This window comes from Phalacrocorax aristotelis, chromosome 6 (genome assembly GCF_949628215.1).
Source record: "Phalacrocorax aristotelis chromosome 6, bGulAri2.1, whole genome shotgun sequence".
NCBI classification, from domain to species: domain Eukaryota; kingdom Metazoa; phylum Chordata; class Aves; order Suliformes; family Phalacrocoracidae; genus Phalacrocorax; species Phalacrocorax aristotelis.
In genome coordinates, this window is record NC_134281.1 from 1,395,812 (window position 1) to 1,539,990 (window position 144,179).

Below are 144,179 nucleotides of genomic sequence, written 5' to 3' on the forward strand. Positions count from 1 at the left end.
TACTTCTACTTCATTGTGAGCTATACATGAGTATACTGAAGGAGGGTGTAGACAATTCTAACAATATTGCAAGACTACTGTTTCTTCCCTCATGAAGAACTTATCGCCTCTTCTAGCAGAGGGGATTAAAAAAAGAAAAAAGTGTATACTGGTTGTTTTGGAGAACAACAGCTGTGTCCATCGGGGGAGTAAGACTTTCAAACCACTGGTTTGGAAAAATAATTTTGCATTTGGCTATATGCTGTTATTTTGCTTCCCTTTAAAATACTATTCCTAGGGGAAAAGGGGGGATTGCCTCTACAGTTGAGTCATTCTACTGTTTTATCTGTGCTTAAGGTATAAGGTTTCAAACACAGACTCTGGGATGTGGGCATTAATTTATTAGGTTTTTTAGACTTTCATAGTTGCACTGGGAAGACAAGAACTATTTACCAACTTTAAATTTTCAGCTAGGTTGAGAGTTAAGATACAGCCTCACACCTTCTCCCCAAGGTTAATAGCGCTGGGCTTATGACTTCTGGTTCATTAAGACATCTGCACATTAATATTCTATACAACATGGGTCCACTCTGTGAGTTGTTGAAGTCTGCACATACACTGGAGATGGGCTGGATTATTAAAGTACGTTTGGAGCTCAGTAATACCTTGGGACTTTTGAAATTGCCGTATTCAGCTGTGTGCCCTTTGAGCAATGTTCCAGGCAGAGCCTGCGCTACTCCTATCCCTTGAATCTATGTTGGGTGCCACTTCATCGATGGGAGAAGTTACAAGTTACTACATGATTTAAGCTCTTTGCTTTAGAGGTCGCTTCCCTCCACCTGCCAGAGCAGAGTTGTGATCTGGATTACTACGGCAGTCTACATCCAACCTACGTTCACTTCCCCGCGTGGCCTCATAAAGCAGATCTGATCACCTGGAAGCCACGCTGCGAGGCCCAGCTCTCCTCCCAGTCGTCTTCTGTGGCAGGGAGGCCTCGGGAAGTGAAGAAATAAAAGATCAGGTTTTGGGGGGATTTTTTGACATTGAAGTAGTGCATTTTGTACATGTTCCTGCAACTTTGCACAGATCCTTTTGATCTAAAAATCAACTAAAATAAGTCATTCTATATCAGTATATGATGCATTTCTTCAGCTTTTGGAAGAAGAAAAGCTAATGAGTCAAATATAATGAACAGGCTTGTCTGGTGCGATTACGTTAGATGTTATTTGACTCCTAACACCTCCCTCCTTGCAAATGCCAGTGCAGCAGGTCCACCTGAAGTGGAAAAGCCCATGTACTTCTGTCCTGCCTCACTCTCACTAACCTCTTCCCAAATACTATCGTTGTTCTGCCTTCTTCTAGCATACTGGCTCTCCTTTGCCTTTCAGAAGTTTAATTAAAGATTAGGATAATAAAGAGATCTCAAAAGCAAAGAGGCCCAACTGTCAGGATTCCCAGATATGAACGTGGTTCCTCTTCCATTACAGGCCCCATCTGTTTACGCTGCAACTCTGCAAAGTGCAGAGCATGTGAATATTAAACAGGCGGTTGGTGAACACTGGGATGGGCTGTAGCTTTGTCTGGAGACTGTCCACAGTGTGAAGCATTTACTCATGGAACAAGCGTGCAAATGGTCCACATATAAAGGTTTAATACCTCTTAATACATGTGAGCTCTATTGTACAAGTAATTCTGCAGGTAAGGGGGGCAGCCTTTGCAACCTTTCTGCTTAAACTGGCAGCAGGTGAGATAATTGGTCTGGGGTATTTCAAGCTGCACGAGGGTCTGACTACCAGTAGTTTCATTCAAAGACACATAAAGTAAATGGAAAAGCTCTTACTGACCACAGTGAGATCTGGACAAAGTATTTTTTTCCAAAGATCCATCAAATAATCCTGAGATAAAAATAACCTTTAGCTCTTTCTGACTTGAGCCACATTTCAACCAGAGGTGCAGGGAGGGGAGAAGCTCTAAACGCCACCCTGTCCAGAGCCACGTTTCTCTTGCCAAGTCCGTCGTTTTGGCTCTTGTTTCGGGCAGTATGACCATTGGTGTCACAGCTCAGTTTAATTATAGATAGTCCGTTCTATAACTCCCCTCTCTTGAAGGACTTACTTTTTTTCTGCTAAGGACTTTATAAGTAGAGACTGTGACCCCGATGGCCGGGAAGTACGCACAAGTCCAGGGGAAAAAAGTCTGAAAGCTTGTTCTGGAGAAATGGGTCTCCAGGAGACTTGAGAAGAGTAACGGCCTTTATGCATCATGCATGCAGACATTTCACACAGAAGCATGAAGCCATTATGCCTTTCCCATAAGATTTCCTGTTTGCTTCAACTACAACATTGAATTGTAAATTTCAGTTTAAAAATCTAAGGTTCTTTTACCTTGATAAAAAAAATCAAAACCAAAAAGCCCACTCCGCTGCAATTACAGGAGCAATGTTGTAGGGGATCCTGCTCGAAAGAGCAAATTTGTCTACCTGATAGCCAGGAATATGTTTTTGCTAATGATGTCTGTGCAGCCATCCTGGTGATTTCATTAAGGGAATTTTCTTCCTCCCTTCTGAAAGGTGAAGAGCATGACCAGTTCCTTTATCTACTGGATGTTTCCCTGCCTCCAGCAAAAAATATCTTGAAGTTTTACTGGTTTTAACTGTGAAAAGGCACAACTATTTGATAAAAGATGCATTCATAACTAGAGGGAGGAACTTAGCACAGGGTAGTCTTCATTATTCTGCTACACCCTTCGCACTGCAGCCGTGCTGGATTAATCTAACCAAGAGCAGCCCTGCGCGGTGCTCTCTGCGCGCAAGAGCTGCCATGGCACCTGCAAAATCACGCAACACCCCCTCACACTGTTGCATGTACCTGCAGTCACGGAGCCTGCGTGCCCTGATTCTCAGCCCAGTGAATCATCAGACGATGCTGCCCGTGCTGCTTGTGCCATTTTCGGCTTTATTAATGGCCAATGCCTTTCAAGATATATTCCACATATGAATAACCAGACTGCAAGAATGAAGCTAACGTAAGACGTCACGATTCGTTATGCATGGAGTGAGTTTCTAGCTTACCTGAAAGCAACAGAAAACCTTCTTGTTGAAGGCAGCTCATCTAGAATTTTGTCCAAAAGATAGTACGGAACATTTTCTGCAGTACTGGCCGCTATATCCTGTCAAATACTGAGGGCTGTTATGTGCTCTGGAACAGCAAGACAAAACAAATCTGGATAGAACAGCTCTGGTTCTCTCCATCCCGGCACAAAGAATTTGCTCCTGATAAAAACGCCCAATACTTCTGGTTTCTAGATTTGGAAGATGCCTTCTGTTACCTGCTGTTAGCAGTAAGAGTTTCGCTAATGACAGACGGGATTTCAAAAGGTGTACACAGGGAAAGGCATCCTACCTTCTTCAATGCTTTGAATTATAGAAAACAAAAAACCTTAGGAAGTCCTAGAGCAGAAACCCTCCTCCCTGTACCGCGGAACCAAACCCCATACATCTGGGTTTCGGAAGTACTGCAAGGAATTCTGAACAAATCACCTATTTCTAGTACCTTAGCACGTTACGTTATGAGCCAGCAGGGACAGTGAACTGTCACACCCAGATTCTCCTGTCACTTGTATCGTTCAGCACTGTTCATGTCTCTTTTTGGAATGCCTGGTCTATAGCTCTCTCAGTAACAACGGCTTATTTGTTTCATTCTTGCGTGGCAAAGACATGAATAAATACATCTTGCACGTCATCACAGCCATCCAGAAACCCCTTGTACTACAGGCATTTTAATTCTCAGGATCGGCAGGTTGTGTGGTTAGAAAACAATAGGAATGTTCTCTTCTTAATGGTGCGAGCGGTGTGTTTTTCTGATGAGGCCTGAGTGTGACAGAAAAATAAACTTTAATTATTAAATTAATTTTTATTTTGATTATCTCAATAAATTATCCCGTTATTTCATTCACAATTTCTACTCGTTGTAATTCAGAACCAGATGGGAAATAACCAGCTTACATTCAATCCAGTGCTTATTACAGCTGGTGGCAGGCACTTTGCAAGGGTAGAATCAGTTTTGATGAAAACAGGTTTTCTGCATGCAAATATATTAGTTCCACAAAACTCTGGAGTCTAGTAACCGGCCAGGTCCTCAGCACAAACCGAGCATGCTGGCAGTGCATTCTGATGAGTTCACAGGTATCAGGCTGTAAAATATGATGAAATTACTTTATTTGCTGCAGACAACCCGGGATTTATTTATTTATTTGCTGCTTTGCGACTGTAGTGTGCGTGGTAATCACCCATTCTTTTCCAAAGGGAAGTAGATAGGTATCTGAAATAAACATTGGAGCCAGTGACAGTCATAGCCTTTCTCCAGAACGTATTCTTTCTTTGAGTCAATCGGCGATCAAAGCTGTAACACCTCACCTGCGGGTCACTGTTTTCGGTCTGGTCTACGTCAGCAATGACCAAGCACGGCCACCCACCTTCTCCCAGGCAGCTTATGCAAAATCATGAGTAGATGGTGTTTGTGGAGTCCCTGGAAGACCTTTTTTACCCTACAGCAGTGGCTATCACAGTTGCCACCAATTAACTCTTCCTGGCACTCTCAGAACGGAAGGAAGAAACAGGCTGGCATAGGAAATGAAGTGCCCCTTCACCACCGTGGTTCAGTGCCTTTGTGTAAGACCTGAGTACTTACAGTACTGCCTGCCCGGGTTACACTACGCGTGAATTAAAAAGCAAATGCTTCTTCCCCAGAAAAATACAATCTTTCTACTCTTCTAGAAATGTTTTCATTACTTTCCTACTAATTCGGAGTTCTTAGTCTTTAGATTTCTCAGTGCCGTAACAGCTTTTGGCTTCACGAAGGTGAAGAGAAGTCAGGCCCATTGTCTAGACGAGCTGCTAAATTATGGAATCATTTTTGGTTTTCTTAGACCGATGATCACTAGTCTGTCGAGATGCTCGTACTATGTTCAGGATACGCTGCCGTTTGATTACCGTTCCACATATACGCAATGTAGCACATTGTCGTAACCACTATGAAACAGAAGAAATCCTGAAGAAAAGATAATCTTTCTGGAGAACTTCTTACGAGTCGTTCAGAGCCTGAGAAATGCCACCTGATCACTTGTTATGTGCCGTACTGTAGCACTTCTCGTGGCTGTTCCACATTGTTGCCCTTTTGCAGAATTTTGTGCCAGGCAGGTGTCTAATGATTTCAGTAATAACAGAAGTGATAATAGCGAAGTGCCTCTTGTGTCACTTTTGAACCCAGAGCTGATTGTCTGGGGTTATTGTTTGTATCAAAAAGCTGCCTGTGCAGCTGTCAGTGGAAAAATTCAAATCTGTCAGATTCTTCTTTTTAACAAACTTCTCCTCCCCTGAATCCCCTATGTATTGGGAGCAACATATTTCAGAGACACTTCCCTCCTTTACTTACATACTGAATATGAAACTTGATTAATTCAAGAGTCAGGCTTTGCATTCAGCCAAAATTTGGTCCCTGCATTTACCATTTCAAATTTTATTTCCATTAGCGTGAAGCACGACACACGTGAGCCCTACAAGGAACAGGGAAAGGAATGTTGTATTTAAAAAGAAGCTTCTTGAACTCTAAATTCCCTGTATGCTTTCTTTCACCTGTGGAAAAACCAGGCTCAGATCCCAAGCAACAATTTGAGAACGTTTGCTCTGGTTTACTAAGTCCGTTTATCTCTTTTTAGTTCTCTAACATTCAAACATATATGCATCAAATATAACGTAGGTATACAAATCAAGGAAAACCTGGGTTAATTTGTCTCTGCAATGTGTACCATACCACAACATACCGGCTTCTTGCTCAACATTAGGTCACTAGCCATGATTATCTCATTTTGGAGACTCCCTTGTATCAGCACACTAGCTCCATCGCACGCTGGAGTTTAATTTTTTGCTGGCTTAGTCGTACAGCCTACGAGATAATTTTATAATATTAAAATCTGTGTTTACCCGAGGCTTAATGAGCCTCCTTGAGTTCACGATGACAAACCATCCCATGCAGAGATGCGCGAGGTAGCAAGAAATTTCCCATCCCGCTAGCAAAGTGATGGCAGACACTGGAGATTTCAGGTCTAACTCCCAGATGACTGTTTCGTTCCTTTATTTTCTCTTGTTTATTTTCTCTTCCTTATTTTTGGTATTTCACTTAAACTGGTGATGTTTGAGGTACAGGCCACCTGCTTAACGTTGGCCTAGGAAGAGCTGGTGATCTAAAACCCAGAGCCTTAAATTGTCCCATGTGGTCATAAATTACCACTCCTCTCACCATGAGAAAAATGCTTCATGCTAAGGCTACTATCACATTAGAAGAGTAAAAAAAAATTAAACTTGATCATTTATTGTACTCCTGGATAATCTAGCTTCAAATTATTTTGTGCAGAGCAGGAGCAAAGGAATAAAGCATTATCCATTAGCAAATCAGATTTCCTGCAGCATTTTTCTAAAATGTTCAGTATTTGCCACAAGAATGGCCTATTTCAATTATTTTTTTAGCCACTGGCTCACAGCACTGACTTCAGGTAACTCTCTGAACCGTTTTATCTGCCTGCTCCCCAAACGCTCCTCAGGTGCCAGGCACGGGGAGGGCCTGCACCCGCCTCTTCTCCAGACAGCTCCAGGTTTTCAAGTATAATCACGAGCAGTGATCTGACAGGTTCTACCTTGTAAAAAATGAGGGTTTTTACTCATCTGCCAGGTCCTCATGTTTCTAAAGAATCAGAATTACTTTCATGAAATGTTTGAAGGTAAAATGAGATGGTGCAACGGTATGAAGCCCTGTTTTTAAGAAAGAGGAAGGGTAGCCGTGTCTCAGAAAAGTAGCCGAAACGTGAGCTGTTGTATGACGCAGCAAAATGCGCCTGTCATGGTACGGGTCATTTTGCTGAAAATATGAAATACATTCCAGACACTTGCCAGGGCCGCTTGCGCCTGTCCAAACCGCTTTACGGTTCAGCACTGTGCCGCGGCGGGGTGTTATATTTGGTGTTCTAAGTGACGCAGTTTCAGGCGCTGTCTGCGACCCCAACAGACCAGCCACAGGCTGGGCAAGGCCTCAATCTGGAAAATAAACTGATTTTGTGCCTTGCGTTCACCCTCCCCGCCTGCCCGTGACAGCCCATCCCTCCAAGCAGAGCTGCCTTCCACGCTGCGGGCACGGCTGCGACACGGTGCATTGGGAACAGCAGCGTGAGGCCGTTTTCGGCTGTGCCGAGCGGGCAACGCGGGGCTGGATGGAGGTTTCTCCTGCCCAGGTCCTGCCACTGCTCCTCTGCGGGAGCCGCGCCACAGCGGCCGCCTCAGCTTCCTCTGTCAGATCTACATGACTGACATACTTGTATAGGGCGAAATTGATCTCCTCAAAAAAAACCGTTAAACAGATACAGTTCATAGAAAAAGTGTGTTTCAAAGAGGTTGGTGATTGATGCTTCCTGGCACTTCCATAGCATTTTGCTCTCTCGTGGCTTTCAGGTATCTGGGTATCAGGTATCAAGTATTTCTGGAATGCTCACTGAAACACTTTTTCTTTTTTTTCTCACCAGGAAAGTAGCAATGTGGTGAGTGGTGCATGCATGGAGATTGATAGCTTTGGGTCAATGTAGGTCTCTAGCACTCAAAAGATATTCCTACTGTAGAAGGCCTAAATTAGAAGCAAAATGTAGATTTCCAGGGCTGAGGGATAAGCAACTAGTGGCAAAGTCTGGCTCATCTCTCAGTAGCTTATTTGGTCCTCTATATCCTGGTAAGGTTCATCCAGTCAGTATTTGCTTTCTAAGATACAGTGAAATGAGAACCTAAGAGATCTAAAAGATGTGGGTTAGAAGTGAAGTAATTTCACCATAGTCTTTTGCGCATCTCACAGTAACGGCCATTGCTTTTCACAGCGATACCCAGTAGAGTGCCATAGGAAGCATCTCAAATTTTTTGAGAGCTCCAGAGGTTTTGGATTTGGCTTGGCTGAGGTAATTTCAATGATAGTTTCTGTCCTGTTAATAACTGAGAGGGCTACGTGCGTAAGCCCACAGACGTGTAGTGTGATAGGGAATGTCGTGATGTCATTTGTCCCTTCTTTTGTCAGATTTGTGGGCGACACTTTGAAGCCACAACAGATTCTGACTTTTTATAATGGCAGTATATGCATTTTCACTTTTATTGTCCCAGCTTAAGGTTCCAAGATTAAGTTTGAAAGGAGTCTGTTATCCAGTAAGGAAAGAAACAGAGCCAAAATCTGCTTACATTCATCTGGAGAGTTTGGCCCAAGAAATGTGCCCTCGGTGAAGGTTGCATCTATGGTTTTCTAAGTGGCAACCGGTCAATGCTTTGCCAACCATCTCTGCAAAATTCCTATTGCTGCCAAGCTTTATAACTGGCAGACACTGAAGAGTATTTTTCATAGGCATGAATTGCAACCTAGATGCACACCTTTTCCAAACAACTACATCATACAGAGTAATACACAGCAAAATCAGCAAAAGCAAGAGCCAAAACAATCAGTGCTCCATATTTTTTGTTCCCACTTTGTATGTCTTCCTTCTTCTGCCGTGCTGAACTGTAGGGCTTCCCTTGAGGTTTGTTTGGGCTGCATTTGAAACTAGGGGCAACTTGGGATTTCTTGTAACACACATTTCAGAGGAATTCCTCAGCACTTTACATTCTGTAAAAGGGAATCAATGACTTGGAAGTATAATCTGTGCTTCCACCTAGAAAGTTAGAGCACAAAGGCAAGATACTGTGTGATTTGAATGAAGACCTTGGCAAGAAGCAAAATTTTTCCTGCTGCTATCCTGGCCTATAGATGAGCCTCAAAAAAAGATCAAGGAGCGGGAAAAAGCCATAGATGTCAGAGTTCTCATTCCCAGTGCTTGAAAGCTGTCAGGCAGAAGTAATTGGAAAACACTTGTTATAAGATAGCCACATATTGTTTTAAAATTATAGTGCAATAATCTTCTTTGCTGGGATGAAGAAGCTTGGTGAATTTAAAAAGTACTAATAAAGAGTAGTTAGGGATGGTTTTGTTTGCAGTGGAAATAATCACATTACTCTCGCTTGTAAAGTAGTATCTGCTGTTACAGCATGCTGCTGCAGCATTCTTGCCCCTTGGAAACCAGTGTGGAACTGCCTCCACCAAGAGCGCCAAGCTTCCATGTTAGTAGCTGAGGTGCAGTTAGCAGCGGTGAGTCTGAAGGAATGGTAATAAATCCTAGATATTCACTGCAGGGAAGAAGGTGCGGAACGGTGTGGCTGGGCATGGGAGGAAGGGGTGCCAGCACTGCGTCGAGCTGAAGTGAACCATCTCCATAAGGCTGAATTTACCCGAAGAACAAAAGAAAGCAGGCACCGTTCTGACTTCTGCCGTGACTGAGGAGCAATGGTACAGCACAGGTGGTAAATGGTATTTAACTCTTCTCTCTTCTTTCATGTTGGGGTCTTCTATATTGGTCCCCAGGAGGAGTTACGTTGGGTGCAGTACTCTGAATGAGCTGTGGTTCCCAGCGGTGTTGTTATACAGGGGAGGAGCGCTTGGCTGGGTACGCTCCCGTGGGGCCCTCCTGCCTCGTCCCAGCACGCTCTCCGCAGTGATCAGCAGCGGGGTGCCTTTCTGATGGCATCTGGGATAGGCTTCCCGTGCCCGCAGGGCCCTCGGCACCTGCCAGAGCTGAACCCTGCCGCTGCAGAGGGGTGCTGCAGCACTGTGTGGAGCAGGTCTGAGCCAAAATTGCCTGCGGAGCTCCCGGGAGCGTGCGGAGCCGTGTGCCCTTCTGTGCTTCCACAATGCCACCTGCATGTTTTACCATGTTTCCATACAAGGGTCCTAACTAATTCCTTGCACTTACCTTCTTAGGGCATTTTTGCTAAGAAGGTACGAGTTATTCTTTCCTCATGTATCATGGCGTGTAGTTGGTGTCATGAGATTTTTCATGGAAGGAGACAGAAAATTTTTCATACAGTTTTTGGCACGTTATTTGATCTCAAACTTCCAAGAGACTCAAAGGAAGGAAGGGGGCTAATTATATACCAGGAATATGTAGGCTGAGAGCACAGAAACGTCGTGATTTGCACGCTGTTTTATGTGAAAGGGAGGGCAAAATCTGCATCTCCCTACATCGGAGACAGTGATATAACCGTAAAACTTCAGAGACTTTGTGGTGTTCCTTACAGATACCTTGTGTTCTGATGCAAAATCTTACAGTACTCGAAGCAAATTAGCATCATCTAATTGGATAGGTGATGAGAATGTTTACACTTAGTTTTTAAACACCTATATCTATGGCTTGGCAAATAACATACATTTGTGAATATTTCCACGAGTGGCACGTTAATGTCAAAGCATATACTGCTTCATTTTCAAAAGTTCTGCCCTTAATCTGTTCATTGCATTTCATTACCACCTCTAGGTCATTAGCAAAGTGACACCCAAGGGGGAAGTGGGAAATCAAATGACAATGTAGGTGATGTCTGACATTAGCCAAATGTCAGGTTTTCTGATGGAAGCATCAAAATTAATCTGAAAATGTTATACCAGTTTTAGTCATTTTCCTAAGAGATTGAAAATACAATAGGCAGGCTGATGACATTTTGATTATAGTCTCAAATTGCAAAGACCTTACAGAACATACCTTCTCTCATGTAATTAAAACCTGCTGTCACCTTGATCTTTATTACATTCTTCCATGTCCTGGCAGGTCTCTTGAGTTTTGCAGGCTACTGATCCCTGTTGTTTGAGCAAATTTGACATGTCAATATTGCTCAGATGAGCAGATGGCTCTTTCATTTCACATTTAAGGGTAAAGATGGGGGAAAAATACACGGTAGAAACAACACTGGAAGATTGTCAAGTAACTGGTACCCAAATAAGTGCAAGAAAGTGAACTCAAGTCATGACTCATCAAAATGCTTAAGCACATATCTAGCTTTAAACCGTTGGGTTAATCCCACTAGTGTGATTCCTGAGGGGATCCCTGAGGCTGTCCTTAGGACCAGATAGGCTGTTTGTAACGACAGAAGCCTATAGGTGCAGCCCCAGGTCACCTCCTGGTGCGTGCCAGGCTCTGCCGGGCTCGGCACGGCTCAGCTGCTCACTGCCTCAGCAGGCAGGTCCAAGAGCCTGCCTCCGGCTGCCGGAGAGCCAGCTGGGACGGGGAGCAAGTCAGGATCATAGCGGCTTCCAAAACCACTCTCTGGGTGCTATGGAGACAGCCACGGGCTACTGTGGTTGCTCAAGGGCATCAGTAGACAGCTGAATCCAGACCCAAGACCCATCTGAGCCTGAGAAGTTATTCTTGTTTTTCATACTTGAAATGAGAAAAAAAACCTTAACTACTCTATATGGTTACTGTTTATGCTACTGTGAATGCACCCTCAGCATCTAAGGAAGTCTGTCAAATATCTAAGCCTGCTGATCTCGGGATTGGCAATGTCTTAGAACAAAAAAGTAAAATTAATCCTCGCTATGGCCATCCTTCTGTGCTGCTGACTAGTCCAGCTTATGGTTTATTAGCCAGGGAGGGCAGAAGGAAAGCCGGCAGGTGCAGGCTGGTGGTGGGCAGCATCACAGCAACTTGTTGCCTGAGCCCTGCTTCGGAAAGACTGGCCGGTCCCCGTACTGCAACCCCCCCGCCCACAGCGGTGTCAGGTCTGCTGCCTCACGAGGCCGGCCGCGCTGGGCAGCGGCGGCACGGGAAGTTCCGTGACCTGACGTGCAGCACTTCAAGAAAAGCTTTCCTCTCAGCAGATGCCTCATTTTGGAGCTGCTGCTACTGCTTTATCTGCACACTAACCCAAGAAAATGAACTGTGTGATGGCCAGAGAGAGAAAGCTTCTTCCCAATTTAAACCATTTTAAAGCATATTTAGTTCTGCCATCTGTCGTAAACAGTAAAGCATCCTGCCTGAGTGGATTATAAAGTGGCGTTTTTATGGTGACAGAGAGTATAATGGGCTCTAATGTAGTTGAAGGATACCATATACAGCTCTAGTGGTAAATTAGCGTAGTTGTAAATGCAATGCAGTGGAAGGGCTTGGAAGCCCCAGGTTTGGCAACTGAACAGGTGAGGTGCTTTGCAGAACAAGTCTGTGCAGATCTTTGAGGGAGGGATTCAACGTACAATTCCAGAAGGAGACTTTCTGGCCCCTGGTAGAGAATGTTTGCCAACCGTTCGGCTCTAGCAAGGTCAGAAGTTAGTCTAGCGGTCCTAAAACTGGGCAGCTGTGGAGGGAAAGAGTTCCTTCCATGTCACAAAATCCCTGAGTGTGCCTGCTTTTTCCGTACACACCGCTCTTTGCAATCCCGGAGTGTTTAGTTTTTCCTAGCACCCTTTCCGACATACACGTATGAGGACTAAAAGGCTTAACTTCAAGTTTTGGTTTAAATCTCAGAATCCGGAAGTTGCTGCTCATGTTATTGAGGCACTTTGCACCATTTATATGGAAACAGAAAATTAATTACATCTGTTGCGTCTAGCTCCTGATGCTGCAAATGCTGTACAGGCAGGTGCGGTTCGGCTGCAGGTGCCAGTAGACTCTTTTCGTTCAACTGCTTTCAGGTAGGATCTTTTGTTGTTTCAGATGCACTTTCCTACTTTACCTGCTGCACAAGTACATCCTCTTTTTGAAATTTTGACACCAAATAAATATTTCTGAAGCCTGGCAGGGTTCAGTCCTGCCACTGCATTGCGTTTGTGAAGTCTGACATCACCAGCCGTGGCAAGGGGCATTGCTGAAACAGGAATGCTTTATTACGGGGGTCCTCCGCTGAAACCCCAGTTAGTTATCCTGGTGCAGAGCTGAAGTATTACCAAATACTGTCATCCTGTGGATGGAAACTTATCTAAAATTACTGTGAAGGTTTGGGCTTTTGTTTGAAATCAGCAGTCATTATTTTTCACCTCTTTCTTCCCTTGCTCTGTAACTACAGTCAGCTCAGTGAAAGCAGCTTCCTCTGCAGGCAGGAGCGACCCCGTTTCCTAGCGTTTTCCCTGCAGTCACACAGCTGAAGCTGCGCAGGATGCATTTTATCGCATGGATCGTTCTTGTGAAAGCAGAGATGCCTCTTCCCCTCCCACCTCACGGAAACTGCTGTGCGTGGGTGCTGTATAGCTCCTCTGATGTTCCTGGAAAGCACTGGATGTATCGGGAGCGCCCGGATCCCCTGCACTGCCTTACACATGGGTGTTCTCATACAGAGAGCAGGCACAGTCAGCGTTGCGTGTAGCCACAGCATGCTGGGTTTCAGAGCACTTAGTCCCGTCAGTGGGGGACAGAAGTGCATTCTGGCTTGCAGGGTTCAGTCCTTGCCAGCACCGAAGTGACGCTCGGCATTGCAGACTTGCATGTCTCCACTTCAGGACCAGTAAAGCTGCTCCCAGGAGACCGTCAGGGTTCCCCCCACCCAGCTCTGGGCAGGTGTGCCCAGGAAGGAAGAATGGAAACCGGGGTAGATGCCGTGGAGGAGTGCTAGGATGACCGTGGGGAGGCAGAGCCTTTTGTCTGTGAAAGAACTAGAACTTTCATGGAAAACATCATCCTTCTGACTTTTGCCGGGAGGGAACACATCCTAATTAATTAGAGGCACAGAGTATCTGGCACCACAGATAAGTGGTTTTCTACACAGCTCTAGTTAAAAGGATGAGTAGCTTGATAAAATCAATTAAGATCGAGGCCAATTGACGTGACCGTAACGGGAGGGCAACTTACACCACCCGGCCAGAGGACCGGCGTACGTGCTGCACCTGGTAATAGGAACAGGTTGTGGCACCTGCAGGTCCGTGCTACTTGTCATCTCCTGAAGTGAATGAAAGCTCTTATTTGAATTGACATAATGACGAATTTTTTAGCAGGTTTTTCTTGCTTTAAATGAATGGAGGGGCATGTAAAACAAATGTGTGCAACGTAAGATTGTTTTAAAAATAGGAGATTGTTTGACCATTGACTGCAAGTACGAATTTTGGTAGTAAATTCCACTGGAAGGGGAAACTGTCCCAAAAGTTTTTTTCTGGACTATCTTATCTCAAAGATTTGCACAGGGTTTCCTGTCAATAGCTTTTATTTGCTGGTGTTTCTCCTGACAAATGCTGTTTGAAAACTAAATGGTCTTTTTAATTCATCTCTGTTCAAATTTGCATTCCCTTAATGCAAAACAGATGCACCGATATCACCAGTAGCAATGAGTTAAGCTCAGTTCAGACTTTTCTCAAGGATATTAAAATGTTATGGAAGACAAATGCCCTGACAGAAAAAATCCCACAACAGTCCTAAAGCAATCATGAAAAAAAATGGTGCAGATATGTGGACTTTACATTTTAATGAGACTCTTTGGAAACCTTAAATCCATTTGCTTTTCCTCTTCTAGGCTTACAGAAGGGAGAAGACAATGACTGTAAAGAGAAAATTTGGCATTAGTGTCGGTGAAGAAAAGTGTTAAGTATTAAATTCCTTTGCAGATACCCTCTGCATATAGTGAATAAGTAGAAATAGGTTTAAGAAACACTAGAATTAAACTTTATAAGATTACTTTTTTATGGAATATGCAGTAGCTGCCACATAGAATAAATGTATGTTTTTCATTATATTTTTATTATGCATTTAAAGCACATTAAGGAGCAAACAACCATCAAAGACAAAGAAACTTATTAGATTTAGCAAGTAATCATATCAGTTTTATGTATGGTTATATTTCTTGAAAACAGGGAAAGATGCATGTCAGATGTCCTTTCAGGCTATTTAGTAAGCCATTTTTCTTTGGGAGAACAATATTAATGGCTGTTTTGCTACGTTCATGCTGTATTGCATGAACATTTTGTCTTTTTTATTATAGTTTCTTATAAGTGTGCCATTACAGCTTGAGCAATCCAGTAGAGCATCTGGAAAAATATATTGCTTTGATTTTTGTCTCTAAATGGGCATTAGTTTGTGTGTGAGCTCCTAAATTGTTTAAACGTTTAGGCAGACATTGGAGGCTTTGGGGACGGTGTTGAAGAGTCATTCATGTTGTCCTCCAGGAACAAAATTTGTGCAGTTATGTGAGGAATTCAGTGATTGTTTAACGTAGATCACTAAATATTCTGAAACAAAGATTGTTTCTGTCTTCCAGTTTCTCTGTTGTGGATATTGTTATTTGTTATCTGTTCTTCATCAATATTAAACCTGCCTTGGATCTCGGCCTCTCCCGGGCAAACCTCCGTTGATTCCATTTCTCGCTGTCCCCCAGCCCCGATTGCCTCCCTCCCAGGATGGACCAGCTCCTTCGCTTCAGGACATCAGCCTGCCTCGTCTGGAGTGACTGGTGCTTTGGAAACTGGTGTGGAAGTTGTCCAGGCTGTGTGAATTACGCAGTTGGAGAACTGGCCCTTGGCTATCGCTTCGGAAGTATTTTATCCCTTGAAATTGGGGGGGGTGTAGTTCTGTTCGGGAGGCTCTTAGAGCTGGCACGTCAGGCTGCCCGTGCCTCGGGAAGTGTATTGGCAAGGGATATTTTGTTATCCCTTGCTGTGTACGTCTGAGTTTCTGTGGTCCGTGTGTACTTTAAAAGGATGGCATTTGCAATTGCTGGTCCAAGGTGGTGCACGGGTTTTCGCCTGGAGTCCGTGGTCCCCCCACCTCGCCAGCCCCTGAGTTTAGGCATCCTGACCAGACGGGCAGAGGTGACTTTGGTCATTTTTTGGGTGGGCAGGTGGCCTGCCAAGAGGTAGGCCTGAGCCTGGGCTTACTTAATTACCGCTTCTCTGAGGCTTTATGGGCTTGTTACAAGACGGACTTTATATTTTGGTGACTTTGTATCAGTGCTAGAAGGAATTTAGCATTGTCTAGTAAATTGGATAAAACACCTCTTTGTTGGCCTAAGTAATGCCATCATAGTAAAGTTAATGTGGGTATTGAACGGGCGCTTTGATGGCAGATGCTGAAGTGCTGAGAGCCAAAAGGTCAATATGTGTTTTCATGCCGAATCGCTACAGCAAATTTAGCAATGAGACTTGACATTCCCTGCCTAATAAGAGCAATTTTTATGCTCAAATTGTGACTCTCTTTATATAAAGGAAAAATAACATTAAGCAGTAGCGTATAGCTTTATCAGCTTCACAGTTTCTACAAATGTCAAAGTACTTATTCATTTAGTTGACAAATGTCACTTCAGAAGCAAATTATTTCTCTTAGTGGCAACCAGATTTATGTTTGTGTAACACAATCCATTTTTTAAAAAAGTGGAGTTCTTTTAAAGAGTTGTTAACTCATTTAAGGTTCATCCTGCTGGAAGCAATTTGGGATTCCATATTTTCATAGCACCTATTATTACAGCAACACCCTTGAATTTCTTCTTCATGGAATCTCCTTAAGCAACTTTTCCATCATGTATTCAACATTATAGGATTATTAATTCCTACATTGCTATAGGAAAATTTAGTAAGGGTATTCTGCAGTAGTGATCTGGGGCGTCCTAGCCGGGACGGAGCTCTGTTGCTGTAGGCAATGAGCATAGCTGAGAAGAGGCCACAGGAGTTGCACTTTAAACAATAATGAGGGAAATTTTCCCCGTTAGGCAGAAGGTGGAGGTGAGGTACGGTGATTGACCGCTGTCAGTTTTCCTTCGAGCTCTGTGTCAGCTACCTCCGTGAAAGCCAAATCAAGGTTTTATTAGTTCGATGCAAAAAGCCCTGTGCATCTATCAATTAAATAATCTCGAGCCAAACCATGCAGTTGGACAGCTTTTTATGACCCACTGTGTGCTTTGTGTAGCATTTAATGTGATATGAGCTAAAACGGGTTCATGTCAAAGCATCTTCAGCCCTTATGCAGTAAGTTTGTGAGCGTTTTCAAAACATGAAAGATAGCCCCAAAAGCTATAAGAAAAACAGTAAAAATTTTATAATGAGTACATCACTTCTTCCTAAGCACCATTAAGGGTTTTTGTACTTGCCTGTATTTTGGCCACCGTGCTGCTAGAAAAGCGTTGCTCCTTTCCTGCTCCTTCCTTCCACATGACCTTTGTGCTTTTTTGGAAACTTTTAATCAAAATCTGTGCCTAGTTGCATTAAGCTGTTTCTAAAAGTGCGTAGAAAAACGACTAGTGCTTTTGCAGCAGGACATCTTGTACTGGGCTCAGTCAGCTGTGGGACTGCGTGGCTTGAGTGTTTGAACGAAGATAAAGATACGGCATTTCTTCCAAACTTCAAGAACATATACTGTAAGAGCAAGAAATGACAGAGAAGGATTTAGGAAAATTATGGAAACAGACACACCACAGTCTGTAATACTGAATTGGTAACTTGCTTTACAGTTACGTTGTTATGATCCCTGTTTGTTTGAATGAAATGACCAAGAAAGAACAGTAATCACAGTGGAGGGAATTAATTTGCTAATTCAGAGATAAAAGTCTGCTTTGCTTGAGCGATAGGAAACACCAGAGTGAAGGCAGTAATGTACAGCTGGCTTGTAAAAACAATCATCCAAATGCTGCTTCTCCAGCAGAGTAAGTAATGTTCACTCGCTACAGTCGCATCCACTTTCAGAAGTTATTTATTTTACCGAAGATTCAGCTGAATTCTTCTCTGAGACAGGTTAGCCTAGTTTGAGGAAGTGTTATTTCATAGAATTTTGGACTGATGAACAACTGGAAAAGTGTTTTTCTAGATTCTCTCAGTGGTTTACTTAGAACAGCAAAGGCTTGTGTTTTATTTCCAAATCAAGATGATCCTCTGATAGGTGCTGTTTATTTGAGCATAATTTCACTTTAAATAGCAGCCACTCCCTGGGAGATCTTGGCCATCAAAAAAAGACAATGTGCTGGTTTTGGCCAGGGTAGAGCTAATTTTCCCCACAGAAGCTGGTACGGGGCTGGGGTTTGGGTTTGTGCTGGAGCAGTGCTGGTAACCCCGGGGTGTTTCCGTTCCTGCTGAGCGGGGCTTGCACAGAGCCAAGGCCTCTCCTGCCCCTCACCCACCCCAGCAGCGAGGGGCTGGGGGGCACGAGGGGCTGGGAGGGGACACGGCCGGGACAGTGGCCCCCACTGCCCCCAGGGCTGCCCCACACCACGCAGCGTCACGCTCAGCACACGGAGCCGGGGGAGGAGGAGGAAGGGGGGACGCTGGCAGGGACGGCGTTTGCCTTCCCCAGGCACCGTTGGGCGCGGTGGAGCCCTGCTGCCCTGGGGGTGGCTGAGCACCCCCTGCCCATGGGGAGGAGGGGGTGGGTTCCTTGGGTTGCTCTGCTTGTGTGCGCGGCGTTTGCTCTCCCCGATAAACTGTCCTGATCTCAACCCGCGAGTTTTCTCACTTTTACCCTTCCCATTCTCTCCCCTGTCCCGCCGGGGGCAGGTGGGCAAGCGGCTGCGTGGGGCTGAGCTGTGGCCGGGGTTAAACCGTGACAGGGAGAAAATGTGATCAGCGTTTGTATAAATAATAGCTGATGTTTATTTTCTGTCCCAGAAGGATGGGATAGTACAGGTATGTGCTTTTATAGAAATGCTAAAAGATTTATTGAATAATAGGTTTAAAATTTAATCTGTGCAGTCTGCTTCATGAAGAAACCTCCTCACGCTGTTGAATGGATTCCGTTCCCTTGCTGCTGCTCAGGGATGATCTTTTGCTGTAACTTTGACAGTGCTAATGCTGGAGATGTGCCACGAAATGACACCTGGTCACACTTGTGCCGCCCGCTGAGTAGCTGGCTGCTCGCAGCTGCGCCTCCAAAACTGCCTGAGGTTGTCCTCAGTGAGCTTGGAGTAGTACTCAGTCTAAATATTGTTCCTTTTATCTTTTTGCTTGGGATTCCTATCGTTATTTTCCCACAATAAGCTTCTGTATTTTTGCATATAATATTCTTGAATAATTTAAATTAATTTTTAGATGATTATAATGTAGTTAGGGTACATGTGTAACTGGGTCATTAAGACAGTTATTTGCACTGTTTAATGAGGTTATATCAATTTCCTTGTTAAGCATAATGAATAACATGGGACACACATGTGCACAGGCAGTTTTGAAGGACCAATTTCTCAGATAATGCCTTCCACAGCATTAAGACAGACAACGGAAATGCATTCGAACTGTAACCCACGGTGCTTACAAACTGGCTTTGATCAAAAACGTAAGCGGAGTTTTGAAAGAGAAAAGTAAAAGGAAGTCTTCCAAAACTTTGCATTTTGCCATCTGTTTTAAACCTTTAACCCTAAGATAAGACAGAATAGATTAATTATATGAACAAGATGAGGACAGTTCCTTGGGGAAGCTCCTTCCACCGGACTGAGCTCCTGTTCCTCATTCATACAGGGTGTTACGTGCTGTGACGTCAGGCACTGCTGTTGCAGAGGGTAATTGGCTTTTTGGGCTGGTGGTCCAGGGTAACGATAACTTCCACAGCAGTGGAAGCCCCTTCTGAACTGGCTGAGTGCAAGATTCAGTTGATTGAAGATGTGGCTGCCAGAAGGTCCAGCCTAGTGTCTGACTTAGATTTTGCCGCTGCTGGTGTGTGCTGTTGCCTGGAGCTGGGGCAAAACTTGAGGCTGGCTTCGCATGAGTGGGTAATGGGTCTTTCTCCTTGGCTAATAGCAGAGCATGTTTAGTGAGTTTAAAGACTCCTGGCAAGTGTGAGCAAGGAGAAGAAACACCAGAGTAATGACTGAAAAGAACTATAAGCTAATACACCATCCAGAAGCCGAGGGAAGACGAGAGATTGACGAGGGGTGAGTGATCAGTAGTGTCGAAAGCAATGGGAAGGCGAGAGGGAGAGACCGGAGGAGTCAGGTGCAGAAACTTCAAAAAAAAGGAATGTCTCATTATTTCCTGAAGATTATTAGCTGTAACATTTCCAAAAGGTTAAGTTGAATCCGTAGGAATGAAGACTAAGAGTGTTTGTGGTAGGCTTGAAAACCAAACTGCTCTGATGAAGGGTTCAAGTACCATATTTCTTGGTTTGGTGTTTTTATACAGATGATGCATTGTGTAACACTTGCTAATGCTCAAATATTTCATAATTCTGTCATACCCGGTGAGATAATTTCTTTTTTTGGAAGGACGCTAACATTTCATTGTTTTCCCCAATCCTCCCCAGAATGAATTTGTGCTGAATTATAGCAGTTTACGGATGCACATAAAGTAGCCTGGTACGACGCCCACTTGGAAGCCGGAGGGGACACATCAATCGCAGCAAGAAGAGTGCCTCTGAGCAAGGCAAGCCGCAGAAGTTACTATTGCCTGCAGCTTGTTTTGTTTCTGATCTTTGTAAACTAGTTTTTTGTTTCTCCCGAGCTGGTGCTAATTGAGGGAAGGTGGGCTATTTTGGGGAATGTTGGGCCTCAGCCCCTTTGGGGTAGTAACTCCTTCCCCACCACGTGGGGTGGAATACTTGCACCTCATTCCAAGAGGGTGACGTGGCCTCTCTCACGCTGTGTCCCCATCCAGCTCCGTGGGATCTAGTGAACAAAGCTACAAGTCTGTTTCTCAGCTGGTAGGGTGGCTTGGGGCTCTTCAGGCTGCCAGGGGGAAATAGCCCCTTGTATTCCTTGTGTTTGGGAAGTGGTTGTCAGCTCCCACCTCTTGAGTGGTGGCTCCCACTTAGAGCAGCATGCTCTGCTGTTGAATCCAATGCGCAAATTCACCTGGGGTGAAATTCTGCCATACACCCCTCTAAAGCCTTTGGCGTGAGCAGTGTACAACGCTGGTGCTCCAGTAAAGTACAGGGAAGGGGTTTTGTGTTGAGCTTGGTGGGGTATGGATTGCTTTTTCCCGGCGGTTGAGAACAGCTTTGGCCTATATGGGATGGAAAATATTGGTCAAACTCATTCTCATTTGAATGTTGTTTTCCAACTCACATTTCTAAAGCTGAGTCAAAGGTTTCTTTTACATTTATTCCTTTTGTCACATAAAATTGTTGTTATTTTAGTGCCTAGCAGGCACTAATAGTGGGACCGTGGTGTGCCTAACTGCATGCAGATAGGGTAGGAATACTGTTTTGCTCCAGAGCAAGCTGACAATTTAACGGCAGAGATGGATGTGGGTAGTGGGAGGAATATAGCACATAAGCAAGATGAATAATGTGGAGTCAAAATTACCTCACTGTCTTCAAGTACTTAAAGAATTAAACATATGTGCTTAAAAGCTACACGTGTGGGTAAATGCTGTTCTAAACTGGGCTAAATAACGCACCTGTTTGCTTTCTTGGGCTGACACCTCCGGGCGAGGACTCACTGGGTATATTTTGAGGTTTCTTATTTTTTTGGCTTTAGTTTGACAGAACGCATTTGAGAAAGTTAGCATTGTGTGCATGCTGGGCGTGCTTTCTACCCTTGAAAAGCTACTTTGAATTAATGTCTCTGAAGTGTTAAGAGGGTTATAAAATGTGTTGCATGACTATGGTGATGTAGCTAATGCTGTCACCTATGGTAAGCTTCTGTTCCAGACCTAAAAAGGGTCTTGCGTGCTCTGAAGTGCACTGATCTCTGGATTTGCAGGGTATGAAAGGTTTGAAATTATTAATCCAAAGGTTCAGTCTACAGACATCACCCATCCAACCCGTTCCTTATGCATGCAGACTGCCAAAGGCATTCAGTGCTCTTTGTGCAATCTCTAAAGAGAATAACAAAGTGGAAGGAAAAGGAAGTATTTTGCATTGCTCTTAGAAGCCAAAATATGAATGAATTTTCTTCTGCCTTAGGATCAGTGCACAAACTAGTTACTAGAGACTTCAATGCAATATTAAAGACACAAACAGATTTGACAAGGTTTTCTTTTCCCTGTGGAGTTTATAGTAAATAGAGATAAATTATCTCATCTGTTTTCTGTTTATTAACCAGGACTGTATCAAATTAAGTTCCTCTAGTATTGCTGCAAGATGGAGATATAATCACTACAGCTCTGTTTAATAATTTCTCTGCCACCATGAGCTAGCAGGCAGCGGGACTTGAAGAATTTACAGGCCCTATGTTTGTCCACGTGTGTGTACATGTGCAGAGATGCTGTTTAAAGAGTATAGCTTTGAAATATCTGCTAGAAAGCTCTTTTATTCTCTCTTGCTTCATTTATTCTTTCTCTTCTCTCTGTATGTCTTGTCTCTCACCTATAGCTTTGATGCAGCACGATCATTTATGACCAGTTGTATGTTTTCCATACAGAGAACTGTTTTCTGAAACAAAAACAGATTTTTGTCTAAATGAAGCTTTTTAGAGCTGTGGTGCCAGTCGGACGCAGCTCCGGAGGCCGCCGGGATCCATCCCCCCACTCAGAGGTTACACCGGGCTCCTCGGGGTCGCACCCAGCTGGGCTCTGAGGTTCTCCAGCGCTGGAGATCACACAGCTCAGGGCGACCTGATGTGAGGATGCGATCGCAGCATTGCCTGGAAGCGTCCAGAGAATGGAAGAAAACCCTGAGACAAGTTAAAAATACGCTGCAGTCTCGTGTTTAGATAGCATCCCCCCTGGTGTTTTGCAGAGTCTAAAACCTGGGAATAGTTTTGAATAACTTGTTTCAGAAAGCCGTTGGTACTTGGAGAGGTCCATGTCCCAAAACCGGCCAGTCAGTCCTTTTTGGCCCCTCTGTAGTCACTGGTACTCCAGAGTTGCACACAGGATTCAAACAGCACTTTTGTTGTATTAATGTGGTAGACTTTTTTGATCGAGTTAACTTTAATTCTTTGTTAAACCCCCGCAGGCCACACCACACCACACCACACCACACCACCTGGTGTGGCAGGTGCCCCCCCGAGATGGAGGCTTTCGGCACGGCGATCGCCGGCTCCTGGCGCCTCATTTTCGCGCCCTTTGTGCTCCGCCGGGCCCCAGGCACCGGCACCACTCGGGGGGGGGGGGGGGAGGAGGCGGCACCCCTCGGCCCACAGGGATGGCACAGCCCAGGTGCGGCCCGGGGATCAACGGGGCCGCGCCGCCGGAGCCCCCCTTGGAGCGGCCTGCTTGGAGCGGGGGCTGTGCTGGGAGCCTCTGCCCGGGGCTGGGCCGGCGCCTGAGGAACCACCCGGGACTGAGCGCCCTCGCCTTCCTTTGGGTGAGTGATTCCTCCTGGAAATACCCTCGAGGGAGCCCCCGGCCGCCGGCGTTCGGGGTCCCCGGGAGAGGGAGAGAGCTCCCCTGCGGGAGGGGGTGTCTGTGGGGGGTGTGTGTGTGCGCGTGCGCACTGAGGACCGTCATTCTTGTGTGTAAACCTGTAGTAGGAGCGCCCCGACCGACAGCTCGGCCCTGTTGTGTGTTAAATGCTCTCGGAGGGTTGACTGATTTCAGTTTACCCCGTTTCTCCCTGCGTTTTGTTGTGGTTTTTGGCTGTTTCGTGAAACAAAGTTGTTTAAGCTTGTCCTTCGCCTGGGCGAGTTCTAGTGTAGCTCCCCGACACCCGGTCACTCTCCCAGTGCGCGTTTTTGAAGCTGGCATTAGCTTTAAAATATGGCTTTTCGTTATTGTAGGCTTTCCATTCATTATCAGCCTTTGCCTTGGAGGGTACCAGGGCGACACGCGTTTGTTATTGCTCTGCAGCAACCTGGTTTGTTACACTTCAGTGGTGTTTCAACAGCTCTCGGTACGTTTGTCAGGACAGCGTAGCAATTCTTAGGTACTCAGGATTATCTAGCGGGTGACAACGGTCCTTTAAACACAAGTGCTTTTCTCCTATGAAGAAGGGAGATGGTAAAGATCTTCTTTCACCACCTCATGCTCTTAGGCAGAGGACAAAGCACATCTTAGAGCTGCGCTTAGGAAGGGGGAAGCAGCAGGCAGAGCTTTGGGCCCTTCAGCGGAGCCCCGCACAGGGCTTGCTCGTAGCCCCGCTCCGCAGCCCCGCTGCAGCCTGCCGCTCCTCTGGCAGTCTGAATTACAAAGGTTTAGCCAGCTTCCTTCCCTCTTTTGTGGGGATGAGTGAGCAAATCCTGCCCGTGGTAAACATTTCGTGATGCCTCTGAAGATCTAGGCTGTTCCAACTGCGGGGTAAAAACTGACTTCAGTTTTCCTCTTGTGTTTTAGTTCCCTCTTACGTGCGGGGAAGTATTCAAGTAGCAGTATCGGTGCGTGACTTCAGTGAGGTTTTTTGGTTGTTTGGTTTTTTTGTTTTTTTTTTTTTTGTTTGGTGTTTTTTTTTTTTGTGGGTGTTTTGTTTTTGGGGCCTGTTCTTCTCTAATCACTTTGTTCTCTGCTTCTTCTAAAACAGCTTTGTAATGCTAAACGTAACATAGTGGCAGCTGGATGATCTTCATTGCACTAATTATATTTCCTTTGCTGGAACATCTTTCTCTACCTTCCCCAAGCCATATGTCTTTAGTAACTAAACTAAACAACAGTTTCTGAGTGAAGGAATGTAATTTTTTGCAGTATGGGACTCTGATCATCTTGGGTATTACTGTGATGATAATGAGGGTTTGTTGCTAAGTGTCTTCTAGAAATGATTGAAACCAGAATCTTCACGGAGAGCTTGCAGTCTAAATTAAACCTGATGTTTAGAGGGAGGTCCCATTCAAGAAGATGTCATCACTGCAAAGGTGTTGGCTATATTATACTAATATCTGCTGTTTTCTGTAATTCACTTTAAGGCAATCTGCAGAACTACAGAAATAAGTGAGTTTAAATGAGATAGAGGCTGTGGTTTGACAGACCAGTGTGGAGAATACGTGCTATGTTACATACATATTAATCCCCAGGGTTCCTACTGACTTGAAAGATTCAAGTAGTTTATATTGCAAGTAAACATTACACAGCCTGGTCCTTTATAGTTTACAACTTATATTAAATATTGCACATGCAGAATTTAAACCAGCTATTCATTGTTTCTCATGTTTGTGTGCATACTTGTGTGGCAATAGTGATGGTAATTAAGTATTTGTTATGTACCCTGGGAATAGAACAGAACATAAGCATATGTTACAAAAAGGAGGTTTATATCAGCTAATACAAAAACTTTGTCAGTGGGAGGAGACTTAAGTAGCAGCATAGATAGTCACTGAATTTCATAGAACCCTCATCCCTCCCTATGCCTAGTATTTTTGGGGGTGATGACAGTGTGTTTTTTTCCCTTTTGTTTTAAGAACAGGTTGTGCTGGCATGGCTTAAGTATAGCTGCTCCTGCGCTGTGTCAGCCTGATGGACAGGCAAGATATTTTAGATCTGTTTTTTTTTTTATCATGATACGACAATTTTGTGCATATAAGCCCAATAGGAAGTCTTTATGGGAAGTGAGTTAAAATGTTTCAGTTTCTTAATACCTATCACATGATTAATAACTACCCAGAGTGCTTCCTTCACACGTGCTGTGTCTTGTGGTGTTGACCCATTTTAAATGGTTCCATTCAATATTTGTATTGTTACTGGTATTGGATTTCTTTTTTTGTGTGTGTGTTTTGCCAGTTACCAAAATGTGATTTAGAAATCCAATAATACTAATGTGCTGAAGAAATATGGCTATATTCACTGAACAGGAATAACCCAGTAAAAGTATTGCTTTAATTTTGAAGCTGACCTTTTTTGTTATTTAGTAGAAAAATCTGTGATTCCAAATGGAAATAGACCTTTATTTTCTAGAGAGGATATATAACCTACAGGAATAAAAGATTGAGGAGCCTTAATAATTTCACTGTGCTAACCCAATAATAATAATAATAATAATAATAATAATAATAATAATAATGACATTTTTTGAATAAATGACTTATGATTATGCTGGTCCCAACACGTGGGTAGAAATTGCCTGTGCAGCCAATGCCTGGTGTCGTTTTCTCTCAGCAACTTTTATCAGAACTGTTGATTGCATTTGACATGTCACCTGCACAAGGCCTCCAAAAGATGCCATCTTTCCTACTATATACATTAAAAGTTGGAGCCTTTGGGGCTAAACCTTGTGTTCACACTTCTGTGGCAGATCTGAAGCGACTCGGCACTTCCACAGCTGCTGGTGTCCTTGTTTCGGGTGGTGGCATGCGCGGTTCTGTACCTCTCACGGACGCTAAGGACATACTAAGAAGAGCAGACCCCCATTGCTGTGATCTGTGCAGAATGGAGCTGCCCCAGCCAAGGGTGCAATGAGGGCTGACTTGTGAAGCGATCGTGGTACCCAAAACGCAGCGGGCTTGGCCTATATAAAAACAGTTGGCATCAGCATGGCTGCCGTGGGCGTAGCAGGGGATGAAGAGCAGCGTAGGTGCCATCCGGGTGAGTGGTGAAGGAGGGAGCTGCGGCCGCCGTGGCGTGTGCCGTGCCTTATCTCCACTGCATTGCACTTCCTTCAGCAGCCTTTAGACATTAAAGCTGGATACTGAGACCGTAGATTTTTTTCCTGCCAGTACTTCCTTTTTGAAGGCGATATCTGGGATTCGATGAACAGTTTTTAAACTTGTATAAAATTGTAAATGGTTCTGATGAAACTTTATTTATGAGAAAATAAAATGAATCCTTTTCTAGGAGATCTATAAGAAGAGATGGGCCCCTATTCTTTGTTGTGAAAAAGCTCTGTCAAATTTACTATAATTTTATAACCATTGGGAAGCTTTTTGAAATCATCCTATAAAATTTAATAAAAACCCTAGCATGTCGATGAAATTATGCAAAAGGATGCAAAGTACTCCAAAGCAGGGGTTCAATTCTTCTGTTAAATCCAGTATTGAGGATTTCCAAGCTGTCTATAAAAATATGCTTATATTCTTTTATAAATATCGTGTACCACTTTATAAATATTTTATGAAAAATATTAACACATTGCTTCGAAGCAAAGCTTTTGAAGCTTTTCTTAACAGGCACACAAGAATTGCTTTTTTCAGTCCTCCTACACTGTATAAATTTTCCCTGCTAGTTTTGTCATTATGTAGAGAGTATTCAGAGTTCTGCTGAAACAGAGGTACCTTAGAGTTTCTCAATGAAATCAAGCTAAAGCTGAGGCTGTGCTTTGCTGTATTGCTGTATCAAGGCCTGAAAGGCTGTGCTGGAATAATGGAAGGTATTGTTTGGGAACAGTATGGTCAGACAGCAAACGATGTTCCTAAAAACCAGGAGGTCTTGGTGAGGGCTGGCCACGTCTTCTCCATGTAGAGCAGTAAGTACTTTCCTTTTCAACTGACTGATTTTAGTTTAAGATCAATCCTCTGCCCCAACAGCAAAAATAAATGAATAAAACCCTCTTGTAAAGACTTCCAGCCTCAGAGGTGAATTGGGAAGAGGGCTGGATAGTGGCACCCTACACTGAGTGCAGGTCTCCTGGTCTCTGCCCAGCCCTGGTCCGTGCTGTGCTCCCTGCCTTGAGATGCAGGGAAAGAAAAGGAAAACAGACTTTTTGGCTCTTGTTTTAAAACTTCCTAGAAGAAGAAATCCAATTTTACTGAATGTCGTCTCACTTATTTTCAGGAAGGAATGTATCTCCTGAGGAGACTTTTCCTTAGCTGTTCAGTAATAGATATCCTATTCTACTTCTGATCAGGTGGCTTTAAGGATGCTGAATTATGCCTCTGTCACTGATTCTGGAAATATTTGATGAGCTCTAGCATAAATCAAGACAGGCCAAACACTGGTACCTACCCTTTACTGAAAATTCAATTACCTGTGGTCTCTCAAGCACAGCTGTCAAAGAGGCTTGAGTCTATCGGTATCTGAGGACGCTGCTTTATGTCCATATTCCTGCAGCTACACTGTATTGCTGCGTACCTACTCACAGGTCTGGAGACAGGGCCCTATTTGGTTTAGGGGTTTTAAATTATTCATTGGCTATGCAGTAGTGATGCTTTAGAAGAAGGACGTAAAGTAAGACTTGAGAGTACAGAAAGAGATCAACAAAACTGTAGGGTGCTTTTGCTGCTGAGGCTACTAAAAGTTATTAAATGAAGCATTCATTTCCAGACTTTGGTTTTTTTTTTTTTTTAATAAGAGCGCTTCCTCTTTTGTAACAGAGTGATTTTAAATTCCTAACCCAAAAACCCCACAGAAATGAAATGCTGTAAATTGGCCCAAGCCAGGAAATGTGCCATTGCCCAGCAGCTCATCAAAGTATTCCTCTGGTACACCTGATCATTTAATAAATAAGCCATTCATCCAGTTTCGCTCGCTTATGCTGTAGCTGTGCAATGGGTAGCTTAAATGCAAAAATCAATAGAAAACAAACCCTTAGTTGCCTGGTCTCTGTGGCTGTTTCTTCTTTATATTTTGGGTAAGGATAGCCTGTGAAAGTATTAATCAGTAGAAAATTGTTAATTCAATATAAACACAAATACACCAATCAAATGTTTATTTCCTAATCTTTTATATTGCTCACACCATTAGCATTAGGCCCCATTATAATTAACTAGTTTGCAATGAACTGCAAATGGCTTGCATGAAATACCATGGGCTATTTTACTATGACTGCTTCTCTCGATCACTTACTGACTCTTGCCAAGGATCAAGTGGCAATGAACTAGTTAGATGTTTTTTACTTATGTGTAGGATTAAGACAAAAAGGCCCGATCTGTCTTCTGGTGGTATCAGTGCTGATGAGCACTTCTGCCTGGCCCATGGATACCTACAGTAAATAAATACTGAAAGGATGAAGAGTGACACATGCAGGTATGTGTGGGTGGTGGAAATACAGAGCATCCTGCTGGAGGGGAGATTTCTTTCTCTGCTGGATCTGTGCTAAACAAAATCCTCCACAGAGGAGAAGGTGTGGAGCTATTTCTTCCCGTTTGCTGAAGGTCATGTGGCTGGTGCCAGGTAAAGGACTGAACTCAGATCCTCTTTGATACCAATTCCAGTGTCCAGCAGAATTAGCAATGCCATTTTTCTTTCACATATTCAGTTGAAGGAAGTCATTTAGATGTGGTAGTTTATACCAGACAGAGATCTGTCCCATATAATGCCACATCATCCTATACTCTTGTGCCTTTACATACCTCTCAAATATGTACTAGCAAATATTTGTTTGAAAATAAGCCATTTTCAGAATTTGTCTGCTGAAGACTTAAAGGCTTGTGCTTTAAGCTTAAGTGCCAAGCTTATCTTAGTGGTAAACACTCCCCCTTTCGTGTATATTGTATGGGGAAATGTATGTGCACATTCAAACCGCTGCTCATTTTGGAAGTTGTGCAGCTGAGACTTTCAGTCTCAAAGGGGCATAAAAGCCAACAGCGAGGTAATTAATTTCGTATGGAGGATAGTACCCATTCCAAATACGGGTGTCTCTGGTGACAGCTGTGAAGTTGGCACCTAAAATACAAAATAGACGCTTACATGTGTGTGTTTGCTTTCCAGCTAATGTAGCTCAGTAATTAGATTTGTCAGTCGGTCTTTTTCTAGACAAATGGAAGTAAAAAATTGCAACTACAAAGAATAATTCGGTGACTCGCTTTTTTTAACCTGTAAAGCTTGAAATCACTGCTAATCTGTGAAAATACTAATGTCCACAGATAATTGCTGTTATAGTGTTGATCTCTGAGGAGACTAGCAGGTCTAGCAGGTTCTTAATGATCTGTATTTATTGCTGTTTTTCTAACACACTTACTGGGACCTGTTTTATTACCTGCTGTTGATGGGGAGGTAAAAGGTGTGTGGTTTTCAAAAGTGGTTGTATTGGTTGACTTCAGCTACTAAACTGGCAGGCAGTGAAGAGCTGTAAAGGCTGAAAAACTTTACATTGCTCTGAAAAACTCCTGTTGTATTGAATGACGGTGAGACCTTTCCACAGCAAAGTATTTTTTTATGGTGATGATGGCCATCATGGCGTAGAAGATCACTGACACTTTGGATCCTGGCCTCCACTGTAATCCCAATTGGCTTCTCCAGCTCTGAATTTGTATTTATTGCAAAGTTGCATTTTGACAGGTTTAAAGGTACAATGGAAGCGATGTAGGCTGGGCTGATTTCATAGAGCTAGACCAGAGGAAGGCATTTTGATCGTTACCGGTTTCTCCTGTGCTCTGTAAGTTATGTGAATTCTGTAGCTGGCCCAGCAAATTGTGGATGTCCAAATCTTTTAAAAATCACAGTGTGTTACTTTAAATATTAAAATGGCTGAGAATCTTCCCCATGTGATTTCTTTAACCTCAAAGACAACCTCTAAAATCTTGCATTGCATTTGAGGTTATGTTTTTAGTGAGATTTTCACTACTGGTACAGAAATTAGGATATGACCCATCATGCTTTCCTCCCATGCATATCCATACACGTACCCTTACGGCATGTGCCTTAACTTCATGGATCACAGGATAATTTGGGTCGAAGAGGACCTCGGGATGTCTGTCATCTAATGCCCTGCTCAAATCAGGGTCACCTATGAGATCAGGCTGGGTAGCTCTGGGCGTTATCCAGTCTGGGTTTGAAAATCTGCAAGGATGGAGGTAATCCTATTTGTATATCTATATACAAACATGTTAGAGAAGGTACTTGTTTGATTGCACTGTGAGTCTGTAATGCACTTTGTTCCACCACAGGTGAACGTTTATGATTTGATGTCATTTCCATCCATACATATTAGCAGCAAGTTAAATAGCATGTATTTTGCTCTCTGTCCCTCTGCCCTCCCTCCATCAGTATGCTAAATTGTTCGACTGTCTGATCCATCATGAAAAGAGTTGCTGTACAGAATCACCTACGTTAAAGTGTTGAGGAATCAATACAGCCGGTGACCTTTAGTGAAGCTGACATTTACTGGGGTAGATCAGCTGCACACACAGTACATGACTGCTCACTCACTTCCTTGATATCTCTCCCCAGAGTTCTGCTACGTGATTTTTCTCCTTTTGATGTCTTGCTCTGCCTAATTTTTATCTAGAGGTTTTTTTGCCTTTTTTTTTTTAAAGGAAGGACAACCAAGTCTGCCTTTGACCTAACAGACCCTTTAAAGGAGACCACGCAGGCAGAATAAAATGAGCTAGGGTTAGACTTCTAACACTGAGGATTGTGAAAGAAATCAGACTTCCTGTGCAGGGTTTGTCCTGTGCTGTCATTCCCCCTCCCTGTGTGTGCCTACCCCTGGCTGGTTTTGATTACTCCGTTGTCTGTTCCCCCCTCCCCACCCCCATCGTGTTTTCGCCTGGTGGGAGGTCTGTAAGCAGTCCACATCCTTCAGTGTCCTGCGTTCCTGTTCTCAGCTGCATGCTGGAAATTTTCCTTTTCATCAAGCTCAGCTTACCATCTGATCCTTACATGAAGTTTTGACACGGGTTTGCCCTGTGGAGGTTGGAGGATAAGCCACCCTGCAGTAAGAGGAAGCACGGTTGTATTTTCTTACAAAATCCTAAGACAAAACAGAGTTCAGTGCCAGTGAGAAACATGAGCGTGGCCGTTAACTCCAAGGCTGAAGCCAAGGGAAGAGCTCAGACTGCAGTGCTGGTCATCTGAACTGCCTCCTGCTGTGAGCAGGAGATCTGAGACCCCAGAATCCAGGAGCCCCTGCTGGCTCTTACCCTGAGAGCAGCTCCCTCCCAGGAGCAAATGCTCCTCTTGGTGCCCAGATAAAGTCCTAGCGACGGGTGAGGCTTTGGCGCTGTCTCTCCCAGTGACCGAGTGGTGTTTTGTTTGGGGCATCTTGCGAGAGGAGTGTTGATTATGTTTCCCCCCATAAAATACAGAGACAGGCAAGCAGTCTCCTCTGTCTTTGTTCATCCTGGGGCACAAAGGCAATCTGAGGAAAGAGGATAATAAAAGTGCCAAACAGCCTGGCATGATTGCCAGCTTGCGCTCTGGGGAGGCCGGAGGAGACGCACTAGGTCACGGTAGATGTGCTTTGGCAGATAGTACAGAGTAATTGTCTTGAGTTAAAAAAAGACCTGTCTTGAGGCGAGGCAGCACTATTCAAACAATCATATCAATAAGTTTCTGCGTTACACACTGATTGCCAGTAAAATAGCAGGAGTTCATCTGACGGTTCTTGTACTTTTAGGTTGTCTATTTGAGTTTCTATGAGTAGCAGAAGGAACACTCTTAATAGTATATTGCTTAGTGTGTGTATATTTCTCGTAGTATTATCTTAGTGTATATACACATCTTAGTGTATATATATACACTTAGTGTATATACACATCTTAGTGTATATATACATTAAGTAACGTTTTTTTCTTAAGAGTTTGGCCTCTTTTGTTGTAAAGTTTGACAATGTAACCTTGCTAACTTGAAAATAAACATTTTGTAATTTTTTAGCGAAGTAAACTCACAGTTTACTTTCCTGGGAGCTCCTGATGCACAGCTTCACCAGACGTGAAGTGCCCTCTGCTCCTTCTTTCTCGCCTTGCCCTTTTCTGCCTTCCCACGGCCATACCTCCCCCCCCCAAGCAATAGCACAGCCACCCTTTCTTTGGTTGGGAGTTTCTTCATCTGGCTGCTGCTCTGTAGGAGAACTTGTACCTGACACGTTCCTTCTGCTCATAATGAGCTTTCACTCAAGGCGCTGATCAATAGCAGAAACCAGCAGGTCTGTGTCTATTGCTTGTTTTCTCTATCTTGAATCTGCCAAGATAGATTAGACTATTGCCAAGGTCACTCAATATGTTGCAAGTGAATGAAAAGATATCTAGTTGACTTTTTTAGGACAGGACTGCAAAATGGCAAGACTGGAGCTAAACTGAGCGTACAATGACAGATTAAATCTGCATCAAGGTCACAGAGGGTATTTTTAAGTGAACCTTCGACACAGCTGAGCAAGATACACATCCTTCATCAGCGGAGAGGTTATTGTGCTACGTGCTAAGGCAAAGTGTCTTGGCAATACCTGTATGGGAAGGAACAAACAAGAAATTCAGGAATTGCATTGAGAGGGAAACTTGGGTGTAGCTGTCTTGAAATCAATAGGATATTTACCTGTTTTTTTGGTGGCAAAGACTGAGCTGCGGGGAGTCACAGGAATAAGAGCAGCCTTGTGCTAATCACTCCACCCCAGAGGCAATGGCATCCTCCCGCTGATGCAGCTGGAGGCAGCAGTGACAATGGGAACAGTGAGTGCTAGCACCCGTGCCAGGTTTAAGTGACCGATGTGCTCCAGAAGCCTCCTGTCTACTGGGGTTCTTCTGTAGCAGGGGTGTAACTCCTCTTGTGGTCAACAAGAAAATAAGAAAATTAAAAAAACCCAAAAAGCACGAGTCACTTTAAAAGTTTTTGCATTAGCAATGACTAAAATTACAGAGAAGGAAGGTTTATAGTAAGAGGTAATGTACTTTATTAGACTGACTGCTGTAATGGGGACAGCTGTCTTCATGGCTTGTGTGTCTGAGAGCTTGTCTGTTGTTTGGGTGTTTTTTTTCCCCCAGCTCCAGCAGTTGATCTAATAAAATATACTGTCTGTATAAATCTTCTAGCCTCAGATCATCATGTCTGCCTCAGAACAGCTAATAAAATTGCAGACATAGTTGCTTCATTTAATGGATTGTCATGGCCACCCAACACAGAATAGTGCTTGTCCTTAGACTAGAGTATCTGTGTTTGCAAAGAAGTCTTCCAACAGAAAAGCCTGAGTTGTGGGTTTAGCTGGTTTTACGAACAAATCTGAGATAATTTCTTCCACAGAAACCAAGAAGAAATCTCCACTTGCTGTTCATTCCTAGATCTAGACTTCAGACTTTTCCAGAGTTTGAAGCTATTTGATCTGTAAGAAATGAGAATCAGTTTCTCTGCCCTGAGATGAAATGTAGCTGTGTACAAGAGACAACTCTGCTTTTATAGTTACTGCATTACTTGTTTTGGTTAGTTTCAGTCAGGTTATTCCTATGCTTTTAAATAGCAGCGTGTGCTTAATTGCTGCCTTGGCCTGGAACCAAAGCAGTTAGGAAGACAGTGATGAAAGTAAAAGGAGTCTTAGAGATTTTGCAAGGCATTTAAAAGATAACAGGACCCTTCTGATTTCCTCTACTTCTCCATGTCCAGAGGACACCCGAAGGAAGTTGTGTTAATTAGTTGAACTGTAAAAGAGAATCTCGTATAATTTTCTGTAAAAGAAACCCCAACAGACATAAACTGCCAAAACTTTGTGTACTACAGTCGTTCTCGTGTGACCTAAAGTCTCCAAAGGCCTGCAAGATTTAAGACCTATTTAAGCAGTCTGACTCTGCAGTGACCTAACTGTTAGCTAAAAAAAAAGCAAATAGAAAAGACAGCAGCTTTGAGTATGTCTGTACTTATCTTACAGCTTTATCTTTGCTTCTAATTGAATTTTAAAGATGCTGATCACAAGTCGCTGGATGAGGCCAGACTAAAGCTCCAGTCCAAATGAAAACGGAACAGCGGGACTCGACTTGCCTTAGAGGTGCCTTTTGGCTTTGAAACATGCGATGTTCTCCTTACTGAAGCTTATCAAGTCAACGGCTTCAAGCTGCCAATCTTCACGTGTGCCAAGGTTTGGTGCCTCAACCGTCAGAGCCATCCGACAGCAGTCACCACGCATGTCCTTGAGTTGGAGAAACTATTTTGCTCGGAGAGTTCAAGGCAGACTGATGATTTCCCAGCAGCTCAAGTTCTTGCCTGAATGTCTCTTCCCTCTGTTTTCCTGCTTTTGCTTCCAAGCGGCTGAGGGGTTGGATTTTGATTTTTCAACCCGAGTTTGGCATGCAGTGAGGTAAGTGCCAGTAGCTGCTGGTGTGCAAGGCCTGCTCGCAGCAGGGGTGGAGAGTGCTGGTCTTTCTCCTCTCGCATCTGAGGCGCTAGACTTGCTGTGGGGTCTAACAGCTTCTCAGGGGTCTGCCAGAAGGAGCTCACCTGGAATCAGTTTAATAATTTGAGGAGAAGCTTTTCTGTTCTCAAAACACTGTTTTGAGATAACAGCCACCCATGGATATGAAATGCAGTTTCAAGCACTTGTTTTGGCCTTCTGCAGCATGGCATTCTTCCAGTTGAGGGAGAGTGCTTTTCTTTTTAATCTGTTTTTTATGTCGTTGTTAGGCTCTAAGTCTCCCTACCTGGCTTCTGGTGAGAATTATGGTGATTGGCCTTTGTCTCTGTATCCTGCATACTGATTTAACTCCTCTGACTTTCTCCACAGAAAACAGAAATGGAAGAAAACTGGCAGCTAGAAGTGAAGGGGTAAAAGAAAAGGAGACTGGGATCGATTCCCACACTCGGTGGGACCGTGCCTGTACTACTTATAATGTTCTTGTCTACAAGCAGCGGATCAGTCTGTCAAAATACTGCTGCGCTACCACTCAGCTCTGCACTGTAGGAGTCAGAGGTGAGTGTACACCACACATAGGCCTCCTGTAATCAGAGGAAGGTACAGCAGCCTTCAGCCTGATCGTAGTGGTGTCTGTCAACTCCGTCCTCTGCTTCACCTCAGACACCTGCCAGGTCTGTGTAATACAGAGTCAGGGATAGGGGGATGTTCAAATACAGCGCAAAAGCTTCTTTCCAGGAGGGAGTGTATCCCACTCTGGGTTTTCCAGTGAGTTTTCAGAGCATCTCTGCTGTGCTCTTGGAACACCAGGGAAGAGGATTTGGCAATTATCTGTTTCCTTGTTCACTACCCCTCTGGGAAAACCTGTGTGCTCAAACACCTTGGGAGGATCACTGTCAGTTGGGATTGAGTTTGGGCCCTTGTAGATCTTGAACCGCAGCCTTCTGCTGTGGCTGTGCTGGCTGCGTGGGCTGGGAGGAGGTCCCTGATGCAGATTGCCCAGATGGTGCCAGAGGACCAGGGTCAGTGAGCACCAGTGGTTTATTACCAAGCTTCTAGTATCTCTTTTACCGGCATTAATTTACTGTCACTGTGACACTCATGTTTTACCAAGTATGCCGCTGTCTGCACTTCCAGGTGTAAATTACTCTCTGTCGTTAGACTTAATGACTGTCTTCTGAAACTCTTTCTCTGGATCATAGTGGTAGTTGTGTTGGATCAAGCCAAAGGGCTCTCTATTTGTCTGCAGTCCTCTTTCTGGTTTATTTTTTTTACGGACAGTGTCTAGTACCATATTCCTAAAGAAGGGTATAGTTATGGAAGAAGTCTATGCTATACCTTCCCTAAACAGTCTCCAGCATCTGGTGGTCTCTGCCCATGTTGCTGGCTACCTCCTCTCCCGCTGAGAGTGCAGCTGCCAGGCTCAGGTGGGAAGGGTGGCGTTGGCTGCTCATGAGGCCAGGGACATGTGTGCGCAACGGGGCCGCGTGCAATAAAGCAACTCTTGCATCCTTCATGCTTTCATTCTTCTGAGTAAATTATTTCCTACAGTCGCTTGTGATTTTTGCAATCTTGAGACTTAATACAGGATTGTCCTGTGGTTAAAGACTTGGCCAGAGGCTGGGAAAACAATATTCGCAAAGGCTTTTGTTTGACTTTGGATGTATCCTCCAGGCTTTCTTTGTTGCTTAACCTCTTCTCTGTGAAATGGGCAATGACTCTACTTGCCTTACAGGGCTGCTATAGGAACATATACTTAGAAGGTCATGAGAACTGCAAATGCTAGGGCAATACCTTGCCCAGGCATACAGAAAAACACTCTCCAACAGTTGGTGAAGAGGGAAAGTGTTTCCTTTTATATATGATGATCTTAATTTGAAAACTAACTTAACATCAGGTAGACAGGCTTGTTGTCCTTTGTTTACTGATTTGGCATGTTGTATCACACAGTATTACATCAGTTTAAGATGCAATGCGATGGAATGGAATGACACTATCCGACTTCAAATCTGTTAACATAACATGGCAGCATGTTTTAATGCGTTTGTTTCACTTCAAGTAACCACAACAAATTTTGACAATGGTATATTGAGCACTGGGGCTGAGGCAGGCCAATGACACACACCACACCGTCAGCAACCTCTGACGGAATGAACCTCCCGTAGCTGTAGGTTTCGTTGTCTTTTCCTTTTTGTCACCTGTAGCAACAAAATCTGTTGGGGTTTAATTTAAGATACTTCTATCTCTACTGCCAACCTTTGGTGCAGGAAGTAGACTGAGATGATTTGGGTACTTCATATGGTGATTTGTCTTTGTTTTCTATTGTCTGTGCTTTGTTTGATGTTCTAAGTGTATTTCAAATGGATATCTCTGTAACAAGGAAAATAAACATTGCATTAAATGAACCTTTATCAGTGTTTAGACAGGTGTTGCAACAGTGTTGTATATTTGTTTGGATAGCTACACCTGTAATACTGGAGATTCTGCAGAAAGTCTACTCCCGTTTTGCTTTGGAAGAGAAGACTAGGAAATGTGTTAAAGCCTGTTGTTCTGCAAAGTTTCATCAAATGTACGATTCAGGGTACTGCTTCTTTCATAACCTGGCTGAGATGACCAGAGCACATCTGCTGGCCGTGTTTGTGCAACACTCGGAGGGCTCTATAAATGCCTGAATTGATATTTACTGAAACCAAGGATTTTTTGCTATAACCCAGCCAGCCAAACACACACTCTCGATGCACAGTTTCTCTTTCCTATAGACAACCTCTATATAGGCGTGGCTTCAAAAGGTCAGCAATTAAAAGCTTGATTTAAAAAATACTTTACTGATTTTTTTGAGCGTTAATTTAAACATGCAATTTTCATTTGTCAGTGATCGCCCACTGTGACTGTTACTGTAACAGTCAAGGCGAGTACCATGGCTGATTTTGCTTTCAATTGGTTGAAGATGTCACTTCTTAAAAAAAAAAAGGTTACTCATGACATTTCTGTGATGATGACACACTCTGAAATGCAGGGAGAGGATGGCTGCGGGTGAACAGTCCTGCTGTTTCAGCTGTCTGGCCTTATTTCTGCTTCCTCAATGTGACTAAATGGCCATCAAAGTAAGAAACCGCTCTGGAACCACCTCCCAGCCGTTGCAGCAGAGGCTGATGACACAAGCAGCTGTGGCTGGTATTAATTTTTTTTTTCCATTTGCCCAACCGAGACGTTATTAACTCTGTCACCTGTCTGGAGATTAATTGAATACTGTAAACATTGAATTTATCTCTGAATCACAAAAGTGAGATTATTTAGACCTTGAGAAAGAACTGGGAGCTGCTTGAATACTTTACTAGCTTGGACACAAAAACCTTTGGATCTTTGCAGATGGAAAAAATGATTTGAGCAAATGGAAAATGTTTACCTTTTCTCTTCAGAATGTGTCACCAAGTTGTTGGATTTGGTTTTATTTTAATGGGAGATAGTGATTCCTTCCTCTTCATGAACTTATATTATGGATTTTTTTTTAATTTATCTTGTGTATCTCATATAATTCAATTTCCAGTATCTTTTCCAGAGCAATTTAATACTAATACTTTAAGAGCATGTTACCTTCTTATTCATGTCAGAAGTCTTTCTTAGGCAAATAGATCTGCATAGCTGAAGGTTTCCAAATGAACTCAAACAATTCTGGATTCCAATTTCTATTTTGCAAAGCACAGCTCATGAAGGCTGCTTAAAAGAAATAAAGCAATCTATGGAAGCCTGATAGGTGGGAGTTAATGTGTTTTTATTCATAATTTCCTTAACTCTCTAATGAGGAAAATGCAGCTTGGTTTGTATATTTTGCATGATCACACTTAGGCAGAGTAGAGAGCAAGCCAGCCGAAGGAGGCAGACGCTCTGCGCGGTACAGGTTGGCTTCTCTGAGAGGCAGAAACCTTCTTTGCTGCAGGATGGCGCGGGCCAGGAGTTGCACTGCATCCTGCTCTTCTTGGGAGCAGAGGCCCTTTGGTGGAGTGAGGAAAAATAGGGCAGGATCAGACGAGAACAAAACTGTTTGAGTTTCAGGATCAAGTTATTTGGTTTTCCTACTTGTTTCTGTCCCTGATTTCCTGGGTTACTTCTGTTTATCCTGATTTTCTTGTCTTTCGTGGAGTGTTTTTCAGGCTTTTGTGGTACATCGCTGTCTTTGGGGGGTAAGGGCTGCCTAATATAGCTTGTATCTTTTTAGCCTCTGATCCCACTTCTGAGACATTTACCACTATCACTGTGCAAGAATTTATGAATTGTATGAGTAAATATTAATTATACTAATTATACACAAAGATTACTAAAAGGGAAAGAAACATCAAGCTCCGGAAAAGATTTTTGTCAGCTTAGAATGGTTGACAAACCACTGGAGCTTGAGAAAACCTTCTCTCCTTAGTTCTGCAGCCAGCACTCCTTATGTCCACTTAATAATTGAGGGGAAAACAGGTTTTCTCTCATTTCTAATCCATATGGTGGAGGTTTAAAAATACAAATATGAGCCTAGGGTTATGTAAACTGTTAAATTCTGATGGAAGAGGGAAGATCCTTGTCTCTAGTATGAAAATAAAGTATTAGACATGCAAACCTTATACCTTTTCAATGTTTCCAGGTTTATCATTAGTCTTGTAATATTTAGTGTTTCTTCTTGTAACCAGATAGTATGAAAAGCTTTAAATATGTCCTAGAGGCACTTCAGAAACTCACAAAGCAATTAAAATGCTATTCAAAGGCCATGATCCTTACAGAGAATGACTGATGATTTTTCAGGGTTCAGGCCCGTCGATATTATCATCCATCTGTTGACTTCTTTTTTTTTCCCTAGTCATCTCGTTTTCAGTGATAACCAAAGACAAAGCTCTGAAAAGCTTTGTCCATTGTCACAACAGAGTAGGGATAATTATGTCCAAATATCAGAGCTTTAAGTGTGTAGAGACTAGAAGTAAGTCTCTCTCTACTAAGCAGTCTCAAAATTCGTGCTATGGCAGAATTTGGCCCTGTTTCTCAGAGGGAAGCAATGCTTCACCGAGTGGCACGCTTTGCACTCTTCACAGGTCGAGGAGGAGCACTAAATACCTGGGCACAGCTGATACTTGTTCCCTTCTTTAATGTGGTTATCTGCTTCTGTCTTCTCTTGAGTATTGCGATGGCTGTGGCCTTGGCCTGGCAGGATTTCATGTCAGAAACACGGAAGGAAAGCAGAGCTGATCCTCCCATCCAAAGAGCTCAATGTTTTCTCTGCAGTGAGGCACCTCTCCCTCCTTTGGCGTGCAACGGCCAACGTCTTCTCCTTGGAAATCTCACTTTCCTTTGGCTTTTTGACTCTGAATTCCAAGACGTGTGGTGTCGTCATTGAAGCTGTTCCTTTTACTGGTAAATCTCTTATTCTTTCTTGAGACCTTCCATTAGCCTTTCAGTAGTGAAACAGCTGGCATTTTGAGATCAGTGCCTCTCATGATAACCACTCTTTCTTTTGTATAGATCTGTCTCTGTTTACACATATACCCTTTTACCCATCAGCCCCAAAGGTACAGAACTCTGTGAACCTGCTGGGGAAGCCACTAACTTTTCTTTTCTCTTTGTATGGAGCTTGCTTAGCTCCATCACGAGAACTTACTGGTACGGTAGTAACAATAGCAATTTAGAAAAATTTATGAAAAAAGAGATTTCATTGAACATCATTTTCAAGAGTTACTATTAGTTGATTGAAGTAATTGTTGACATAATTGAAATTTGGGGGAAAATAAAGGGACAAAATTACTTCTTGTTCTTTAACATAGCAATAGAAGAGTAGTTACAATGAAGAGATGACCGATATGCAACAAATTATCTAAATTGTGAAGAAGAGTATAGCAGAACACACCTCTTACTGCACAGTTACATAGCCAGGAATGGAAAATGGAGATGTGCTTGTAGAGAACTTCTACCGAAGTGGTTGCGAGCGCTCAGCATGAGCTCTCAGTGTGATGTGGCCAAAACAGCCTTTAAATCTGAAACAAGTATGTATTGAGCAGAGGCACGATAAGCATGAAAACTGTATATCCGATCCTGGTGAGTCTGGAACAGGAATGATATCTCTGTTTCTCTTTCCTTGAGAAACAATGATGGAAAAGTATATTAGAGAATAATTTAAAAAATGGAAAATATGGTGTACCGAGGGACTCAGGAAGTCTAATCCGTACAGTTTGTTAGAGAAGGTATGGGACAACTCGATAAATGTGTGTGCTTATCTCTGGGTGAGAACAGGATTCCTCCAGTCAGTCAGAAACGGTTTGTCAGTCCCCCGTGAAACTCCGGTCAACAGAAGCTGGACATAGCTGACTTGTCGTTCAGAATCTCTTGCAATTGAAATGTCAGAAATGGTCAATACCCACAGGGGCAGCTCGTGAGGACTTTTTCCTAGCTTTATCATCGGCAACTTTAAACTCATGTTTAGTTGGAATTTTTGTCTTTCTTCTCCTCCTTCCTTGTTGCCTCCTCTCTAAAGTGCTTGTCCTAATTCAACCAGAATTACTGCGTTTACAGCAGGAACTGAATCTGTGGGGCCTGTGTTATGGATAAGGCCCAATCAAGTTCTTACTGCTTAGGACTAGGTGGGATAAAGAGTTCCTACCGACATTTCAAACAAACTACTTTTTCTTAATGCCTTACCCCCACCCGCACCAATGCGGGATCAGTAACTGTTATGGATCAAAAACGTTGTAGAACATTGCTGAAAACTATCTTTAAAAAAAAAAAGCTATTTTCTGAGAAATGTTGGGGTATTTAATTTCTTTGCCAAAACACACAGAAGTGGACAAAAGCCTTTGAAATATGAAAAATGATTCAAGGCAAGCAGAAATTTTCTTAAAAAAAAAAAGAAAAGATAAATGGATTGTGTCCTTTGAAGGACGACTTTCCTGTGACCTGCTTTCTTTATCTCTTTAAAAGACCCTGCTGAGCATCTCCATAGCAAGTGCTGGGTTGGGCACCAGCTCTGTTACTTAAACCCTGCATTCAGTTTGGATAAATGGTAGTTTATGGTAGTTGCAGCTCTGTTGGTCGCCTGGAAAAGAGCCAATGTCGTTAGCACAATTTACAGACCATAATTTGAGAACCACTGCATTAATTATGTACTGTTTCCTATACTGCAATCAAGAATAGCCAGTTCTGAACTTTGACATGAAACTTAGAAAAAAAAAAAAAAAAAAACCAACCCCAAAGAATAAGCTTTGATTTCAGCAGGGGGAGCTGCGTAGCTTCGGCAGAGCCTGCGCCTGGGAAGGAGAAGGCTCTTGTCCTACAGCCTCTGCTCCTGCTGCCAATACGGGGCTTCCTCTACGCTGATGCCATGCTGTTCCGCACCAGGGAGGTGCTGGGTGAGGGAACAGCTGGTGGATCTGCCCGCCGTGGAAGGGCAGCTGTAATCTGCCTGCCCCTGCAAGGAGTCCTGGCCAACCCGGGTCTTCACCCCGGGTCTCTCCGGCCCTATGGGAGGAACCGTCTGAGCTGCTGCTCGTCTCCAGCGTCGGAGCTGCGGTTCCCACCAGCTCCTTCCCAGGCGGCAGGACAGAGATGGAGACAGAGACGGAGACCTCGCCCCCTCCAGCGTCGCTGCATGGCCGCCTAGGGGCAGCTCCCCCGGGTAGCTCCTGTTTATGATGGCATGATGATGCGAGGCATGGGTGCCTGTTCCCATAAATGTGCTGCCCACAAAAAATGTATTATATGTGTAGTGTGAAGGTTTTTAATGCTGTTGCATGCTGTTCCCAAACAATAACTCACAGGCCTTGGACCCTCAAGTTTTAAAGTCAAACCAAGCGGCCCAGAGTTCTAGGTGATTTCAGAAAAGGTTGGTTTTAACATATTTGCTCCTTCATGTCCCAGGACACCCACTGAGCAAGCTCTCCCCTCTGCTCACAGACTGCGCCAGAAGGGTAGCGCTGTTTTTCCAGTGATGCACAAACCTTCAGTAATGCGTTTCTTCTTTTTCCAGAAAGAAGGTAAACACCAGCCTCATATGGATTTACAGAGACAAATTAATCCTTGATACAACTTGATTGAAAGGAAACGTTTGGGATGAAATTGGCCCTTAGAAATCACAAAGCATGGAAAGATGTATTTGATCAATCAGTGTCTCTCTATTCCTTAGCCAATTATTTAATTACGGTACATTTGCTAGTGTTTTGCCTAGTTGTGTTTTAAATTACAGGTCTTGTCATGATGTCAGCAAACATTTTCCAGCTCTTTATCTTAGTCCCTTCTTTTCTTCCGCATTATCTGTTAATTTCTTTATACCATTCTACAGATTTTTCCTCTGTTGAGTTCTCGGGTGTCACTGTAGTTCTCTCTCTTTCAGGTCTATAATTTGTGTTGCTGATGTCTGAAATTACCACAATCTTTTTTGTTACATGTAGCAAAGGGCTTTTCTGGAATTTTCGATGTGGACCTGGAAATACACTGTAGAGACTTGATAACTCTCTGTTCAAGGACCAGGTTTCTCTATTATATCTCTAAGTTTCCATAGCCCTTCCACTTCCATGTCATTTCTAAATTAACGCCAGGCTTCTAATCCTCTAACAGACATTTTACATTTCCTCCTCATTTTATGCTACCTCCATTTCAGACCGGTTATTCCATAGCACGCTCGCCTACGTTTGCCAGCTCAGCGGACACGGTGCGAGCCCCCCGCCCCAGGGCCTCTGAGCGTGACTGCTGGTGAGCGGTTGGAGCTCGGTGGCGTTGGTGTTTGTGGCATCGGTTTTGTTTCCAGGTGTATGGCTTAACCATGGAGCATGCAGATACCTTGGTAGTTAGAAGCAAGTTTCCTATCACTAACCATTCCCCCTTGTTTCTTAAAACATAAGACTTCTCGCCTCGCTGTCAGTTTGACATCTGTGAAGCAGGAGTAATTCTTCCTTGCCCTATGTCCGTACGTCCCTGCACTGTGGGGGGTATGGGAGAGCGGCAGCTCTGTGCGGGGGGTGGTTATTGCTGCATTAAGACTTTCAGATGCAGCTGAGTGGAGCTATGAGGGAACAGGTCGGAACAGAAAACTTTAACCATCCGAGATGCATGCTGTAGCATAGTAAGGTAGGCAGTTTCTCAACAGCGAAGCTACAAGATGAAACAAATACAGAAAAGGAAGCAAGAGAGTCACGTTGTAGCAGTAAAGAGCCTGGAGTTTGTTTTGAATTATGCTGGGCATGTGAAGTGCTGAATAGTTGTAAGATTCTCTATAAAGTGTGATAATTAACTGGTTGGAGATGGTCTTTACAGGGGTGTGGTTTTCTGCGCCAGGTTCTGGGAAAGGAGCGAGGCAGTGTCTGCGACAGCGCTCGTGTGTCAGCAGCGGCATGGGGTTACAACCTTCACCAAGTGCCCAGGCAGTCTTCACTGATGGGATATTGATCTTGGTCTTGTCCGTTGCAATGGATTCTGGAATGAAGTGCTATAAAACAAGCATGTGCTTGGTTTTATAGGACAGTTTTCTACCCCTGAGTCTCTTTTGACATGTAACTTACTTCAGCATGTCTTTGAAAACATGGTATTTTTCTTCTGAAGAGCTTTGCATGTTTATGGAACTATGGAAAGATTTAAATATAACTTGATAGTAGGAGTAATCAGATGGTAATACAAATGGAAGCTGAGGCTGGAGGCAAATTGTGAGAACTGGGATCTGTTGCAGACTTTGAATAGCTGATTATTGAACCATTTATTTCATTAGAAGAAAATCAGTGGTATTTGAGTAATAAAGAATTTGCTTTGTTTGGGGAATGCTTTGTGTCTCTCAGAAGATTTACTCTGGAAGGATTTGGGTGCCTTCAGTTCCCTTGGGAAATGTAGGAAAATCTTCAGCCTGTAAAAGATCCTATAACCCGGTTGGCTGTATTAGTGTGATGGAACGTGACACAAACAGGTGATTCACATTTCCTAGGCTTTGTTAAAGACCACTCTCAGCCCGGGCTTTTTTCTTTTTCCTTTTCCACTGCTGCATGTGGGATTTCAGTCCCCTGGCCTTATTTCTTTCTTTCTAGACTCTCCCTTGCTGTGTAGAAATTGTCCTTATTGCTCTGGGAAGAAGAAATACACTCTTCCTGAGCAGAGGGTGGAAACCTTGACTGGGATGAGAAATTGGGAGAAGAATGAACGCTTCTGACACAAAAGTCAGTGTGCGCTTGGGTGTGTTTCAGCCTCCATTCCCTAGCAGTTGGCTTTGATAACTGGCAGTAAAACACTTTTCCTTGGCTGAACTGGTGTAAACAGGTACTTTTGCAACAGCCAAGACTGTTTCCCCTTTCGTAAGGGAGGTGTTAGAGGTACTGCATGGTTAGACGTTAGTAGGTGGCTCATAATATTTACACTTGCAATCTCTGGCATGTGTTTAATTACAGACATCGGAGGCAGAACATATGAGCAATAGGTACAGTGTGATCTAGCGGATTCCCCGCCAGGAACAGAAAAAAAAACGTTCTCAGTTTCACCTTACAAGTTAGTTTTCTTCCAGGCAGGTCATGTCTTCCTTTTCCTTGTATGCCCATATGCAACAGATGAGGCGAGCAAGAGCGCAGTGCCCGCATAGCCTGCCAAGGCTTTCGTATCCCTAAGAACTGAAGAATCTTTCCCTTTATGCATTAATACAAAATAATATCAAATAAAAATGGGGAGAATATTTTATAAGGATATAAAAGTTTCCAGTAATATTGGATACATGCATTTTTATTGGGTTTTGTAGTGTTACGACAATAGTCATCATTTTCTTCAATGCATTTTCTTGTAGCGAGAAGGGATTGTAACGCTGACTCCTCTGATTTTAGACAGGTTACATATGGCAGGCTGTGAATGACCAGCAGTGCAACAGGAAGATTTACACATTTGTAAATGCTGTGGGAGTGTTCCTGAAGTCTGCTCATTTCCTTCTTCTAAAGGATGGGCCTTTTTCTTGCCCACTGGTGCCTGGGGCTGTGTTCCATCATGAGCACTGGTATCCTCATTAATGAGCTTACATTTTCTTGGAATGGAAGGTGGATAAGTAGTTTGTTTTAGTCAGAGCAAGATGAAGCTGATGGGAGGATGAGATTACGTAAAGTTAAACAAACACACACGTATATATGTGCATGTTAAATTTGGAAGTGTCTTAGTTTCCTGATTTCATGGCAAATGAAAATTGTGAAGTGAGAAAAAAGAATCACAAAAGCTCCATCCAAACATTATGGAATTATACTGTGAAACAGGTGGGGTTTTTTTGATAGAAAGGAACAATTTGAAAATACATATATTTCAAAACTAGTTGCTTGGGAGAACAGAGAGAAGTACAAAGCTGAAACAAGAATAAATTGTGACCTTTAAAAATAGATCCGTATTTCCTAACAAACGTGGCATCTTTGCATTATGACAGGCACATTCATTAACTGAAATATTTATTTGTGATTATGGGAATTTTAAAAATGCAACAGCTGCTTCATTTGTTTTTTTTCCTTTCTGAAGATGTGATTTATTTAATGCTAACTCCTGATGCCTGGTACTGCTGCAGTTGATAACAGGTCAATGTAAAGACAGGGTAGCAGAGCTCCGCTCGCTGGGTGAGGACGGGAGCTGCTGGGTGCTGGAAGGAGCATGGTTTGTGAGGGCAGAAATGAGAGACGAGAGCTGTGCACCGGGAGCACGGCCTGTGTGTATTGCACAGCCGCTTCAGACCCATGCTTTTCAGCAGCAGTCGCAGACAGCTTTGAGGACATCTGCAGAAAATGGCTAAGAGGAATACACCTGTGGGATCTCGTACCCAACCAGAAAATTTTTAAGAACTATAAACTTGTGAGATTGGGGGCAGACATTTTAGTAGGACCTGTAGTGACAGGACAGGGAGTAATAGGGAGCAATGGTTTTAAACTAAAACAGGGTAGATTCAGATGAGACATGAGGAAGAAATTTTTCATGATGAGGGTGGTGAAACCCTGGCCCAGGTTGCCCAGAGAGGTGGGAGATGCTCCATCCCTGGAAACATTCAGGGCCAGGCTGGACGGGGCTCTGGGTGACCTGCTCTGGCTGAAGGTGTCCCTGCTTACTGCAGGGGGTTGGGCTGGTGCCTCTAAAGGTCCCTTCCAACCCAGACCATTCTATGATTCTGAGATTAAAACTGTTTTATTATTATGATAATTCGGGCACGTGTATTTACCAGAGAAACATGCATTCTGCCAGTTGTAATAGTGTGAAAATATCTTTTTCTCTAAAGCTGGATGTATCTTGTGGGAACACCTGATGTTGGGCAGAGTCCGTGGGAACACAATGGATTGTGGCGTCCTGTGGTTCAGATTAAGGCAACGCTCCTAGGGGTCAGGGCACTGCGAAAAGCCTCCTAACAAACTCCACTTTCCCCCTTTTCTCCAGCAGCAGCCTTTCATTTGAGAGCTTGGTTTGTTTTGCAGCGCTGCTGCCTTTGCAGCCAACGAACGATTATTGGTATAAGCTCATGATCAAATGCAGCGCAATAAACGGTTTATTGTGTTACTGTTTGTCAGCTCATTTGGGGTAACTAGCCGAGTGTGCCCACTTGGCACAGCTGAAATGCAAAGCAAAGCGCGCTTGCGAAGCAGAGAGGGGAAGAGCAATTGAGATGCCGCTGCTTCCAGCTTTGTACATGGTGCAAACAGCTGTGTTTGAAACGACCTGCCAGTGCGCTGTAGCTGCACACCTGGGCTGCTGCCCCTCCTCCTGCAAAGACAGCCTCGAGGTCTGCTTGAACCACAGCCTTGGCTGGGAAGCAAAAGGATGATCTGTTGAACAACATGAGCGTGGTAGGGGAGGTCAGACCTCATCCCATGCTGGAAAGCCCAGGGTGGCTCTCAGAGATGTGGGGTCTTTACTGGGGTGGGAACTGGGTGGGTCGTGAGGGGATGCTGTGGAAGAATTTCTTTCAACTCGACCATAAGAATCAGTTTTCAGCTCTCTGGGTTCTTTGTTTGGTGTGTTGGGCTCCCTGAAAATGCTGCGAGCTGGGAGACTGAGCGTTAAATCCTGTTTCCATAAGGTGAAGGGCAAGATGGCTTGTTAGTTCAGTATGGGTAGAGTTTCAAGACTCGTTAAGGTGTCCTCCGTGAGGGCTGCCGTGGGGATACGCATAGGGTCTGCACCCCAATGAGGCTGCCATGCACGGGAGAAGTCAGCGCTCTGCGAGTTCCTCCACGTCCTGCTCCTTCACGGGCGTGCCGAGGCCGATACCTCTGGAATACTCAAACTGGGATTTCTGCCATGGACATCTAACAGAACATGTAGAAAATAAATGTAAATAAGTGAAGTTATGATTAGTGGTCTGTGTTCTCAGGTGGTGTAGCTTCATTTCCATCAGTGAGGCAGAGCTGAGCTGAAATTCAGCTCCCTGTTTTAAATAGGAGGGGGAACCTGATCTTTTTCCCAAATGGTGAGGTGCCTTTTGATTGGCAAGGTAGAAGTTCACAGAAAACCACTGCAGTTTTTTGGCATCTTGATAAAAGAAATACACTTTCTGAAGCTTTTGCAAGATTCCCTTGAATTAAAAAAAAAAAAGGCAACACACAATTAATTTCAAAATACTCTGAGCACTTTATGAAATCCATCTGCTTCTCTCTTCCTCTTCCAAAGACTAAGATGACTGTAACCCCTTAAAACTACAGGTCTTGGAAGCTTGTATTGAAGAGAGATAGTAAACTAGGAAAAAGAAAACTTAAGGGGATGTCTCCTTAGATGAGGCAGAAGCAAAAGGCACCTAACAAAGTGATTGGCGAAGTTCTCGCACAGTGGCCAGTAGAAGTCTTTGCTTGTTTTGCATACCCCACTTGAAGAGTAACAGGCTTATTTAGCTCAATACATCATTTCCCTGTTGGCATGTTTTTATGCTGTACAAGCTTGCAGACTGTAGCTGACAAACATCAATATTGTCATCATTGTCATCATTACCTTCCGCAGCAGCTGAGGCCTGGCCATCTCAGGGGGGCCGTTGTTTGGCTGGCATCTTATTTCTCTTGTCTGCAGTAAGCCTCCCGCTGGGCCCCATCCATAATATTGAAAGACATCAGAATAGTCTCTTGCTGCCTTAGGGACCTTTTTTATGTCTCTGGCATACAGAAGGCACACACACTGTTTGGAAGAGGGTGCCACTGGAAAATGATAATTTATTAAGTCTACAAAAGAAATTTATAGTATGGTTCATGTGTGGCAATACCAAGGAGTAAAAGCAACGAGATCATCTAAGATATCAGAGCTGGAAGAGCTAGTAATATTTTTTGCAAGTTTAGTAGCTTTGGGGCTTTGATATGAAACTAATGTACATTTATTTGACCAATACAGGTGTGGCAGGTCAAGTGTTTTACCAAAGGGACGTCCATTTATCTTATGGAATGCTTCTTCCTCTTCTCTCTAAGCAGTTTCCTCTGTTTATATTACTACTGGAAACTGGTCCTTCAAAACGTACTTGTGACGAATGGGTTAATAGAAGGTAATACTGTTGTACTTAAAATGCCTGAATCTGACTGTTTTGAAGGGTCCTTAGTGCAGCGCCTGGTCTCAGGGAGGTTACGGGACGGCGCTCGTGCTGCGGGATGGCCGCAGCGCCGTGGGCTGGGAAGCAGGAGGGTGTTGGCAGAGGAGAGTGCCCGTGCTGCAGTCCGTGCCTGCACTGCTCTGTGCAGTGTGTTTTCTTACGAGCAAGAATTTCGCAGCAGAAGAGACGGAGCTATTGTGCAGGTTGTGGGAGGCAGTGGGAGAGGAAACTTAGCTGAGCAGCAGAGGAATCTATTGTCTCTTTTACTGCCTGATTAAAAGAAGGTTTTTACAGCAGAAATACTCCCTAGAGGCTGAGCTGTCGGAAAGGATTTCTGTGTGCTCCACAACCTCTGTAGTCACGTCGTGTACCCACTGGTAAAACTTAGGCTGTGTCTAGCATCAGTGTTGTCTTTGCTGAAAAACCTTTTTTGACCCTTGGGAGAGCAGCTACCCTCCTAAAGGAAGAAAAAAAACATTGTCGGAACTTATTTAAGCAATAATTTTCTAGGAGGCTTGATGTAGGTAGCTATACAAATCTGAGAGAATGCTGGTAAGAGTTTGATTATCAATTTCCAGTTTAATTGCAACAATAGTGCATGAAACATAGTGTCGTTCCTGTGACCAGAATCAAGTATTACATTGAAAAGCATAGCAGGGGATAACTTGCTTTGCACCTATTATCTGTAATAAATAACATTCAGCAAGAGTTTTATAAAGGTCTATTATGTTTCTATTAGGACAGAAGAGAGGAAGGATGATCTGGACAAAGGGGAAAATGTAAGGTTTAAAAAAAAACCCCAAACCAAAAACCACAAGCTGGCTTCTCAGTTTGTATTGACAGCACTTCGGAGAATCGACTAACGGAATTGATAAACTGCGCAAGGTTTTCAGGGGATATCGTACTCAACAAACTGTCTGAGACTGCAGCGGACGTAACTGTTGACACCAGCAGGTGTGTGTACTTGTCTGCCTTTTCCTTCATGGGAACAGAGAGAAGAAAATATAAATGGAGTTTTGAGCGTGTTGGAAGAGCTGCAAAAGTTGAAAGATGAACTGCTGTAACAAACTTGCCTCTCAAGCTGAGGGAGCAAACGAGAAATGCTGACATGAGCTCGGCCTGGCTAGACGGTACATCTAGAAGTAAAATAAAATATCTGATGTATGCAGAGAGCAGGGAGGAATCGGGTCTCTTCACTAGCACATCAGAGCTGCGGAGCTGCTTTGCCGGTAGGCACGGGCGTAAGATTTGAGGGGCGTGTTCACTGCTCACACGGATGTCTGACTCGGACCCCCCTCTGGTGCAGAGGCAGAAAGTTGCCTTTGACACAAGTTGGGGTATTTCCACATCAGCACTGCAGTTGTAACTGGCCAGGCAGGAGGTGGACTCTGCTCGCTTACCTGTGTAGTTTAGTGTCCTGATGCGGCAGCTGGGGTAGGCTGGGAGGAGAGGAAGGTGCCTCCCCCGGTGGCTCAGTCTAGCTTGCGAGAAACCTGAAAAATCAGGGCTCTTAACAAGTTGTACATCCATAGCTTTCACATGAGCTGAGCATGGATATAAGCTTGTCAAAAACCACATAAGAAAGAAATTTACCTCATTTGCAGGAAGCTAAAAAGAAATTTCTTCTCAGACTCACAACATTATGAATATTTGTTGTTCACAGAAGCCATCAAGTGTGATACAAACTTTATATACATAGGAAAAATCACTTCTTTTCCATTTTCCTCATGTAATTCTTCCATTTTCCCTGTAGCAAAATGTGAATGGAACAGGCAAATCCTGCCTGCCACCCTTCACGGTTGGATTCAGGGTATTTTGTAAGTTAAGAGGTCCGAACGGGACTTACTCTGTGCTTGGGGCATTGCCGGAGGGGGCCCTCAGACCCCTCACAGGAAGCCCTTACGGTGTGGCATTTAATTCAGGGGGAGCACTAATTGAGGCTCCTCCTCCCAGCCGGCTGATATTTATATCAACCCTGTCCAAACCTAATGGCAGACTGCAGTAACATAACCTCTGCTGTATTTGACAGAACTGGGCCTGCAAATGGGCGGGAAGGCGGAGGTTGCCTGTGGCATACACACGTGCAGAGAGATGGCATCGCCTGCTTTTCCATAGGGAACGGGCAGAATAGTCCTCTGGTGTCTGGAGCATCAGAGGATGAGTGAAGGCGACAGGCAACGTTTGAATGGGCCACCGAGGTTAACCTGTTTTCTCAGTTACAAGAGATTCTTCCCCCAGACCAGGAGTGTGTTTGGGATCTCGGCGAGGCTGCCATTTCCAGAGCACCATAAGCAACCATAAGGTTGGTGCCCGGGGGACCTCTTGCTAAGGTGATGTAAATGGGCCATTTGCTTCAGCTGCTGAGGAGGACAGTGCATCAGACGTTCATATGGAGCTGAGTTCAAACCTTTTTACATTCTTTCATCCTGAAAGAGAAGACAAACAAATTTGTGTCAAGTAAACACCGATGTGTGAGAAAGCAGTAGGTGGGCAAGTTCATTCTTCCATCATTGCACCTTTTATCCATCAGCTTGGTGGACAGGGCACCGACAGCAGAACCTGGAGGAGCAATTCTGACAACAGTTAAATCTTCTCTGGATTTTTTCTGAGTATGGACCGCCTTGGGGGTCCTTTAGTTTAACCATTCACCAGGAGTTGGGCTCGATGACCCTTATGGGTCCCTTCCAACTTGAGATATTCTGTGATTTACTTTTTGAAATACTGATACATAGGCTAAACTCCCACATTGCTGCTGATGTTATGCTGATTAACATGAGGCAAACTCGGAGGCAGGAGGGCTGCCTTTAGATAGACAGCTCTGGCTCCGTGGAGCTAACAGAAGGGGAGAAGATGGTCAAGTTGAATTCTATAGGGTAAATTCCCTCTATACTTCCCATATGTCTACAACTCACATCACTGGTAAATTCTTTTCCCAGATACCTTGTGGGTTATGGTCAATGAAAATATTATATATAGCAGTTGGGACATCTGAAAATCAAGACTGACAAGAAAATCAGCTCTGTAGCCAGATGGTTAGGACTTTGATGTGATATGTGAAACAGGAAGATTAGCAGAATTAAATATCAAATTTGCCATTAAAATATTGTTCCTAAAAAGCTTCAGATATGAACAGATGCTTAATTGCAGGGAAAAAAACATCTTTTACTTCTTGAATGGAAATGGCAAGATTGAGTCTTTTTGACTTAGAGGGAGCAAAACAATTTGAAACAGAAGAGTGAAACGGAGTTGCCATGGGTTAAGTATAAACGGATCTAGTTTCTGTAAATAAGTCAGTACTGAAAGAGCTTTAAAAAATCCCTTGATACCAAATCATTTAAAATACTGGAAGTCTGTTGCGATCGGTAGTATAACCTCCAGGCACTGAGCATGTTCAGGATTTGTAAGATTGATCCCAAAATGGCATAGAAGAACAACAACAGAAAAACCCCACCAAAAACCAACAAACAAAAAACGAACCAACCGAACAAAACTAAACCCCTGAATTAGGCATCATAAGATGCCAGAACAAAACGTTGCAGCCTTGTACCGTGTCTTGTGCTGCTTTTAATTAAAAGAGTGTAGATGCTTTTAATGCTGGTACCACCCTCATCCTGCGTCCCTTGAAGGTAACCGTGAAACTCTCTCCAACTACAGCGCTAGAGGAGCAGACTAGAAAAACGTGTTCAGGTGTGTGTAACCCTAGCGCAATTTCAGATAATCAAGTAGCTTTAGTCAATTCTGAGTCATCCGTATAGCAAATGATGTATTTTAAAATGTAGAAATGGCAGCTGAAGGCACCCCCGAGCTGGGGTCCCTTCTAGTTCAAACAACAGCATGATTCTGTGTCTCTGCAAAAATGTCTTTTAAAATAAGGTGGTGCCTGAGGGAGGAAAATAAGTCTTATACAGTGTATTTCCTTTGTAATGCGGGTTTTTTTGTGCTTAGTGTGCGGTTGCACGTGAAAGCGCTGAGATGGAAGATTTCTAATGGTTGAGTTTATCATATATCAGAAGAGTATATCTTTGATGATTCCTTTGCACTGTGTTACCGCTCAGCTCTGTCATGTTTACCTATTTGAGCCATCCCCCTGGAAATAATTGTTCTTTCAATACTTGAATGAATAAATAACTGCAAAGGTTTACCAGTAGATTTACTTTGTGCCATTGCACCTGACACTAGCGAAGAAGTAAGCTTCCTTTTAGCAAATAGCTTGTTTCAATGCTAGGCAGAACTGCAGGAAAAGGTAGTCTCTTTAATTAGGTGGAACCAACGTAGTTGGAAAAACAGACGCACTTTCAGGCTTAGGTCTGATGGGACTATGAGCTCTGATTTATTATTTTTTAAGAGAAATATTGTTATTATTTATCTTGAGATGCCACAGGGCTCCTGTCACACTGTACTTAGAAATATAAGATACATCTGCATAGCGTGGTCAGATGCAAACTCTTCTTCTAAACTCAAGGCAGGCCAGTGCGATCCATGCTGCCATGAAAAGCAGCGCTGCCTTCCTTCTTTGCAGGTGATAATCTCCATCTCTCAGCAGGACCAGGCAGAGAGCTGTGCTAGTGTGGCTCTGTAGCTTCAGGATCTGCACGGGCTTGTCCAGAGAGGTTGGGGTAGGGCCAGAACAAACCCCTTACATTTTCACTGATCCTTTATCTCCGTTTGCTGCAGAAGCTCCACAAACTCACATACTGGCTCTGTCGTCGTGAGGTGAAATTTGCTTCTATTTCTCTCCTAGCTGCATGACCCAGTGAGGCTGCTGGTCGAGTGCCTGCCACACAAAATTCAAAGTAAATAAATCTCATGATAGTTATTCACATACTGGACACAAATCATTTAGAAATTCAAACAGAATGTTCCCTTTTTTGAAGATTTAGCAATGGGGAATTTTAAAACCAGATTATTTGAGCTGAGTGTCAGGTTTAATTTTCACTTACTAAGAATATTAGTTAAGATGATATTTATTTAAGAAATTTGACATTAAGAATTTATTCATAGCAAATGCAAGTACTTTTGGAACCTTTGTTCTCAGCTGAAACAAAATGCTTTGTGGGATTATTAAATGCTACTCTCTGAGCTCTGAATTTCAAATAAGAGTTGGGTTCAAAAGCGTCCCAGTGGATTGAAGAGTAGATGTAAGAGAGTGACTGCAAACCTGCTGTCTGACCTTGAACAAGCCGCTTCAGTGCTTACCGCTTCAGCCTACTCCTTGATCTGTGGGGTAGAGATAATTACACTCACCCTACTTTGTGAAAATGGAACCAGAATTACATTTTATTTGCTTTAGATCATGGAGGAATGGACGTTCACCACCGAAAGGAGACGGCTGTCCACTGCGATCTCTTTGTTTGCCAAACAGATCCACCGCCTCCTGATGTTTTCAGCATAATAAGGCTTCGTTAAAACTAGAAAAGAGTGACATAAAACAAGGCTCACTTGTTTTCCTGAATATGCCAAATGCAGAGGAAATTACTTTAGGTAAATCGGAACTGAGAATGGGTGACATGTTCCCCCGGTCTTTAAAACTGCAGACACAATTTTACCCCTAGATTTACCAATATTAAAAATCAATGGTTTGTGTACTGAAAATTCACTTGCATGTAGTTAAGCTCTTGTGTGAGTCCTTGTTGTTTTCATTAATTTCAGTGAATAGATCCCCTTGGATGCGGAGAGTCATGGCCATGGTTGTGGGGTGCTTGGGTTTAAGCTACAGGAAGCTGTTTCAAACACTTCCATGTTTCTGTAGGTTTCCTGTAGGAACAGGGTGATTCAAGTGCTCAGCTCTGCAGCAGTGTATAGTGCAACTGGATGTGGCAGAGCAAATAGCAGGAACAGAGAACGCCCTCGCCTGTTTTTGGAAACTCTGTGAAACCTGGGGAGAGGATTTTGTTCTCAGTACAGGAAAAGATGGGATGGATGCAGTACTGAGGAGAGCAGCTCCGTGGTCCTTCTGGATTAGTGCTACATCAAACTTGGAGAAGTATTTGGGTGATTATATGGATGGATTGTATTGGTGGATGATTATAAAGGGGTTTAAAGTATTTGGGATAGGTGGATGATTACAAAGGGTTTTAAAACATTTTTCTGTTTGGTTGTTTGTTGCCAGCTGCTGCACAGAAACTGGTTCTGCCTTTATTACAGGGGAAAATCCCAGCACTGAAAGAAGCTCAGAACAAGCAAACCCCTGGCAGGAATCTGGAAAACTACCTCCTCATGCAATCTCTGGGCTATTGGTTATGTCTGCTTCGCAAAACCATGCAAGTCTGAGCCAGCCTGTAGGGGCAAAGCTGCCCTCCATCTATAGCGTAAGCCCCAGGGCGCGACCTGATGCTGTCGTTCACTGAGCAGCCCGTTACTGGCGAGGGGAGGAAAGGATGCCTGGCAGCTGCGCTGCTCCTGCGTGGCTTCGGGTGGGGTTTGTGCAAGGCAGCACGCACTACAGTCGCGTCGATGCCTGTTTGTAAGCGCAGCGTGGAATCCCTTTAGCCTGCACTGCAGCTGGAGAGGTGGCCCAGCAGGATGCGGGTCACAGAGTGCACCGTGCCTCGCTTGCTCTCCCGTTTCTCCAGCTTAAGGAATGGTGAGCTGGGTCAATCCTGGGATCCGAGGGAGCCGCAGTCCTCTGCCCACCACCCCCCTGTCACAGCAGTGTCGCTAACCCCAGCGTGGCTGTGGTTCCTTGTGCTGCCCTGAGTATTGCTTCCCAAAGCTCCTGTGCAAGCGCAGGCAACAGACCTTATAATTAGCACGTCGGCTGAGAAAGGCTGTGAGCGTCAGCAGCGGGGCTGCAGTGGCCAGGCTGCTGCCGGCTCCGTGCAGGAGAGGTGTTGGCTGGTCATGAGAAGGTTTTGTTTTCCCCGTTGTTCTTGGAAAAGGGGATAGCTTGCAGAGGCTGTCAGTGGAAATGCCAGATGCTGTGAGAGTGGTGCGATGGCGGTGCGATGGCGGTGCGATGGCGTTACGATGGCGTTACGATGGCAGTAGACCATGCTGGGCGCTCAGGACTTCAGCCTCTTTTCACAAGGGCAGACTCTTTTGTCCCCTATATTTTTTCTTCTTTCTTTTTTTTGAAGTTGGCTTAGTACAAAGAATTAATTCCAAATAACTTTCTACAAAACGTAATAGCTTTCACTTCTGGGCAAAATTGCCAAAATTAATGGTAAATTAATGGTAAATGCTTTCATTACACATTGTCAGGTTTTTCGGTCACTCGGATGCAGCAGTGCAGGTATCTTCCAAACCCCACTTCGCAACATTGGGATCGTTTTGGTGAGAAAGCCGGTCACAGTTTAATTGTTTATTATCAGCTAGGCAGAAATGGCACGTTGCTGGTGATGTGCTATAGAATATATGGTTCATCTATAATGCGAACTGTAGATGTGGGAGACTGTGCCTCAGCGGAGACCTGGCCATGCTCTTCAGATTATATTCTCTATCTGCTGGCAGAAAAGACTCCTCCAGCCGTGGCTCTGCAGGGCGGGAAATGGCAACGACTTGCTGGCACTGTGGTCAGGGATCGTGTCGGCCCGAGCGCCTGGAGTGGTCTGGCTCCGCCGGGAGCACGGGGTGGGGGAAGAGCTGCCACGAGGGGCACGAGCTGTCTGCCCAGCAATCCCTGCCCATGCGTCTCCTTCCACAGGGCGTTAGCCTTGTCTCTCAAAAAGCAAAAAGCAGATACTGTTTCTCCATCACCGAATTTCTGCCTTCTTCCATCAGGGATGCGTGTCTGCCTGTGGCACTGTGATACAGAAGAATGGGCTTGGTATATAGCTAGAGGGCTTCTCCATTGGTTTTCTATTCATGCAATATGTCAGTGTTCAGTACAACTTTAGACCCCAAATGGGGAGTGATTTCCTGGTGAAACACAGGTAGGTTTTTTATACTTTAACTTGCGCCTCACTGTCCCTTGTGATAACAAACCAGACCCCACAACACACAGACTCTGGAAATTAAATTCCAGACCAGATCTGGCCTTGGAGCACCAATTTCTTTCTCTTTTTAGTGGGTGGTTGAGTGGGTCTGCCATTGACTCTCTGGATGATGTTAGGCAAGCCCTGAAAACCCTGATCCCACAAGGTGTGTGCAAACACTTCCACTTTCAATGCTGTTTTAATATATTTCCTTCCTGTATTTTTTTTTTTGCCCTGTTTTTATTTCCTACTGTGTTGTACAGTGAGTGTAAGTGGCCTCCAGGGCCTTCTGCAGTCCTTCTAACACCTTTAAAGGACCGAACCCAATGCTCTTGCAGAGGCATACTGGTATTCTGTCTCACTGCCACCTGTGTGGCTTGTCACTAATCTCTCAGTGTCAGTGACTTTCTCAGAACCCACATGCTGAAATCATTACATGTGAATCTCAGCTTTCGCTTGAGGGAGGGGAAAAGCAAGTTCCTAATTCTTATATTAACAAGGAAAAGCTTTAAGGCAGATTCTATGTATTCCCTACGGACCTTAAAGCTAGAGGGCAAGTGAAGGCAATGTTTGTCGCCTAAAAGAAGAAATGAGTCATGAGGAGATGGAGGGCAATCTCATGGCTGAGGGTAGAAGGAAGGGAGATGGCTGGACACAATTGTGAGAGCAAGGCTGATGCTACCACATTTTTGAGATCCCAAGCATATTATTAGTGTTGAATCCAGTTCACCTCACAGTTTTGCACTTCAGTGATGTCCTTTATGTTATTACAGTACCATTAAAAATGGGTAGAGTTCTCCTCCCTTTTCAGTTTTAGTTAAATTCTCCATATGCTGGTAGGCTAAATGGGTATTGAACTGTTTAACTTTAATTAAACAGCAAAGTCTGGGGAGAAGCCAGGAGCACACTGTCAAATTAACGCAGTTGCCTGTGTAAACAGCTGCCCATAAATCAGATTCTCTTGTATACATAACAATTGTTAATTGAATAATTACCTAAATTTCATCTCTTAATTTTTTCCTCAGGAAGTGCATTACATTTACTTGGAAGTATTGGATTTCTGAGCATGTTTTGGTTTAACAAAGCTGAAGGTGCAATACACATGCTAGCAGGCATGCAGAAACTTTTGGGAGCTTATGGTTGAGGCTTAGAAGGAGACGTCAATGGGAGGGCGATAGATGCATAAAGGAGTGCCAAAACCTCGTGAGAGCTGGTTCATGTGACAGGGGTTAAGACAGTGTTGTGGCTGGGGCTTGCGGCGAGCAGAGGCTGGCTTTGGTCTGGCAAGTCAAAAGTGGGACCCACTGAAGCCTCCGGAAGTCTCTCAGATTTCAGTAGCAGTTGTGTCCTGCCTGTTGTCCTGCAACGGCCTCCGCGGGGCAGCCCACGTCACAGCTGGGTCCCTCGGCGATCCTGCCAGGACACCGGTGGTGGCTCTGTGGGATGCCCTCTCAGTTAGAACAGGTCATTCCGAAAGGTCTGTGCGGTGTGGCACCGGATGAAAGGCAGAGCCGAGTGGAGTCTGCCGTGACTGGAAGTGAGGTAAATCATGAAGAAATGCATTAGAAATGGTATTGTCTGTCCGGTAATGGGAAAAGGGCTCGATGCAGCTTTCCACGTGGAATGAGGAAGCGTGCGCTATTGCGCACTTCCGAGCAGGTTTCTCTGGCGCTGCAGTGTCCCTGCCTCGTGGCAGACTTATGGCTGTTCCCTGTAGCCAAACTGACCTTGACTGCAGAAATACTCAAAGATATCTTTTCCTAAAAATGGGAACTGCTTAACAACGCCGTTTGGAGAGCGGAGTTAGAGGACATTCACAAGCCACTGCTAGTATGGGAAATATTTGCTTTATTTTTTCTGCATTAGAAATAAGAGAGAGCTGAAAATATTTGCCTTGCCCTATTGATATCCTTTCACGAACTCTGCCTGGGATGAGTAAGACCATATCTTCCTGCAGTGCTGTTTCAAGCAAGCTGCCACTCATGGGCTGCTGTTTCCAACACGGAAATCATCTCACATCCCTGTATATGCCTTCAGATGCACACATAGAAAGCAGCAGGCACTTCTGCAGCACAGTTCAGCTCTATCCCAGCCAAAACCAATAGAGTGATAAACTCCTGTAAAAGGAGGCTGGCTCATCATTAGCTGGAGAAATGTCCATCTGGTCAGATGAATCCCATACCCAGTGATTTTTGGGAAGTGATTCAAAGCCATCCATCATGCTGCAGACCATGGCAGCCCAACACGGGCGTCAGGCCTGATGTTTTATGATCAGTAGCAGGCAATTCTTAATGTGCACAAAAATATAAAACCTGATCTTTATTGAGCTGTTCATGTTTGCTGTTTTCCCCTAGACGGGGCAACAAATCTACTGCTCTCTTTCTGTTCAGCAGGAGAGAACACATGTCTTGGCAAAAGCTCCTTGCCTTCTCGAAGCCTGTGTCTCTATGCCGTGGCTTTAGAGACAAAAAGTTGCTATGAAACCTCTCTCTCTGGGGAGATATTCTTTTCTTTGCTTGTGTCTGTGCACGCTGTGTGTCAGTCCTTTGCAGGGATGCAGTTTGGACATGAAAGCCACGGCTCTGGGGACAAGATTGAGTATTTTGCTCTGCCAGTGGTTTCTCCAAGTCCCACTGGCTCACAAGGTGCCATCTGCCCCTCCTGCCTTAGGGGACAGACCGCAGGAACACCAGGTTTCCTTCCCCGCCAGCCCCACAGGTACATTTCAGGCTAAACCATCTACAAAGCGTCGAGGGGAATTTTGAAGCGAGGAGCGTGTAGCTCGGCACGTTGTGTTTGTGAGAGATCCTCGCTGTTAGTCGTGAAACTCAAACGTGAGGAGCTGCAGCCTGAACAGAGCTAGCGCTGCTGCTGAAAGCACGCCCTGTGGCTGAGAAGGTGCGTGAGTAAGAGAGGCAAAGCTCCGAGTAGCCGTGAGGGAAATCAGTAGGGAAGCAGTACTCAGAGCATCAGGGACGCAGGGTCGCACGGCCTTGGGAAGCTAGCAGAGGAGGAGAGACACCTGAATCTGCCAGTGAAGTAACACTCTTGGTTTTCCCTTGTTTTGGGCACCAGAAGAAAAGCGACAGGAAGGAGTATGAGCTTAGGAAAAATGACCTGTGAAGAAGATTAAACAAACTCAAGGTCTGTATAATAGGCGAAGGGAAGTCTGAGCAAAGCGAGGAAGGTGATCAGATGCCTAAACGCTTCAAGAAGGAAAGGAACAACCCATCCACGCCCCTGGAGAGGAGGGCAAGGAGTAACACGCTTCACGGGAGACAATGGAAAAGAGAGGGCTAGGCTGAATGAAGACATTTCTCAGTCTCCAGCGCTAGAGCTCCTTGAGCACGGATTAGGCAAGTGTCTGTCAGGACTGGCAAAGGTACGCTCTGGAGGATTTCCAGCCCCCCTTTGCTACAGCTGGGTACGCCTTTTGTATTCCATTGCTCTTTTGCAAATTTTGCATTTGCAGGTTGGCAGAAGTTCCTTCCAGTTTTCAATTCTGTATGTTCGGTGTGCAGGAGAAATCATAAACCCAAAATGACACACCTTTTGTGGGCACCCAGCAGAAATCTCATGAGCTAACCTAAAAGCAGGTTGTGTTGTGAAGCACAAATATCAGAATGCTTTTGACATATGATGGAAGTAGCTGTCTCGTGGAGCATCACTGTGCTCCTGGGATGGCCCTTTCTTCAGGGGCAATGCGGCGTCTTTGTAACATGAACCTGCAGCAATCGATCCGACTGCTGTATTCCTGGTTGCCTCTTGACATAGCCAGCACCTTCTCCTTTTGGGCTGGGTTGGTGGTTCGGTACTTCAGTACTGAAGTACCTTGCATAGCAACAGAGAATAATAACTCTTGTTTCAAGATATTGACGTGTCTGCCAGTATTGACCTTTCCTTAGCCAAACCAAGCAAGATTTGACATTAGTATCTCAGCTCCCGCTATTCAAACATGTATGTTTTATCTCTGTCACTCTTCAAGAATTCTGAGTTCCTTTTAAGCTCGGATTGAAAACAAGGACTCACCATGTATTTCAAATTCTTTTATGTGATCTGGGAGAAAAGCGTCAACTTCTGTTTGTTCTTGGTGTGCTGGATATGGCTCCCTTATGTATGTCAGTGAGCCTTTGGCACTGTGTGGAAGAGCACCCCAAGGTTAGTAAAGCTTTTATCTGTCCTACTCGTTTCGTATTATAAAAGAAAAATCTGAGTCTGCATCTTTAGCTGCTGTAAGTTTGTGGAATTCCTTTGAAGTTTGCTCTCTAGTATGCATATATAAAGAATCATTATAATTTCGGTGAAAATCTGCTAACACCGATGTTTTCTTCTTTATAACAATAATGATGAATTTTGATCGCTCCTAAACAAGATCAAAAGACATCAGAATCCTCCGTTTGTTTTATTGGTGTAATGAAAACACAAATATACTTAAAACGCTTGAAACGGTTGAGCACGTGGTAGCTGGAAGAAGCCTCAACTGTCTCAATTATACATTAGTACCAGCCTGTAATAACCCAGATTATCTGTGGGGTGTGCATTTTGCTGAAAGGGAAGGTACTGACGGATGAGTACAGTAAATTCAGTCGTGTTTTCTGCAGCGCTTGAAATAATCAGTGTGCGTTGGTGTATACAGCAAGCGAAGGTCTTTTTCTTGAAATCACCCAGCAACGGGGAGTAAGAGGGATTTTTCGCTTCTAACGGGGGTAGCAAAAATACACCCTACTGGTAACGATGGGCTTAGAGTATTGGGCCGGCATGGCAACGGCACGGGTGCTGTTGGTGCTCACCGCCCCGAGCAGCCGTGGTGGGTGGGAAGAGCCAGGAGGGAGCACCTCTAGAGCGGGTTCACTTCCGAGCACGGCTCCTTCCCCAGCAGCAGGTGCTGCTCCCAGCAAGCCTTAGTGGGCTCTGGCTCTGCTGGCAACACACAGCCCGCTCTAAATGTTTTGAGCCCGGGAGGGGCAGCTAAGCTTCGTCACCGCGGCTTTTCCACTAGGTGCCTGTGGTGCCTTTGGTGGGGGGGGCGGTTCTGGGCGGTGAGGTTTGGATCAGGTTCCAAAACATCCCATGTTGTTTGTCGCCTGCCTGGAAGTCCTGGAGCAGGTGAGTGATTGTGGCTAAACTATGGGCAGGATGTACCTTCAGGCCTTTTAACGCTAATCTTGCCGCGCCAGAGGAAAGCGGGTGTTTATGGACGTAGCCCAGTAGTGTGCAGGACATATTCATATTCATATTCTGGAAGGATAAGGTGGATTCTTCTTGTAAAAGTTTGGAGGAGAACTGCATGATTTCACTCTTGAACATCAGATTTCCTTTTTAAGTTATTTTTGAATAGTTATTCTACAGTCAAGAAGAGCTGTGGAAAACAATATGCCCATGTTTATTTTCTGTGTTAATTTTTATGAACAGCTGAGAGCAGTGAAAGGTAAGCCATGCTTAAACTCATACCAAGATTGTAACAAAATTATACAATTTATAGGGTTTATTTAATGAGCTTGGATAATACGAAAAGAAAATTGTTCCCAAAGATCCCCAATCAACTAGAATATTGAACTGGAAAGCAGACTGTAAATTGTGTTTTAACGAATGTCATATGGCTATACATTTTTTATGGGAAGCAGTTTCCTTAGTGGAGAAGGAGCACGGCAAGGTGCCGTTACATGTGTGCCTCGAGGGGCCTGACCAAACACGTTCCCCTTTGGTGGAATCCGCTTGGGGCAGTGTGAGGCCACGAACGCGTACACGGTGAGCGGGGGGCTTAGAAGAATGACGTGTCTTCTGAGACCTCTTGGCTTTACCTTTGCTGCTTGTGGTTACACCCGTGTGTGTAGACCTGTGCGCAGTGAGACGAGGCGGGGAGGTGGCCGGGGGCCGCTGGTCCTTGCAGGGGAGCTGCCGGCTCTCTCTGTGGACAGCAAAAAGGTGCTTCAGTTACCCAGCTGACACCTCTTTCAGAGCAGACTTCACCTGAAAATTGGACGGAGAGGAAAAAGGAACTGTGAATCCTAATCACAAAGCATTAATCTCAGCGAACACAGACTGCAGTTGACTTTGGGCTTTTTAAAGCGTGGCTTTTTCTAAAAGTGTGGCTTTTGCTAATGCTGGAGAGGCACATGCAGGAGCTGCACTAATGGCGTTTTACGCCTGAGAACATGACTAGGACAGTATATAAAGAAGGGTAGCTCGCTGGCCTTCTCACTGTGATAAATATGAGTATTTCACTTAGGCATTTTTTCAGCAGTGAAGCCATAGCCTCTATTTATTCTGGTTGTCTTCCAAGTCTCTCACTTCTCAGACTTGCATCAAAACCAGTATGGGAACACTTCAGTGTTAAGAAGAGCAGGAAGGGTGTCAATACCACATGTGTTAGTATGTGCTTAAGTGTAAAATCAAATAATCATGAGGGATTTAGCAATCTGAATCTATTTTCAGATCAGTTTTTTCCTCCCTGGTGTTTTTTGATTATTTTATTTAAATTTTAAAATTATTTATTTTGATTATGTTTTATTTATTGATTGATTTTTAATTTTTTTTTTTTTTAATCTGACTTTTGAGTTCAGCCATGAGATGTGAATGTGAGTCTTTGGGAGCCAGGAAGTGTAGGTGTAGCGGTGTTGCTTTGTGCTTGAATTTTTCTGACAACTTACTCTTTGTATTTGTTCCCTTAACTGGTGGCAAATACTGAGTAACAAATTGAGTACAATGAACTTGGATGAGAATTCGAATGAAAGAAGATGATGCATTATTTAGGTCTGCTGATATTTGGGGACTCATTGTTATCCAGCTAACATCTTGAAATGAGTAAACATAATCTAAATAATCAAGTGTGTGATTCAGGTCTAAATGAAATAAAATGAAACTGAAATCCCACTGGCTTCAACGAATAGAAGCAATGGGGCACTTCCATGCAAACGGGAGAAGAACAAGAGATTTCTCAAGGGTAAGGTGAGCAACAGGAGGAATTGCGCTGCCATTCACACAGCGGTAATCCAGGGCAGGCACGGCTCTGTCTTATTTTCCTGGGAGGAACCAAGGTCTTCTGGGTGCTGCCCTCTCCCCCAGTCCTGCCTTGTTCTGCTCCCGGTGGATCTGCAGCAAGGGAACAGATTAATATCTAGGACCACAGTATTTTTCACTTCCCTAGCCAGGTCCACGTGCCTTCACGGGACAGACAGGACACCACAGCCTGAAGCTCGGGCATTTTGCTAGCTGAAGGCTGTCCAGCCCCAAGGGAAAGTGTTGGGAATGAAGCAAACCGCCAGCGCTGCTTTGCTTTGCCACAGCCCACCGCTGGTTTGAAGCCCATGAATCGATCCGATGTGGTCCCGGAGAAACCTACGCTGGCTAAATGGAGCTCTTCTTGGTGGCCTGGCATGATGGCAGCACGAGAGGCCTCTGAACTACTTCCTCTGAAATTCGGTTATGAGGGATGCCGTGGCATTTATATTTAAATAGACACGCTGGACCAAGCTGGCAATAGTGAGTTGATTGCGGTGGAGGAAATTAGCACAGCGACAGCTGCGTGCCAAGGACCCACTGCAAATGCATCTCTGTCAGAGAGACAAGGCAACTCTGTCACCCTTTCATCAGATGTAATTGAATGCCTACAGAGGTGGTAATTACAAATACCATCCAGGCTGCACAGGCTCATTTGTCTTTGTTTATCATCAGAGCAAGTATATTGATCATTGCTAAAGCATTAAATATCTTTGGAGAGGAACAGGAAAATCAGATTAATAAAGCCTGACATGCATTGTAAAATGCACTTCTCCATGAAAGTCAGGTTTGGTAAGTACAGAAATGACAAAAGAAATTACTCTTTTAGCACTCTGTTGACCTAGTAGTGTTATCCTGAGAGAAACGGCATCTCGGAGAAAGCCACTTTGGGTTTTCATTACTCAGATCTGTCTTTATATTTTGGAGCCAACTGAGTCACTTCGTGTTTAACTGTGTATGTACAGCTTTGAGGTTTAATATACTCTGGATTTTGAACCCGACTGCCGTGGAGTTACCTGGATGAAACTAGTGTGATGGAACTGTAATGAAAATCTGGCGAATAAAACTCTACAGTAGAGATTAAGGTTCAAAGCTTGTTTAAGGGAAAGGCTTGAAGTGTGCCAGTGCCAGATGGGGATTCAACGGGTGGAGTTACCGGAATGGTTGCCTATTTACATTGGTGTACACAAACAGAATTTGACCTTCTACATATGGTTATGATATCAGGTGTTGTATTTTTATCTGAGGCAGCAGAACATGGGCATTTTTAGACCAGACTGGTATTTTCCTTACTGTGCTCTTAGAAACAATTAATTTTGCCAGTAGTTTCACTAGTACCTTTTAGCTAACAGCTAGTGGTTACCTGTTTTCCTTATAAGCTCCCTATTATCTAGTAAGAGTTTTTTAGATAAATGGCCAGGCAAATACCATGCTATGAGTTTATCTCATAGTGAATTTTGTGAGCTGTTGATGCGCTACAGCAAGGAACAAAGTTTCTCATATTCAGTTCTACTGAGCCTTCATCAGTACTATAGCAAGTCTTCCCTCTCCCAAAATTAAGACCTATTCTCACTAACACACACTGCATTTGGATAAAGTTCTTCATGCAGATATTCCCATTTGATAGATCAGTCTTCTGTTAGATTTGTTTGGCATGCAGATGAATCCAGCAGATGAAAATAAAGATATCTACTTGCTGTTAAATTTGCATTGTCATAAGCTTTTCCTTATGTTACAAAGTAGAAAATCTTAAGACACACACTCAGCTGGTAGGTAGGTAACATCATCTCTAAATTGTCCTCAGTGGTCCTGTGCTACTTTACGTTTGGCTGACGATTTGGTACATTAGTTTTCCCCCATGGGCTGTTTTTTACAGGAGAGTATATCCAGTCTGTCTTCCTTCTCAGCTAGCTTGGACAGGCATACACTTTGCTGGGTGAAAATCTGGCTGGATGGCCAAGCCCAGAGAGTTGTGGTGAATGGAGCTAAACCCAGTAGGCAGCTAGTCATGAGGGGGGTTCCCCAGGGCTCAGTTTTGGGGTCAGTTCTTTTTAATTTCGTTACCAACAATCTGGATGAGGGGATCGAGTGCACCCTCAGTGAGTCTGCAGATGACACCAAGCTGGGCAGGAGTGTGGATCTGCTGGAGGGCAGGAAGGCTCTGCAGAGGGGCCTGGACAGGCTGGATCGATGGGCCGAGGCCAGTTGTGTGAGGTTTAACAAGGCCCAGTGCCGGGTCCTGCCCTTGGGTCACACCAACCCCAGGCAACGCTCCAGGCCTGGGGCAGAGGGGCTGGGAAGGGCCCGGCGGAGAAGGCCCTGGGGGTGCTGGCTGACAGCCGGCTGGGCATGAGCCAGCAGTGCCCAGGTGGCCAAGGAGGCCACCAGCCCCCGGGCTTGTGTCAGCACTGGTGTGGCCAGCAGGAGCCGGGCAGGGATGGGGCCCCTGTGCTCGGCCCTGGGGAGGCCCCACCTCGAATGCTGGGCTCAGGTTTGGGCCCCTCGGGACAAGAAGGCCCTGGAGGGGCTGGAGCGTGTCCAGAGAAGGGCAGCGGGGCTGGGGCAGGGTCTGGAGCACAAGTGTGCTGGGGGGCGGCTGAGGGAGCTGGGGGGGTTTAGCCTGGAGAAGAGGGGGCTGAGGGGAGCCCTTCTCGCTCTCTGCAGCTGCCTGAGAGGGGCTGGAGTGAGGGGGGGGTTGGTCTTTTGGAGCCCTGTCATGCAGTGATGGTGGTTTATCTGGGTGACTGTGTGAAGATTGAATGACTTCCTGCAGCTCTGTAACACGTACCTACCTGCTGTCATTGTCAGAGTTGGAGAGACAGCCGACCTGTGCATCCTTTTTTTAGTATGGTTAGCTGCTTTTAAAACTGCTAAAATCTCCAGATCAGTTTGATAGGAGATTTCTCTCTCTTACTTACGCAAAAGTATGTACAAAGCAAGGGACACCATCAAAGAGCTAACGGGGGCGTGACCAACCGCTGAAGGCATCTTGGTGGTTTTGATTTGAAGTGTGGTCTTTGTTGTCCTGAAAATATGTGGAACATCCCTAGTGGGGTCAGCTATTCCCCAGCAGATTGGTGCTTATAGGATACTGGAATCATTCAGTCGGGTGAAGCAGACTCAAAACCCCAGCCCTCCTTGGCCGAAGTGCGGACCTCCAGGTGTGGTGGCTGTAAGGGCCGTGCAGAGGAGGAGGCAGGATCAGCTGTCTTCTGGAACGGGAGCCCCAGCTTTACAGATGGACTTGCTTTCAAATATCCGTGATCAGAAAAAGCCTTTAATCACTGAGTTTTAGCCTCAATTTAGATTTTCATGCATGCCAATTAGTAGAACCTTGTTTTCTAAAGATACAATCTTTCCTATTTTGAAAGCTTGACAGTTGTAATGCTTTAGAATTATTGAAGCTGACATGTCTCCTCAAGAACTGTTTAATCTGTCAGGTTCTTCATTCTTTTATCATCTCAATCATTTAATGACTAAAAAAAAAGAAAAACCTCCCAATGAGTTATTTTTTACCTTTCTTTAACTCACCAATAATTATAAAGCTTTTCACTTGCGGTAGGAATGTCTCTTTAGAAACAGAGAATAGCTAATTAAAAATGTCCAATATCCTAAATTATGAATTATGATGGAGGGCAGAGTAGTTTGCAGGTGGTAATGTCGATGGGGGTTGGAGATACGATTTGCTTGTCACCCTGCTTCACACAAGCCAGCCAACCCCTCACGACGGCAGGCTGGCTGCGCTGGATTCCCTGCTGCGTGTCGCTCCAGCCCGGCACCAGCCCAGCCCTGGCAGGGTTGTCATCCGTGGCTCCAGCTGACAGCAGCCCCCTATTTACCTCATTGCTGATTTTACAGCTTCTTATTCGGGCCTCTTCTTGGGTGCAAGGGACTTGCCCAGCCGGACTGCTCATCTTAGCCAGTCTGGAAATCCTAGAAGTGGTGGATTTTAACTTCTGCAGTAACATGTTGTCTTTGGAAGCAGGAAGAGGTTGTTAAAAGGTGGTAGTAAGCTGGGGGGGAAATTAGCCAAAGAAGAAACAGAGCAAAGAAATAATCATGATGAAAAGCAACTGCTGTAGGCGTGGGCATCATCTGCCTGCTGGGTGCTCGTGTAGGGACAAGAGAGTGGTAGCCATCACTGAGTCCTTGCTGGCGGGGACGAGTGCCTTCCTCCCCGGGGAGACCTGGGCTTGGTGTTCTTCCACCTCCGTCCCGCTCCACGCGCGCAGGAAGCAGGTGATGGGGAGCAGGGCAGGTCTGCTCCCTCATGCTGCGCCTGCCCTCCCCTGTTCCCTGTCCAGCCTCGGCGGCACAGCTGCTCTGCTGGGACTGTGGCTGCTGGGCCCTGGACGATCGGCCCCCGAAAGGAGGGAGACCAGGCACGGCAGAAAGGTGGGTGGCACGTGGCAGGTCCGGGGGGATCAAGGATAGCAGCTCCTGGCCTGGCTGTTCTGAGATTGACAATTGTTTTGAAGAAAACAAAGGCCTTCTACGAGAGGATTCCGTTAAAATTAGTCAGATGGTATTTCTCAGGTTGCATTTGACCAGCTGTGTTCAGAAACGAGTTGCACATTATCACGGCGCATGTGCACGCTGCTGGCGTCAGTACCCCCCTGCTGTGCGGCCCCTCGTGGGCCATTATCAGGTTGTTGCAGACCCGCATGGACTGTTCTGGAAGAAGGGCATTTCTGCCTGAAACCCTATTGTTTTTTCCTTCCAGAGATATCCAGCTCCGATGCACTGAAGTTCTGATTTGCGTGCTCAAAGATGGCATTCTGAAGGAGATCTGAAGTGCTTTGTTTCCAATAATCATTCACTGCTTGAATAAATAAATAAATCCCTCATGCTGACACAGTTTAATTAATAAACTGTATATTTTTTTTTCTTAATGTTAGTGTTTTCCTTCATGTTTTTACAGGCAAGTCTCGTTTTCCCTGGTACTTGAATGCTAGTAATTTTGTTGAATTTTTTTTCCAGTTGAGGCTCTGATCAATCTGTTTGAATGATTTGGCAGATTTGGCACTGACTGTCAATGTCTCCTCTGGGGAGGGCTGACGGGGAACTAGCAGAAACGTCTTAGATGAGCGTCTCTTGGGAACATGTACTGGTCAGCCCGTGGCGCCTGGGGTGAGAGCAGCACCTCGCCCACCTTCTCACTTTGTGATCGTCATATTGTCTCTGCTGGAGCTAAACGTTTTCTTTGGTATGGGATGAGTCACACCTTCTCATAAACTGTCCCAAGAGCAGTGGGATCTCAGCGGAGCGTGAGCCTGGGGCTCGTGTGGGGCAGGGCCGGTGCAGGTTTGACTCACGTCCTGCACGAAGCCCTGATGAGACGTTGCCCATCAGCTGGTGGTGGATAGAGCGATAGCTGGGCATGCAGCAGCTGAGTTATTTGACATCAGCTCTGCAGAGCTTTACTAAAATCAGAAACTGTGCGGATAATTCCCTTATAACTCCATAGTCGTCTGCTCCGATTCAAAGCCAGGCTAGAGTAGGCCTTTGGGTTTAATCATGCTTCGTAGTCAGCTTTGCAGTCCCTTCTGACTGGTGTAAATTGCTACAGGAGCATCAGCACCGAAGTGGGAAGATCGTAAAATTTAGTGGGATCTGCTGAGATCAAAGAAATACATGAATGGATGATACCAGCACTATTAGTTTTCTTTTGCTCCCTAAGTGAAACCAGTTAGTGATTGCAGTGGGAGTTTCAATAGCGGATGATGTAATATGAGCGAGAGTAAGAACATCCAGGCTTGATTTTAGCACGCTCAGGTAACGAGTTATAGTCTTCATGGTGTTTGACATGCTGAGTCATAGCAAGAAGACTGTATTTATTATTCTGTGGAGGGATAGCAACAGGATATTATGCATTAACAAGCTAGATTCCTAATTAAAAACAAACAAGAGATGCAAATTCTCACAATCAAAAGCGCTTAATCTGTGGAGGTTTATTTTTTCTGATGCTCTTAATCCTCCACATCTGCATATATAATGGCAGGTAAATATCCCATTGTAAATGATTGATGGGAAAATATAAACAAAAGCAACTTTGATTTATGACTTAAAATGCCTTTCGAGTGATTTTAGAAATAGACCCTCCAGTTGCCTTCTGCCATTGCAAAGGCACGGGTACAGAGTGCAAGATTTCTCTGTAGTCTCTCATTGCTGCTTACAAAAATAAATACTTTGACACAGTTTGCCCTTTGTCCATGCACTTAATTTTAGTGCTCTCCACAGAGACAGAGGCTCTTGCAGATCCCGTGGTGAGAGGATGGGCAGTTGTGCCCACCTTCTTTGTAGCCCTCTGAGAAGGTGCAGAGGTAGCCGGTAGCCCCCGCAGCGCACGCTTTTCCAACGGGAAGAATCTGGAGAAATGTCAGGTTTTATTATTGCCCTGGGAAAGGCACTGGGCGTCTGAGTTGTGTTTGTGTGTCCCTGAGCAGGACCCAAAGCGGGCAAATCTCAGTCCCATGCAGAGGAGAGGATAAGAGGGGCACGCCAGGGGAAGGCACGGTTACCTGGTTCTTCTCTCGCCTAACCTGGCAGGAGTGAGCCGCAGCAGGGGCACACCAGAGAGCCGCAGCATCCCGGCGCTTCGCTTGCGGAGCACAGCTGAGGGTGAGAAGCTGGTGCGTTTGAACTAAATTGCTTGTACACAGGTGCTGGTATCTTTCCATCATAATATTTATGGTATGTCACATTAAATAAGGATTGTCAAGTCATCTTTTGGTATTGTTTTTAAAATAGAGACAGTATTTAATAGGAACAGTTTGGGGCGATGCTGGCAGGGGATGGGCGTTACTGAAGAAACAGAAAAGCGGGGTGCGCTGGCTTCAGGAATGAGGCTCTTTTCGGCAACTTGTTTTGTGTCGGTGGTGCCGGGCAAGAGCGGGGGTCTCTGTCCTGGGGCGCCTTGCCTGCTGCACCGCTGCCAGCCAGCACCAGCCTGCTTTTTTCTATCTGAGTTTTCTTTTCTGAGAGCAAACTGGGGGAGGAACCCTTGCTTTTCAATTTCATTTCATCAAAAGCAAAAGAATCAATGTGCTTTTATTTTCATTAGGCTTTGTCTGAAAATGAAGACAGTTTTTACCCGAGTGGTGTTTGGGTATGGCAGTGGATTTATTTGCATGTTTTAAAGGTTGGACTAGATGATCCCTGAGGTCCCTTCCAACCTGGGATTCTGTGATTCTGTGATTCTATCAATCAGTGGAGGCTTCCTCGTCTTGACGAACCTTTTGCTGCCACTTCCAAGTGCTTGCTGTCCCTGGTGTTGGTCTCACGAGGCTGCTCGGTGAGGGGCTGCATTCTTATTCACAGCTCAGCGGCTCTTGCTCCTTTGAGCATGTTTCTCCCGCACTGTGTTTCAGAGGCTGAGGCAGTTGGCAGGTGCCCCCATGGGACTGGCACCCATTGTGTGCCAGCAGAAACTCCCCCGTGCCCCTCCAGCCTTTTCCTCCCAGCAGACACCTTCCCTGCTGCTTACGGCCTTGCCTCTTGCCTGGCCTCGCAAGTTGCTGTGCAAGTTTGAAAATTAATGGTGGAAATGGCCGCAAGTGGCGCTGAGGGAGGTTTAGATCAGATATTAGAAAAGATTCTTCACCAAAAGGGTTGTCAAACGTTGGGACAGGCTGCCCAGGGCAGTGGTTGACTTGCCAACCCTGCAGGTGTTTAAAAGGCATGTAGACGTGGTGCTGAGGGACATGGTTTAGTGGTGCACATGGCAGTGCTGAGTTGGACTTGATGATTTTAAAGGTCTTTTCCAACCTAAATGATTCTATGATTTAATTTTCAACTCCCGGTTTCAGTCTGAACTGAGCCTCTTCGTACAGGGTTACCAGCGTTTTCTCTCTCATCTGTCATTGCTGAGTAGATCCCAGCACTTTGTTGGGAGTGGGGTTGGGGACGGAGGGGTGCTGGAGATGTGACTGCACGTTTGCACGCTCACAGTCTGCTGGCCCAGCTGCACTGTGGGTTACCTGCCAATTTTATTTTCAATTAACTTTCCTCTGAATCTTGTGTTGTCTAATCCGAGACATGTTATCAAGCTTTATGCTGTCCCAGGCAGTTCCCCAATTACTTTTCCACTCTCCTGAGCCTCCTACTGGAACTGTAACTAGTAGATATGCATCCTTTAAATACTCGAGGGACTTTTCACCGTCAGCTCCAATGGTCTCCGAATCAGACCCCAGAAGAATAAGGCATTGCAGTGTTATCTGCTAGATTGTCGGTGGATATAAATGGGTGTAGCCACTGAATTTAGCCTCACATCACCTGGGGATCAGCCCTTGTTTGTTCTACAGGAAGCTGTATTCCATGTTTACTCATTAGAAACAACAAGAAATGTGTATTGTGGGACAAAATATAATAGTACAAAAGTTCAGAGCGGAATAAACAGCACAGAGCTGTGTGATGAGCATGTATTCAGTTGGGAAATGCAAAATGATAATGACGTTTATGCTAGGGAAGAATCCTAATTGCTAAGAGGAGCTGAACAGAGAGTATAAATAACCAGGCCTTGCCAGCTCAGAGCTAACAAAATCTTCATCCGCGGCTCAGCAGCTGCTGAATTTTCACCATTGAGAACAAGAGCCAAGAGCTGTGTTCTTTGAAGTAAGCAAGAAAGTTATGGTTGCTTAATGATCCACAGCGGATGAGGGAAGGTAAGCTAGGGGTTTTTCATCAGCAGTAATGGGATGTGGGCACGGAGATCTCCTTTGTGTGCATGAAGATTTTTTTCTGCAGCACCAGCACAGTGAAAGTGACATTTAAATATTTTATGAACATGGACATTAGACAATGGAAGTCTATTAAAACAGAAACTCACATCACTTTGTATGTCACTTAATTGTGTAACGGGAGTTATTCTAGGTAGTAATATGCCATCACTGAGTAAAGTGTGCTTACTCATTTTGCGTGTTGGGGCCCAGGGGTAAGATGACTGATTCCACTAAAGGTATATAAAGTGGATTTAGGACAGGATCCAGGAGAAGCGTCCTAGAAATAACCTGCAGGACGGAAGTTGTTACAATCCAGCAACCTAACAGCAGTAAGACTCAAAAGATTTGTGCTTTCTTCCTAGGCAGATTACCGTTTGCTTATTCTTTACAGTTATTAATCACGCTTACAAGACTATGACAAGGCAAAGCCAGCACTCTACAGCTGTAAGGAAGTAATAAGCCCCACTACTCGTGAGGCTGAGTAGCTCATTGCAGGGTATAATATCAAAGTACCAGGAAGCCATTTCTCAGTGGCTAGCTCTTCGGTTTTTCACCAACACACCATGGGAAGCTCCTACTGGGAGAGCAGCGGTACCCTTGGATGCATTTAGGCTATCTCTGTACTTCACTGGAGGAGCAAAGATCACAATGTGTTCTCCTCCCTACCACCCTGTGGACTGCCTCTGTCTGACCACCCTGCTTGGTTGTGGGAGTGATCTTGCTCCTCTTTTTGTATATAGAAGATGACTGTGGGGTGTAAAGAAGCTGGTGTGTGAAGAAATGTACAATAGTGGGCAAGAAGTTGGTCGTTAAGTAGCTTGGAAAGCCTGTTTTCTGCAGGGAAGTTCTGTCTGAGGTTCAGCTCTACCGTGGAGATGGTCTTCCAAGAACCCTCTTCACAGTTTAGCCACTAGTCTGGAAACAAAAGGGAAGCACAGGAGGGAGCATGAAAAACCTGATGTTTCTTGGAAGCATGGCAGTGATAGACCATGCACTACCCGAGTCGCTGCTCGGGGGCAGCCACAGGGACAAGCATGCCTGTGTCCCCCCACATTGTGCTTCGGCTGTCGTCCCGGACAAGTCTCAGCAGCAATGACCAGTCTTGAAATCTGCTTCCTATCTCCACTGCTTCCCTTCCCTAATTTCCTCAGCAGCTCCTTCCCCAGGCTGCAGTGCTGGATGGAGTATGTGGCCGGCTTGGCATAACCTAAAGGGTTTTTTCTACTCAACTCATCTTCATTTCTTGCAAGATGAGGGCGCTCATCATACTTCCAAAGCTGGAGGAAGTGTATGCTTCTGCTAGAGCAATTACTCTTAGAACAATTTAATAAGGACTGGTTTGTCTTAGGCTGAAGAGGCCTTGTGCTTTAAGATGATTCAATCTAAAAAATAATTGGGTTTATGTTAGAAAAACCCAGAGCAATTGTGCTCAAGCTAGTAGAGCATGTTTGGCTTTTTCAGGGGTCAGGGTGTGGGGCCACAACTCATGTAAATCGGGCAGCTGTAGTCGGTGAAACCGCAGTCACGGGCAGCGGGTTATCCGGTCCCGGTGTCTGTTGGGTTTAAGTAGTTATGCAGCACAGCTCTTATTTCCCCTTGTCGTCGGTTGTATTGCAGAACCTCCGAATATCTGGCAGGGTTTATCTTGTACATCTGTGCTTAGCTTTTATCTTGCAAATTTTCTCCGTACTTGCGGGACCAGCTACGTTTTGCTGCAGCTGCTGATCTTCAAGTAATCTCATAGAGGTGTCTCCTGTCAGGTACCTGTAAGTTTTGCTTGAGCCTGCTGCACTGAGCAGTGTCAACAGGCGCAGGGAACGATACGTTAGCTCCTCCGCGGTGCACGTCTCTCCTTGTGCGCCACAGCCTTCCTTCCCGAGGCCGCTGTGCCTCGGAGAGCCGCTCTCCTTCCTGGTCTGCTGGCCACGAACTGCACCAGTGGTGGCACGTCATAGCAGGGAGTGACAAGCATGCATTTCTATGGATATCTTAGAAAAAATTGTTAATAAAAAGTAATTTAGTCTGCTTGTTTCTTTTTAACATCAGAAGGACAATCAGTCACTGAAAAGCTACAGCTTCCTTGGAAGTCTGGTATAAAAACAACCTGGAATAAAAAAGGGAGAACTATCAGTCGCTGGGTTCCATTGCAATAACCAGGAGAAGAGGGAAGTTGGTGATACTTTAGGGTTCCCCCCCCCCAGTATTCACGCTTAATACAAGTGCTGCCAAACTCTACTAACATGATGCCACTGGTGACTAAAACCAAAAAGTGCTGCGGAGTCCAGGTAGCACTGGAGCGGGAGCACCCAGACAGCATGACCTGGTGGTAGACTGTAGCGATGGGACCCCTGCAGCACCTTCATCTGATATTCTGAGTGACCCCTTTCAGTTACCATCTTTTATCTCCTCCTGAGTGTGAACCGTAACGGTGGTGTGTGATAGCCGGCTCCTGAAAATCTGACACTTGTGAGGAATTCAGTACAAGCTCAGGAGTAAAAACAATGGAAAGATTTGGAATAATGCAGCTGTAAATCATTTAAGGGGGAAAAAAGAAAAGAAAATGATGCCTTGCTTTCCGTAACAGTCTGTGACAGGATATACTTTTTACTATTCTGGTATTACGAGGAGGATGTGGTTCAAGGTCTGCTAATGGAGTTTTGTTTGTGCTGTCTCTTCCACAGAGGTGCTTTTTGAAATAATTTGCTAGATTCTGCTCCTGTTATTTGCAAGTAGAATAAAATGAGATTCTGAGGCTTACTTTGAGTCTTATGCTGCAGGGAAAAGGAGCACTAATAGCGTATGAATAATTAGTGTGTTGTTCTAAGTTCATATTCTAGATTAATGCAGTCATTGTATGTCTCTGTTATCAGAGGTGGTACGGCGGCTCCGATGGCATTACCTCTTGCTAAGGTTGCCTGGCACTGCTCAGCAGAAGAACAGCTTTTCAGAAATAAAACTCAGTGATATGAGTTGCGTGGCACATGTAGCCGTATGTGATGTTTTCAAATCGCCACAACCCTCCCAACAGAAATGCATTTCCCGTGGAGAGGTTTGCTCCCCACAGTACATCTTTCAGCTTGCACTTCAGTTGTAAGCTGCTTTTGAAGAGTGGTTTGGTCAGGTGTAGAAGGGTTCGTTTGCATAAGTGGATATCACAAATACTCACATCAGGTGACAACACCAAGGCAGACAGTATAAAAATGTGTTTTAACTGATTTTTCAACCTGTTGTTATGGATGACATTAAACTGTATTGGGACTGACAGCTTATCTGGAGGAGAAACGTGAAGATCGGGTAAACCTTCACCAAAACACAGCCCACCCTCAAGAAAGAACACAGTGCCTCGTGGGGCCCGGGGCTTTGCTGGTTAGTGTAAAAGTGAGCGGAACAGAAAAGCTTCAGGAGAAAACAGCAGAAAGAAATGGGAAAGGATCCAAGAACGGCCACACGGCCTGAGCGAGTGGCAGAGGCGTGCTCCCAAAGGCAGCGCAGAGACAAGGCTCTGCAGAGTGACCAGGGAGGCTCATGGGGAAAGGACTTTGTACACGTCTTGTGTTCAGATGTTCCAGCCACCTCACCTGTGGGTGTTTTGTACTGGACTTCCACGGAGACAGAGTTTCTTTTCATGGCCTTTCCCTAATAAATGGGGAGTTTAATTAGACGCACAACTCAAAGCACAGTGAAGGTCCAAAAGAGAACTGACAGAAAGTTTCCTTGTTTTATTTGAGTATATTTCCGTAATTACCATGGGCCAGATTGCGTCCTGAATCTGTGCTTTGGTGCATCTCTCCTTGTTCCCTTCCCTGATGCAGTACAACCCCTCTCTGTGCAGGCTCCTGCTTCTTCGGTCCGGCCTTTCGGCAACGTTTCCTTGTTCCTAGTACAGAGCACGTGTGGCCAGGCTGCTCACGTCCTCCAGCCATCTTCAGGTACCGTCAGCAGCTGGTGTGAAACTGCTCCTTCACCTTTCTTAATTCCTGCCCCCCTGCAGTGTAATGAAGGTCATCTCAAGGTCAGGCTGGTGCAAAAGATGGCTCCGAGCAGCATTGCACCACCTCCCCTGGAGCAGCGCAGCGTTCCTCAGTACGAGCGAAAAGACCGGCTGATGCTATGTGGCATTTTTGCAATGCATGCAGGGTGACATATGGAAGTGACTACGCTGAAAGAAGCTTATGTGCTGGACCATAGCGGTCAAGCTGTTTGGATTCTGTAACCCTACTGAAAATTAATTGTGCAGCAGCTATCATCTTTTAAAGGCAGAAGTTACTTGTCAGGGTCATCATCTTTTCAGCGATACAGGCTGCCAGTTTTGGGATATGTCTGCAGCAGCCTCTGGGTCCCGGTCAAATGGTGGCATTCGTGACACTTTGCAACACGTGTGGTAAGAAGGGTTAATAGTCGCATTAGAGCAAATCAGTCCAATCTGTCTTAATTGTGCTTGATCAAGCAATTATGAATGCAGATGCCTGGCCCTCATGGTTATGAGGCACAGCTGTAAGCCCTGTACTGAACAAAGCACTTCAAGTCTGACAAAGTAGATACCTCAGAAAAGCAGTAGCAGGTATAAGAAAATAGCTGTACAAGGGACCTAAAGGCTACTTGATGTTTTTTCACCTTTTAAAAATTCTAACTTGAAATGTGATGTGTTGCTTAAAATTGGTTCTAGAATCACCGAACTTCAAGCTCGAAGTTATGACCAAATAAATACGCCATCAGTGCAGGGCCTGCAACCCACGTGCACCTGACTTCTTAAAAAACAGCAAGGTTGCAAGCAGAGCTAGATTGGGGTGTCAGGGCAGCATCCACTTAGCCCTCTGGTGTGCTGTATACATCATGCCATAGGTTTTTATTTCCAGGCTGCTCTGGGCCGTTGCTCCTCATGGTCATCTTCATCTTCTGCGACTCGGCATCACGTCCTCTTTTCATCTCAGATGCTCATGGCTGCGCAGTTCAGGAAAGGGGAAAGCAGAAGGAGGGGAGCATCGGATGAACAAACAAGTCTGATTCTCTTCTGAGAAGGGGCCCTTGGCCACCAGTTCCGCTGGCTGTTTTAGAGGGCAGACGGGCCTTCCTTTCCTTTGAGTCTCTGTCAGGTGATGATGGCAGCTCCTAAGGATCTTTGGTGTAATGCTGCTTTGCCACCTCGACACTCAGTAGCTGTACGGTAGAGCTAATTCCTGTTTGTTCTTTAGCTTCCCAAGAGCACTTACTCATCGTAGCTCCTAATCTGTTTTTTCCAGTTTGCCCTCTCTTCCACCCTCATTTCATGTTTTCATGCTGGTGGAAGGCAGGTGGTTCTTTGATAGTCTCCAACTATTTAACTTTGAGGTCCAGACTGAGAGCAGTTGACTCTGCCACTCCTACCTCCTTGTCCTCTAGCCCCAAGCTTCTGATTTGCTCTTGATCCTTATTTTGAAAGGATTTAATTGTCACAAAGATCATCTGTCCGTCCCTTACTTAGGGAAGAACCTGAATTTGCACTGAGATACTGAATTAATTAGTATTTGGTTGCACTGATTGCTCTCATTGAATGTATTTGGTAATATTGAACAGTGTAGTCAAAAGAAAATGAAACTCTTATAATTATGCTGTTATTCTCTTTAAATAGAGGTTGTTACCCGGTGCAGGAATAGCTGGGAGAAGTCCATGTTATATGATCATTACTTTGCCGTAGGCTGGTTCCCTGCCCCCGCTCCATCATGCTGCACGCACCCAGTTGCTACGCGGCTGTGCGAGCCGTGTTTGTGTGAGTGGAACAAATGGTTGTGGTTCTGCACACGGAAAGAAACCTCGCGGTGGGGAGAAGGCATCAGATGCTGGGTACTGCCTGCCCCACAAATAACCAGCCATGACTTTGATCGGTATAAGAAGGAAAACTGCAGCAGTGATTAAACGTACTTGTAAAGTCAGAGAAGGTTATGTGTCTAGGTAAAAGAAGCATGGTGAGCAAGCCTCGTAGGAAGGGATAGAGGTGAGGAGGTAATGCAACGTGTAGAGGCTGATTTACATTATCTTGCTAGATAAAAAACCTGATCATCTGCAGTCTGTTATTTACAGTTCAGCACTGTGAAGTCAATTACCGAGATGCAATTTAATTAAGACAGGTTAACGCTTAATCTAAGGCACTAAACCCACAACACGTAATTTCAGTTTACTAATCATTGTAATGTTAATGGCTATTTGACATCTGTTCAGTTAAATTGGGCAATATGTTCTGGTGCCAATTTACTCAGTAAATTTCCCCCCCCATTTCCTAAGAGCAGTGTTCTTGGTCACAGTGAAGAATTGGGCACTAGTAATGGAGGGTACAGTTCCTTCTTTAATTCTTGCTACTGCTAATGTTTTGGATAAATCTGGCCTGGGATACAGTTAACCTTTTCATACATTTACATTAAGTAATATTTCTCACCAGAGAGTCGAGTGCTTCTCCCAGTTGTGCCATTGACCTCTCAGGTGACTTTTGGCAAGTTTTTGGCTTGTAAGTTATTCAGTAAAGACTTTCAGCTCTGAACCCAGTTGTGTCTTTGTTCTTTACATAATATTAACTGTGTGAAGGACCTCCCGGATCTAGTGGGAGTCTGAGAAACTGTTTGCTCTCCACTTCATTGTTATTCTGCTTTTGTTTCTCATCATCCTGAGGTAGCTGTACTTTAATAGAAACAGGAGTGAGGAAGGAGGTGGGAAGTCTAAGTATAGCAGTGCTACGGTTGGGAGAGCTGAAGAGAGAACAGGCTGTCACCTAAAGGGCACTTTGGTGGGAGGACATTATGATTGTCTCTGCACTGTTGTGTTAGCTCAGTCTCAAGGGCTGCCTCTGAGAACGTACGTCCGCAGGAAAGACCTGAAAAGCTGCTGGAGTGAGGCCAAGGCTGCATGCACCCCGGCTGCGGGGAGCCCGTGGGGCAGACCATCAGCCCGCGGGCCCATCTAGCACCAGCCCCGCCAATCCCACCAGCACAACACACCCACTTCATCGACCGTACAGCCCGTGCCACGGCCATACCCCGGTCTCGCTGCTCTTCACTACTACCTCGTAGCAAAAAGGAGGGAGGTACAGACCTCACATAGGCAGAGGACTCTGTATGTGTCAGAAATCTTTATCAGCCAGGTGGAGCTCTCTGAAGAAGATGCTTTCAAAGTCTGTAGACACTGAAAAAGATGCGGGCTTCCTAAAGCTCAGATAAGCTCTGACAATCCATGCTGGGGTAATTTCAGCTGTCTGCCGTGTCTCTCTGCCAGCCAGGCATTGTTATGCAAATAGCACAGCTTGAATTGCGCCCACTCCTCCTGTTTTGCCACCCCACAGATGAATTTGAACTGGGACAGGCATGTGGGGACTGTGCCCTCTCGGATCGCCATGGCACGGCTCACTGAGCTCATGAGTCAGAGCCTTCGGATCATGAGCGACCATGCCTGCTCCAGCACAGGTTCGTATCCAAAACCCGAGTTCTCTCTCACTTGTGAAAAGAAATGATCTGCAGGTTTTATCTTTCCTGAGCACTCGGTTCGGTGGATTTTAAAGCACTTACTTGCTATCGAAATAGAAGACTCTGCAGCGTCTTGAGTGGTTCTCTTCTAAGGGCAAGGAATGTTTATTGAATTTCTTCTTAAGTCTTCTCAAATATTTTGCTGCAAAGAGCAAACTGAGCTTGAGCACTTCCCTAGAATTTCTCCTTTCTTCCCCTTGGGACGCTACTGAAAAGAACCTCAAACATGGTTCCTCAGGAAAAGTAATTTTTGTGTGTGTGCACGAGTTACTTCTGATTCGTGAGGTGTGTAAAACTTAGGTGTAAAGAAACCCAGAACTTTTGCCCATTTTTTTCAAAATGAGACGGAGAGTATTAGGAGACATTTGAATGTCGAGAGCCAAATTTCAGGCAATGATTTAAGGAAACCACAGAACGACTGCATTTGTGTTCTAGCATACCCATTCTAAGATGAAAACCTGAATGTGACTGGGGGAGGGAGAGCCCTGATGTGCACGTTGCCAGTGCCCGCTGTGCCGGGCGGTGAGGCCTGAGCACCAGCCTGCTGCTCCCCGGGGAGGCCGAGCCACGCTGGAGTCCTCTGGGTACCCACACCCAGCGCCGTTACCTTTCGCAGGATGGATGGAGACACAGGTATTTTAACTGTATTCGGAGGTTTTGCCGCAACAGTGGAGCTAATGAAGACTACATATGAATTACAAATTTCTTACAACCAATGCGTTTCAATGAGAAGTTAAATGGTTAGCCTGCAGTAGCAGAACGTTCACTGGAATACACTTGCAGTCTGTTGGCTCTAGCAGTGATGTGGCGCAGTTAAAAATACTGATAAAATATCAATGCACGAGTATCTATTTTTCCAGATTCTTAGGGTGGATCTTTCAACAGGGCTGACTAACAAAACCTTACCTCTGTGAGAAAGCGGACAAGATCGGTGTCATCCAAAGGTGTTTTTATTTTTGTCTTGCTTGTTCAGATAACTCCTTAAAAGTGAGAAAAACTTCATTGTATTTTCCCACCACTAATATGATTTAATACAGGTAAGAGTGGCTATTCATTCAAATGTAAGAATAATGATACGTCTTTAAGGTAGAAGGCTAACAGGGCTTAGATTTGGGAAGCATTTGCCTGCTTCTGCGTGTAAGGATTTTTGCGTAATCCTAAAAATGTTTTCTTTGTTCAGTGAAATCACGTTTCACTAGCAGCATAGTCTTCAAAGATGTTCTGGTAGGCTTTTCTGCAGAGCTGCCTCTCTAGGTGAGCCACATATAAAACTTGGTGTGAGCTAGCTTTTGCTCCCATGGAGACCTGATGGGCAGTCGGTAGTTTTTAAAGTGTTTTGTGCTGAGCAATGGTCCAAACTATTGCTGTTATTTTTGTGTCTCAGATTACAAAAGCAAAATCTTCATTTCTAAGCATAATAGTTCCGTGTGTGCTCAACTCTTAAGTGTGATTTTTACAGTTACAAATCTAGCTCTCCCACTCTGCAGAGCCATGGGAGTCAGGCTGACAAACCTTACTGAGGGTAATCATGTGAGTACCTCCCTTCACAAATCCCAGGGCAACTCGTTCGTCTTCTTAGACCCAACAGAATTATCTTTTATTCATGTTAATAGAAACATCACTGTCGCCTGTGACGTTTGTGTGAGTAGGGACTTAGAACTGGATCTCTTCCTAGCTTGAGAAAGTTTTTATACTGTAATTTCAGAACTGGCATTTGTAATTACACCATAAAAGAAGGTAATATGTGAAAAGAGTTCAACTGCTCTTTCCAGGATGGAAAATATATATTGTAATGCATTCAGAAAACATTCCAAGGGTAGAGGATCAAGTTGTATTTGATTTTCTCATTCTCTATAATAATCATTTGTGTTGTCTTGCAAAGCTCCAGCTTTGAAGTGCAATGCATAAAAATTCTGCAATACCAGCAACTGTTTCTCTTTAGTTATTTTCCAAGTCATTTGATTTCCTCAATAGAATTAACTATATGGAGGTCTAACAAGTTGTAATTAATGTATTCAGACGTTTTCTTTTGTGACAGGCTAGCATGTGAGTGACAGCGCGAAGGGAAAAAGCAGAAGAAAATTGGATGCTTGAGAAGATTATCATAACAGAAAAACTGACAACTTTTTGGCTCTTGAATAACATATTGTATTACACTGAAAAGGAAGGAAAAAAGCCATTTCACAAAAAAGCCCCCATGGCTTAGAAATATTTTCAGGAGGGGAAAGATTTTTCAAAAGCCTTTTTAATATTAGACAGATCCGAATATTAAAGTTCACAAATAGTTTATCAAATGCCACAGTGTGTGTAACGTGGAATGCACGCGTACGTGAGAGAAGGAAGTCTCCCAGAGGCAGTCGTGGTTTAGCTGTGCGCCCTTCGCTAGGCCTGGAAGCGTCTCCTGTGCGGACTGCAATAGGCGGGGGCGCCCAGCACCTGGGCACGGGTGCGAGGCAGGGGAGCAGGTATGGAGCACCAGCTCATCAGTGGAAAACAGGCTCCCCGGCTCATATGTTGGCAGGGAGTTTTGCCTACAGCTTTGCACCCTTGAAACTGGCTTCAGGGGAAGTGAGAGCAGGGAAGAGGGGAGGAAGATTTATATATAGTTACGTATGCGGATTTGTGAGTGTTCAGACATGTTCTGCTTGGGACACAAAAGCGTCGTAATGAGATGAAGTCTGTCATTGTACAAGTCTGTTCACAAAAGCGCTCGGAGCCCTCTGCGCTGGTACAGTCTTACCGGTACCCCTCCTCCTGGCCTGGGGGTGTGAGTGGGGAAGCCAGAGAAGAAGCTGATAGCCTGCCTGCCTGGAGCGGTGCTCAGCCTCCGAGCCGCTTTGAGCAGGGCGCCTCACAAAGCAACCGGGAGAGGTGCGCTGGGTGTCGTGTGGTGACGGCACGTTGGTTTGGGGACGTTAGTCCTCCTCCTGTCTTAGCTTGCATGGTGTTCTGGACAGTAGGATCTTTCACTTGGTCATCCTTGTGTGGATGTTTGCAGTGCAGTAAGAGTCAATTGTATAGAATCATTGGATCGTTTAGCTTGGAAAAGACCTTTTAAGATCATCAAGTCCAACTGTTAACCGAGCACGGCCACATCCACCACCGAACCATGTCCCTCACCACCATGTCTACGTGCCTTTTAAGTATCACCAGAGATGGCAAGCCAATCACTCGCCTGGGCATCCATAACCCTTGAGTCTTTGCTGCCACATGGGTCACCATCCCCTCACCATGGGTCGCCATGCCGTCTCCTCCCCTGAGACGGCAGACCCAAGGACCTTGCTAGCACACTGTCCCTCAAACTTTGGCATGCTGCCCCCAGGCTTATCTCTAGGGAGTCTGGTTTTATCCCTTTCAGGAGCTTGTCATAGTTTGTTGATGGGATCAGCAACATCAGAACCACCCTGAATAAATACCGTGTACTCATTTTCCCCGTTCTGCACTTTGTTTGGGCTGCATTTCGCCAGCTCTGGTCTGACTGGGCATTGCATTTGTATGTAGGATGTTTTCTGAAGCTTTATGTGGAAGGTCAGACATTCTGGTGATGAGCCTGGCTGCAATATCTACATGGAACAGGGGTAAGAAGAGAAGATTTCTATCCAGGTCACCTGGATCTGAAGATAAAGTTGAAAAGCCAAGAGAAGAGTCTTATTTCCTTTTCATTTGAAGAACTATTTTTGTCTACGTGAGCTGCTAGTCTGATCTCAGAATGGGAAATGTATAGGCAAAGTCATGTGCTTTTATGAAGAAAGGGTATGTTAGGAAGGAGGAATGGTTGAAGGAAAGCGGCAGGAAGGTCTTGCCTCGCAGCTATCCGCTGGATGGATGGAGGAGGGCTGCTGTCCCTGGGGCTGTCAGCCAGGCAGTGGCTGATGCCAAATTCGGAGAAATGGGCTCAAGTGTTGGGAATTTTTGAAGGGGTTTTTCTTCCAGCTTCGGGGCAAAGGAGCTTGGGTTGTTTGTACTTAGTCTGAAGTTGCTTGTTTGGCCCTAGAATCGTAAAACATGAACAAGAGCAAAGCCTCTACTATTTGGCTTTTATTTTTTAGGGGTGTTGGTGGAAGAAACCCCCCTAACCGTGAGTTTCCTGGGTTTGTAGGTAGCTTCTAAGAGGGGAAGATGACTTGACCAGTGTGAATCTGAGTCTGGGCTGAGCGGTGTGACAGAGCATTATTCCTGTGTTGCTTACAGGAAACACAGGGTCAGCAAGCCTTCCTTTGCAGGCAGAGAACCACTGGTCCTGTGCTTTGCTCTGTGCCCTTCCCAGGCGGTCCATAGCTGCCTCCTGGCAGTGGCCATCAGCGGCCTCAGCCCATCCCCTTTCGTTCAGCACCAGAGGCGGCTGGTTCGCATTTCAGAAGCTGGGATTCCTCCTTGAGAAGATGCATTGGATGATTAAAGGACGGCACCAGCTGCCTTTCCTCCCTCACTGTCATCCATCCCCTGCAAGGTCATCTGTATGCTTGCCCCTTCATGTTTATTTCTGAGCCAATAAAGTTCCCATTTGCTCTGGTACATTTTGTAATCCGCAGCTTTCAGACCAGAGATTGATTATCGTATTCCTAGATAAAATCAAAGCACAGTACTTAAAACAGATTTCCACTCAATTATTTCCCCCAGACAGCTTAAATGGTGCTTTGAAACCCAAGATTAACTCAGTAGTGGCTGAGAGATACATATCGGCATTTTTCTTCTGGCCTTGCTAGATTTTGTTTTTAAAGCAATTTTAATGCAGGTTCGTTAATGTCCATGAAACAGTGGACTAATATTTGAGCCTGTGTATGATATCTGACCAGGTGAGCTTACATCTATCAGCAGTAACTCTCGGTTTCAGAACCTGGCCCTCTGCTTGCAGAATTTGGTGCAGAACTACTAGAGCAGAGTCTTGGGGGCACAAATTAATAGCTTCGTTTTCCGGGGAGGTCAGCCTGTTCCCAACGGGTTTTGTAAGCTGTTTAATAACAACTTGCATTTGCTGCAGCAATGAGGATGAATGTGCGTTGCTTGGTACGCTAGAGCTGCCTTGTCTCCATTTCGCTTAAGCAAAAACCAAATCAGATACATTTTATTTGAGCCCCTCTCAGGTTTGTGTTCCCGGCAGTTGTTGGGCACATTTGAGTTTCCTTTTTCCTCAGTATCCACTTCCTTTTTTTTTTTTTTTTTTAAACTGGGCAGATACTGTTTTCTTTGGAAAGAGGTCACCAGGAGCAAAAGAGGACTAGACTCCAGCAAGCACAGTGCCTGTGCTCCTGTGCCCTGCTTCTCATCGATTCCCCTGATGTTAAACCAAGCTGGGAGGAACACAGTGACTATTATTTAATTGCAGCTTGTCTCTGTGGGATGTCCCCACACAGCCTGGCTAATAACTGCTTCTTGACCTATGTTTCTCTCATTTTCCGAAATTTCCGATGCTCTTTGCATAGGCCTTCAGGGCTGTAGACCTAAAGAACAACGCTATAATAGGTTACCTGGTCTTTGTCTTAGCAAGATCCTACCAAGCTATTCATATCCCACAGGAGATATGCTGGCTAGCAAACCAAGTTCCTGGTAAAAATTGCAATCCTAAAATGCATTGGCTGGAAAGTAATTTACGGGTTTGAAACAGAAATGCAGAGCTCCTGGTGGGAGTTTACCTCTTCTCCCAGTTTCCTCTGCATGACCTTCAGTTTGGATCAAGACCGTATTCGAGGAGCTACAATTCGGCCATTTAAATGCGTGGAAGTGAAATTCCCAAGGCTGTCAGGAAGGCAAAAATGATCTTAAAGGAGGTTGTTAGAGACTAGGATCGGAGGAGAACTCCTTGTTAGTATTTGTTCTAACATTTTGAGTTGGGACTGGATAACGTTTTTGTACAAAATGTTTTCAATGAAAATATAAATTGAATCCCAGCAGGCTTTGAAAAATACACATTATTTTTGAGTCATACAGCAGATGGAGGCTTTAAAAAAGTATTATTTTGCTTAGGTTTACGGATATCTTGTTTAGAAATTTCTTTTAATTGCCATTTTCTTCTGAAAACATCAGTGTTACGTTGATAGGGGTAAGATTGACCATGTCCAGGAGAAAAAAAAAACATATTTAGCCCAAACCAGCTATCTGAACGTTTTGTTTCACCAGTATGTTAGCTTTTCTTTTAGTTAGGCTTTTCTGATTTTCTTCTTTTAACGTGTCTCAGATTGATCAGTGATCCCGAAGTATCTCTTCCTTGCCTGGTTCTACTTGAAACCAGGGCAACATAAGTGAGTTCTTCAGTTCCATGGAGATAGTTTCATAATCCAGAAAATTGAGATGCGGTTCAGGGAAGAAGGCATCCTTCATCTCTTCCTTGCTGATATCGAAGTTTAAATTGAAACTGTGACAACAAAGTCCAGTATCAGTTATGACAAACCGCACCTACACGTAGTGTGGGATGGTTCCGTAGCTCACAAACAGATCACAGGTAGTAGATTAGACAAATAATTGGAAAAGAAATCTGCAGCCCGATCCTCCGGCCGCAGTCAGCCGCACGCAGTTATGCTGCAGCGTCAGTGGGGTTATTCCGGCTATTCCGATTTACAAGTACAGTTGAGATTAGAAGACTTTGAAAATTAATGTGATGGAATCAAAAGAGCTGCTAAAAAGTGTGACTCATCAAGGAGGCCGGGACACCCTAAAAGGCATTATGATACAGGATGATGACACGTCTCCTTTGGTGATTTTTTCATCTTGAATTTTCCTCTCTTTTCTTTTTTCCTTGCAGAGCCACAGTACAGGTTAAAGTGCACTCTGAAAAGCAGCATGTGGAATAGCTGCATAATTTTGCAATCTCATGTTAAAGCAGCTGCATCTGCAGCTCATTTAATGGAAGTTTTACCACTTTTTTTCCTTTTACCGTATCATATTCAAAACTCAGTGAAGATAAACTTCAAATAATGTCTGTATATCATGGAAGATTCAAACCCCTGCAACTGAAGCCATATTCCCTAACGTGCTGTTCATGAGCAGCGTTATTTCAATCTACCAGTAGAAGTGAAAACAAACATTTGGCAGTGTTTATTTTTGCCCCCTTGGGACAAATGATGGAGGAGTTATTTGCTCCAACCTTTAATCAATTTTAGGGAAACAGCACTAGTATACCTTGAACATCCATGTTTTCTAATTGGCTCTTTTAAATGTGAAGTCTCCCATAATTCACAGATGAGATTTACAGCTGAGGGAGGGAGAGGAGCAACCAGCACCTACCAGTTGTCCCTTTGATGGATCTGATTCAGCAGTGAAAATGGCAGAGCGGAGTTGTGTGCTACAGCTTGTTTGCAGATCAAAATGCAAAACATGGGCGATTTCTCTGGCTTCAGTTGATTCACTGCTCTGCAAATCTGTATCTGCACTAACAGCAGAGATGCACAAGCAATACTAATACTTGATTTAACACATCCAAATCCATTTATTTTATGCGTGGTAAATTCTTCGGACTGAATCAGTTTATGTAATTCATCCAAGGACTTCTCGTAGGGTGCAAAGAGTTTGATGAATCTATTTTTTGCACTTACTGTGGTTGTGAAGTGTGGTGTTTGTGCCAGCATCTACAGAGAGCACTTATGGTGAGTTACAAGAGGAGTCAAAGGTGGAGATGAATCTTATTGTAGGCCTGCATCCAGAATGACACGGCAGGCAGTACCGAGCAGAGGAAAAGCGTGAGGAGAAAAGATCGATGGTAAAGAATGGCTTGTGCTTTTTTAATGCGTGTGATCCTGTCTGGCTTCACTGGGAGTCTCCCACAAAGCTCTGCAGACCTCAGACTGAATCAAAGCCCTGTGTTCGTGTGCGCAGGGAAATCTGAAGGGAGGTGTAATGACAGGCATTCCCAGCAAAGGGCAAGTAGCTGACGGAAGTTCGGAGTGTCATGGTAGGTACGTAGGGTTTGAGGCTGAGACGACATTCTAGGATTTAATTAGACTTTGCCTGTTGTCCAAAGGTTTGTCCTGAGAGTTTGACCCATGTAAAACTGGTTCAGTCAAACCAAAGGATTTTGAACTATTGTCCCCTGAAAACAGAGAGGTATTGATTCCAGTGCGTAACACGTGGTCAGAGGGGAGTCTGGCAAGGCTCCTTTGGCTCCGCTGCTCAGGTCGTTCGGAGAAAGATTAAAACGGAGCATGCTGCAATTGCATTTTGCCTTTATTTTCAGTGAATCAGTAACTTTTACTGGGATATCAAATTAACCAGCTGGCTAACCATCAGGAAACATATGACATCTTGCAAAAGACATTCTGATATCAAAGGACACTTGAACATCAACTTTTTGTTTAGCTGATGTCCTTATGTTGGACATTTCTGGGTAGTTTGTTTTTATTGTAGTAAGCCATTTGATTTTTTTTTTTGACATCTTCCTCATTTTCTGATTTATGACTAGGCTAGATTGCTTTCTCCCAGTAGGAAACTTTCTAATGATTTAACAGCAAATGCCTCTGACCGTTAATCAAAGTAATGTATTTGTGCTTATCAATATTGATTAAAAGTCCAGCATTGTCTTGTTTATTATCCAGTGAAAAGGGAGGCTGCCTTTCTCTTTTTTACTCACGGTTTACTTCAAATTAGTGTATGTGCACGCTGTGATTCTGAAATCTGGATAATGATTCCTTACATATGTGCTCATGTATTTTTCCGTATTTGAAATATACAACATTCTATTTAGAAAGTGCACAGTTCAGTGAGGTACCTTTTCATTTGGTCTCCAAATGTGCTCAAATGCATTCACTAATAATAAATAATACAGTTTGATAAGAACAAAGAATTAGATGTTGTTATTTCTTCAGACACAGTTCACTTCTGTGTAAAGTAAGCGCAGTGTAAAACCTGGCACAAGTGCGACTTCTGGTTGACTTTGATCTCTTGTATGGTGGTAAAATGAGAAATAACTTAATGCAAGTGTCATGAGGTCATGGTTGACTGTTGTGCTGGAGTGAGTGCATGAGCCCCTGTCCCTGGCAGGGAAGGAGTTGATATTAGCTGCTGCTGGGAGAGCCTGCAGCTGTAAGGAGCTCTAACTGCAGGGCCCAGGTCTGGGGTCTGCGCTCATTTTGAGGAGTCACTGGCTGGGGAGGGAGGTAGCTGAAGAGGACATCAAGTCAGCAAACAACAAACCTGGGAAATTAAAATTTTCCTTAAAACCCCAGGAGTTTGTTAACAGTGGTGGTTTTAAACGACGGGTGTTTGCTTGTGCCGGCACCGAGCCCAGGAGCTGTAGGGTGAGCTGGTAGAGGTGGCAGCCGTGCCCGAACTCAGGTGTTGGGGGGCCCTGGGCGATTGTGGCGGGGCGAGGAGCGCTGTTTGCTGCTGCTGAGCGCATTTTCTTTCCTGTTCAAATGTGGAAGGGTTGTTCTATTATCACAGGTTCACACGCTGCCAGCTGCAGCATAAATTACCATGTACAAAGCAACACGCATTGTTCCAATGTTATAGGCTCTGTTGCTACCGATTACCATTTTTAAAGGTTTTTTGAGCGCGGTCCCAGCCCATGAGCAGTTTAAATGCTGAGCCGTCTGGTTTTCAGAGCCAAGGACCTAAGCATTGTCTAGATTCAACTCCCAACGCAATGGTAACCACAGCCATCTGGTATCACCTCAGTATTCCTTTGCAGTCCCTTACCTGTGTCACCCGTCACGTCGTGTTTCAGGATTAAGGGTTTTGGATGCCAGTCATTTCTTTGTGCCTCTTCAGTCCTGGCCACAGGCTGCTACATGGACGTGTCTCAGCAGGGCAGAGAGGGCTCTTCTGGCCATCTCCATTGCCTTGCAGTGGTTCAGCTTGCCTTCTCCATCCTCGCGTTGGGGGAATAATGTGTTCCTGCCATGGGAACGTGTCCGTTTTGGGCTATTCTCATCTGGGAGCAGCAGAAGAGAATGATTCGGTTTTTGTCTTTGCCTGTGACATCTGAGCAGCAGGAACGTGGTGGGGAGGGAGGTTCTTCTTCTGTCACCCATTAAAAATGATAATGATGATAGGAAGAGTTAAACACTCCACATACTTGTACTTCTCTTTATCATTAGTGTAGAAAATAGCGCAGTAAATACTGTAATCTGGCAAATGTTAAGTATTTGAGGTGCATCCATGCAAATTTAGGTGCAGGATGTGTAAAGCAGCTATCAACTTAATAACTGCAATGTGAAGCTCAATGATGTTTGAGGCTAAAATAATTGCATTAAGGCCAGTAGTATGAAAGATCTGTGAAGTCAAGTACAATACCTTTGTGTGGCTGGAGGAAGCAATATTTAAGTGTAGCTGCTCTAGTGCCTGGCATTTATTGAACAGGGTCTTTACCTTCTCCATGCTGAGAAATGCTGAAATAATCTGGGAGACAAAAAAGAAAAATTTTGTGTCTGTTTCTCTTTTAACTTCTCTGTTACCTAAATACAATAGGGTCTGGAGCGGGCAACGTCCGGAGCTCTAATTCCAGTTGTGGTTCCATGTCTCTGCTTTCCCAGCCTTGATCTCACCTCTAGTCTTCTGATGCCAGAGACCACCACGGGCACGGCTCCTGTCTGCACCAGCTGCCAGTTCAGTTCTGAGGCTTCAAAACCAATCAGTCTTCTGTTTTCCTAATTTTATACTTTATGTATCTGTACGAGTCCTGGGAGCCTGGCAAAGCTTGGTAGCTTACAGATGAGTTTTTTTAAAAGTCAGGTTTCTGAAGTGCAAGTTGTGCAGCTTTCACCTGTGACAGCATACACAGATAGTCCTGTCTGAGGCAACCTCTTTAGCACATCTTTCTTCGTAATATTCTGCTTTTTCAGCAAGATAGGACGCATTTTCTTAAGATTCAGACTTTATGCACTGATTACTTCTTCTCTGCTATGGCTTAACTTCTCTGGCATGGCTTAACTTTGAAACCAAATGAAAGAAAATCCAATAAAGATAAATGGGATGTCTTTAAAGGATCCAAAAGAAAATACAATAGAGTCAGCAATGAATTTGAAAATACAATGGGTCGTGGAACTTGAGGATAATGGTTTCTTTATGAGGTTAGATCTGTTCACAAAGGCTTGGAAGCATTTAAGATAATGAATTGCTTTAGGAGTAATACTTTTTCAAACTATCATGGCCGTGATTCTCTCCATGTTCCTGTCTAGCCACGAAGTATTCTAGACTGGATGCATAAAATAGTAGCTTGAAAATTACGCCAAGCAGTGTGGAGTAAGTATTGGCAAAGAACAATTCAGCTTCCTGTAGAATTCTGCATGGAAAACATGGTTAATATGCTTTCTCAGCAACTGAATCTATTTATCTCTTTCAGGTCTCCTGCTGCCAGTGATGACTTGGAATTTCTGCTGCTCCTGAGAGACGGGTGAGTCGCTTGAACAGTTTGTTCAAAATAGGCCGCCAATGATCGGATCAGCAATTGTACATTACCCAGGAATGGTCGTCTTCAAATGTATTCCCTGTATTTGAAAGGAATTAATTCCTTCCAGAATTTGGGCGGTCAGTGTTGGCAACACAGGTGATGAACCAAAGAGCTGTTTTTTCTTCCTTACTGGATAACTGAAGCTCTGAAAACAAATGTCTGATGAATCACAACTGCAAGAAACAATACGGACAAACATATTTATACTTATACCAGACACTTGAATGAATATTTGTAGTCGGGTGGTGGGATACCTATGAGTTAAAGCAAACAAGTAGTCTGTACCCATATAATGCATATTCAGAGAGGGCTGTTTCAGATTTCAAGGTCACCGCTCTCGGTGCAGACTGTGTGTGACGCTTCAGCAATGAGTCACAACACAGGATTTCGCTGTGTTTGCTCTCATACAGCATGTGGCTTGAACAGCTTGCTCCCTGCATGCTACCTTATAATTCTCGGTCCAAACTTCGTGTAAATATCCCAAACGCTAGGAATTCTTTCTTTCTTTATAAGCCTGTTCTACGATATCTGTTTAATAAGATTTGTGCTTGAGCTGTCATTTCTGATTACACGTTACCCTTAGTTTATGTTGCTTCCTTCCCAGTGGTCAATGGTACGAATGTCTGCATGGAGCTTAATGCCTTTCCTATTTCTTCTAATGCATAAATGCCTGAAAACTGATCAAAACAACCGTCCTACTTTCTATATTTTTTTTCTGCCAAAAGGTTCAAATGTAATGAAAATCAAATGTTCAATGAGCATAAGACAGATTTTCCAGAAGAAACAGACACATTTACCTTGTTTTGAAAGATGGATGAACACTATTAATTTTGATATACTCTCTCTCTAATGTCTTCTCACTTGACAGTTGTTATTTAAAGATTTTGTTCTAGGTTATTGCTGTGCTTATGTTGTAGAGTCATTTTACACCAACACATGGCGCAGTAACTTAATTATAAATAAGTGGGTTTAAGCCAAATGTAACGGAACTAATATTTTCTTACCCAGAGTCTGCTTAGTCTCAGATACGGTAACGATCTGGTGGCGTGGTGTGTGTTCCACTTCCATTTGCCCCGCTGAAGGAGAATATCCTGAGGTGCTGAGCTTGTGAGAGTTGGGCTTTAGATCTTCTCGCAGGATCCATGCGGTTGGGTGCAACGCCGTGTGAAAATGATGACGGGCAGCGCCAGTGCCAGCCGTGAGGTTTGCGGAAGCTATGGCTCTGCCGCAGAAGTTATAGTCAACAACTGCCTAAATTTCCGCAAAAATATAAGTCAAAATTAGAGGGAAATTATAAACAAGGCTGTGTGCTGAACTGTGCATCTCTACTGATGAAAACTTTGTTACTCGTATCTCTAACCAATATCTGCATTTGATACCACATTTGAGTATCTGCATTTAATACTTATTTCTGGTCAATTATGAGACCATGTTTGTAACTTCCTAGCCACTCACACCTGTTGAAATTTGCCTCTGTGCCAAGGGCTGTCTGCCTTTATTAACTTTGCAAAAAGGAGGCCCAAAGAGGAGTTGGAGAGACTGAGGTGGCTGTGCTGACTACATGCCCAGACCTCGGCTGCGCTCGCCCAGTGGATCCGCACCCAGGAAAAACATTCTCTGCCTCGCTGGGCCTGCTTCTGGAGTAATACTCAATTCAGCGCGACTAAGGAGTCGTAACTTCGGGTTTGCAGTCATAAGGCAGAGCCTCAGGCTCTTTGCTGAAACCTTCCTCCATTGAAATGCAGTGGAAATCAACCACATAAATCCAGACTTCCCCATGGTCACACGCCAGAGGCAGCACATATGGTGCTGAGAATGATGTATAGTGCTAGGCTTGCCTTTGATCCTTGTGCTCTACCTCCGTTTGTCTTTGGTTCCCTGTCTAATTGCCAGCTTATTAAATCAGAATTGAGCTGGGAGTGCCGTGCTGGGAGGAAGCAAAAGACCGATGTCTCTTCTCACCTGAAGGCGAGTGGCGCCGAGCTGGTGTCAGGCATGTCCCCAGGAGACAGCAGCATCAAAAGGGTTCACCAGAGCCGACATAAACTGATCGCTTGATATCAGTGTGGTGGTGGGAGGATTTAGACCTGCTGTGCTCACCTATTCAGACATGTCTGCCTAGTCTAGAAGAGTAAAAAGGGATGCTGGTATAAAGCATTACAGGGTATTATTTTCACACTATATTCTTAAGCAGAAAAAGTGATAGGTATTGTTCAGCCTGAGCCCTTTGATGCGTGCTATTGTTAACATTAATTTTAAATCCTTTCAAAGCCATCTTCAAAATGTCTATTAAAATATTTAATTGTAAGGTGCTTTTTCTTCTTTTCTTTCTTCATCACTCTCAAGTATATTATTCTTTATCTTAGAAAATGAAGCACCTGTGACTTTGACAGCCCATGCAGGGAAGGGAGATGATCGAAGAGTGCAAGAGGGTAACAGCAGCAAATCATTCAGAGCCCCGAGTTTGGGAGGTTAACTTTTGTTTATTAGAGGATTTGTAGGACTTGGGAAGGAAACTGACTGCTTGTAATTCAGAATTAGTGCCTGAAAGCTTCAAGTCATCTTTACTGATTGTAGCTGTTCTCAACATACCAGCAGAGGGGGACTGAGCAGAAATATTTACTGGCATCTAACCTGAAGGAGATTCTCCAAGCTACAAAGTGTGTTTAAGTACCTGCCCGTCACGGACTTTTAATGGGAAATAAATACTGAGCCACCCTTTGGGGCTTTCAGAACTTCCCCTCATACGTTTATCCTAGCTCTCCCCTTTCCACACTCACTGTGGATGGATTGATTCTAAAAGCTGTGGGACACCCTTGCCCGGAGATCTTAATCGCAGGGCTTTATGAACCAAGGGGCCTGAGGCTGGCGGCAGAGGGGGGGTTGAGCATCTCTGGCGAGCAGGGACACGGTCGTGCCATGGATCTCGTGCAGGAGATGTGTGCCATGGCCACGTAAGCCACTGGTGACACCTGGAGCATTGCTTACGGCCAGTGCGGAGGCCAGCAGGTCCATGCAGAAAGACCTCCTGCTTTCTGCTACAGAGAGAAGGTCCTAGGAGTGAAAAGAACCCCTGTCATCATTCACAGGATATGAATACCCATGAATCTGAATACTGCCTTCTGTCCCTGCCGCCTAAGGGCTTGCATGTGTGGGGAATAACACCGTAACTGCTCCTTCCTTATGGCTGGCTGAAGGGTTTCTCACCATAGAGAGAAGAGGAAGGGGTCTGTCCTCAGTGTAGTTCTGATTGCTGGGGAAGAGCTGGTGGACAAGTGAAGGTAGATGGGAAATCTGGGAGAGACTGACTGTGAAATGACCGAGGCTACTCCTGTAGGAAAGGAAGAAGCATGGGCAGCAATTTAAGTGTGATAAGCTCTGGAGAAGGCGACCTCAGCAGGTGCAGGGAGCCGGGAGGTAGGATCCCTTGGGATGCGGTCTAAGGGATGAGGAAGGGCAGGTGCTGAGAGAGAACCGATAGACACACAGCAGCTGAGCATCCTCCTGCACAGGGGTGGTAGGAATATAGTAATAACCGCTAGGGCAGGATCAGGAGCTCCTTTAGGACTTGAAAATCTGAAGAAGTGGTAAAAAAGCAGAGGCACTTGACAAGAAATGAAGGTGAAGGCATAGCACAGGCATATAATGGTAAAATGAAAAGCCTAAGGCAAAAAATGTGTTTCATTTAGCAAGCGAGATAAAAAGCAGGAGGAAGTAGTGCTATAAATACATTATAAATAAAAAGATAGGAGATGAAATATAGATCTAGTGCTTGACAATGAAGTGGCTGCCTACAGAAGTGTCTAAAATGCTGTGATAACCTACTTAATTTTGACCAAAGTGTAGAATAAGGGGACAGAGCAGAGAACAAAGAGACAAGAGTTTATTTGGATTGGCTAGATAGGTCAGTGTGCTGGTTTTGGCCAGGGTAGAGCTAATTTTCCCCACAGAAGCTGGTACGGGGCTGGGGTTTGGGTTTGTGCTGGAGCAGTGCTGGTAACCCCGGGGTGTTTCCGTTCCTGCTGAGCGGGGCTTGCACAGAGCCAAGGCCTCTCCTGCCCCTCACCCACCCCAGCAGCGAGGGGCTGGGGGGCACGAGGGGCTGGGAGGGGACACGGCCGGGACAGTGGCCCCCACTGCCCCCAGGGCTGCCCCACACCACGCGGCGTCACGCTCAGCACACGGAGCCGGGGGAGGAGGAGGAAGGGGGGACGCTGGCAGGGACGGCGTTTGCCTTCCCCAGGCACCGTTGGGCGCGGTGGAGCCCTGCTGCCCTGGGGGTGGCTGAGCACCCCCTGCCCATGGGGAGGAGGGGGTGGGTTCCTTGGGTTGCTCTGCTTGTGTGCGCGGCGTTTGCTCTCCCCGATAAACTGTCCTGATCTCAACCCGCGAGTTTTCTCACTTTTACCCTTCCCATTCTCTCCCCCGTCCCGCCGGGGGCAGGTGGGCGAGCGGCTGCGTGGGGCTGAGCTGTGGCCGGGGTTAAACTGCAACAGTCAGGACACAGGATCCGAGGAAATTCTCCTTAGAATTAGAAATAATTAATCAAAACTATTTTTGAACAAGGAGCAATTATTTTTAACAGCTTGTGGAGCTCAGAGGAGGTCTCAGAACTATCAAAATGCAAATACAGATCCTAAATATAAAAAGGAAAAATACAGGCTAGTGTATTATTGACTAAAATCCTAACAAGTTCTCGGAAAGGCTCTGAAATTAATTAATGAAAAAAATCAATCCATAACACTTGGAAGAGGTGACTAAAATCAAAACAAAACAGCCATTATGGATTTGTCAAAAGCATATCACAGTCTAATTAACTGACCTGGTGGGTAAAAGGGGAACAAATAGTTACGACATACTTTGACTTCTGTGTTTCCAGGTAAGCTAGAGATGCATCTAGGTGTGAGGTGCATGTTCAGCTGTCTGAGAAATTTGTTTTAAGTAGTAACTGTCACCATTTGCCTGCAAATCTGGGAAAGCCTTTCAAGTGAGAGTCCCAAAGGGACCTGCCTTGCTCTCAAGTCTGTGCTCTATTTTAGTGATTTCTGTGATGGAGAACTTGTAAGATTTGCAGACGACATGGAGCAGGGAGGGATCACAGGAACTCTGGAGGACAGATCTGAAATAAAAAATGATATGAAAAACTGAGGTGATGCTTCTGAAAACCCCAGGCTGAAATGCAATGAAGTAAAGTCTGAAGCAGTGCAGAGGCGGGAGGACTAAGTGGGGGAGACAGAAAAGGACCAGGGTGTTTGGAGTGGCCGACAAATTAAGCATGAGTAAAGAGTGCAAAGCTCTTGTCAAGGAGGGAGACTCCATCTGGAGTGTATTCACAGAAGGGTCACGGGAGAGGGGACTCGGGAAGGCGTCCTGCTCTGCTCTGCTCTGCTCTGCTCTGCTCGGCCCGCGGGTGACTCCAGGCGGGCTGCGCTCTCCGCTGCAGGGAATGCAGAGGGAATAGGGAGATGTCTTCTGCTAATAGGCTTAACTTATTGGAAGTCTGGACAAGGAGAGGTTTATTTGCCATAGTTGGAAAGTTTGTGACAAAGATTCATTTTACAAAATGATAACTAAATCAGCTTCAGGAGGATCTGCTGCTGTGTATGTTGTGCAGCATCAAAGCACGGGTAATCGCCCACAAAACCAACAAACCGCAAGCAAAAACAAGGGATCAAAGCACAGCTGGTTAGTGAAATCTCTTAATTAACTTTAACCTGCTATAACTAATAATTCGTTACAACTTTAACCTGTCTGTGGCTGCAATTTTGCTCCGTTTCCAAGCAAAACCGGTCTTCATCACTGGTAACGCAATGAACAATGACTAGCAACAAAAATTAGCATCTTGGCAGGGCAATATGAATTCATCCAGAAAATAAAAGGGGTGTCATTTGCACCATCTGCTGCACATGAATCAGGAGAGAGGAGAACAGCTGAAACCTGGAGATGTCAATATTGAAATGCTACTGGGAGGCGAAATGGTGGCCAAGTAAACAGAGGGGCTGCCTGGCCAGTGGGCTGGGACGGCGAGGAGACGTGATCGGGCACAGCCAGGAATGTTTTCCAAACATTTTCCTTCTCACTTGCCTTTCTTCCTTTCCGTATTTTAGAACCATGAACTTACAGGCGTGCGGTAGAAGGCGGAGGTGTAAGTGTGATACCTCCTTCAGTGTGAACTCCTCAGGGCTTGGAGGGACAAATGCTGCCGGGTGGCTGGTTTGTGCCCTCCAGAGCTGGGCATAAAGACAGTATAAGGGGTTTAATTGCTGTTTAATTTTCTCTGGGGCAGGATGAAACTCTTGCAGAGGAAAAAGTATCAGACCAGTGTGGCTGTTTGGATTCAGTGATGTGGCGTGGCGTGGCACGGCGTGATGTGCCACCCGCCTGCTGCCTGCAGCCAGGCTGCCTAATCACCTTAATAAAGTGATCAAACACATGCTTCCATCTTAGCTCCCAAAAGCTTTCCCTAGCCAAGTTGCTTAGAAATCTCTGTGCTTCCAGCCCAAACCGACTGAAGGCCAATTTATATTTACCCGTTCTTAGCCAATATTGTCGCAGGATTCTGCTTCCGTCCCAGGGCTCATCCCTGGCTTGTTTGCAAAGAGCAAACATTTCCCCCGGAGCCGCCTTTTCCCTGGCTAAACAAGCCAAGCCGTGTTAGGCTTCTATGTTGTCTTTAAGGTACCGGGCTAGATTATTTCAATCTTTCTTACGTGAAATAAAACTTCACTGCACGGTTCGCTCTTTTAATGTCAACGGGACATTCCCATGGAGAAGTAGCTAATCGATAGGTCTGCTCCGAAGCCCCTGAAGTCAATAGGAATTTTCTTTTCCCATCATTGCGTTCTGGACTGAACCCAGCCGGGGTGGTGGTGGGAAGAGCTGGATTTGTGAGTTTATAAATGCAGTTCTCACGGACACTGAATCTGTGTGGGTGAAATTGAGCTTGGAGGAAAACAGATGATGTTCTGGCATTTTAAAATGTAGTGCCATTTTCTAACAGTAACTGGCTAGCTGCGTTTTGGGCAGGATCTGGAAAGAGGCATGCCTTCATAATCATGCCAGAAGGGGTGAATACCCAGCTACAGATCCCTACGGCCCCAGGAACAGCCCTTCTCACAAAAATAGTTTTTAGGTGTAGCTGACACCCACCCCTCACTTGAACTTTTGGCACTGCGAGCTATGGCGAGAGGCTGTGGGCTGGCGACCTCTTCTCTTCCTCTGCGAGCGTGAGGAGCTATAGAAAATGAGTTGGAAACGGGGGATGTTTCTGTCTCAGCTCTGAGACAGACAACCCAGCCGCAGAGGGGAGAAAGCGAGAGCACCCCTGTGTGAGCAGCGCTTCGCCAGGCTGGCACCCGCAGCAGCCGCGGTGCCCGGGGCAGCCCTCGCCTGCCTCGCCGTTGCGGCACCTCCCCCGGCCCGCTCGCTGCGGGAGGCTGCCCTCAACACGAGCGGGCTTTTCCTTCCTAGCCTGTCTGACCCTCTGAAGAGCTCTTTCCTCTGGCAACCGTGGGGAAAGGGCTATATGAAACTCAGCACATCTTGAAAAATGGAATTTCAGTCAGAAGCCTGATGGAAACAACTTTTTAAAAAATGTTAAACCCTCGGTGCTGACATTTGCAGCAGGGACCTTCTTGCCTTGATGCTCTCAAGTGGCGCTTTTCTTCCTAAATACTGTCTTACGTTTTCATAGTGAGAGCGTGGTGATGGTTAACTGACCCGAAAAAGAAGGAGAAGAAGAGTGATCTCATGTGGAATGAAATGTTTTATTTGATTGAAACACTGAAGCCACGTGATTTCTCCTTGTGTTTGGCACAAACCAAGGGCAACTTCAGATGCTGAACCCGTCAGGACGAGCCTTTCTCAGCCAGCGCTTGTCCGTGTGCCCATCCAAAGACTGACATCCAGCCCCACATGGGGGCCTTGTCTTCATCTGCTCTGGTAATGTCCTTGCCACATCTTGGGCTGTACCACGATAAATTAATAGCAATAACTGGGTTTACTCGAGGAATGCACATGTTGACCTCGGGTGGGCACTGCCCGGCCCTTTGACGCTGCTCCTGCACGGCGTGGCGTGCTGCGCTCCCACCGGCCGAGCATCCCCGACGCCCTGGTGGACGGGGGATTGCAGATGGGGAGGAACGGGTGGACTTTGTACCTCTGGAAGAAAATGCGAGTTACACAAACGCTCTTGTATTTCATTTTCAAATAAGTACCTCTTACACAGACAAAATCACCTCTGATTGAAAGCTAGCGAGACAAAAGGTAACTGGAAGTTGGTGTCATTTTTCTACCGGTTCACTGAACCATTTAAAACAGGTATTGACTTTTGCATTATCATAAATTGTTATATACAGCGAAAGAGCCAGGCTGTGGGGTTGGATGATTGATGGTGAAGGCTGGGACTTCTTCAGATTGAAACATGATAGCCGGTAGAATATTTATTTATATTCAGTGCTGTTGGTATTGGTATTACTGTTCCTGTTCATAGCTCCTTCCTGAGGAAGTCTGCAGTGAGAGGAGACGTACACTACGAGGGCTGGCTTTATTTGATGCTGAAGTTGGGAATGGCGCAGATGTGCTGGAGTTAGCTGCCTCCTTCCCCTGTGAGTTATCCTGAAAGCACCTTAGGACAGTATGCGGGGTTAAAAATGTTTGGCAGAACAGAAAGCTGGGACTTCCCTCGGCTTTCGCATCCAGAAGTTCAGCTTTTTGTCTTCGGTAGGGACTTTGTGCTCCCTGCAGTCATGGTAGGAGGCAGGTGAATCGCCAGGTGTTCATCCCAGAGCAGGGCACAGAGCTAAGAGAGGTGCTCCCGTCCTTGGGCTTGCCCATCCCAGAGATGCTTTCCCTTGTGCTTAGCTGACATGAAGGGGTGACTCCACGGCTCCCCGGCAGAGGACAGAGCCGCCGTGCTTGGGCAGCCAGGGCTGTTTCTACAAGGCACCAGTTATTTTGTGTGGTGATGCTTCGCCGCGGGAGAGGCAGGGGTGGGGAGAGCCGAGGCGAGGCCCTGCGCTCCAGCTGAGCTCTCGCCCCGGCCCGGGAGGTCAGGCTGTGCCGGACCCGTGGCACCGGCGAGGTCTGTGAACAGTCCTGGCGTCTTCTGGTAGCTCACACCCCGGGAAAGCTCTGTGAAAAATACCGCCTGCTGCCTGGAGTTAGGCTGTGCCTCCTGCACCGATTCCAGCCGCTGAAGGATGTGGGAAAAGTCAGAGCCATGGCTTATCCTCCTGCTGTTTTAAAGTTACTGTTATTTTCATAAGTAATCAAAATATTAATTTACAAATAAAGTTTTTTACCTTTTCTTTTAAATCTTTGCTTAAACATATATTTTTCCCCCAATCTAGACCTTTAGACCTACACATGTTGCAAAACTTGGCATGGCTTTTGATAAACATGTAAAATACAGAGAAGGGAAGCTGCCAATACAACCTCCATCCGTAACTGGCAGTAGCAGCATCACTCACTTGTGCCTTTTAAACCATCTTAGGTTAAGCTAAGAAGTCCTTAGATTTATTTTTATGGATTTCATTTTTAAATACTTTCACTCGTTACGTTTAATTTATGATTGTTTTCTGTGAAATTCACTTTCTTCATATTTCCCGTGTTTTAAAAGCTGACTGCTTACTCAAGAGAAAAACACTTTGATGTCACGGAAATAATGAACACTATAAAACCACTAAATAAAGAGACTTTTGAAAACTTTAAATATTGTTCTCGAAATGGCTGATACTGTCATTTATTTTTCTTCATTCCTTTTTCCTTGCTACTGAAAGCAAAAAAAAGAAATAAAAGGGAGAGCAAATAATACCGAGAAGAATTGCTAAAATATTTTTACGGGAATTAATCTATCCATTTTCTAAAAATGAGCAAGAAAACCAGGAATAATTGTATGAAACCAGCAGGAGAAACCCCTCAGGTCTGTCCCTGTCCCCGGCGCTCCCCAGCGGGGCTGCCCGCCTGTGCTCAGGCCTTTGGCGCATCCCAGACCCCAGTGGCAATCCCAGCATCAGAGGCTCCGTGTGGTCGTCTTCTTCCAGCGGCAGGTCCTGGGCTCCCAGTGAAAGGCTGAATTGTGGTTCTGCCCGCGGCAGGCTCTGGAGGTGGGGAAGGGTCAGGCAGCGTGGAAAAAACCACGTCTCTAAAGGGGGCAAGTATGGAGAGATGCCTTGCAGCTCGGTCTCCACTCCAGTCCCAGCCTCAGCCGTCAGTACTTGTCAGGGGTGAAGATGGCCTCATGCAGGATGAAGATGGCCTCATGCAGGATGAAGATGACCTCATGTAGGGTGAAGATGGCCTCATGTAGGATGAAGATGGCCACATGTAGGATGTGAAGATGGCCTCATGCAGGATGAAGATGGCCTCATGTAGGATGAAGATGGCCTCATGTAGGATGAAGATGGCCACATGTAGGATGTGAAGATGGCCTCATGTAGGATGAAGATGGCCTCATGTAGGATGAAGATGGCCACATGTAGGGTGTGAAGATGGCCTCATGCAGGATGTGAAGATGGCCTCATGTAGGATGAAGACGGCCTCATGTAGGATGTGAAGATGGCCTCATGTAGGATGTGAAGATGGCCTCATGTAGGATGAAATGTACAAACGCAATGAAAATCAGTATGGCTTTGTTTTTACTGTTGCAAGGAGAATTGAATTTCTCAGGCAGGTGGCAAGTTGATGAACTATAAAATGATGTGATAAAAGTGACCTCATAAAAACAAATAAAGCTGCTTGAAACAAACACTGGTGAGTTGCGACTTCCCCCGAGAGTGAGCCCCGCTCCACTGGGTTTGGGCATCGCTGCCGTAAGGAATGCGAGCCGTGGTGACCCTATGGGCTGGAGTTTTGTCAGAGAAACCCGCTCTCTCAGGTGTCTCCTGGATAACTGTGCTGTAAGCACTGTAATCAACAGCGTCCCTCGGGACACCGGTCCGGTTCAGCGACCCCTGCAGCGTGGCTCTTGCGAAGTCACGGGGCACAAGATCCACATACAAGGTGCCAGGCCGCAAAAAGGGAATGCGGACACGGCTACCACAGCGATATTCTTCACACCACTTTTGGCTAAGGTCTTCTTACTCTTAGGCTGGACTGATCAGGCACGTTGACTTCAGCGACCGTTTATTCCAGAGGAATAAACCTGGTAGTGGGCTTTAAATCACTTTCTGTAAGTCGGAGAAGGTGGGACGTGCGTGGAGGGAGGGCTCTTCATTTTCTGGGCGCCTCAGTGAGATCCTTTTGTATCATATGGAGGGGGGGCCTGACACCAGCTGACTGGTACGTTTTGCTGCTTTCCCTCCGTTTCCCTACTCGTATTCTCATGGCTTGGTTTGTGCATACCTGTATTGTGTTAATTCTGCGAGTATTCTGATGTAAATCTGGAATTCTACTTCATTAAGAAATGCCACCTTTTGAACACCTCCGACATTTCTGGTGTACGCCCCTGTCCCAGCAATCAGGGCGTCTGGCGTGCAAAGCAAAGCTGCTGCCGCTGGAAGCGGGCGCAGGCGGAGCGCAACACAAACGGTCAGTGAAAGAAGCAGACGGGGTGTCCGTGTTTGCGGCGGTTTTCAATCCTCATGCAGAGCGGCAAAATGTAGATGCTTCCATGGAGCTGCAGCCCCCGTGGTACTAAGCCGTGCCTTGTCACACGGGAGCTGTTCCTGCTCTCTGCATCCAGGGCGCAGGGCCTAATCCTGCTTCCCAAACTTCCCCAGACATTCCTGACACTGCCGGTTCTCACGGCTGGCGCTGTCCTTGGGGGTGTCGGACCCTCCGCCTCCCAGGCTGCTCATTTCCTCGGGGCTTGTAACCGTCTGTATGCCTTTAGTCCTTAATTATCTTACAGGAAGAAAGTAATGAGCTCGTGCAGTTGCTAATAGGGGCACCATAATATTTACCCTCTTTAGCAATAGATGTATTGCAAAGTCCTCAACCGTGCTAATTTTTCACAGGGAGAATATTACATTATGCAGGTTCTGGAATCTGCGATGCATACATTTAAATCCATTACTTATGCACAATCCCCATCAGCCCACCGACTTGATTATTGCTATTATTGTGCCACTAATGTTTCTGTCAAATTTCAGTTTACCCAGTTTCAAAATCCAATTTAGGGTTAGCATAGGCGTTTCCTTGCCTTTGATTGAAAGTGACAACTCGGGTGAAAATTGCTTTCAAAATTCCGGTTTTGTGAATGTTGTCTTGCAGCACTTTACAAAATAAACTGCTGTGGGCTTATAGAAATCTGCACTTATTGAAAAAAAAGGCAGTGGGTTGATTTTTTAAAAACAGAAAACAGCTAACCTGCAGTTCTACCCACCTGTCGGGTTGGCCTGAGCACTTCACCCAGTTTCAATGGGATGGTAATCAACAGCACTTTAATATTGAATACTGATGTTATTATAGAATATTTGACTTTTTCTTTCATTATTCATTGCGTCCCCACGTTTAGTAGTTTCTCTAGTGATTACAGCTTCTTTACATGGGCAGGTTCGATGTGACTGGCAAAGGCCAGCTTCATTGGTGTGAGAAAAAGTGATGAGGAACATGAAAGTTACTTGAAAGAGGGGAATTCCAAAGGCATCAGTGCTGATGAGGTGGGATGGCGGGGTGCCTCATGGCCATTTCTCCAGCTCCTGTCTCCCACACCCTTTGCAGGTCGGATCAGGAAGCGCATGGCAGCTGGAGGTGCCGGAAGTCTGGCGGTGACCCCCGGCAGGGCTGCGGTGCCCCCGCGGCCAAGCAGGGCATGGGGGGCCCTCGCTGGGGCATCCCGCCACCCCCCTGGCACCCCCTTGGGTGCACCCACCCCCGCGCACTGCCTTCTGCCCTGGGAGGTTTAGCAACACGCTCCCTTCTTAGTTCAGGCTAGCTACTGTAAATGTCAAGGAGAGGAAGAGGTTTCTGCTAAATTATTTTCATTATTATAATTCTGAGTACATTAATATCCACAAAACAATGTATCTGAGATGATGAATTGGACATTGAAAAATTAATCTCACGCAGAGTTTTCTCCAGCAACAAATTGTAACTGTCAAAAGCACAGCCCCCAAAATATTTTCTGTCAGTTCATGTTGTAATTTATGTTGAAGACATTTAATGCTGATGAAAATGTCATTGTAATAGATGATATCGCTGCTTGTCATCCCAGCTTCTCACATGAAGAACACATCCTCAGATGAAGCGAACGCTGGAGCGTACACACAGAGTACCCCTCGAAAGGCTGTGTCTTAGCCCAGTTTCTATGTAAAAATCCCTTAAAGCTTAGCAACTGGAGATCAAGGTGGAGCAAGTCATTATCGGTGCGGGGTTATACTTACCTAACGAGGCTTTGAAAACCTGGGAGCTGCCAGAAGTGCAGGACTAGTGCAGGCACGCCGGGCGCGCAGGTGGTGGGAGGCAGAGGACCCCGGCCTCCCCAGCGCCCAGCCCCGTCCGCACCCGAGGCCGGGTGGCTGCCTGCCTCACTGCTGGCCGGCCCACGGTATCACGGAGCTGTCGAGGCCCTTGGCGCGGGCGTCAGCTCGCGTGGTCCTGAAGTTCAGTGTGGTGGTGGTGAGGCTGGAGAGCTTTCCTACGCGCCTCCAGTCTGACCTCTTGCAAATTAAGTTATAAAGTTTTCCTGAATTTCCGAATCAAGACTACCATTCTCTTTGGCCGGAAGTTTAAAGGGAATCAATAAAAAGATACAAAACAATCGAAACCCTCAGTGTTCCTTTTAAGTGGTTCCTGTGGTACGTACCCCTCCCTGGTAAAAGCTAGTGGCTATTTCTATTCTGGTTTTGTTTAGTTTCTGGTCCCCTGTGGCTTGTTATGCTTTTTACTTTGATTTTAAAAGCTACCTGTCCTCAGAAATGCCTCTTACGTGTAGACTTTAGGCTCAGCCGCCTCTTGGATAGAGTGAGTAGACTGAGATTCTCAACCCATAACTCTCAAATAATTTTTTGTAACTCATTTCCTAAGTCATTCTTTTGTGTTTTTCCTTCAGTTTGCACCGGGCAATAGATCCCTGCGTCCCCTCTCCCGCCCGGCTTGGCGGCTCATGCGCTGGGGAGACGCCGGACGGGTTCGCTGCGGGTGTGATGCCAGCCGGCGGGCCGCCCTCGGCCGCGGCGGGCTATCCCGGCAGAGCCGCGCAGGCTGGGGGCACCGCCTGCCCCTTGCCAGCTCCTCCGGCACGGGGTGCCTCCCGCACCCTGCTGGGTGGTCGGCTTGCGCCGTGTGCGGTACCGCGCTCCGCGCCGTGCCGTACGCCACCTGCACGCGGCGAGCTGCAAAGGAGGCAGAAGTTGTCTGGAGCACATCTATGCTTTCAGCTAATCAGATGTGCAGGGAGGTTGTTCCAGGTGTAAAAGATAACAGAAAACACAGACGCAGGCAAAAGCGTTTTTGCCTTTTCAGAAAATCGTTGCAATGGCAGAAGCCCAATGAGATAAAGGAGGGTCAGCGTTAATTTTACATTTTACAGTTTGGGGGAGAAGGAGTAGGAATGCAGAGAGGGACTCACGAGGCTAAGGCAGCGATATTTTCTTCCTCCATCTGTTTTTTTTTCTTTTTAAGGGGGAACTCGCTGTCTCTGTGTAATTGCGCAGCTCTTCCTGCCTATGTGCCCAGACTTACAATGCCCGCTGACGAACGCCATCAGTTCTGCGGCATGGGCTCGGGAGGAGGGCCGCCGCTTCCCTTCCTCCCTCAGAGGGTCTCCGGTACATTGTTTGTCCTCGCTCTGTGACTGGGCCAGCTCTGCGCCAAACCTCTCGGCAGGCGGCTCACTGAACCTCCCCCCTCGTGCGCCGGCCGGCGGGTGCCGCGGCAGACCCGCTCTCTGTCGGTGTGCTTTCCTCAGCACTGCTCAGTACAGTGGTAGCAACCGGTGTACAGAGCTCCCGTCTCCTTTCTGCAGAGTTTATGGCAGCGCTGGGAAAGAACTAATAATGATTATTAATTATAAACACTTTTTTCCTGTCGTTTAAATAATTCATAAGCTTTTTTCTCATAATTAGCTCAACCCTGAGGCAGGGCTTGATCTACCAGGCTCACAGCAGGAATAGTTTTTGCACTTACGCCAGTGTCCGGAGGGGTCTGTGTCTTACGTGGAGCAAGTCCTGTGCCTGTATTAACATGCGGTGCCTAAATATCTGCTTAGAAGTAGTAGGGAAATGTGTCTGTAGTGACATCTTTTAAGATGATAGCCCAACAGCTTTGCAGTTGGTCAAAATATTTTCAGTGCTTGTAATTAAAAAAAAAACAAACCATTTTTTCAAAGGACACTCACACTTCCCAGCCAGCAGCTGTGAATACTCTCATCAGGTTCAAAGGAACATGTCTGAGTGCTTGGCTGAGCGAAATCTTCATCTAAAGCCCACGAGATGCCCACGGAGAGGTCTGCAGAGATGTGAATACTTGCGCTCACAGTTAGTTCAAAGTGTTTCCATGGGCTTTGTGGCAAGGACGTTTCCAGCGTGATCTGTGCAGCTCTCATCTCACCTCTGAGCGTGAAACACAAAACCTTCAGCTATTCTTCCGTGAGCTGATGGGGGAAAATAGCGATGCTTTGGGCTTTGCTTCGTGGTAGATGCAGCTAAAGGTACTCCAGGGCTCAAAACTGTGTGCGTTTGCAACGGCAAGCTTTTTCCACTCTCTGCTTTGTTCACTGTACTATTTTCCTGTCATTTTTTCCCCAGTGTTCCCTGGCTTCTTTGTTTCTTCCTTTCAGACTTGAATTTGTTTTCCTTTCACTTGTAGATTGCTGAAACTTTCTCTGGCTGAATTTTAGCAACCTTGAAATTTGGCTGAACCTTTGTTTTACTTTGGCTTCTCATTCTGGATCCCGTCCGTAAGGTCAGCTCTCCCCAGCACAGCAAATATTGCTTTCCTTAATAGATTTAATTGCCCAAAATTATTTTTTGTTCCATGTAACAGCGTCTGCACGTATAGATTTGTCATACAGAATGACAAAACTCATTAGGAAATTATACCCTCTCTGAAACCGAAACATGTACGGTTCTACCAGTAATTCTGTTTCATGGAAGAGCTCGTTCTCTTACAGCAGACACATAGCAGATGGTCGAAGCTATAAAGCAGACAACGTCCAGCCAAGTCTAGATGCCAGGTAAGCCTGATGAGTGTTCTCGTCCATCTCCAGCTGAGCAGGGGTCAAAGGAATCCTTTCCCCTAAGGGAACAGCTTCCTCCGCAGTTAACCTGTGCTGGTGGGGCGTAAAAGCCAAACTCCAAAGGTGGGGATGGGTCGGGAGAGCAAAGGACAAACCGCCTGGGAAAGGCATGGAAGTTCTGGTGCAGGTACATCTTGAAGTTTGCCTGAAAGACTTGAATTCCTAAAATTCAGGGAATTTTGGGGGGATTCCTGAAGTCCCCCTCAGCTAGGTGATAATTTTGCGAAGTGAAGTTTTCGATGAGATTTTTAATTATTCTCCTGGGCCAGAAAACAATGCAAGCCCAGCTTTATTGTGATAAATTGTCATTGCTATCCCCAGTCGCTAATCCAATGGGATTTATAATTAGGGATTTCTTGAGTTACCTGGAGGAGGTGAAGCTGAATCCTTTGAAATGACTGGCGGTGTTTGTCACTAGAGATCTTCCCTGCTGGTGAAATAAATGGCGCGTGCGGGATGCACACGTATGGGTGTTTGCTTCCAGAAGCATGACTGACTGCAGCGTTTTAGCAAGCGATGTGCTAGGCCAGGCTTATAGGAGTACAGCAAGGATATTTCTCTTACTCTGCATCATGAGTTGCCCTATGTTCTTGCCGTCTTTAATGTGCCTCTAATGTGCTTTGATTTTATTGATACAAACCTAATGAATGGTGCATGATTTGTGTAGAAGAGAAAAATAATCTCTGTCCCTTTCTCTTTGTCTGATTCAGCGTTATGATGCTTTAGTGACAGATCATTAACCCACTTCTGCAGATGCTGCAGAAGCAGAGAACCAAAACACATCAGCACCCTGCTGTCGAACAGCAAGCACCAAACGGGCGTAGGCAGGACAGGGGGAGAAATCCACAGGCTGGGGACAGTGCGCGCCAGCGTCAGAAACGCGAGTGTCAGCAATAACCTCATGACTGAGGTGTCTTTACATGTCCTTTACAAACAGAAATAGTTGACGTTGGCGTCTTTGCCTGTTTTTCAGGGGTTTGCATTCAGGAAAGGCTTTGCATGAAATCGCTGGGTTTTATTTGCACAGCAGGAGCAACAGGGAGAGCGGTTTGATGGTTGTATGTGGAGAAAGGAAAAGCCACAAAAATACCTGAATTTAGAGGTGGAAAGCAGGGCATTAAAACAAAGGTTGCATCAGTTTCCCCAGGTTCGAGCTGACATTTCCAGCCATACAGAATCCTATGGCAAGCTCGGCAGGCCCCCATCACGGACCGCGTATGACACATCACTCACATGTGCAGGATGCCCAAGCCATATTTCTTCAGGCTTTGTGCCCGCCGGTCCATGTGCCTTCTCAAAACTGTCAATAAAAAAATCAGGCTGCTGTGAGCAAAGCTGAAATGTTTGTGTTGTCTGAACCGGCAGACATCCTGTTTCTTTACATAACTGATGTTCAAAAGAATAGTAGGTCTTTCAAAACATCCAGAAATGGTGGTGCCAGATGGTCCAGACGGTACAGCTTGCTGCTACCTTGGGGCTCATACTGGTAAGTTGTCTTTTTTTTTTTATTCCAAAAAGGTAAAAAAAACACTTTTCATTGGGATGACCTACGAGCATTTCTACTGGCAGAGCTTTTTTCCAAGCAGTTTTTGAGAACCATATGTTCTCAGCATTTCTGCTCTTCACATCACCCGAGGGGGGGGCTCCATTTCCAGCTTCCCTGGCAGGCTGCGTAAAGCTACCCCATCAACAAATGGGCAGGCACGGTGTTACTTTTTGAGCCATCTCTCGGAGCGCTCTATGATTGTTACTAATAATCTTGTATTATTTCACCATGGAGTGTCGCAGAGGACGTGCAAGCAGTCCTGGACAGCAAAATCGCCAGTTCAGCTACCAGGCTTTCTGAAGTCCAAATAAGTCAGGCCAAGAGACCCAGGCTTGGCGCAGGGACCAACGTAACTGCCATTAGTGTTTTATCTGGCCTATTGATTCAACCAAAATTCTGGCATCAGTGTTCGGACACTCTTTAATTTGCAAACAGATGCCTCCACCAGCTGCTTTCCCTGGGCAGATGTCTCCACCTCGGAACAGCGACGGAGAGGTCGTACGAGTCACGGGAGTGTCAGGCTGCCCAAATGAATTTTAGGGCACTGCCCAGCGCTGGACTGGTGAGAGCGCGCCTGGGGACATGTTTTTATTGATCTCCCACTACCGGGGCTCATTCCCATGGGCAAATCCCAGCACACCTTGGCGTGTGCCAGCAGACGTGCACGCCTGGTGAGGGGCGATGCTCAGTGGTGAGCGCGGCGTGTTTCTGCAGCTCGCGAGAGCCCCGCAGCTGGATGCCAGGGCCTGAACGCCACTCTTGCTTTCTCGGCCCACAGAATTATTTCTATTTCCCAGGGAGAATAAGGGTAAACCCAGAAAGGCCATTTGGAGACGGCTGTCCGTGAAGCGATCGATGCCATCGGTTCTGGAGACTGAGGCACCCAGGGGAGCGGCTGCGAATGCGGTTGCGAGCTGGAGCGAGCGCGGGGCCGGCTCTGAGAGCATCGGAAGCAGCGAGAGCCACGGTGGGCATGAAGGGGTCAGGACAGAAACAGGGGGACTTCTAAAAGCTGGGGAGCTTCATTATTGCCAGCTGGAATCGGGATGGAGAACAGGTCTGTGAGGCCAGCAAAACCTTCCCTTACCTGTATTAAATTCAAATATCCTGTTTTGCTGGCACACTAGTAGGATGCATTTTCTTGCCCTTCAGTCTTGGTTTTAAGTGAGTTTAGGTGAAATGAAGACTTAAATTAGTTATTCCTTTCTACCTTACTGATATGTTTCCTTTTTAAAATTTATTTACGTGTAATAAGACATCGTATTTGCATCTGATTATTTTTCTAATTGGTTATTTTCTGTCTTAAATCAAACAGTTATATTTTCCTTGTCCAAATACAGCCATAAGCAGGTCTTCACAACCTGAAGTGTCACTAGTTAGTGACATTTCTATTTACAGATTAAAATCTCACTTCAGATATCAAACGCATCTGCCTTGTAAAGCCATCCCAGTGGTTTTTGCTAAGCATAATTTTCAGCTTTCGCAACTACAAACATGTTGCATTTAATTCCTTCCAGATCTTTCCAAATAGCCAGGCGTACAATAACAGCCATGATGCAGTTTTGCATACTGGGAAATTATGAGCATTTCTGCCCATCTCTCTGCAAAGTTTTCGTTTGCAGTCTCTAGGAATAATCCCCCTGAAGCCTGTACTTTAAATGGAAAAAGGTCATTCTGCTTTCCTGCCAACGTAAACAGGAGTATGATTTGCATGTCTAAATAAACAAATCTGTTATGCATAATAACTCCTGTCAAACAATGCATTGCCTGTTCCGATTTTCAGCTACCAATTGCAGGATAAATTTACTGATAAATTGAGAGCTCAATCCTGGGAGGGCATTGGGATTTGAAGTCTCCGTGGAGTTTTGCTGGAGATCTGAAAGCTGACGAAGTAAAGTGAATTTCCATGTTCAGCAGAGTAGCTGACCTCTGGGAATCCCTTATAGCACCCTCCTGCCTTGGAAAATGTGTGAAGATCAGCAAGCCGAGGGAAGATTGGCAGCCCTGGGCCGTACGCTGCCGGCGTGGCGGTGCCCGCCTGGGCGGGAGGAGCGAGCCGATGCTCGGTGCGGGCGCTGCAAGGGGGAGGGAGGCGCGGTGCAGCAGGACAGGACAGGACAGCGGGGCAGTCGGGGGGTGAGGGCTCAGTACAGAGAGGACAAGGGGTGCTCACGCCGCCGGAGGTTCCTCCTGCATCGAGGCGGTGAGGCTGGGCGAGCTCTTCGTGCTCCTCCCAGCACCGCCTCCGACAGCGATGGTGGCGACTCCATCAAAAGGCACCGTGAAACCCTGGAGCTCTGTGGGAGACAGGCAGGGGACACAAGTGGGAGTGACAGCGCGCTCCGGCACGGCAGGGAATTCGTTTGACTGTAGGGGTGTTTTTCCATCGTAGCATTTCTTTATTGCATGGCACATAAGTAAAACTAAAAATATCTGCAAAGGTAAGGGCACGTTCAGCCATCGCTTTCACCAGCTGAATGTTACCCTAGGCCAGCGTAAGTCTGGTGAAGAAAGCTGCGCGTCTTCTCTAGAAATAACTGAGAAGTAGGAAGAAACTCTTTTACGTGCCTATTCCCTTGTGCCTTTCCAGGTATTCAGGAATATTCACAGCGTTTTGTTGTTTATCAGCCTAGAAACTGTGTACTCATTTAAAATAAACTAGGAAACCTCTGCGGCAGTGTTTTCATGTCGAGATGGGACTTCAGTAGGCTTCATTGTCATGCAGTGTATGGTACTGCAAAGGAAAAAAGGAGTATGAAGAAATTACCCAGTGAAACAGAAGAAACCCTTTTATTCCCATCAGTTTTGATTGAAGGTGGGAGGTAGTAGAAGCAACACAGTAAAAGCTAATTCAAAATATTGCTGCAGATGATAACTCCCGGCTTCATTTTTTCTGCAGAGGTAATATATCCCCTTAAAATAAATAAATAAATATGTCTAAAATCTTAGCCTAGTTTATGGGCAGAGAGCAAATGAATGGGAGTGGAGGTCTGGCTGAGCTGGACAGTCAGGAGGGAACGACAGCGGATGAAAGCGTGCCTTTGCAAATGAGCTGTGCTTGGTTTAAATGTTTGTGTTTGAAAAATATCAATCTGTAAGGCAAAAAATTGTCTGAAGGCAGAAATTCCCATTTATTCTGCAAATGTTGACTTTGGAAAGTACTGGCCGAATGGCAGGCTTGGCAGAAAGGGCTGTAGGTTGGCACTCCTCAGCAGCCGTGCCTGGACTGGCCTCCTTGGGCAGGACTTCCCTTTCCCAGGAGGAAATCTGATATTCCTTCCTAAAGAGAGAGCTGGTAACTGGTGCAAAGACACAACGCTTTTGCCACTATTCCCCCGCTGATGTGTGGAAATCGGCTACATCTCCTGTCCAAGAGAAACTGATGATTTCTAGACAATGAACAAATGAACAAATAACATCCCTTTTTGTCTACTGCATCCTTCCTCCAGTCTCCTCCTGATTAAATGGCAGTCTTGTTGCATTGCCTAATATAACACGTCTTCTTTATCTTGTCATTTAATGCTACAAAAGGGTGACTGACAATCCCTCTGAAGTCCTCAGTTATTTGGAATTAAATGTAATCAGACTGCATGCATGTTTTATACAGGATAACAGCTTTGGGGAAGCTTCCCCTGAACTTCATATAGCAGGGGAAAGAAAAAAGGCGATCATGAGGGGGTGCAGGCAGGCTGCTCGGTGCAGTCGTCCCGGGGGCTGCGGGGACCCACTGCACGGCCGCTCTGCACCGGAGCAGGGCTGTGCCGCCGCTCGCTCCTGCAGCAGCAGCCAGGAGCTTCGGAGAAGCTCGGTGCTCTGCTGGCACCAGCCCCGGCCAGTCGGCCAGGCAGGGCAAGGATGGGAGAGAGAGCAGTAGTATTGTTTGCATTCTGTAGGCGGGATGCAGGAAATCAGGTCCAGAGCTTCAAGTCCAGTAAAGTAAAGCACTTATGCCTCCACTTAGTATTAGTCAATATAGTGCTCCTGCACCCAGCGCCAAGCAGGTAATTAAAACGATTGATTGCTTTACTACAGTCTCATGAATCTTTTACTGGAGGAGAGAAGAAAACCCAGCCCAGCTGCATATCCCGCTACACTCGGCAACGAGGTTATGCACATCCCCAGTACCACGGAAGTCCCTTACCTGCAAAAAGGGGTGAAAGCACCCCGGGGTTGGCGGAGGCGGGCGACGGGGTGGCTCGATGCTGGGCGGCTGCCTTTGCCGGGGCTGTGGGCAGCTCCGGTGAATGAGAGTCGCGGCGTCCCTGCCCTGGAGAGCTTAAAGTAATTGGCAGAGGAAAGGTACGGTTATGGGGACAATTCTGCAAGAAAGTGGGGGAGAGAGGGGAAGACGGCTTGGGAGAACATACTGACACGGCCTGCCAAAATCCATCACTATATGCACGGCATTATTAACAAGGAATACAGGCAACACGCGAGGCCACCGTGATTGATAAGACAATAAAAATCCTTCTAGCGGCTTCTGAGGTCTTGCTGCTGTTGTTAATTATAGTCAAGCAATTCGCTGCAAACTGCTCTCGGCGGGTTAGGGAGCTTGCCCTCTATTGAAATGCGAAGCCGGGCCTCTCCGTAATTCTTTACATACTTAGGAGGCAGCAAACAAGCAACCAGCTGAACCGGCTTAATTTTGGGGAGGAGGAGAGTACATGAAAAGCGTGTGGGTTTGGGGTCATTTTCCGTGCAGTTCTCAGCCGGAGTAGGCTTTGTTTTGGAAACACACTTCTGCTGGCCGTGAGGTGGGCCAGGCGCTGGTGAAGAGCTCGGCGTTGGTTTATCGGGGGACGCTTTCCTGCGCGGCTGCAGCCCGAGGACTGGCGCCGCAGAAGGAAGCCGCCGCGGCCGCTGGCGGGTCCCCGGGCCCGGGAGGAGCAGGACGGCGTCCCGGCCTTGGCGCGGCGGGGGCTGCCCGCGAGCAGGGCCGCTGACTGCGTTCAGCACTCTGCTTGCTCACGGACTGAATAATTTAAGGGCTAGCAATAATAACAATAATTTAAAGAGCGGTAATAATAATGATACTGAATGCGTGCTGTTAACTATTTCAATTGTACCTACCTGAAACTACTTTTTTTTTTCTTTTTGCAAAACCCACAAGCATTTGGTTTTGTTCTTTTTTTTTTTTTGATAAAAGAGCGTGTTAAATGCATACACTGTGAAACTCTCTTGCATAAAAAGACTACACTTGCTCTGTGAGCTATTCCTGGGGATGAATCCATTTCTGTAAATACTTCGAGACCTCCGAGAACGTTCAACCAAGAAGTGGCCATTAAGTATATCTGCTAGATTTCAGTGTTCCGACAGTAACCAAATGGGAAGAGGTTAAAATACCTGTGGATTTAAGCTCTAGCCCGCTGTTCGAAGCTGGGCTAAGGCTAAGGGACGGAGCCGAGCCAGCGCCGGCTCCGGAGCTGCGGTGGCTGGGGCAGGGGCGGCAGCGGGCGCGCAGGCGGCTTTGGGGGCAGGGGCTCAGGGGGAGCGGGTGCTGAGCCCAGAGCTGTTCAACTGCGGGGAGCCTCCAGCTGGGCACCTGCGTTGGTGTGGCGTGGGGTGGTGTTACAGCGAGCACAGGACAAGCGGAGCTGACAGCCTCGTGTTAGATGTTGTGTCTTGTGGGCTGCTGTTAACCTGGCGCAAGTTGCCCGGTGAGGTTGGTGGGGTGTGCGGCTGTGTCAGTGCTCGGTGAGGCGGAGCCTGGCGGATGCTGCAGCAGTGCTGGGACAATGCGCAGGCTCCTTGGTTAAAGCTTTCTCCGAACATCTCAAGGCCCGTGACAAGCGCTGAAAAAGCTTTGCTTTATTAAAAAAACCCCATACGAAGTACAGTACTACTGAAAATTAGGACCACTCGATATTTTTAGTCCAAAGTCTGAATCAGAATGAGCAAAACATTTATTCATTTAAATGGGGAAGTAGCAAGAGGTGCATTTAGGAAACAAAACAAGCCAGATTTATTCTAACGTGCTCGTCACTGGCTGTTCAACCAGCTCTTCTCTTCTCTCACCACAGGCTCTGAAATCAGCGCCACTCCTGGCAGAGAACGCAGAATCTGGTAAAAAGTGTTTGCTTTCTCTTGCTGAAGATTTGAACTATTATTTTCCTAACAGCATTTGAGGCTCCTGCGTCCCCAGGACTGTGTTGTTCTCGCTAAGCATATGGTTGCTATAACTACCAGCCTAGTTTGCCTCTGACATACTCTTCAGTATGGCAGATATGCCTGATCTAGCAGTGAGCTTTGCACATAAATTCATAGCTCCTCCATTACATTTTATCTTTCAGCTTGCTGTTCAAAATTATAAAGGCTTATTGGTTACCTGCTTTACAGAATGTATATATATTTATACATATATATTTTTTTTTTAAATTCCATATTGGGTGATATAGGACTAAATCAGGGGATAAATTAATAAATTAGGAAATGAATCATACATTATGAGTTAGAAGTAAATGAATAATACATCAGAGAATAAATCAGGCATTAAGACATCAGAAGTGGTCTGACACCTTTGTGTGAAAATCGTGGAATGAATGTTGTTGGATTCTTTCGTTTAGGTAATGGTCCAAAGAAAAAAGCCACATTTGCAAATACCAAATCCTGTTGCACTTTGCACGTAATTTAAAGATTTGAAACTGAAAGAATCCTTTGATTTTCAGAAAAGGGAGGGAAAATTAGTAACAACAGTGAGCCTGATTCGAGTTACAAATTGGGCTCTGGTGATGCTTTCCTTGGGCTTGCTGTTTTGTCAAATTCAGTTTTTACCTGCCAGTAAAAGCCGAAGAACATTTTCAAAAGAAAAACCCCCAAACCCAAATAGCAGTTACTCATTTAATTAGTCACCAAGGGCACCACGGTAGCAATAGTTACATGAGTTCTCAACACAGGAATAATTTTGAGGCTCTTCCAGACTGTCATAGAGTTAATTCATCGTCATCTGCATTATTTGTTCCAGAACTTTGTTTATCGCTGGCTCAGATTTCTCTGGATTCACACCCCTCACTAGGTATTTGTAAAAATATTGACAAATCACAGACATCTTTCAGATTTGAGGGACTGCACAGCCAAATGCTCAAACTTGGCATTCACTGGTTTACTATTTAAAATTTTTTGTTCTCCAATTGTATCGTGTGACTTGCGCAGCCAGTAGTGCACGGTGAGTACTGAGCAGCAAGCAGAGATGGAGAGGGGCTGATGGTCCTGTCGGAGGCTGCCCTGGGTGGGCGTGGGCATGGACGTGGGCATGGACATGAGCGTGGACGTGGGCATGGACGTGGGTGTGGGCTTGGGCATGGACGTGGGCATGGACGTGGGCATGGACGTGGGCGTGGGCATGGGCGTGGGCATGGGCGTGGACATGGGCGTGGACATGGGCATGGACGTGGGCGTGGGCATGGGCGTGTGGACGTGGATGTGGGCGTGGGCATGGGCGTGGGCATGGACGTGGGCGTGGGCATGGGCATGGACGTGGACGTGGGCGTGGGCGTGGACGTGGACATGGGCGTGGGCATGGGCATGGACGTGGACGTGGGCGTGGACGTGGGCATGGGCATGGGCGTGGACATGGACGTGGGCATGGGCATGGACGTGGACGTGGGCGTGGGCGTGGACGTGGACGTGGGCGTGGGCGTGGACGTGGACATGGGCGTGGGCATGGGCATGGACGTGGACGTGGGCGTGGACGTGGGCATGGGCATGGGCGTGGACATGGACGTGGGCATGGGCATGGGCATGGACGTGGGCATGGGCATGGGCATGGACGTGGGCGTGGGCGTGGGCGTGGACGTGGGCATGGGCATGGGCATGGACGTGGGCATGGGCATGGGCATGGACGTGGACGTGGGCGTGGGCGTGGGCGTGGACGTGGGCATGGGCGTGGGCGTGGACATGGACGTGGGCATGGGCATGGGGGTGTACGTGGGCATGGATGTGAGCATGGGCATGGACGTGGGCATGGATGTGAGCAAGGACTTGGGCATGGCATTTCAGCAGACACTGGCCAGGAATGAGCGCATGAGTAGGATTCAGGAGACATTTGTACATATGATGTGAATGTGAGGGGGGGCTAGCTCTGCAGTAAACACTGTCAGTTGGTACCTTACCTGTTTTGGCTCCATCCATGCCGGGTGCTCCCGGCTGCCTGTGAGTGTGGGCAGAAGCATCTCTATCTCCGGCTCCTTTCTAGTTGACTTGAAACATTGGCCACTGTTCCACCTGTAATGGCTCGACCTTGCCCAGGGTCAGACGTTTGAAGTCTTGGCTGAGCTTTGAAAGAGCTTTAGCAGCATCTAGGAAAATGTCTAGAAAAATGTGCACTCTCCCCAGATGGCAGAAATCATTCCTTGGGGTCGGAAGTTCCTTTGTCCTGTAAAAATGAATTTGTGCCAATGAAAAGCCATACTTTAATAATAGCGATGGTCATCATAGCTTCTGCCCTGCTACAGCTTAGACCTTTTGCTAAATTAGTGGTTGTCAATCTTTCCTAAGTTAGCTGCCTGTACTTTGTGGCTTCATAATTTCACACCCATTTGTTGGTACAGTCACAGGCAGTGTGTTCCTGCTTATCTCAGAATAGAAACACATGATACAATCTAAGAATTTAACCTTAAAATCATGGAGGAAAAAAATCATGAAAAGCAAATCCTCTCTTTCAGAGGTTTCCGCTGTGTTAATAATATTAGCTTTAGAACCGCTAGCTAAATAAATAACATGACATTAACAATCTTAACAGGAGATAATGTTGGGCCAAACATGTGGGTTGCTTTCCTCTTTTTTTTATTTTTCCCCTTAATTAGACATGATTAAACACCGTGATTTTCTGAACAGATTTGTTATTTTTTCGCTATCTCTCCGTATTGGTAATGGTCTTGTCCACACTGTTTCTTGGAAGGACATGGAAATGCAGACCTCTTTCCTCAAAAAGACTGACGCATCAGGTCAGACCTGAGCACAGGCGTAGCTGCGGCTCTTCCCCCAGTGACACACTCCCCGCGGTGCTCCGTCGTGCCAGGTCTGTGCTCAGGTGCGGACCCTGGTTTCTCCAACGTGCCGCTCCGCCATGGCCTGCAAAACTGCTGTCGGAGTTCCTGGTGGATCGAAGTTGCGTCAGGCTGGGTTTGTGGTTTTTTATCTCTGTGTGTTTAACGATCAGCTTTGCACCACACCTTCACCTTGCCCGGAGGGAAGGGGCTGCCCGAGGCCCTCGTCCTAATTCTGAGCCCCTATATCGTGTGAACAAACCCTCCCATTCCCCACCGGGGGTGTAGGAGTTCTGAGTGCTTCTACATGGATCACTTCTGAAGAAACAAGCTTCAGCCGGCTTGGAAAAAGAACGCTATTTAAGCAGCAGTGTCGCAGGCCACCTCGGGATGACACATCAAGAAAAGGGAGTTTGCACCGGCAGATAGATACAGTACAAATGAGTAGCTTGTTAATATGTGAAACTCTCAGAAATAAAGATGTCAATGTGCAATAACACCTACTAGAAATTATTATTGTGACAGAAGCGTCGCCTGAAAGCATTCCACACTGTTCAGCACACCTCATGTCTCTACAGCGTTTCTTGTTTGTTTGCGCACACTTTCAGAATGAAGCTGTCAAAGTTGTCAAACTGGGGCAGCCGTGCAGCGGTAAACCTTTTTAATGCTCGGCGAAGCATGCAATCAGAATTATACGACATGAATACAGTCTTTCTTGGGATATGTAAATAAATGCACAAAGAATGCCTTTATGTATAATTCACTTGTTCCTAATAATATTTGTTTGTGCGGAGGATAATAAAGTGTAATCATTGTTAAATTCATAAATGAAGTTAATCCCTGGTAGCTGTCATAAATATGGAAAGGTTTTGAAAGCTGCTGAATCCAAGACTTGATCGTAAGTGTGTCCTGCTAGAAACTGGAGGGAAAGCTTCCATAAAGGCTTAGACCAACCCTGAGGACTCGGCCTGGACATAGGCGAGACGGCACAAGGCAGTGATGGCGGCACCTACGCGCTTTGCTAAACTGGCCTCGGGGACTTTCTGGAAGGACAGTGTGAAACATTTTCGTCTCTGAAGACCAGTCCTAGGACAAGTATTTTGAAAGCAGTGCTTTTACTCGTGTTTTATAAGGACAGAAGAGATCCATAAATCATTTCTTGTATAGAAAAGAAAGTCTCATTGCTCATCCTGTACCTAGCCCAACGTGTCTTTGGTGGCAAGTCACCTTTCAGAAGGGTGTCCAGCCTGGTCTGCAGAGAGCCAGCAGGTGGGAAGCTGCTTCCCCAGGCAGTCCTTCCAGCGCTGGGTTGCCTTCACTGTATTTCTAATCTGTATTTATTAGCTTTCAGCTTCCAGCAATTGCTTCCACTCAGGCCTTTCTTCATGAGATTAAGAACCCCGTTTGTACCCTGCACTGGAGCAATGGGTTTCTCGCATGAGCAACCTCAAGGTCCCGGTCTGTGTCCACGCAGGGCTGGGGCGGCAGCAGGCAGTGGTAGGAGCCACCCGTGCGCTTCAGAGACCAGGAGGAGTGTGTGCGTACGAACCCCGTCGCGTCACGTACACCATTACTCCTCTAACGAGCCTATTGCCTGCGTCGCTCCGCAGCAGCCTGGGCACTGTCGCGGGGAAGGAGGTGCAAAGCGAATCCATTTTGCACAGGCAGCGTACAAAGTTGGAGAGAGGTTTCGCTCCGGAAGATGGGAAGGCAGGTATATTCACCAGGAGGATCCACTGAAAAGGGTGCCATGCCTTTGTAACGGGGTCTTTCTGGCTTGCTGGAGCAGGCCAGGCTACACGAACCTGAGCTCTGGTGGGACCGTGGAGGCGTGGGAAACGTCCCCCCGAGCTTCTCCGAGCACAGACTTCAGCCCTCCCGGACTGACTAAGTGAGAAGTGAGTATCAGCATGAGTCATGGGGCTGCAAGAAACCCCTGAAATAAGAAAATAAACTGGTTCTCCTTCAAGGGATGTTGCTGTGTATTTCTCTGACAGGCAAATCCCTTTCCTTGCTGCGGAGCAATGTGAGTGGTGCAGCCTGTGAGGAGGGAAGGGTTGGGGCCTGGGGAGAAGTTTTAAGGAGAAAAATGCCATTCAGAACAAACAATACATGTACCTTGTAGCGACCCTACTGGGATAGGAGCCCCTCAACTCCGCTCTCCCTTTTGGTAAGGGCAGGGCACTTCCCAGCTCTCCTGCCTTGTTCCCGGGCATCCAAACCAGCTGCCTTCGGACTGAAACGCAGTGTTAGTGCTCTCCATCAGTTAGATTGCTCCCACTGTATTCATTAAGGAAAACACAGTTGCCAATATTAAACTTTAAAAACAAGCAGACAAACAGTAGCCACCTCACAGATCCTTCAAAATTGCTTGTTACCAACAGAATATCTGTTTGTATGTATCTTCATTGCCTGTCCATCGCTGGTTTCTTACCTGCGGTGTAGGAAACTCATCTCAAGCTATGGAGCTGCCTTTAGAAAAAGCCGACATTGGTATTCACGCGGTCAGCAAGGATGCCTGGCCCTTGCACAGAGACGGGTTTACAGCACTTGTGATTTGACTGAAGATTTGTCATATGCCTATTCTTAGCCTTTAATTAAAAAAAGAAAATAAACTTCAGTAAGCTGAACAATAATATTTTCAACTATTTTGCTTATGTTTTTAATTGCTAACCCACAAATATCCAGATGGCCACAGATACGAACTGAACCAACTGGAGCAATTAGAAGCCCCTGATACCCTCCAGACTCCTGTTTGGGATAAATACCAGCCCTCTGAGGCTGAAAGCAGGTGGCTCCCTTCCTTCTCATCATTTTTCATTTTTGTTTACCTCCGTATTCTCAGATACAGGCCAGGAGTGAAACTGGAAGAGCTAGAAATACCAGGAAATACAGTCTAGTAAAAAAAGGACTGTTAAGGTTTGTCCTTTCCTTGCATGAACCTCACTGGCAATGAAATGAACACAGTAACGTTTAAACGGCTTACTCTAATGAATAAGTTACCTGTGGAAACGTGTAGATGCTACCTTGTGCCTGCATGCTTTGGGGTTAGGTCACCCAAAACGTGTCCTACTGATGTCATAAAACTTCGGTGTTCCGACGCGGGGCAGGCGCTGCACAGGGCCCTGGCGCCGGCACGGGGACCTGTGCCTCACAGCTGCCCACACGCTGCGTGCCTGCCCTCTGGATGTCTCGTGTCAAACCTGGACCCGGCGCCCTACCTCTCGTTCTTGTAGCAAAACTCTGTGAATATTAACAACGCTTCTCGCAGCTGTTCAATCGGAGCAGGCAGCGCTTGGAGCAAATGCCTACCGATTCCGCAAAGTCCAGAAAGGCAGAACTCTGCCAGTAGTTTACTGAAGTCAATAACCTGCCTGTTGTTTTCTTTTAAATACACATTTACAGATACTGTGGTCTAAACTGTAATGCAGTTGCTGAAGGAATTAAATGAGCCGGGATTCCGCACGCTAGTGTGCCGGCCGGGGAAGGCTCGTATTGTGCAAAACTAGCATAGCAAGGGCGAGGTTTTTTTCAGGTTAAGTTATCATCAGTTAAGTGCAGATGACTGAATGTATACAGTAGTCTTTGGCTTTCACTAAAATCTTTTCCTTTCTCTCCCACATACGGAGGGAGATAATAGCCACATTGCTGTTAAAACAAACCTTGCTATAATGAGTATGGGTGACATTAAACCCCAGCGTGTACCTGTACATGTACACATATATATACATGTACACTCACGCCTGTGCCGGGGGCCCGCTTTGATATTGTCTTTGTGAGCGGGTACCCATGTGTTCATGTAGATCATCAAAGAGAAACATCAGGAATCTACAACTAAGTGAAAGCACAAATCTTTCTCTGGCTTGTATTTATTGTTTTTCATTCCTCAGTACTGAAACAGAGGCAGAAATCGTTGCTGGACACGGAGCAATTTCCTGTGGTGATGGTCGCACACGGGGGCCTGATGCCAATGAGCCTCGGCTGAAACTGAGCTAAGGCAAATGCATAACCAGGGTCTGCCCTGAAAGCCCTGAGCGCTGGCCATGTAGCTGGGTCGCTGGCACGGTCCCTGGCGCAGGAAACTCATGTCCAGGTGCATAAAATTCTGGTGCTTTGCCCACACACCACCGTGCAGACCCAGGAAAACCCCGGCAGCAGGTACTGATGGGACAGGAATATTTGCTATGGAAATGCAGCCCCTGGATCTCAAACCCCTCACTTTGACCTCGCTCTGCTCTGCAATTAGGCAGTTATTCAGCAAGGCAGAAACGCCTGGTGCTCAGGTCACTGACCTGAGTGGGGAGCAGACATGGGCTCCACTCTTTTCTCCAAAGGTTGTTCAGTATTTCATCCCGGGTCTTTAATATAAAATGCTGGAAAGGCCGGAAAGTTGTATTAATTTTCACTCCTTTTTCTGGCCCAGTGACTATCTAATTAATCATGCCAGCAGTACTCCATAGCAACAACTGGTACATAATGTGATCAGCTTGTTTTGGTTTATTGTGTAGATCCTGGACCAGTTTTAGGGTGAAAAAAAAATCAGGTCTTGCATCGTTTTGATTAAAAAGATGTATTTTTTTCATCCTCCTCCTGGGTACATAAAAAGTGTCTTTTTTCCCCCCACTCTAGAATAGGATAGAGCAGAACAGAACAGAGGAATTCAGTTGGAAGGGACCCACAACGCTCATCTAGTCCGACGGCCTGACCACTTCGGGGCTGCCCAACAGTTAAGGCATGTCATTAAGGGCATCGGCCAAACGCATCTTGAACACGACATTAGATTCATAATGGGCTGATGGCTGATTTCATGGCCACAGTAATGAAGACTGAAAATTACACGGTCACAAAAGTTTGGTTTAACTTTACTGGGAAGGCCTGACTGGCTAATCCGAAAGGGAAAAAATACTTAATCCTCCTACTTGTTGTTTGTCTTTAAATAAGTGCTAAAGAGGTAAACAGAGAGTCTTGTTTTGCCCTTTAACTAGTTCTCTCTGACAGAAAATGCAAAAATATCACCTGTAATTCGGGGAATCGTCCAGCTCCTGGAGCCTGGGCAAGCGTGCAAGAAGGTGCACTAACAGGCTCCCTGAGAGCGCTGTCGCCTGCTGGGCAATGCCGGGTGACTGGGATTCATTACTTGGCAAAGGAGCGGGCGCTCTTTTGTGCAGCTTTCTGTAGGACAGAAATTTTAAGAGTGGCTGGCCTGTTAAGCTTGGCTTCCTAAATTCTCAGTTCCTTCATTTTGTATTAGCTTGAAATTTTGCATTTCAGAATTTAAAAAAACCCCAAACACCAAGTAGTCGCATGCGTAAGCAGAAGGAAATCTGTTGTTAATGGAGGAAGATACTCTGAGCTCTATCAATAGGCTACTGCTTCAACTGGAGTTGCGATGTCAAATATTACCCTTTCCTGATACTAACCCGTGTTTCTTTTCTTTTGAGTGGGTATTTCACATGGTTCGGGTGTTTTGTGTGTGTGTACATGTAATACACCAAACGAAAAGACAAATGTACATTATAGACCAAGATTACTAGGAGACACATGACATTAATAACCTTTACTGCTCAGAAGAAGCAAATTCCTGTATACATTTGAAATTCAGTAAAATAGTAAGAAAACAACAAAAAATGAATCCAGATTATGTGATATTGGGAAAGCGGTGAACAATCTTAGCTGTGCTCTTTCCATACGACCACAAAACCAGGTCTGCCTGGGAACTTCTAGAGTAACCTCAGAAGACTGAGGAGAATACCTGAAGTTGGAATTTCAACCCCGTTCGGTATCTACAGCCTCTAATATTGTAGCAATAACAAGAACTATAATAAAACTATATCTTTATTTACATGAGTTCATTGTAGAATCCCCATGAATTTTATAAACATCAAAGAATATATTTGCTGCTGGGACACCATTATTATTATTATCATCATTATTATCACTGTCATCTTCAGTTCAGAAGTAATAGCCGTTGCCTTGCTTCCATTGCTGTCCCCTGTTTTCTTCACCCAGCTTTATACCTGCCAGTAGACGAGCACTTGCTTTACAGTGTGTGGACATCTCTTTTTTTCCAGCATGACCTTAGGATCTAACGGAGCACTTTAGACACACACTTCTCACCGAAATGGTATGATCTGTTGAAGATCGAGATGCCAAAATACTGTTATAGAGCTTTAGCAATTACTGTTCTTGCAAGACCACACTGTGTAGGTCCAGAGGGCAACACAAAATTATACTCTAGAGTAGGACGATGAAGAGGAACGGGTGTAACAGAAGTAGACAAGTTATTAATGTCCATATTCCTAATTTTATTCCCGCTTAATTCTGTAAGTAATCTTACTTGCTTGGATATACTTCTCAAGGAGTATTTTAATAGCTAGTGTAAAATAGTAATTTCACCCTTAAATAGATAATTTAACACTACTTTGGTTGGGACCCTGAGATTAACAGCCTGGCAGCAGTGAAACAGTACAAGGACTGAAGAGCTTGAGGTGCCAACACCTTTCCCTAACCTCAGCAAACAACGCTTCTATTATTATTGTTTTCTGTGGGAAACTTTTCTTGTCAGTATACCTACTGTGGGCCTTTGGAAGAGAGACAAAGTACAGCCAGCAGAATTGCGCTCAGAATTATCTGGCACATATCAGGTACCCTTGACGCAATATAATGTCGGTTTCTGGAGCCTGTCACCAAAAACATTTGCAAGAAAAAGGAGCGGCGGGTTTTCCTGCCGTGGGCAGCAGGCTGGCTGAACTCTGTCTCACACGAGCCTGGGGATACTTATGTGTTTCGGGGCTCCAAGTGCGGCTGGGAGAGAAATCTGCTGAGACTATTAAACACAGAGAAACCACGTTTGGCCCCGGAGATGCAAGCAGAGCCTGGGAGGCTGGGGGAGCCGAGCATCGGCAAGCTCGCAGCGGTGCGCGGAGGGGTGCTTTGCTGCGCCCCGTGCGGCCCCTTGTACTCGTTATGGTTTGGTTAACCACGGGAGACCCCTAAACGTGAGTAAAACGTGTTGTTTCATACTCTTGCATTGCAGCCTCTGAATAAAACGTTAGGCACAAGTGCCCCTTGGGAACCCAGAGAAGACAACCCGGGCGAGGCGGTGGGTGTCCCTCGGGGGTGATAGGTCGGGCACCGCAGGTACCTGCCTCCGCAAGGCTGGGGTGGGCAGCGAGCCCCCCTCCCCGCCTGCCAGCGCCCAGTGGGTCCGTCCCTGCGGGAGGCTGGTTCACTTGGCGTTTGGCGGCGAGGAAAGGCCATTCGGTCCGTTCGCTGGAAGCACAGTTGCTGCTAGAGCCGCTGCGGTCGGGGTGCTGTCCCCGGGATTTCACCCCCCGGTTGTGCAGAGACAAACATCGCTCCCTTCGGTCTGTGTGTCTGAACAGGATCTTCCCTTACTGCGGTTCACGTGGATGTTGCGGGCTCGTGAAACTGCAGTGTGTAGAACAGGCTCTGTGCGATTCATTCCATCTCAGGTGATGAATAAATACCATCTCAGGAAGGGAGTTGGAAACTGGGGTCGTTTTCTCGGCACAAAAGGCAGGCTTGCCTGGCTAAGTATCACTGCGAGCTGCTCTGTAACCTTTGGAAATATATTGTACAAGTCACAGCTAAGAAGCATCACATAGAGGTTTTCCCTTGCCTCTCTATCCCCCGTTGCACTGTGTTCTGGCCGTAAAGGCATAAGCTTCCTCTGGGCAAAACCAGTACGAACTTCTCAGAGACAGCACATTAATCTCCTGACATTTATATAGACACCTCAAAGGCCTTGGAAAATTGAAGTCCATGTAGTAAAAAAAAAAAAGCTGTATTCAATTAGTCTGAATCTGAGTTTTAGTGCTGGCTGAAGCACGACACGCTTGCAGCTGCACCTCTGGCCTCCCGAGAGACGGCCCCACTGCCCTGGGCTCGCTCGGCCGGCTGGCGCAGGGGCTGGCGGAGCACGGCTCGGTGCCGCTGCGGGGACAGCCCGCGGCCGGCCTCCGGTCTGTGCTGCTCTCACGCAGGGCAGCCTGCGCCTCATCTTCATCCACGCTGCTGCCGCTCAGTCGTAGCACGCACGGCGCTGAGTTCGGGTGTAGCTAGTAAGTAATGGGAAGGAAATTGCTGAGCTTTGTCTTTCTGTCCCCCTTCCCACCCCTGGCATTTCAGTTTTTGGAAGTGTTTTAATGCGAGCTTTGTTGCTTGTGCTGCCGCATGGGCGGTATCCTTTCAGGAAAGCACCTCTGCCGTCAGCACGCAGTCCAGCAGCAGCAGGCTGCTCTGGGCCCTCGGTAGAGGCAGCATGCAGTAGCTTTTTTGTCACCGGCCATTGTTTTTATACATATATTTGTCCATGTGTACCTGCATATATATTTTTTTTTAATACATGTGCACACACACGTGGAGAGATGTGTGTGTATATAAATATATAAGTGTGATACACCCCTGTATATATACATACTTCATTCCTGGCAACAAGTACAAGCGTAGCCCCGGGAGGGCTCAAGCTGCAGGCGCTGGTGCCGGGTCGGAGGGCCCCTGAGTGCCTAGGTGCGGGCTGGCTGGAGGCACGCAGGGGCTGGGGACACGGCAGCCCCGCTGCTGGGGCGTCCCCAGCTCCTGCAGCTCCAGCCCACACTGGCGGGGCAAACGCAGGCTGCACGTGTGCCAGCGGGCCGGCGGGGTGAGCTCTGTACCCCGCTGCAGCCGGCAGCAGCAGCCCCAGGTGTCCCCCGGGCAGCTACAGTCCCGAAGCGTGATGTTGAGTCCTCTCCTGATAGAGCCTTGCTCGGGGTTTCCATTTCTGACCAGCGGTGCTCTTGATTTGTAATTTCCCTGCAGGGTGAGAATTAATCTGCACCGAGAGAAAACCCCACGTGCATGCCTGGAGATCATGAATTTGCAGCTCTCTGTGGTGCGGTATAGAACGAAGCGCAGAAGAACAGAAGAGGTCCCGTTGGGACGGACCTACAACCATCATCTAGTCCGTGTATTTTCAGCAGCGGCACAGAGAGCTGCCTCCTCTCCTGCAGAGCGGCGGCGGGACGGGCACCCCGGGCCGGGTAGCGCCGGGCTCAGCCGAGGGCTGCCCACCCTGCAAGGGGGTGGTGGGCGAGCGCTGCTGCCGGCCCTGGCCCCGGGGGCCGCGGTGTGCGGCACGGCCCAGCTAGCTCCTCGGGGGAAGAGGGGAGTACTAGCGTGAGGAAATACAGCCTCGAGTTTCAGGGCTACGGGCAGGAATGACGGGGGAAATTATCTAGCCTATTTTGTGTGCAGGATTAGATTGTCTGTTGGCAGAGCGCCCTTTGGGCCTTAGTAATTCTTAAATGAGCTCCATTTTACTGAATTTGTTGTTCCTATTCAATACACTCGGCAGCGGTTGCTAACATGACCTGTGTGCCCCTGGTTTCCATGGGACGGGGAGGGATTGCTGGCGGTTCTGCACGGGGTCCTCCCCTGTAATCTGCATACCCAAATTTCAGGCAGCAGTCCATAAGAAGCACCGGCTGTAACCCACGCCCTTCATGAGAATATTTTTCACTCTTTCTAGCCTAAATGAAACCATTGCAGCCTGTCAAGGTGGTGGGAAGTGAAGCCGTGGGGGGAATTTGCATGTCATCCCTGCTGAAAGCCTTCTTGACACTCATCTGTGGATATTTTTACCTGCAAAATCCTTTGCATTACTTCTGATCCCAGCTTGTTCTGTGTAACGTTGCATCTCACTGTGTTCAGCAGCAGCCTAATGTGATAAGACACAACACAATATGATGCTTTCTAAGTGATTAAATGCACACAAGGTCATAAATTCAAAGCGACACTTCAGAATTACAATTTGTTGTATTCTTTTAAAAGACAGACCTGATCACGAGCATTGCTTGAGCCAAGGTGCTGCTGTGCTTGCTATTATCTCTGTGTTCCCAGGGCTCCGCTGATCCCCGAGACTTTTGTGGTGCTTGTCCGTTTGGCAGGATGGAGCATCCCATTAAAATAAGCCTAAGGCAGAGATACAAGTGTCCTTTGTGCGGCTGAAGCAGCATCCCCATCGCAACACCTTTTGTCCAGTGTAGGCTCCAGCTTTTGTAAATGCACATCGATGTCTAAATAGCCCCTTTCACGGGCATACTCGTAACTTGGACAGCGTGTGACACAGGCTGTCAGTATAATTGAAACAGTGATTTCTTGTTTTAGTTGCATTTCAGAGAAAAGAAGATGAGAGGTTGGAAAGCCTGCCTTGAAGCTGAGGGTTGTGACTTGTCCCAGTAATACCTGTAATACCGTGAGCCTTCTCTCATATGCAATGGAAATGCGTTGTTTTCCCTCCGGTTTATGCCCCTTGCCAAAGATCGAGTGTCTTTAGCCCACCCTGTTAAACCAGAGCATCGTCCTGGGGCGAGGGCTGCTCTGTGCCCCCACATTACGCAGGGCCAGGGCAACCGCAGTGTTTCCTGCGGACCTCAGCTCGCAGCGCCGGGATGGACATGGCCGGTGCCGCACCTTGCCTGCCTGAGCGCCGTGGGAAGTGTGGAAGCAAGCACACAGGGTTAAAGCGGGGTGTCCCCCTGGGGAGGCTGGGGACGGGGGTGGCCCCGGGAGGTGCCCAGCACGCCTCCCCGGCACACGCTGCGAGCTCTGTGCGAAGGGCTGCGGCTGTGGGGGGCGGTCAGTGCCTGGGTGCCAGGCGGTTACAGCCGTGTGCAGTTACAGTCGAGCTCTGCAGCCACAGAGATCGGAGGGAGGGCGCCGGGGGAGGGATGTGTCCTGGAGGCCTGATACATTGGGTTGGCTCAGGCGACTTTTCTCCTCTCTCCCAGCCCACCTGTAAAATGGGGTATTTCTGTTTGGCTGCTGGTTGCTGGCACATCTATTCACATTGTTACATATTTGGTGCATAACCTGCCTCTCACCAATTCTTTCCTAGACCTCCTTGACAAAAGGGGCTTTTATTGTAACGTATAGATTCAGTATAAGAAAAAGAATCTGGTTATATAATTACATGGTGACAAGTCTAGCTCGTAGTTAAGGATCATTAACAAAGGAGGTAATTAGCCACGGGAACAACCTGACAGCAGAGCGATGGATTCTCTTGCCACTTCGCACGTAGGAACTGCAGAGCATGCCAGCACCTTGCCACCACGTCCCACAGCGTTTCCGTAAGAATGGGCCTCAGGGGGACAGCTTTGCCCCAACGGACATTATAGGACAATACAGGGAAACGCAGGACTAGATATTCCACCGGTGCAATGTGCACTACCCCCACGGACTTCAGTCGAAGCAATGGTTCCTGGAGAAACCACACAGAAAGATGTATCAGCACTGATCACGCTCATCATGGGGACCTGAAACCCGGGCTGGCTTGTAGCAAAAGAGTAACTGAATCAAAGCAACATTCTCATTTTAGATCAGGTTAAGCAGGAGGCGTGGAAACAGCTGCATTTTTTATTTCAGATAGCCCGTGTCCCAAAGAAAAGCCATGTGACGTATTTGCTTCATAGACATTTAGATTTAAAACGGCGTCTGCAGTTTGGACGTACACTGTACGAACATGGCTTTGCTATTTTCCTCAGAAGAACACTTTCTCATTTAGTTCTTACTTTGCCTGCCCCACCCCGAGAAGAACAAATGTCATCCTTTATTCTCTAGCAGCTCTTCTGCTCTTCTCACCCGAATGGCTCTGCAGAAAAGATGTGTTACTGTGGTGTAGCCACCATCGTGCAGCCCGTGGAAAGGATCTGTTTGGAAATAGAGTTGTGGAGATAGGTGGAGCCAAAAGAGGCAAGGGAACTCGAAATTAAGCCGGTTGCTTTGTTGTTTGTCATGCCTGTTGTTGCTGAGCACCACAGGGAACCCTAGAGCAGTGGCTGGTCTGTAAGGGACCCGATATTCTCAATGTGATTTCAGGTAGCTGAGCTGAGTGGAAACGGCTCGTTGTGGATTGCCGGTCTATTAAAGATTAAACTTCTCTGCCTTTTAAAGCCAGCTTAGCAAGAATAATAATTTAAATCCAAATGACATTGGCTCAGTTAAAACTGGATAGGATATGACTATACAGAGCCATTATGATCCTTGAGACAGTATCGTACACCTCCCCAGCTATTAGTCGACGTGATTTTGCACTGCGTTATGTCAGCTCAGTTCCCAAGCGGGCAAGGGCAGGCAGATCTCGTAGCCTGGTTTCCAGCCAGGATCTGTTGTTGACAGCGTGATCTGATAGTCTTAATTTATACAGCTGATTCTGGCTGGGAATCTAACTGTTTGGTGTACGTGGTTTAGACTTAATATCGCAGTGCTGCTGTGAAGCAGGCAAAGGGCATCGTCCCCTCTGTTTTACATGGGAGGTGCCGTGTTGCAGCTGTAGGTCTGCTCTTGCTCGCACACAGCCTGTGGAAAAGCAGCAGTGTTTCCAAAATCTCTGCAGCAGGTTTACTCCAGCCTTTCCCAGTGGCATCTTGCTTGGGAGAAGGGTAGGGCTGAGGGATATCTCTGTCCAGTCCTGTCCTTCTCTTCCTTCCATTTTAAGCAACGAAGGGTTTACGTGGGTAAATATTTTTCACATAAAAATCTCAAATGCTTTCTGTGTTCCTGTATATTTCTGTATTCCTTGCTATTTTTTTCTGCACAGTCATAGCCAGGATTAATGTGCACATGTCATCGGCAAGGGCTGCTGGGGGCCGATGCTGGGTGCGAGGTCCTGCACCGCCTTGCTCCGTCTGTGCCCCATCTGTCGGTCTGCCGATGTGCCGCGCACCACCCGCATCCCGCCGCGGCTGTTCCTCGCCCGTGATCGGATTCGGAGGACACGGGCACATCTCTCTTTTCTCCGGCCGCAGAATAGAAGCAGCACTGATGCAGGGCTGCGGCCCCCGGCGTGTCCCTGGGGAGGCCATCAGGATGCCCCTCAGCCTTTTCCAAATACATTTTAGCTCCCAATGGGACAAAACCACCCATTTGATTACCTCCAGGTTCCTGCTGGACTCCTTCATCCCCGAAATCTCTTTTTTAAGTGTGGAACAGCCCGTGCACTAGCTGTGCCAAGTTTTTCACACAAAGTCTTGGCAGAATCTCTTTGCTTAAAAATATTTCTATGTGTTTGCATTTATTAAAACAAATAAGTACTGTGAAATCCGTGTTTGGTTAGGCTATGAATTATTTGCTTATTTTGCTCCATATTTGCACAGCTGCCAATATTACATATTCGTAGTTGCGCCTCAGACCAGCTTGTGTCGTTCAAAGAAGTAGAGCTGATAAATTTAATTAAAGAAGTGAATATTGTTCTTATTGTGATCTGCCGTGGTTATTCCACCTACGTTGCAAGGGCGAAGCTGGTACCGGGCTTACAGGGGAGCCGAGGGACCGTGAGACTGAAGGCAGCAGAGGAAGAGCGCGGTGAAGCCTCCGCCGGCTGCCGGTGGACGTCCGCTGTGTCCGCCCGGAGGGAAATAGGGCCGTGCGGTGCACCCAGCGCTGACAAGCAGCAGGACGCTTCGATTGCCTTGGCACGTGACAAGTGGGTAAATATTACCCCAGCGGGCATTTCCGTAATGATTTCTTTGAGCACTTTGCTGACAGGCTGTGAGGGCTAGGCTGTGGGTGATCTCTGATGCCAGTTTGCGGGCTGTTTCTAAGCTGCAGCCGCCTTTAGTATATCAGATGTATTTCATTTCTGAGGGCTGTAGTAGCGGTAAATAATTTGTTGTATTTATGCAGGTAAACCTGCATTTGCAGTGTTCAGGGGGAAAAAAGGAGGAGGTAGGAAATCCAGCCTGTTCTTGCTGGCTTTGTTTGGATTGCAAACTCACCGGCTCAGGACTGGACCCGTCTCTCATTCGGCCTTTTAGTGACACGTGCCAGACTGGTGGTCAAATGGGACTAAACAGTAGAGGCTAAGGCCTAGGAGCAAGGATTTGTATTGCCCTGGAAGAGCGTTGAATTGGTCCAAGGAGCAGAATCTGGAAATCGCTGTTCACAAAATAAAGATTCAGCACTTTTTATTTCTTCTGCATATTCTTTGGGTCCAGAATGTATACTTGCATCTTCCCCAATAATACAGCTTGAGGAGTCAGATGCTTCCTTAGCAGGGTCACTTCTTTGGATTAATAAAAATCATTACTTTCTGAGTGAGGCTGGTTTGCTGGCTTTCACACGGGCGGAGGAAACGCTCGCAGTGCACACCTGTGCACCTCGGGGTACCCAAAGGAGGCTTGAGTTGGTAGCGGAGTGTGCCGTCATTGGGTATGAAGAAATATCAAGGGTATTGATGCCACGGTTAGGGACATTGTAGGCTTGATAAATAATCTGGGGGGCGTGTAGAGGAAGTTCTGCTGCTGTGTAAACAAAGTCAAATTCAGATTAGGGGAAAAATGGGCACGTCTGAGGTGAATTGTTCGTGTAGTTGTCTCCAACGTTTCCCTTGCACACAGTTTCTTTTTCAAAATTAGACAGAGTGGTTTAGCAAGCATAAAAGTAACCCAAAGCAAAGATGAATCAAATTCACAAACCAGAAAAAAAAAAGGAGCCCCACCTCAAAGGGTTAAAATATAACGAGAAAAGACCTTCTGGCTTTATAGCAGCATAACTGAGAGCATGTAACAATCCAGTGACAGCATGACCGAAATAACACACATTTAAAACAAAGGAGAGAGAATGAGTGAAAAGAAAGAAAAAATTATGAGATAAGAGACTTTACAATCATTGCCTGTTGTTTTTGTTGACGTGGTTGTTTTCCTCCTAGTACCATTAAATTACGTTTATACAGGATTATTGTAAGGAAAAAGGTATCATAAAGTTTTATGATGATAGTCTTTGAGTATTTGCAGGAGGCTGCTGTTGACTCTCTGAGCAATTAATTTCGTGGTGGTTGCCTAAGAGGACCTGCTGATGGAATTGCTGCTGGTAGGAGGATGTCAGGGAAGTCATTTTGGGGAGGACGGGCAAGGTGATACCACCAAGAGTGACAACCTCTCATTCTGGGTGAGAACATAATGCGTGCGCACCTTGCGACTTGACCTCATCAAAGTGATGTACCTATAAATTACTCGGAAGATTGATCTACCTGTGAGCGTTACTGATCACTTGCCCAGGAGAAGTAGGCCCAGGAGTGAGGCCCCAAAACGCTTCTGCGAGCTATTGTAAAAGCTGTTGTAAAAAATAACTGGCAGTTCTCCATCAGTCATCCATGGCCAATAACAAGTTTCTTGTCACAGGACTCTATTTACTGGTCAGCTCGGGCTTCTTTGTGAACGATCAAAGATCCCTGCAAGGTCGCACTGGGGTAATTGAGAATTACTGCTCAACAAAGGCCTACCCTCCGCCACGCCTCAAAGGTGGATATTGCTCATTAAATCACGCATCATCGCGATCAATCATACGATAAAATACACAACTCTCGGCTCCCTAATACCCTTGAGATTACCAGCAATTGAAGATTGATTTGGCTGCCTAATGGCTCTTCTCCTTCCAGTCTTGCTGCAGGGGACAGACACGCGCCTTCAAGCATCATTCCAGTGGCGCGGCCGGACGGGGATGTGAAATGCTGATGCTGGGGGCCGGTTCTCTGCACCACTTGGAAGAGTGGAAAGTTAAAGACTTCAGAAACTGAAAGGGTTGTTGTCTTGAACTCAAGTACATACCATTGTTCTGCCAGGAGCCAAGGGGAGGTTAGGACAGCAGTTCTGCACAGGGACAGTCTGGCCGAGAGCAGCACTCCAGCAAGGCCGCTTCACGGGTGGAGAAGCCCCTTCCCGTGGCAAGCTGCACGTTAACACCAGCGGCGGTTTTCCTCCCGAGATCCCCACCACGATCCCAGCAGTTAGCTCGTGAGGTTGAGAGCGGCGAATGGGACAGCCTCTTTCTCTGAAGGGCAAGGGTGCAGCAGGAGGCGCTGCCTGGGAGATGCATTAACCCCCCAGGTTCTGTAGCTGCTGTTTATTCTCTGAGAATCAGTGAGAACTAACCATTGTTTTTGACACAAAGGTACATTCCCAAGGTAGGAACAGCTGCTTTTCAGGAGAGAGGAAGGAGTGGCTTCTTCGGTAATGAATACAGTCTGAAGGCAATAGTGAGTGCTGAAAGGTTTAACAAATATGGGAGTATTTTTATAGGCAGCATCTATCTTCCAAAGATGTAATCAGGCCCAATTATGTAAATCAACATGTTTAGTGGTAGTTTTCTGTGATGATTCGGAAGATAAATGCTAAGTCAAGTGAACTTTGAACAATACAACTGTCTGTTACATACTGGGTTTCATACTGGCAAACTAAGCACATCTATGAGAACAAAAAGTGGCATAACCTGCTCATGCCTTTATATTCATAGATAGCATATATTTTCCTTTGCTTAGGAAATTTTCTGCATCCAGGAGATTTTCTGCATTTCGTGAAAAGCAGTTAAAAATCTCCTGTCTTTAGTAATTTTTCTTGCTCCCATGTTTTCCCTTGGGCTGGGACAATCACACAACGAGGGTTAAGGTTCAAAAGTTATTTCCTTTAATAATACATGGCCAGCAGTTAAACCATGCGCCTGGCTCGCAGCGCTGGGCACTGCGCACACACCGGGCAAGTCCTCGAAACCATGGGATTATTATGGTTAATCCCGACAAAAGGCCATCGATAAAAAGAATTAAGGTTGATTGGCACTGTATGGGCTGGGCTTATCCCACCCGCGGGGAGGCTTGGAAGAGGGCGGGAGGAGGCTGTGCGGGAAGCCTCGCGCGCTCCTCTGCGCAGGGGTTCCCCTCCTCCGGTCAGTGATTCAGCAGTTCCTGTCTGTTACACGCACGAGGCATCTTCAGCAGTTCCCAGCTGTCAAGAGGATGGTTCATCTTCCTCTAAATTAGGTCTTTGCACCCAATCCTTATCCCATAGGAGCTGCACTAAAGTCGGGGCATCTTTACTGGTGTCATTGGCAAAAGATCAGGGCCTCCACGTTGGAAAGTCATGAAAACAAGCTGGGTCTGCTTAAATTTGAGATAAATCACAGAGTTTAAAGGATCAGAATGGAAAGGCAACTTCTTAATAACCTAATTTTTAAATTTCACTTTAGGGGGCAGAGGGCAGGTAACGGAGGTTGAGAGCAGCGCCATGCGTCCCACAGCAAAAGCTGTCATTTAGAATTGTCCTGTTATTTCCAGATTTCCCCTGTCAGAACCATTTCCACGGACGCAGAACTTTTTCTACTGAGTCCTTTACATTGATGAGCAACCCAAAACACCATGCGATCCACTTTCAAGAATGATGCCTGTTAAAAAAAAAAATCAATTAAGAATCGCCCTGCAGCTGCAAAGGCTGTGAACTTATTTTGCCAATGCAAACAAGAGAAGCCTGCCAAGTTGCCAACATAGTTATCTAATTTGTTGACACAGAGATCACAGGCAACGTTTTATTTAGTCCTATACATCTGCACTTGTTTGCCATCTGATCAGGTCTATAATCCAGCCACGTCTGCATCAGGGAATATTGCTCTGTGTCCCTCCCGGTTCTCTTACAGCAAACTGAGGTTGGGATATTTTAAACTGTATTTCTGACTCTTTTGATGCCTGAATCTGTTGACCTCAAGGGCACGTCGCGAGGGCTGTTTGCTTTCAGGAGCGCTTGGGGAAGGTGGCTGCGGGTGGCAATGAGGTGGGGAGAGATGACGATCGCGTGGACGTGCCTGCGCTGCTGGTTTGAACAACAGGGTCCTCCGCGCTTTGACCTGGGATGACCTTCTATGTGATTCTTCCAAAGAAATCTGCGTGTCTGAAAGTTTAACTGGAGCCAAGGCAGCCGGGTCCAGTGATGGGGCTTCTGGCTCTGGCTCCCTTGTCACGACCCTGCTCGTACCCCGTGCTGCCCGCTGCAGCCTGGGACCCAGGAAACTGTCCCAGCCCCTTAATATTTTGCCCAGACACGGTCAGGGAGGTGCGTTCCCTGCCCAGGAGAACCTCCCTCTCACTCTCAAAGTTAACTGACCTTTTCCTTCTGCTCTTCCCCTTCTACCTGCCCGTGCCCGTCCTTCCGCCGGTGCTGTTGATGCTCGCATCTCGCCCGGTCCAACACTGCACCGCGCAGACCCTTATACTGAAAATCTCCCAAACTGTTCAGCCCAACTGCTGCTAGAACTCTGCGAGTGTCTGCACTCTTCTGGCATGGAAATGGGAGATGGAGAAGAGCAGAGAGGTCGCTCAGTCTCCCACATACTGCCAAGGCAAGTTTACCTTCAAGAATTAATTTATCACGCTCGTTCTGCGTGTACCCAGATGACACAAGGGACCGGATGTGGTCATTCGTCTCAGGAAGAGCCTCATTTGGCATTAAAACACTGTGATCTTAAATTTTTTCTTCTGACCTCTGAATAATTCTGGTGTCACAGTGACATTTTATTCTTTCCCTGATTCTTTCTCATACGTATCCTTTTGGTGACCTCTTTAGAACCGTCACTCACCTACACCGTACCAAATTTACTCCTTTTAATCTTCCTTCACGAGACAATATCCCCAGTCACTTAATCATTTTGTTGCTTGTCTCTGAATTCTCTCCAATTTGTCAAAATGAATTGCTCCCAGCAATTGCTGATGATGAAAGGATAGAGGGTGTATTTAATGTGACAGTTATTTGCTCTGCTGAGAAAACATCTTTGTTTTCCTTTTCAGAGAAATAGGGCTTTACATGTTCATCGCATTAGAGACACAGCTATCTCGCGTGCTTGCGAGGGGTTACACAGAAATGCTTTCTCTTGCAATAGTTTATTCTTTATTCCTCTCTTGCATCCGCTCTGTGCTCGGTGGCAGGAAATGTGTGAAGTGTGGGTATAGATTTTAATGGTTTAGGAGGTTTGTTTTTCCACAGCTAAGGTTTGGGATCACTATTTACTATTTTCCTAGAAGTTATCGATCTATCCCACCTTTCACAGCTAGATAAGTAAATATCGAGAGCATTAGCCAAATTAAATCTTAAATTCAAAAAATGTCTCATTGATTGTCAAAGTCCAAACGTAACATAACCATGTGCCCAGAGGAGGACTCTCACTGTGTACACACTCAGAAAGGTAAAGAAAGATATTTTTGATTAGAAACACAACGGGAAGGTGTTCGGTGCCAGGTTGCTTTGCCCTACGCAAAGCTGGGCGGTGTGCACAGGGACAGTCTGCATCAGAGCGTGCTCGCCGAGGAGGGCCTCACTTTTCTGTGTGCCTTGTAAGAGAAGTGAGGGAATAAATCTGGGAGACTTATTCCTTCTAACCTGTTTCCCTGGATTGGTTAGATCTTCAGACCCCCTGCAACGAATGGGATCCGGCTGTCTTCTGCTTTACTGAATGGGCCGCTGTTAAGCGAGCACGTGGGCTGGTAGGTGGGTGCTGTAACTGCTCTTCTCTCCCTTGGCTTTGACCAGAGAGTGAAAGCATTTCCCACCACTGGCGCACAAACATCCCTCGGCACCTGCATCTGTGCATGCCAACACTGGCAACATGGGAAGAGCTTTGAAAAATTATTAGCTTCGTTAATAAGATGATTCCCGAAGCAGTGAGTTCACTAAGGGCCAGGTTCACTTAAAGCAACGTACATCTTTCCAAAAATTTCTGGGTTTTTTTTGATCTCTTCCTAATGACATTCCACTTTTTTGACCTCAATTTATTATTTAATCTGGTAGAATAAATAATCCTACCGCCATAAAGATCTTTCTCCCTTTGTATTAATAAATTTGAATCACTCTAACTTTTAAAAATGTAGGATGATACTATTTAGAACTCTCTAAAAATTAGTAAATAACACTTTCACCCTAATGACAGTTGGTAAAATTAATCCTTTCAAAAACTACAATATTTTTGTAAAACCCCATCTCCTACCAGCTCTACAAACACAACAAGCTGAAGCCCAGGAAAACCTTTGCCCTTCAGAGCTCTCCTGGCATAACCCACCCGCCCGGGGCAGAAGCGCCTCAGTATGAACCATCCCGTCTCCCTGGTTTGATGGCCGCATCCCCGCGCCTGACCTACGCGCTGGGTTAGCGCTTCCAGATGTCGCATTTACGATGCACAGCATCCCTGCAGGGTCACGCACACGCACGTGGGGGCGTTCCCAGTTTGCTGGGGACCCCGACGGGTGGCAGGGCAAAGTGGGGATGGCACAAATGCGCTCTGCTCTGCCGTGCTGCTGCAGCCATTGTCACGGCTTTGTCTCTCAGCCTTTATGAAGCTGTGACTGTCGTGAAGTATTGCAGAAATAAATTGAGACCAAGCAACGCTTGCTCAGGATCCCTGCCAGATGGACGGTGGTTTTATGGAGCCTGCCTTGGTGAACACGGCGTTGCTGCAGCCGAGACCATGGGCTGTGGAAAGCCCCTGCTCTGGCCATGGGGGATCCTGCACTGCACCTGGCGACTAGACTCTTATATCTTTGGGCTGTTTTAGGGAAAATGTGGTCCGATGTTCTCCAGAACATGCACCACTGAAGTCTCTTGTTGGGTGGCGAAGCTTGCCCAGCATGAATCGCACAGCCTCCGACAGCCAGCAGGGACAAAGAGCGTGGAAGTCTCATTGGAAATCTCACGGCAAGTAACCTAAGCTTGCCTAAACACTCACTTGCCTGGGAGCAGTGGGCAGGAAGGATAGCATCAGTCCTGCTTCCTGTGAGCCGTGCAGAAGGTGACACAGAGGCAAAGGGCTGCAGCCCAGCTGGCAGCCGTAGTGCAACCCCGGCCCTGTAACTGATCCAATGGTGTCTCGTCTTCCCAGTGGCATACGGTGTATTCAGCAACACTTCCTCTTATGGCACAGAATCATAGAATCATACAATCACAGAATCATAAAGCTTGGAAAAGGCCTCTAGGATCATCAAATCTAACCCTCAGCCCAACACGCCCAGGCCTCCTAAACCATGGCCCAAGTGCCACGTCTACACGGTGTTTGAACCCCCCCAGGGACGGTGACTCCCCCACCTCTCTGGGCAGCCCGTGCCAGGGCCTGACCCCTCTGGCAGGGAAGGCATTTTCCCTCATACACAACCTAAACCTCCCCTGACGCAGCTTGGGGCCGGTTCCTCTCGTCCTGTCACTGGTGACTTGGGAGCAGAGACCGACCCCCCCCTCACTCCAGCCCCTCTCAGGCAGCTGCAGAGAGCGACAAGGTCTCCCCTCAGCCTCCTCCAGGCTAAACAACAAAGCACGAACCCCAGCAGGGTGCTGTGAAAAGCCTTAGGGCTTCTCGATGGTCCTTACTCATACATGACCTCAAATCCTTACTCGGGATACCTGAGCAGCGTAGAAGGGTCCCCGAGTGACCCCTGCCTAGGACACCTCTTCCCTGCTTGGGTTCACCAGAAGCACCCCAGCACTGGGCAGCTGCATGTCATCAGTAGGTTGTGGAGCGGTTGTTCATACGACAAACTCTAGTAATATCTCAGGTTTTTACGTAATGAAAACAGATTTTAACTATTTTCCCATTAAATTTTTGATAAATGGAGTCATATAGCTGCACAATATTTTGTCTTTGAAAGGCAATATTTGTTTGGAATTCTTAAATCAGGGAAGTTATTTTAACAGCTCTTTTCGTAGCGGTTAAATATTGCTACTACTACTGACAACAATAATATCACTTAGTTGTTAAAGTGCCTTTTCTCTTCCACAATATCAAAGTGTTACACGAGCTCCTCCACCCTGGAAAGCTCCGGGAGCCCCTCGCTACCTGTACGCTGCGTTCTGGGGCAGAAAACAAGCACTGTGCTTTCCAAAGGGAATCGCATGGCAGGTGCACATGGGTGAAAACAGGCCTCTACAGCGCTGTTCAGATAACAGTTTAGGAGATGCAGTGTTATCGAGTTCTGCTGGCGATTGCCTTGGTTCCCTTTGAGTGGTTTATCTGGTGGCCGCAAGGTGTGCTGTCACCTACCCTCTCCCGGCTGTCCTACAGCGGTACGTCTGGCGGCGGTACTCGCCATTTCCCCCTGGTTCCCGTGACGCGTCAGCCCCCCGTGCTCTGCTGCACGCATCAGCAGGTGGAGCAATTGGGCAGGTCTTTGGCACGAATTATATCACCGTTCTGTTGAATATTTGGCTTAGGAATTTGGCTGGAGCCCTTCTCCCAGGCTCTCCTTTCGTAGCTCAGTGAAGCAAAATCCCTTTGTTTCATTGATGCTTAGGTTGGACCTCGGTGATTTTCCAAATATCCATGAGAACACAGCCAATGCCTTTCTTTTCCAGCGAATCTCCATGTTGCCCTGTCTTCTCCTTTGCTCTGATTGGAACAACGATGCCAGACCAGAGTATTTTGGGCTTCCAAGTTCCCTGCCACAAAGTAGGAGTGAGCTCATCACAGGGACAGACAGGCTAATTATAGCAGAGCAAGCGCTTCTATTTATTCCCAAGTATCTTGTTAATCAGCAATAAAGGAAAAGGAAATAGCAAGAAATTACATGGCAGTTAAGTGAGTTTTTGGTAAAATATATATTCTTAAATTAACCTAAGTGTCTTTGAATCATGAGACTGTAATTTAATTTAATCCATTAACTATATGAAACTTGAATCCTATTTCCCATCCTATTTTCAAGAGTGGAAGTAATGAAATGTTTAGTGGCGAGTAGGTAGCGTTATTATGAGAGACTTAATTGCTCAAAGGTGGAATAATATCCACCAGGATATTTCATTTTCAGGGGTATAGTCTTTTTTAATGTCACAGTTGAAAAGCGACGGGAAAGAAGTGCTGGGCAGTTTCTAGTGAAGTCTGATGAAGCAGGTCACGGTCTGACGCATGAGCTGCAGCGAGGTTTGGCGGGGGCAGAACCCGTCCTGCAGAAATAAATGTACAGAGCTGCTTGTTCCCGTTCTGGGTGGCTGTACCGCAGCAACATTCATACAGACATCACCATTAGAAAAAAGTCAATTCCATTTTGGCCAATATCTGATCCTTTTCCAGAAAGGGACCTAAGAGCAGTAACAGCATTAACATCCAGGGCGGGTGCAGGCATGACCCGATCCCCTCTGACAGCTCTGTTACTCTGCCTGTGGCCAGGAATTGCAATCGCAGTATTGCTGGTACTTTCTGAAGGAGCACATTTTGCAGCACTCGGTCCTGTTCCTCTGAATCACCCCCACCCCTTCGGCTGGCGCTGCTGCTGGCCGGTGGCTTTCCTCATCAGGGGGCAGAAGCGAATAGCAGGGGTTATCAATGCTGCAAAGAGCAAACACCTCTGTTTTTTGGATGAGTATTTTAACTCCCAGTTCTGTAATGATCTCCCTTCTGGGCAAACTGCCTTTCAGCACTACAGTCCTCAGCGCAAGGCAGAAAGCAATAGGATTTGATCCTCATTTTGAGTCTGTTTAAGATTTATGTTCCTGAGCATATACAGTTTCTCGATTGGGGAAAAAAAGCACTGTTAAAAATCAAACTTCGATCCCCTCGAGTGACACAGAGACAGGTACTAACAAGCATCTTATGAGCTGAAAATTGAATCTTATAGCACTTCAACCAAGCAGTCTTGGAAAATTAAGATTAGGGCTGGAAATAGGAGAAACCAACATGAAAACTTTTGTATATGTGCTTTATGTATTAGCCATGGCGACTAGAACCCCTGGATTTTTTCACAGTGCCGATAAATAAACTTTGGTTGAAGCCCAAGGTCAAGAGGAGAGCCGAGAGGAGGTCTCGGTGTGGCCTCACGCAGCCATCCCTTGGAGAGAGGGCACACGCTGAGGGGAGGGAAGCAGGGAGCCCTGGCCCTGGGGACATGGACTGACGCCCGCCTCGGGGCTTCACCAACTCGGGGCGCACATCCCTCCTTCCGTTCTTTCCTTCCTGGGGGGAAGGGAGTGGGCTGTTTGGGAACGCCATGGCAAGCAGTTATTTTTCTGCGGTTTTCTTGTATTTTTGCTGTCACCCCTCACTCCCTTTGGTGTGTAAGATGTAGCTTGCTTTGTCGCATTTTATTTTGAGAAATGCTACGGTTTCCACTTGACCTGCTGTGATTTCAGAAGAGCAGTGTGGAACGTTAATCATCTGGTTAATGATTGTCTAATATTTATGTGAAGCTTCTTTCAAAGTTGGCACGTTCCTTTACAAGGAGAAGGCCCGGCTGATTTTCCCGCCGCAGCCAGGGCCGTGGCGTGCGTTTGCCTTGACTCATCGATGTGACGGAAGAGTCCAAGCGGCTGTTGATACCTTTTGCAGCTTCCTCTCCCCGACCACAGAACAGACACCTTCAGAAAAGAGTTCTTCAAATATTCATTATTTCATCTTTTCCCTTTCATTTCTGATGGTGCAATGCTATTTGGAAAAAACATCTTTTATGAGGATAACCTTTACAGTTCAGTGGAGAAAGAAGAAGAAAGAAGAATGATGCTTACAGAGTTCCTGAAAGAGAAACTAGCACAGGCTCTTACTCATTTGTATCAGGCTGGACTTTTAAGTAACCTACAAGTGCTTTCTAAATATGCACGCTTAAATGTCCCGATGATGAAAAACCTGCTTGTTCTCCCAGGACGCAGACTGACATGTAACTCTCTGGCATTTAAGTCCTTGCATCTGTACTCCTTTGTTTTGGAAAGGGCAGCAAATCAAACTCCCACCAACAGACATCCAAAGCAGGTCTTCTGGGGGCACGCGGGGCCGTGCAGCTCAGAGAGTGACTCACCGAGCTGGCGGGTGATCGATTGTTAATAGGACAAATGTTCATATTCCAGGGACTGGAATCGCTCATGCGCGGAGGAGGAGACAGAGAACTGGCTGAGAATCGCGGGGCTGGGCACGCACTGGTGGGAGAAGAGGCAACGTCTCTGTCTGGAAGAGGAAAGGGCACGTTTTCTGCCCGTGGCTGGCCACTGTCCTGCCGGGGCTGGTGGCTGTGTGGGCAGCAGAGACCCCTGCCAGGGCAGCAGAGCTGGTGCTGGTGGCTGCACCAGCCCCTGGGGCCAGCCTGGCCCCACTTGGCCGCGTCCTGGCTGCTGGATGGGCCGGTGGGTGCAGCAAACCACTGCAGGAGCAGGCGGAGGGCACTCTGAGAGGGGTGTCTGCTGGAGGGGACGTGCCCCGTGGCTCGGTGCCGTAGCACGCGCCGCCTCTGGGCTTCTCCCAGTTCATGGCACAAAGAGAGGCTTCACATTTTTGTTATTTGAGCCATACAGTTATTTAGGTTCAAGTAGCATAAACCTCCTGGAGTTTCAACGGGCTTAGGTAGGTGGGTCATATCCTTGTTCCCTGCTCCCTTACGCACCCGTTTATTGTTCAGGAAACCAGACAAACTTTGGCCCCTTCGGGGCTCTTCCATTCAACCTTCCCATTTTAGGCTGGTTTTTTTTTCCGATATCCATTGTAATCAAGCAATCCAAATGAGTCTCACCTTGAAGATATGAGAACTGAACTGTTACACTAAAGCTGTTATTCCTTAAACAGGCTGACAAAAGGGTTGTTGACATTTCCTGTGTGTCAGGAGTAATATAATGCAACAATATTCAGGAATCCCGCTAAGGTGACTAAGGGACTGGGGCATCACTGGTGATGCTCTGCTGGGCTGCGACACAGGCACCGCTGTGGTGCTAAAAATAAAGCAGTTTGCTTCGTATCACTGGTAGTAACGCATGGGCACCGTTCTTGTTCAGGCAGACCCTCTAATCGTTCTGCTGGATCTGGGTTGCAATGTTTTATTTCAGTCCGAAGTGTTTTTTTGTAAGATAGAATGAAACTTATGAAGCTTAATATCCGTGCCAAATATAAAATTTTCCTTCTGATGTATTTTATCTCAATGCCACCATGGAAAGTGTTGGATGATCCACTTCTATCTGAATATTAATGAAGTAAATTATCTTAGAAAATTTCCTACTGTGTTCAGACTACAGGAACGAACATGTCTCATTAAATGCCCATTGATTAGAAATGTTAAAGTGGCTTTACTTCCTTTGAATTGTAATTAAAATTAATTTGATAGACTTAAACCCTCCCCTGTAACTGGCTATCCACTGAATCTTTTAAGTTGGAAGGAAAGAGTAGTT

General features: G+C 45.9%; 1 long non-coding RNA gene across 1 annotated transcript; it reads left to right on the top strand.

The window, feature by feature from the left end:
• The first annotated feature begins 22,851 nt into the window (after window positions 1-22,851).
• Window positions 22,852-91,487, top strand: LOC142058309 (uncharacterized). Its single transcript, XR_012660900.1, has 4 exons — window positions 22,852-22,992; window positions 34,088-34,482; window positions 34,906-35,091; window positions 91,431-91,487. It is a non-coding gene; the product is annotated as an uncharacterized LOC142058309 (long non-coding RNA).
• The last annotated feature ends 52,692 nt before the right edge of the window (window positions 91,488-144,179 follow it).